General features: G+C 56.6%; 8 protein-coding genes across 14 annotated transcripts in view; 4 read left to right on the forward strand and 4 right to left on the reverse strand.

The window, feature by feature from the left end:
- Nucleotides 1-457: 457 nt before the first annotated feature.
- Nucleotides 458-9,878, reverse strand: LOC308535112 (SEC14-like protein 4). Its single transcript, XM_081113840.1, has 12 exons — nucleotides 9,803-9,878; nucleotides 8,000-8,075; nucleotides 6,040-6,083; nucleotides 5,714-5,773; nucleotides 5,409-5,597; nucleotides 4,655-4,750; nucleotides 4,289-4,349; nucleotides 3,147-3,230; nucleotides 2,736-2,842; nucleotides 2,531-2,670; nucleotides 2,264-2,433; nucleotides 458-1,774 (listed from the first exon to the last, which is right to left on the reverse strand). Exons 1-12 carry the CDS (start codon nucleotides 9,854-9,856, stop codon nucleotides 1,635-1,637), a joined length of 1,221 nt encoding a protein of 406 aa, XP_080969966.1. The 5' UTR covers nucleotides 9,857-9,878; the 3' UTR covers nucleotides 458-1,634.
- A 6,584-nt stretch (nucleotides 9,879-16,462) lies between these two features.
- GAL3ST1 (galactose-3-O-sulfotransferase 1) lies at nucleotides 16,463-26,343 on the reverse strand. Of its 2 annotated transcripts, none has more exons than XM_081113835.1 (3): nucleotides 26,217-26,343; nucleotides 18,697-18,836; nucleotides 16,463-17,867 (listed from the first exon to the last, which is right to left on the reverse strand). In XM_081113835.1, the coding sequence occupies exons 2-3, from the start codon at nucleotides 18,825-18,827 to the stop codon at nucleotides 16,706-16,708; spliced, it is 1,293 nt and encodes a 430-aa protein (XP_080969961.1). In that variant the 5' UTR covers nucleotides 18,828-18,836; nucleotides 26,217-26,343; the 3' UTR covers nucleotides 16,463-16,705. The 2 variants fall into 2 exon arrangements, with proteins under 2 accessions (XP_080969961.1, XP_080969962.1); XM_081113836.1 differs by lacking the exon at nucleotides 26,217-26,343 and adding an exon at nucleotides 23,267-23,339.
- Nucleotides 26,344-28,235: 1,892 nt separating this feature from the next.
- On the reverse strand, nucleotides 28,236-39,347 carry PES1 (pescadillo ribosomal biogenesis factor 1). 3 transcript variants are annotated; one of them, XM_081113832.1, is made up of 16 exons: nucleotides 39,257-39,347; nucleotides 37,641-37,720; nucleotides 37,230-37,338; nucleotides 36,750-36,903; nucleotides 35,009-35,118; nucleotides 33,705-33,876; nucleotides 33,529-33,618; nucleotides 32,315-32,431; nucleotides 32,124-32,198; nucleotides 31,536-31,622; nucleotides 31,293-31,423; nucleotides 30,808-30,933; nucleotides 30,498-30,682; nucleotides 29,887-30,050; nucleotides 29,625-29,786; nucleotides 28,236-28,751 (listed from the first exon to the last, which is right to left on the reverse strand). In XM_081113832.1, the coding sequence occupies exons 6-16, from the start codon at nucleotides 33,825-33,827 to the stop codon at nucleotides 28,668-28,670; spliced, it is 1,344 nt and encodes a 447-aa protein (XP_080969958.1). In that variant the 5' UTR covers nucleotides 33,828-33,876; nucleotides 35,009-35,118; nucleotides 36,750-36,903; nucleotides 37,230-37,338; nucleotides 37,641-37,720; nucleotides 39,257-39,347; the 3' UTR covers nucleotides 28,236-28,667. The 3 variants fall into 3 exon arrangements, with proteins under 3 accessions (XP_080969958.1, XP_080969956.1, XP_080969957.1); XM_081113830.1 differs by having other exon boundaries at nucleotides 37,230-37,490; nucleotides 39,257-39,341; XM_081113831.1 differs by lacking the exon at nucleotides 37,230-37,338 and having other exon boundaries at nucleotides 39,257-39,341.
- A 4,419-nt stretch (nucleotides 39,348-43,766) lies between these two features.
- TCN2 (transcobalamin 2) lies at nucleotides 43,767-56,308 on the forward strand. The gene is made up of 10 exons (XM_081113834.1): nucleotides 43,767-43,834; nucleotides 44,102-44,306; nucleotides 47,550-47,742; nucleotides 49,104-49,273; nucleotides 50,115-50,276; nucleotides 50,479-50,651; nucleotides 50,785-50,971; nucleotides 52,093-52,264; nucleotides 53,561-53,676; nucleotides 55,741-56,308. The coding sequence occupies exons 2-10, from the start codon at nucleotides 44,243-44,245 to the stop codon at nucleotides 55,800-55,802; spliced, it is 1,299 nt and encodes a 432-aa protein (XP_080969960.1). The 5' UTR covers nucleotides 43,767-43,834; nucleotides 44,102-44,242; the 3' UTR covers nucleotides 55,803-56,308.
- Nucleotides 56,309-59,014: 2,706 nt separating this feature from the next.
- On the forward strand, nucleotides 59,015-66,534 carry SLC35E4 (solute carrier family 35 member E4). Its single transcript, XM_081113845.1, has 2 exons — nucleotides 59,015-60,229; nucleotides 65,553-66,534. Exons 1-2 carry the CDS (start codon nucleotides 59,611-59,613, stop codon nucleotides 65,984-65,986), a joined length of 1,053 nt encoding a protein of 350 aa, XP_080969971.1. The 5' UTR covers nucleotides 59,015-59,610; the 3' UTR covers nucleotides 65,987-66,534.
- Nucleotides 66,535-70,174: 3,640 nt separating this feature from the next.
- Nucleotides 70,175-73,938, reverse strand: DUSP18 (dual specificity phosphatase 18). 2 transcript variants are annotated; one of them, XM_081113848.1, is made up of 2 exons: nucleotides 73,779-73,938; nucleotides 70,175-71,005 (listed from the first exon to the last, which is right to left on the reverse strand). In XM_081113848.1, exon 2 carries the CDS (start codon nucleotides 70,933-70,935, stop codon nucleotides 70,369-70,371), a length of 567 nt encoding a protein of 188 aa, XP_080969974.1. In that variant the 5' UTR covers nucleotides 70,936-71,005; nucleotides 73,779-73,938; the 3' UTR covers nucleotides 70,175-70,368. The 2 variants fall into 2 exon arrangements, with proteins under 2 accessions (XP_080969974.1, XP_080969975.1); XM_081113849.1 differs by lacking the exon at nucleotides 73,779-73,938 and adding an exon at nucleotides 73,177-73,382 and having other exon boundaries at nucleotides 70,224-71,005.
- Nucleotides 73,939-74,048: 110 nt separating this feature from the next.
- Nucleotides 74,049-78,248, forward strand: LOC308535117 (uncharacterized protein C5orf52 homolog). Its single transcript, XM_081113847.1, has 3 exons — nucleotides 74,049-74,330; nucleotides 76,184-76,292; nucleotides 77,863-78,248. Exons 1-3 carry the CDS (start codon nucleotides 74,071-74,073, stop codon nucleotides 78,082-78,084), a joined length of 591 nt encoding a protein of 196 aa, XP_080969973.1. The 5' UTR covers nucleotides 74,049-74,070; the 3' UTR covers nucleotides 78,085-78,248.
- A 6,561-nt stretch (nucleotides 78,249-84,809) lies between these two features.
- OSBP2 (oxysterol binding protein 2) overlaps nucleotides 84,810-136,365 on the forward strand; it is a gene marked incomplete at its 5' end in the record, with an annotated part of 59,122 nt that continues 7,566 nt past the window's right edge. For 2 of the 3 annotated variants that reach the window (XM_081113824.1, XM_081113825.1), the window contains 3 exons: nucleotides 84,810-85,474; nucleotides 92,919-93,127; nucleotides 129,596-129,855. In XM_081113824.1, the coding sequence (XP_080969950.1) occupies nucleotides 84,810-85,474; nucleotides 92,919-93,127; nucleotides 129,596-129,855 (1,134 nt within the window). Of the gene's footprint in view, nucleotides 85,475-92,918; nucleotides 93,128-102,074; nucleotides 102,252-129,595; nucleotides 129,856-136,365 lie in introns of those variants that run through there. The other variant, XM_081113826.1, reaches the window with a different exon arrangement.

The raw sequence follows: 136,365 nt of genomic DNA on the forward strand, positions 1-136,365 counted from the left end.
CTTGCAAGTAACACACGTCAGTCAGCTGTCACCCAAGTGTCACCTGAGAGCCCTCCTGGCTTTCCTCCAGCCTCAGACCCCATAGCCTCCCCCACCCCATGCCTGTCTGGGAGGCACCCCGCCACACACACACACACATGCTTCAGCTCTCCCTTCAGGGGTCCCTCCCGTGGGCAAAGCACATCCGATCCCCCATCGGGTTTCTCTGCTGGATGCTCCCCCAGAATTTGGCTCCTGCCCCTCGCAGCGCACCCGTGATGACATGCTCACTCGGTGATGGATCATCAGTCACTTCTGCCTCTTCTAACACAGGCACCTTTCCTGCCAGTGGGGTCCGGCCAGCCCAGTAGCCTGGTGCCCCCGGGGCCTGCAGTGCCTGGCGCTGGACGGACGCTCCATAAACATTGATGAATAAATGGATGAACAAGGAAACAAACCTCAGCCAGCCAGTGCCTCTCAGAGCTATTTCGTTTTTTGAAAAAATATATCTTTATTGATTTCAGAGAGGACGGGAAAGGGAGAGAGAGATAGAAACATCAATGATGAGAGAGAATCATGGATGGGCTGCCTCCTGCACGCCCCACACTGGGGGTCGAACCCGCAACCCAGGCCTGTGCCCTGACCGGGAATCGAACCGTGACCTCCTGGTTTATAAGTCAATGCTCAACCACTGAGCCACCGCGGCCGGGCTAAACCACTTGATTTTAGGCAGGGGATTGTGAAGGTGGAAGTCACCTATTGTGAGCCTCTGTCATAGCAACAGGTGGGCCCAGCAAAACCTGGCAAAGGGTCCCCCCAGCCCCGGTCACGGGGCCCTCTCTAGCCTGCCAAGGGCAGTGGGAATGGCTCTGGGATGCCCGAGCGCCCCGGGGTTCTCTAGATGTGGCTGCATCTGGGAGGCTGCACGGAGGGTGACCACGGAGGGCCACCAGGGGGTGGCAAAGCCCGCTCTGAGATGGGGGAGCAGCCCTGGAACACCACGTCCCGTGGTTTCTGCCTGACACCCAGCCCCGGGCCATCTCCCCGATGCAGGCACAGCAGTCTCTTTTCTTACCAAACCGCTCACACGCCCTGGCAGACGAGGAGCGCCTCACGCACGGGCGCTGGCTTTTTGATCATTTAGCTGGTTTGCTCCTCGTGGCGTCAGAGCTCCTGTGCAGACTCTCAAGCCTCCAGCTGGCCCTGCCCGTCCCCGCTGAGCCGCCTCCGGCAGAGAGCGCGGCCTCCCTGCTCTTAGGGCCTGAAGCTGTGCTCCCTGCAAGGCCTGGGGCTCAGGCCGCCACGCCAGGCGCCAGGTGTGGGGGGTCCTGGGACAGGCGGGCGTTGTCAGGAGGGACTCGGGCAGCTCTGCAGGCGGAATCCTTCCTCAGTGGATGCTGGTTCATCCTCGGGTTCTCATCCCCAGCCTTTGCAGACAGGTAATCAGATGCCCATCGGGATCCTCAGGGTGGTCTACGCACTGGGTGTCCCCTCCTGCTTGGCCCCTGGGCAAGGTGTGCCAGGAGGAGCTGAGATGGCGATGGGAGGTGAGTGCCCTCTGGGTCGCCTCCAGCAACACCCTGCCTGGGCGGGCAGGGGACAGGGAGTGGGTGCAGAGGGGGGTGGAGAACCCAGGCGCAGAGGCAGCGGGGTCTTCATTGTGCCGTGGATGCTTTTGTCGCCTCGAGACCCTGGATTTTCTCCTGGGAGGCCCTGTCGGGGAGCAGCACCTCCACGGTGTAGCTGACCTTCTTGGCATGAATCAGGCTGTAGGTGTTGTCGAAGCGCAGGACGTCTGCCAGGACGGAGAAGGAAGCCATCAGGCAGCTCTAGCCCGAGCCCTCTGCAGACCCGGTGCCCTGGGGGACTGGCCGCCCAGGACTATGGATGGGGCTGGAGCGTCAGCCACTGCCCAGTCCCCAGCCCATGGCTCACAGCCATCCATCGCTTTGGATGACGCTTGTGCTCATTAAAGAATTAGGAATAGCCTGGCTGGCGTGGCTCAGTGGTGGAGTGGCGACCTCTGAACCAGAAGGTTCGATTCCCAGTCAGGGCATATGCCCAGGTTGCAGGCTCGATCCCCAGTAGGGGGCATGCAAGAGGCAGCCGATCAACGATTCTCTCTCATTCACTGATGTTTCCATCTCTCTCTCCCTCTCCTTTCCGCCCTGAAATATTTTTTTAAAAAAAAAAGGCAAAGAGAGAAGCCAGACTGGCCACCCATGTCAGCCCATCCCTTCGCCAGGAGGAAGCAAACGACCCTGGTGGACCCTACGGCTCTTACAGACGCCGGCCTGGAGGCAGGTGAGGCTCCCGTCCTCGGGCACCAGGTGGGCGTTGTAGCGCTGGCTGGGCAGCACCTCCGCCATCTCCCCCACCCGCTGCCGCTGCCCCTGCTGGGTCTTCAGGAAAACGCCGAAGCCGATGTCCGCCCTCTCCGATTCAAACTGCCACCTGCAGGGGACAGGGCGCCGCTGATGGCCACCTGATGCCCGGGCTCCAGGCTCCTCCCAGCTGTGCCCAGGTGTCAGTGGCCACCGTCCGTCCCTACCTGAGCACACAGCCCGGGAACAGAATCTCAAACTCCACCTGCAGGGAGGAGCCGCGGCCCACGGTCGCCGTGTGCTCGTACTGCACCCTCACCTGGTTGTGCAGGTAGTAGCTCTTGGGCACTTGGCCTCCGTAGTTGATCTGTGGGTGAGAGTGGGTGAGTGGCATCACCACCCTCACGCCCCATCCTCTGGGCACCCCCATACCTTGGTCAGGCACTTGGGGTTGCCATCGGGGTCGGTCAAGGTCCCCCCAAATTCCACAGGCAGCTGGTCGGGGCTGATGAACTTTGGCAGCTCTTGCTTCCAGTTGCCTGAGGGAGCAAGACGGGGGCTTGACAGAAGGCAGAGGGGGCCAAGCCCTGGAAGGGACCCTGGTGTGCCCTTGGCTCGCGCCCCTGGGTGCCTACTCATGAGAGCACCCGAGAGCGTGGCAGGGCCACCCAGGCTGGCGTCCAGGCCCAAAGCCTGGTCTGAGTGTGCAAAGGCCGGTGGAGTCAGGCTGAGGTCAGTGCCTGAGTGAAGAGGATGAGCCAGAGAGAAATGGGGCGTGAGCACTGACCTCTGCTCCCTGGGCAGATGGGGAGATGGGCGCAGCCAGGAGGCCACCTCACTCACCGCCCAGAATCACGATCTTCCGTCGGGTCTCCTCAGTTATGAACGACTTGACCAAGTTGAAGGCCACAGGGAAGAGCTTGGGGGCTGAAACACAGGAAACTCCCTTGGGAAACTGACCCAGCAAGGACTTGGGATTAGATGGAAAGTCCCACTCGAGGGCGTGGGCCGGACAGGAGTTAGACAGATCTAGGTTCTGACTCTTCGTGCTGTGTGACCTTCAGCTAGTTACTCACCCTCTCTGAGCTTTCGTGCTATTAACTATCACTATATAAAATGGAGATTCCACATAACAGGGCATGCGTAACACTTGGCGCCGTGCCTGGCTCGCGATATGTGGCTGGCTTCCCTGTTCAGCTGTAGGGCTCCAGGAGTGTTGATTCCCCAGTGGCCGCCTCTTCTTTTTCACACTCAAGGTTTTCCCAGGTTGCCTTGGGCTCCTCTTGGGTGCAAGTAGGTGGGGCACCTGCCTTAGGCCTCACGTCCCACCTGCACCACTCACACTTACTAGGACCTTTCTGTGGGTCAGGCTCTGTACTGCGCCTTCTCCACAGACTGTCTCACTTCACCTCACAGCTGTCTCATGGGGAAGGTGCCATCGCATCCCCATTTTACAGAGTGGGAAGATTGAGGCTCAGGAGGTTCCACAGGCTTGCTCAAAGTCACAGGGCTCTGGCTTCCAATCTAGCTCGCCCTGTGACTTTGAGCAAGCCTGTGGAACCTCCTGAGCCCCAGTTTTCCCATCCCCGTATGTATCTGACCCAGAGCACATACGATGACCCCCTCTCACTATGTGGCTGTCACAGACAGAGACCATTCTCGCCCAAAGTGTGTCCACCAATCCGTGTGGCCCATAGACCATTTGTTACCAGTGCACACACCCAGATAAGTAAAGAAAATAACAGCAAACATTTAGAAACTTACGACGTATTTGACATTGCTGCACAGGCTTTTGTATAGCCCCAAAATATCAGCCTGGGAAGCACTGAGCTAAAACACCCACACACCAAAAAACCAACAAACCAACAACCACAAAAAACACCCATTCTTCACAAAGGATGGTTTCAGAAGCCCTGAATGTGGTGGCTTACCCACGGCCCACCCCCCGTTCTCCACTCCTTCCCCGCTGCCCCATTAATCCTCACCTCGAACAATAAGTATATTCTTCACTGTCTCAGGATAATTTGCTTCCATGCTGGCGAAAAACTGTGACGTCAAGAAGAGTCGGGTTGAGGCCACACTCCAACATTCCTGCCTGGATGGGTGGCCTCTGAGGCTGCAGAGGCAAGAGCCCCCCTCCCCCTGTCCCCTGGCCCACCCCGCCTTCCCATGAGTACCCACCCCGTCCTCTGTGAGTCCTGCTCCTCTTCCTCCTTGTAGGAGGTACCTCAGGTGGGCGTCACTGACTGCTCGGTGGGACCCCTGGGGGCGGGGGGGGTCCCCTGCTCCGTGGACTGAAGCTGCTGTGGGCAGAGGCTCCCTATTGGGCTCGAGCCAGCTGCTTACCTTACCTGCTGGTAGACCTCCACAGCTGGCTTCCACAGGTGTTGCAGGCCCAGCCCCTCCAGGTCAAACACCATCAGCACCGTCTCGATCTTCCTGCCCAGCTGCGTGGGACGGAGCAGGTACATAGGTCGGACAGGAGATGCAGGCCACAGAGACCTGGGCGCGGCTCCTACCTTCCTGCCACCCCCACCCCTGGCTGCCCGCAGTGTTTGCCCAGCAGATGCACCTGCTGAGGCTCTGAGAAGATGCTGCATTTAAGCCCTGCAATGAGTTAGCTGTGCAATTAAAAATCTTCGTTCCTGCCCTAACCAGTTTGGCTCAGCGGATAGAGCGTCGGCCTGCGGACTGAAGGGTCCCAGGTTCGATTCCGGTCAAGGGCATGTACCTGGGTTGCGGGCACATCCCCAGTAAGGGGCGTGCAGGAGGCAGCTGATCGATGTTTCTCTCTCATCGATGTTTCTAACTCTGTATCCCTCTCCCTTCCTCTCTGTAAAAAAATCAATAAAATATATTTGGGAAAAAATCTTCGTTCCTTATCATTAGGCACCTTTAGATACAGTAATAGATACTACGTTGACCAGCGTCTGCAGCGCTATGCTGTTGGCAGGCTGTGTGGCCTTGAGTTCATAGGTCGACCCTCAACCACTGAGCCACACCGGCTGGGCCCGGTGCCACCTTTTAGACAGAGTGGACCTAACGTGACCCCCTTCCCCGCCCCTACCCCCCGACACTCCCCAGCCCCAGGCCCGGGTCACTCACCTTCTGACTCTGCAGCTCACACTCCTGCAAAAGCCGCTCGCAGACCTTGATGCGCTTCCGGATCAGCTCCTGCTTGGAGGCCGACAGGAGGAGGCCCTTGGGGTCCAGGCTCCCGATGATGTCGAACCACACGGGGCAGCCTTCGTAGTCGTAGCCGCACAGACCGCCGGAGTCATACCGCTGGATCACCTGGGGTAAGGTCGTCCCTCAAATCGGCCCCCCCCGGCCATGTCCCTGCCCCATCAGGCAGCTGGACATTGGGGGGGGGGGGGCGGGGAGTGAGGTGGGGATGGTGTGTGGCTCACCTCTGAGGGCTGCCACGTGAGGATGTTGTCCAGGTCCTGTTGCTTCCGGAACTCGAGGTGCTGTGGAGACAGGGCAGGGCCTGGAGGCTGTGTGCCCCGAAGGTCCCTCTGCTCGAAGCCACCGAGGGCCGGCCACAGCATCCCCCGGGCTCTGCCGACACTGAAGGGGGGGGGTGGGGACACCGGGAGCAGGACCGTGGGGGGCCTGGGTCCGATACTGAAAGGGGTCCAAGGAGGGGGAAGAAGAAACTCGACAACAGGACAGGGCGAGGTCCCCACCCTTTGTGGCTGATCCCTGGGGTGCAGCATGCAGGAGGCGGCCTCACCTTCCGGAGCATGTCCTCGGATTTCTTCAGGTCGAAGTTCTGAGCTGCGGGAAGAGTCGAGGTTAGAGGAGGCTCGAGGCTGGGTCTAGAGCAAGGTATTCTCTGAACACTCATGAGGACATTGTGGGCGGGGGGGGCCCTGTCTGTTCCCGACACCCCAAGGATCCACTGGGGGTCTGGCAAGTCTGTGAAAATGGGAGGATCTTTAATTCTCTAGAAGGCTTTGGAGAAAGTCTTGATTTCGGTTTGCAGGGCTTTTTAAACTCTTCATTCTAAAGCAGGGGTCCCTCAAACTTCTTAAACAGGGGTCCAGTTCACTGTCCCTCAGACCGTTGGAGGGCAGGACTATAGTTTAAAAAAAAAAACTATGAACAAATTCCTATGCACACTGCACATATCTTATTTTGAACTAAAAAAACAAAACGGGAACAAATACAATATTTGTATTTGCATGTGGCCCGCGGGCCGTAGTTTGAGGACCCCTGTTCTAAAGGTTGATCTCACCCTAAACCCGTAACTCAGTTGGTTAGAGCATCGTCCCACTGTGCCAGGGCTGTGGGTTCAATCCCCTGCTGAACAGCTTGGGTTATGGAGTCAGGAATGATTTGGACTTGAAATCTAGTTTTGTCCTTTTATTTGCTGTGCAACCTTAAGCATATTGCTTAACTTCTCTGAGCCTTAGTTGTGTTTTTTTTTTTTTTTTTAATATATTTTTATTGATTTTTTACAGAGAGGAAGGGAGAGAGATAGAGAGTCAGAAACATCGATGAGAAAGAAACATCGATCAGCTGCCTCCTGCACACCCCCCACTGGGAATGGGCCCGCAACCAAGGTACATGTCCTTGACCAGAATTGAACCTGGGACCCTTCAGTCCGCAGGCCAACGCTCTATCCACTGAGCCAAGCCGGTCTTGGCGAGCCTTAGTTTTTTAATCTGTTAAATGGGAATAATATCTTTGTTGTAGTTAATCCTCACCCAAGGGTATTTTTTCCATTGCTTTTTTAGAGAATGGAAGGTAGGGAGGGAAGGGAGAGGGAGAGAGAGAGAGAGAGAGCGAGAGATACACCACGAAGCTTTCTCTACCCTGACCAGGACCCTCCACCAGAGAAAACCCACCAAGGCCACCAGCTCTGTCTTGATGATCAAGTTCAAAATCCGTCCCCCGGGGTGCACTGAGTCGAAATCAGGGTTCCCCTAAACCCTGGAGTGGTTTCTGTTATTCTAATCGTTTTACACTGGCTCAGCCATTCCTGGAAGAAACTCCCCCACCTTTCATTACATCCACTTCCTGGCCTGTTTGTGGGGCATCTGCTTGCTGCCAGGTTCTCTACGGGGACACACAGCCTTGTCTTCAGGGACCTGGAGACAGGCCCAGAGGCAGGTGCCCCGAGACCATGTTCAGCGACATCTGACTCAAGGCCTGGCCAGGCCTGTCATCCCGAGAACTCCCGAGGGAGGTGCTAACTGTGAGCTCGTCTTGACCCCGTGCCCAGCCGGTGCCAAGCTCTACACCCTCTCCTTTAACACTCACAACCGCCAGTGGGCGGCGGCCGCATCCCACATTTGCAGATGAAGAAATTGAGGCTCAGTGGGGTGTTGTGTGCCGTGCCAGCCTGAAGGGGAGCTCAGATTCCAGCCCAAAGCGGGCGGGCTCCAGAGCCCGGGTTCTTCTTTTTCTTTTTAAAATATATTTGTATTGATTTCAGAGAAGAAGGGAGAGGGAGCGAGAGATAGAAACAGCAATGATGGGAGAGAATCATGGATCGGCTGCCTCCTGCACGCCCCGCACTGGGGATCGAGCCCGCAACCCGGGTACATGCCCTGACCGGGAATCGAACCCTCACCTCCTGGTTCATAGGCCGATGCTCAACCACGGAGCCACGCTGGCCGGGCTCAGAGCCCGTGTTCTTTATCGCTCTGTCCCCCAAAGTCTCCCACACCCTCTCCTGAGGCCCTCACCTCGCAGCCAGCGCAGGAGGAAGTGGTCATCAGCTTTGGGCATGGTGGGCAGCAGGTCCTGGAGGTTGTCCTGGAACTGGGGGGGGGGGGATATGATTGTCAGAGGGGTTGCCATGATCCCCAAGGCCCCCAACCCCGTCCCCATCCCCGACCCTGCCCACCCTCAGTCAGCCAGTCAGCCCTGCCCAGGGACCCAGCCCAGGGACTGCACAGTCCGCAGCGGCTACCTGTGTCATTCTGCCACCTGGGAATGGAGCACACCCACCCTCTCAGCCCACCATGGCAGGAAGAGTTGTGTCCTTCTCAAACTTCGGGGGATCTCTGTCCCCCAAGACCCTCACTCTATAAGCCTGAGGTGGGGCTCTGCAAAGATCCCTATTTCTGCAGAGATCCCTGGTGAATTTGATGCAGGCCAACCAGGACATTTTAGGAGCGTTGCCCCTGATACTGCATCTATGATTTGAAATATGTTTTCATTGTTTTCAGAGAGGAAGGGAGAGGGAGAGAGAGAGAATCATCCATGATGAGGGAGAACCATGGATCGGCTGCCTCCCGCACGCCCCCTACTGGGGATGGAGTCCGCAACCCGGGCCTGTGCCCTGACCGCGAATTGAACCGTGATCTCCTGGTTCACAGGTCGACGCTCAACCACCGAGCCCGCCAGCTGGGCTCTTTTCCCCTAATTTTAAAAGTAGCGCCCATTTCTTTCGAATAACGATGAAACTAAGACTAAATTCTCTTTACATTGCTTAAAGCATCGCCACCGGAATTCACGCCCAAAGGCCAGGTGTCCAGCCCCTGCTAGGGGCCCAGTGCCTGGCTTCTCTGAGGCCATTGCCAGTGTGGGAGGGGGAGGGGGAGGGGGAGGGTTCACCGGGGACCCGCTCTCTTTCACCTGAGAACCCTGCCTTCATCTGGGACCCTCTGCTCCTGGGACCTCCTCCTTTACCTGGGGATCCCCCCAGGGCCCCCATCATTCACTTGGGACCCATCTCTCCTCTAGTAGGAATTCACCCAGGGCCCCTCCTCCACCAGAGGCGCCCATTCGGCTCTGTGGGGGCCCTCAGGGCCTCCGAGGGGAGCAGCCACAACAGAAACCCTTCCCCACAGCCAGAGGCTGCCCTTCAGTGCCCAAGTGCCAGCCAGGGCTGGGCCCCCCCTCCCTCCCCCCACCCTGAGGTCACAGCCCCAGCCCCTGGCCACCTGCAAACCCCATTCATGCTGTGGCACCAAAGACTTGGACATGCTCCCCCTTCCCCACGGCCAGGACCCCCCCAGGTGTGGCCTACCCCGCGGACCCTCTTGAGATCACCCCAACTCCTCCCTGCCCCTTTAATGAAAACATTGGCGATCTGAGACCGTGTAGGCCCTGGTGAGTCAGAACGCCACCCAGAAGAGCCAAACAAATGTTGCAATCTGGGCGGGAGATCTGAGAGTCTGTTTGCCCCTAAACTGTCCAGAAGCAGGACAGGCAGAGGGGGGAGGGGGGCCCCTCCCTTTCCCACCCCTTCCCACTCCCCACCCCCAGCAGGGGACAGGCGCCAGCGGGCTCTGTGGCCAGGAGCCGGCAGGAGTGGGGAGCTGGGTTGGGCCCCAGTGTGGCCCAGAGAAGGGCTCCTGTCCCGCGTCCTGTCCACCGCGGCCGAGCAACTGGGCACAGGTGCCCACAGCTGGGCAGGGGCGCTCTCCAGGGTCCCCTTTCCCCTCCGTACAGTAGGGGCTCCAGCATCAGGCTGCTGGGGGGGGGGGAGCGGGCAAGCCAAGCCTCCCGGCCCTGCCCCCCCGACCCCCAAAGAACCTCACCCTGGCCAGGGCCTCCTGCTGCTGGGGGCTCAGGTCCCCGACTCGGCCGCTCATGGTGCCTGAGGGCGCCCGCTTTTGCCGCTCAGGGTGCTCCCTGGGCCTGGTTTTGCCCCTGAGGTCAGATGCTGGTCCCGCCCCCGACAACGGGAGAGCCCGGGTCTGCCCCGCCCCATCCTGCCCGATGGTTTCCCCTCCCCTCTGGGATGTTTGCCACCGTCTGTCCCCAAGATGCACCCTAGCCGGGCCAGGAGGTAACACGCCCCCAAAGGGGCCCCAGAGCAGACTTCAGTGAGGGCAGCAAGCACGACCCCCCACCTCCAGGCCTCCTCTTCCCAGGGGCTCCCGCAGGGCAGGGCAGGGGGAGGGCAACAAGGGCACGGACAAGTTTCAGGGATCCCCTTCCAGCAAAACGGGGGTGCTTTTATGAACGTGGTTCAGCCCTCGGAGTGGCCCCCAGGCCTTTCTTCCCAAGGGGCCCCCCACCCCTTCCCCTGACCTGGAACTCAGGCTACACCCTGGCCGTGCTCACCCGCTGATAGGACAGCCCTTGTGTGCAGAGTGGCTCCAGCCTCAAGATGTTCTGGAGGATTAACCGGGACGGCTTGCCGAGAGGGGGGGGGGCTTGCCTGGCATCGCACACCCAGCGAGCGCGTGTTGGCTGGTAGGAGCATTGCTTCATCCTAAGGAGGCCAAGGCTGTCAGCAGAGCAGCAAGCTGCAGGGGTGAGGTGGCGGGGAGGGTCTGGGGGGTGTTGGAAGGCCAGAGGGTGGGAGGCTGTTGACACAGGTGTCTGGGATGGCACCTGAGAGCCAAGCAAAGGTCCCTGGGGAAGGTGAGAAAGTTCAAGTTGGCTGAGCAGAAAGTTCCCAGAGAGAGAAGCAGGTGGGAGGTGAAGCTAAAGGCGTGGGAAACCAGGCTGGCAGACCTTTGCCCTCTGCACGTCTCAGGCTTTCGTCCACCCATTGGGCTTCCCAGCCACGGGTGGCAGTTGAGGTTGGGAGAAGTGGCTTGCCACCAGTGGGAATGGAGATGCCAGTGAAAAATATACACCACGTTTTGGAGACCTCGTATCCAAAACATTTAATGTTTCATTATTTAATGCCTTCTGTTGATAAAAATGGATTTTGCCTGTTTCTTTTACCTTTTTGCGATTTAGAAGTTTATAAATTAGTAAACTTTATTTTGCCCTAGCCAGTTTGGCTCAGCGGATAGAGCGTGGGCCTGTGGACTGAAGGGTCCTGGGTTCGATTCCGGTCAAGGGCACGTGCCCAGGTGGTGGGCTCGATCCCCAGTAGGGGGCGTGCAGGAGGCCGCCGGATGCTTCTATCTCTCCCTCCCTCTCCCTTCCTCTCTGAAAAGCAATGGGAAAGATACCCCCGGCTGAGGATTCACAGCACAACGTTGGTGAAGAGGAGACATTCCTATGTTGCTGGCGGGACTGGAAATTGGTTCGGCTTTTCTAGAAAACCACCTGACAATACGCGTTAGGGTCCTCCGATCGTTTGCCGACGAATAGGCCTCAGTAACGGAAAATATTTTCAGTTTAAAGTTGTTTGTGCCTTGTTAGTAGGAAAATTGGGAGCCATTTCTCAGGAGACCCTGGTGCTGACTGTGGCTGACGGAGAGTTTATAACGACATGGGAAAAAACCACACCCACAGAACAACCGGGAAGAGACGGGATCACGTTATAGAGGCCTTATGCTGTTGGGATGCAAAACCAAGTCCACGGGTCCGAGGAGGGCCAGACAAGAAAAGGAATATCTCCCCAGCGTCCCCCAGTTCCTGAGGCGTAGGAAGCCGTGTTCCTAAAATGCCACAGGTAGCAGGTCACCTGCAAAGAGAAGTCCTTATTGGCCAGGCCCTGTTCTAAGGGCTTTGTCAATATTAGCTCAGGTCATGGGAGTCACACAGGTAACCTGGCTGTTGTTTTACAGTTTTATTTTTCCATTGCAGTTTGCGGGCAGCATCACCGTGCATTAGTTTCAGGCGCGCATCATCGTGGCTGGCAGTCACACACTCTGCGAGGTGTCTTCCGCCACCCCGCCCCCGCTCCCCCATATCTCCAGCACCTGGTTCCCCACGTAGTTTCTACCACATTCTTGACTCTGTTCCCTACGCTATACTTTGTTGACACACCCCGCGCCTGTTTTGCAACTGCCAATGTGCACTTCTTAATCCCTTCACCTTTTCTGTTATATTTTTATTTATTTATTTTTAAAATAATCTTTATTGATTTTTTTTACAGAGAGGAAGGGAGAGGGATAGAGAGTCAGAAACCTCGATCAGCTGCCTCCTGCACACCCCCTACTGGGGAGGTGCCCACAACCATGGTACATGCCCTTGACCAGAATCAAACCTGGGACCCTTCCATCCGCCGGCCGACGCTCTATCCACTGAGCCAAACAAGTCAGGGCTGTTATATTTTTATTGGTTTCATAGAGGGAGAGGGAGAGAGAGAGAGAGAGAGAGAGAGAGAGAGAGAGAGAGAGAGAGAGAAACCTCAATGATGAGAGAGAATCATGGATCTGCTGCCTTCTGCACGCTCCACATTGGGGATCGGGCCTGCAACCCGGGCATGTGTCCTGACCGGGAATCGAACCTGGTTCATAGGTGGATGCTCAACCACTGAGCCACGCTGGCTGGGTGAGGGAAGCACCATTAAAGGTCTCACACCAGCCAGCAGCAAAGCCAGGACTGGGACCAGGCTGGTTGGTACAGGGCCAGGTGCTCACCATGCCATGGGGCTCCCGGCCCCCTCCAGTCCCTGTTTTCCCAGCACAGCTCTTGCTGGGCGTGGAGGACCTTTGCTCTCACCATCTGGGTGCCCGTGTTTTGGGAGACGGACAACTCCCCGTCTTCCGTGGTGTGTGGGCTGAGAAGTTGGACTGCAATGAGGGTGTTGTCATGGGATGTAACCCTGACATCACACCTGCTCCCTCACGGCAGTCCCTCCTGAGGTTCGGAAAACAGCTGGCATGTCTCTCTGGCTACAGGTGCCCTTCCTGCAGTCCTCATTCAAGCCTGAATCCTGCCATCGAAGCAAAGCCTGCTGGGTGAATGGCATCCCCATTTTGGGGGTGCAACCAGGCTTGGCAGGAGTCCTGCCTGCTGTGCCCCACATCGTGGCTAAATGGCGCCCACCCTGTGGACATCTAGCTGGACAGATGCCACTGGACGCTCCTCCGAATACGTAGGCCTGGGCTTGGGTGACCTTGGGAGGAAGGATCGGGAGGGAGTGCCTGCCTGGCTCAGTTGCCCGGACAGCGGTGGCCTCTGCCTGGGCCCCGGGGAGTGGAGATTAGGCTCAGGACAGCTGCAGGAGGGTCTCCTTGGCTCCTCACTCACTCAGGGTGACTCCAGGGAAAGATGGGGTCTGATATGACCACATCCCCCAGACTCTTTGCTCCCACAAGGGCCTGGGAGGGAGAGGGAGGGGCAAGGGGAGCCTGACCCAAACACCTGACACACAGGGGGGAAGGGTGGGTGAGAGATCTGGGGCCACAGTGGGTCTCTTTCCCTACAAAATCCGGAAGGTCCCTGGCCTTCCCAAGCCACGGTACAGCAGGTGGGCAGTGTGCGGGACTCTCTCTCTCCCTTTGCTGCTCCTCTCTTTGGGGGAGGGGCGGGGGAGCCCGGCGTGGGTGCTTTGAGTGGGACAACAGTGTCAGAGGGAGCAGGTGTGACCAGCTGTGGACACCACCATTATCAGGCCAATGGCTCTGGCCTTTGACCCGTTCCCAGGGAGACTGTGTCAAAGACAGATGTGAGCGTGGATGGGGTAGTTGATACCACAGAGCAGCGGGGTCCTCCATTGCAGCTGGGTTTTGGGGCCCAGTGCCCTTGAAGACAGAAACCATCCTGTCTGCAGAGTGGCAGCCCCTGGCTCAGGCTCCAGGCTGGAGAGGAGACCCCGAGCTGCTCACTCACCTCTCGGAATCGCCACCTCCCTGCGTGCCTCCTCACCCACGCGTGACTTGGCCAGGGAACAGCTTGGGGGCTGAAACAGGCACTGCGGCAGGGTTTCTCGGGGTCTCACTTCCCCACCGGCCGCCCTGCCCCATGCATATCCTAGGGCTGATTCACCCACCTTTCACAACAATTGAATTCTTCAGCCCGGCTGGTGTGATGCAGTGGTTGAGCGTCAACCTATGAACCAGGGGGTGGCGGTTCGATTCCCAGGCAGGGCACATGCCCGGGTTGCGGGCTCAATCCCCAGTGGGGGGCGTGCAGGAGGCAGCTGATCCATGATTTTCTCTCATCATTGATGTTTCTATCTCTCTCTCCCTCTCCCTTCCTCTCTGAAATCAATAAAAATATGTTTTAAAATAAACAAATTAAAAACACCAACCATATTGGATTAGGGCCCACCTTCATGGCCTCATCTTTTTTTTTTTTTTTAACTGCTTTTATTTTTTTTCTTAATATTTTTTTGTTGAAAGTGTTACATATATGACCTCATCTTGATGACATGTACACAAACTGTATTTCCAAATAAAGTCAGTTAGAGGGAACTGGGGAAGTTAGCAATTCAACCTCTCTCTCTCTCTTTTTAATGTTTTTATTGATTTGAGAGAGAGAAGGGAGAGGGGGAGAGAGAGAGAGAGAGAGAGAGAGAGAGAGAGAGAGAGAGGCATCACTATGAAAGAGAAACATCGATCAGTTGCACCCTGACCAAGGATGGAGCATGCAACCTCAGTTATGAGCCCTGACTGAACCCGGACCTTTCGGTGCACAGGCCGATGCTCAGCCCACTGAGCCGTACCAGCCAGGGCCAACATCTCCTTTTAGGGGATACAATTCAACTCACAGTGGAGAGGAACAGGTGGTTCCACTGAATTTCTCCCCGGGGACAGCATGACCCCCGCTCTGGCTTTCACATGTCAGGCCTACAGATGACTGGTCATCGTGGCGCCCCCATCTGGACAGAAATAGTAGGACTGACCAAGACCAAATTCGGCACCATGGCGCCCCCTGCTGCCTCGCTGTGGCAAGAGCAGCCTGGCTCCTGCAAGCTGCAAGCAGCGGCAGAGACCCTTGGGGGTCACTTTTTTTTCTTTATTTTTTTGTCTTCTGGGGATTACTTTTATTTATTTTAAGAATCTTTCTCTTTTATATTTTTATTGATTTCAGAGAGGAAGGGAGAGGGAGAGATAGAAACATCTGATGACAGAGAATCATTGATTGCCTCCCTCCTGCACGCCCCCTACTGGGGATTGAGCCCACAACCGGGGCATGTGCCCTGGACTGGAATCGAATCCTGAACCCTTCAGTCCACAGGGCGACGCTCTAACCACTGAGCAAACCAGCTAGGGCTCCTCATTGATGTCTCTATCTCTCTCCCTCTCCCTTCCTTTCTGAAATCAATAAAAATATATTTAAAAATAACAATAACTTGTGTTCTTAAACAAAAAAAAAAAAAAGAAAAGAAACTGAGTCCAGGGTGCCAGGGTGGAAGGGGAGCCCAGGGCCTAGGTAGGGTTGGAGCACCAGCGGGGGGGGGGCGGGGGGGGGCAGCTGGAGTGGGGCGGGGTAGTGGGGGGGAGACAGGTAGAGTCGGGGTAAACAGGCACTGGAGATGCGAGGGCCCCAGGGAGATGGTTTAGTTCTTGGTTTGAGGTGTGACCGTGGGCAAGTCTCTTCTCTCAGAATGTCAGTCCCCACATCTGCAAAACGGGAGTTACTGTGCCTGCCGCAAGCATTATTGTGAGATGAATGAGCTTCTGCTAGAACCTGTGGCCTGGGCCCAGCGCCACTGCTCAATGTCCCCCACTGAGCGCTCCCCAGCTCCCTGTCTCTCTCTCTCTCTCTCTCTCTCTCTCTCTCTCTCTCTCACACACACACACACACACACACACACACGGACTCTATCCCCATGTGGCTACACGCTCTGCCTGCCCCAGTCCGGCTCCAATCTTATCACTTACTTGCTGTGTGATCTTGGCCAAGTGACTTCCCCGCTCTGAACTCCCTTCCTCATCTCTGGCATGCAAGAGTAACAGTCCCCCGGGGCCCTGGTGGGTGTTGCTCAGTGATTAGAGCATCATCCTGCACACCGAAGGGTCACGGGTTCGATTCCCGGTCAAGGGCACATACCTGGGTTGCAGGTTTGATCCCTGGGCCCAGTTAGAGGGCACCAGAGGCAACCAATGTGTCTCTCTCACATCGATGTTTCTCTCTCCCTTCCATTCTGTCTCTAAAAATCAATGGAAAAAATATCCTCAAGTGAGGATTAAAAAAATTTTTTTAAAATAAAAACAGTCCCCATGTCACTGAGTTTCAATGAAGATGAACTGAGATAATGCTCACAAGGTATTTAGCCTGTGCTGGGCACACCACCAGTGTTCAGTGGGAGGAAGCAACTGGTATATCCCCTGGATCATCTCACACTCACACACACACACACTCACACACACACACACACTTAAACACACACACACACACACACACACACACACGATCTTCCTCGTCTTGGTAGCTCATGGGAGTCCTTCAGCCACACGGGACTTCAGCATGTAACACACCAAGCCCTTGCCACCCCCTGGGGCTCCGTCCCACAGACACAGTCACACAGGGGCCCACCATGCTCCCTTGGGGTCCCCAGTCTCTACTGGTTACCCCCCCCCCCCGGGCCCCGGCAGTCACCACCACGGACGCTGATTAACAAAACATGAAATGCCTTTACTTCTGAGGTCTCCCCTTTACGGGGAGGCAGGAAGTAGAACAGAACAGGGGATTTAATTTTTTTTAAAAAAAGGAATAATTAGTCAAATACTGATGCTGTGGGCACAGACCTGGCTGGCGGCATCCCCACGGCAGCCCCGCCTTCCCCCGGGGACCGAGGTGGCACCAGGAGGGGCTGGCCCGTCCCTGCCCGGCAGGAGGGGCCCCGGGCGGGAGGGCCGTCACCACTGCAGAAAGTCCCGCACGAACTTCCAGAGCCTGGTGACCCACAGGTTGACGCCGAGGTCCATCAGGTACTGGATCTCGGGCGTGAGCATGCGACGGCAGAGCTGCGCGTGCCGCCGCCCGATGCTCTTCTTGAGGTTGTAGCCCAGGATGGACTTGGCGCCCAGCGGCTGCCAGGGCTGCATGGCCGCGTCCTGGATGGCGGCGGCGTCGACGGCGCGGCCCCCGTCGATGCAGATGCGCCGCATGCGCTCGTTGGCCCGGCGCAGGGCGGCCACCTCGCGGGCCATGCGCTCGCGCCCGAACGCCTCCACCTTGCGCCAGAAGCTGGCGTTGAAATGGCGGTAGAGGCGGGCGTCCAGCACGTTCCAGGCCGTGGCGCGCCGGTACAGCTCCCCCGACAGGCGGGGCACGGCCGAGGCGCGGCGGGCGTTGAGCTTGAAGTACAGCACGTCCTCCAGCTCCCAGCACAGCAGGTCCTTGAGCAGCACCAGGGACTCGTCGAAGTATTCCTGCAGCAGCACCAGGTGGAAGCGGCGCTCCACCTCCAGGATGTGCTCCTGCACCCGCGGGCTGCCGGGGTCCAGGCCGCTGTCGTAGCCCAGGTCGAAGAAGAGCAGGTTGCGGAGGTAGTGGGCGTTGTAGCCGCGGGGGTCGTAGTAGCGGTCGGGGTCCTGCAGGAACTCGGCCAGCTTGTCCCGGCCCGAGAGCTTCCAGGTGAAGGGCACCACCGAGCCGAAGTAGTGGAAGGAGGACTCGAAGAGGCGGGCGGGGTCCCGCAGCACCGTGATGAAGGTGGCGTTGGGCCGCACCAGGCCCCGCACCTCGTCGTAGTGGAAGCGCATGTGGTTGCAGATGATGTTGAAGCAGGCGCCGGGCCGGTAGTCCTGCACCAGGCCGCGCGCGAAGAAGGCCGGGTAGTCGAAGTCGTTGCGGCCGTTGGGGAAGGCGAACTTGAGCCCGTGCTTCTGGCCGAAGCGGAACAGGATGTTGAGCAGCGTGCTGCTGGCCGTCTTGTGCGTCTTCATGAACACGATGTCGCGGCGGGGCCGGCACCCCGACGACGAGGAGGGCGACGAGGAGGAGGAGCCGTTGGCGGGGCTGGCCGTCTCCGACTCGCCCGGGGCCGGGGAGCAGGACGCGGTGCCCTCCGGGGTCCTGCAGGGCACAGAGGGGTGGGGAGAGCCTCAGGGGTGGCCGGGGACCCCCCCCCGGGTGTGGGGACCTCAGGCCCTGGTGTCCAGGGTTGTTGGGGACGGTGGTGGCGGGGGGAGCCAGGGTGGGGACCGGACGGGCCTTCCTCCGGGCGGCAGTGCCTCGGCCACTGCTTTGGCCTCTCCGGCCTCACGTTCCTCATGTGTAAAATGGGGAAAAAACACACTCTTTTCGTGGTGTTGGCGTGAGGTCAGGGCGAGACCAGCATGCTGGGTCTGGTCTCCTTTGTGGCCGCTGCAGCCTGGTACATTTATCATGAATTGGCATTGGGTTGAACCACGTGAAATTCTGTAGGCCAGAAACGGTCCATTTTTGACCCAAAATGATCAATTATCAGGAATTTCCTCTAGTTCAACTTAATACCACCCAACTAAGGGCAGGGGCTGTGCCAGGCCTTGGCTGAGCAGCCCCGTGGGAAGGTGGGATGGCCTCATGGTTAGGAGCCAGGCTTGGAGGCCAACAGACCCCAGTTTGAATCCAGGCCCTGTGCCAGCCGAGTGCTCATGGACAAGTCACCCCCCCCTGCCCCCCGCCCCCCGCACCTCTCTCAGCTCCGTTGGAGCCTCAGTTGATAAAAATCCACGTCCTATACACAGATGGTGTTACCTGATTCCCCTGCAGCATAAGGCAGGCTCTGAAATTATACCCATTTCACAGATGCGAACACTGAAACCCAGGCTTACACAGTGAGTTCTGCCCTCAGCATAGCATGGTTCAGGGTGCCCCCTCAGGCCCACCCCCTCCCCCTTGGTCACCCAGGAGGGCCACTCACGTAGACGGCAGGCCAGCGTGCAGTGGGGGGACTGCGTATGAGTACAGCAGCAGCAGGAAGCTGGTGAAGAGTGCTCCCAGCACCAGCCCCTTGGCCATGGACTCCCAGCGCTTCTTCTGAGGCAGCGGCATCTCAGACACCTGGCGGGGGGAGGGGAGGGGCACACAGCAGGGCAAGTGTCAGGAGGCCGGCCCCAGGGAGCGCCCACCACTGCCCCAGGCCTGGCTGGGTTGAGGGGCGGCCTTGGACATTGGGCCCTGCCTTCACCAGCTCGGCCCCCCAGCAGAATGCGGACAGAGAGACACACATGTGGAGAAACGCGGTGACAGGGTTGCACACGGAGACGGCAGGCAACGCCAACGCTGAGAGAAGTTGGAGGGCGGGGGGGTGGGGGGGCGCAAGGAGACGTTTCGACTGCTCGGTTCCATTTTTGTTTGTTGTTTTCGTTAATCCTCGCCTGAGGACATCCCCCACCCCCTGATGATTTTAGAGAGAGTGGAAGAGAGAGGGAAAGACAGAGAGAAACATCGATATGGGAGAAACACACCGATGGGCTGCCTCCTGCACGAGCCCCGACCAGGGCCCAGGCTGGGGACTCAGCCTGCAACTGAGGTCCGTGCCCTTGACCGGAATCGAACCCGGGACCCTTTGGTCCGCAGGCCGACGCTCTATTCGCTGAGCCAGACTGGCCAGGGCGCCGGGTTCAGTTTTAATTTTGAAGCTGAGTTGGGTACATGGATGTTTCCTTTTTACACCCTTTTCGGCTTCATAAAGAAACCGTTTCCGAAGAAGGAAAAGAAGACCCTGTCCCATCGCCCGTCCCCCAGGCCCGGGGCCGGGGCTGACGACTGGGAGAGGCCACGACCCCCTCCTTTCCAAAGCCCAGCCAGGCCCACCGTCTCGGGCGGCACCCCCCGCCCCCAGCTGCCCAGCGAGGGGCCCAGGCACAAAACTTTCCACTCGCGTCCTGGCGCCTGGCATGGGGCCCTCGGTCCCTGAGGCCACAAGAGGTCACGCATGCTGCCCGCTAACTACATGCATTGTCACGTCACCACGGTCCCTGGGGGCAGAGGCCAAGTAACCCGCCTGGAAAAGAACCCCACTTACTTCCCCTGGAAAAGTTACACCAGGGACCCAGCGGGGATCGAACCCACAACCTAGGCGTGTGTCCGGACTCAGTTTCAAACCCGCAGCCTCTCGGTGTCTGAGAATACACTCAACCCCCTGGACCTCCCGGCCAGGCCTGCAACGGCTGCTTTTTCTTTCTTTCTTTTTTTTAATCCTCACCCAAGGATATTTTTTTGTTTGATTTTTAGAGAGAATGGAAGGGAGAGGGAGAGGGAGAGAGAGAGAAAGAGAGAGAAACACGGATGTGAGAGAGACACATCGATTGGTTGCCTCCCACATACCCTCAACCAGGGCCGGGAGTCTGCAACCGAGGTCAGCACCCCTGACCAGAATCGAACCCGGGACCCTTTAGTCCACAGGCCGACGCTCTATCCACTGAGCCAAGCTGGCCAGGGCAATGGCTGCATTTTATGACCTTTTTAGTCAGAAAAAGGCAATAAAATAGATTGAAATACTAGATGAGAAGGCTTGTGTGTGTGTGTGTGGGGGGGTACCGGCTAGGAGGGTCTGGCCATGGAGGGGCCCCAGAGAGGAGAGGCGTGGCCTCAGGCCCTGGAACCCCCCGTCCTGGGCTCCAGTTGCAGGAGCCCCTGGCCGCCCCTCCTGGGCCCCGGGGACCCGCGGGCTGTACCTCCTGAACAAGGAGCGGCCACTGCACCCCCCCACCCCCCAAACACAGACCTGCACCAGGCCTCCAGCGCCCCCTGGGGCCTCCACTCCCTGGGGTCCTGGGCCCGGCCAGCGCCTCAGACTCCGGCCCAAACCCCGAGCGGGACCTGGGGCCTCGGCTCCCCTGACTTTGGAGTGAGGACGGCTCAGGAGTCCTGCCCTCGGAAAACCCCCAGCCCCATCCCCACCGGCAGCCCCACTCACCAGGGCACCTTCTGGAAGGAACTCAGGGAGGCTGAGAAGCTCCGAGCAGAAGGCCAGGCAGCAGGGGGCAGACCGGCTCCCAGAGCTGTCAATCAAGCCCTGTCTGGCCCCGCCCAGGTGTTCCCAGCCCCCACACTCACTCACTCACTCACTCATTCATTCATTCATTCATTGATTCACTCTCCCACTGGGGCTCCCTCCAACCCAGCGGGAGGGGGGCCCTGGGCCGTCCCCACCTTCTGGGCTCAGCGGCTTCTCCAGAACATCTCACTGACTCCACTCGGCCACCCTGGGAGGCAGACCCCACTGTCGCCTGCGCTCTGCAGATGGGGAAACTGAGGCTCCCAGAGGTGATGTGACTGGCCCAGGGTCACTGGACAGACAAGGCAGGTTCGCGGCTGGAATTCACACCCAGGTCTGCCAGCCTCCGGCGCACAGCTCCCAGCGGTGTGGTGCGGCCCAGGCCCAGCCCCCAGCCCCTGGGAAGAAGGGCGTGTGCAGCCGCAAGTGCCACCCGGAAGGCTCAGCAGCACAGCAGGGTCTGGCCTCCGTGGGCTGGGCCGGGGCAGCCAGGGCAGAGGGTGGGGAAGCAGGGAGGGCCCTGGTGGCTGGTCCCTCCGGTCTCAGCAGCCAGAGGCACCCAAGACGGAGGTTCCCTTCCGGCCTGGCCGCTGTGAACTTGGGCACAGCACACAGGCTCTCCAAGCCTCAGTCTCCCGTGCACAATGGGCACAACAGCAAGATCATGGCAGACAGCACCCTAGTGATTCCAGGCAGAGCCCCGGGGTAGCCTGAGGCCCAGCGACGGGCGCACTAGAGGCAGGAGCCGGGCTGGTGGGGGTAGGGGGTGTGGGGAGAGGAATAATTATGAGGCTGCGAGATTTCAATGGGAGAATGCATGTACACAGGCAGAAATCAATACATATTAATTATTATTATCACGACTGACCTGGGCCCAGGTGTGTGGGAGGAGGGATCCCCTCCCTGCCCAGCCCCAGGCAAACCTGATGGTGATTCAGCCCCGAGCGCTCCGAGCCTGGCACCCGGTGAATGTTTGACAAATGGACCCTCACGACTCTCAGGGCAGAACGTGGCCAGGGTGGACAACACCTGCGCCAGCACTTGGGGGCCAGGGGCCTGGGTTCGAGTCCCGGCTCTGCTGTTTCCTTGCTGGATGCCCGAGGCAAGTCTGTGCCCCTCTCTGGGCCTTAAATCCCCTCCAAAATGATGATGCCAACCCTCCCCCGATCCCAGGGTGGTGTGCAAACCCTCTGCACCCCCAAAGCTGACCATCGCACCTCCGTGCGGGGTAGCGGGAGACACACTTGCTGCCGGCCGGGGGCACAGAGGTGTGAGTTGAGGCTGGAGGAGCAGCTGGAGTCACCAGGGAAAGACTGAGGAAGGAGAAGGACCTGCAATTGTGGGAGCAGGACGGGGAAGATCCCCCCTCGGAGATCAAGATCAAGGGTCTCCGGAGCCATCGGCTGCAGAACGTTCTGAGGAACCACGTTCCCCACGAATGGCTCCCTGACTAATGGGCCTCGGTGCTGTGTGCTCAGCGTGCCCGCAGGAAAGCGGTGGGGTGAGTGTCCTGGGGGTGTTTCCTGTGGCTGAGACACTCTCAAGGGGACGCTGGGAGAGACGTTAAGAGTAAAGCAATAGCCTGGCCAGGTGTAGCTCAGTGGTTGAGCATCGACCCAGGAACCAAGAGGTCACCGTTCGATTCCTCGTTGGGGCATATACCTGGCTTGTGGGCTCAATCCGCAGTGTGGGGTGTGCGGGAGGCAGCCAATCGATGATTCTCTCTCCCATCGTTGATGTTTCTCTCTCCCTCTCCCTTCTTCTCTGAAATCAATAAAAATATATTGAAAAGAGAGAAGAGCAGAGCAAGAGGACTCTCTCTCCAGTGCTCAGAGTGCATAACGGACAGCAGCTATTACAGTCTCAAGTGCCCATCCTCAGACCCAGGGGTGGCACAGAGCAGACACGCGCTGAGCGTGGGCTGCCACCACGGTCATTATCATCATTACTATTACCCTCCCGGGATCCCAGTCACGTCCCTTCGAGGTATATGCCGACTTGCCCGCCACGATGGAGGATTGCAGGCAACTGAGAGCCCGGGTCCTAGTCCATGAGATACTGAGGACAACCTCAGGGTGGCCCGAGGCTCAGAGAGGGCAGGGCCACCCTCAAGGTCACACAGCACAGCAGCAGCAGAGACGGGACTAGAACCGGATCCCCTTCGTCCCCTGCCTACGGTGGTGACAGTCCCAGGGACGCGGGGCAGACGCTTTCCTAGCCCATCCCATCTGTTCCTGCCCTTGTGGGTGACCCCAGCCACGCTGCCCTCCATCTGTGCCAGTGGCTGGCTCCAGGCCAGGCCCAGCAATCCTCCAGCTTGGCTGGACGAGCACCTTTCACGGAACAAAGAAGAAACAGGACTCATCCCCCACCGCGTGCGCACAGGGAGCCCAGGCCAGGGTGGCAAGCCTCCTGGCCCAGAGCATCACCACCAAGCAGCTCTTGGCCCCGGGGACCTCAGGGCAGGGACAGGGGCAGACACACTTACCTCGGGCCTTGACGGGCTGGCTACCCCTTTGCTCTCCCTGCCTGAGCCACATCCGACTCCCAGGCTGCCTCTGCGGTCACTGGGAAATAGGAACGCTCCAATGACACCCAGTAATAAGCCGGCTGGCTCCCTCCCGCTCCGGGCTGTGAATATTCATGAGTTCCCTCCCTGGGGACAGCAGGTGGCAGGTCCCTGTACCCTGCTGGTGCACCCTCTGCCCCTTGGGTGGCCCCCGACCCTCCCTGGATCTCAGCGGCTGGGCAGCTCCTTCATCCAAGGGCTCAGCAAGGTCCCTGGTGTCCTTGGGCCAAGGACACAAGTAGCCGCAGAGCCCTGCAGAGAGCCCGGGACAGGCTCAAAGGCCACAGGGAGGGACAAGGAAGCCCCTGGGGTGGGGAGGCTGATTGCTCCTTGAATCACATCTCATTTAACACTGTCCTGTGCCTCTAACACTCCCATTACCCACTCCCTGGGGGAAGGAACTAAGGCTCAGAGAGGGGAATTCACCTGCCCAAGGTCACACAGTCAGCAGAGGGCAGACAGCCGGACAGAGTCCAAACTCGGACTTGACAAACACCAGGGCTCAAAGAGACGCGACCAGAGAAACATTTGTCTGAAATCTGGGGGAGCCCAGAGGGTGAGCAGGTCATCCCACAAGGCCTTCTTGAGGGGAGCACCTGACCGAGGCTGGGAGGATGGGTCTGATGAGATTTCACGAGTTCTGAGTCCTCCATCGAAGAGTACAGTCCAGAATCCCGCCTCTTCCCCTGTGTGAGGGATGGTGGCCTAGGTCCGCCAGGGGTTGGGGCCAATCCAGATGCTATTGGTTCTTCCCAAGGTCTAGACAGGACGGGGGAATGCCCCGAGGAGAGCAGGACCAAGGGCCTCCAAAGCCATCGGCTGCAGAACGTGCTGACGAACCACTGCTCCCCGCGAATGGCTCCCTGACTAATGGGCCTCGTGCTGTGTGCCCTGGCAGGGGAAGTGGTGGGGTGAGCGCCCAGGGCTGATTCCTGTGGCTGGAGGCGACTCTCACAGGGCAGCTGCAGGGGACTAAGTAGAGCAATAGCCCGGCCGGCGTGGCTCAGTGGTTGAGCGTCAATCTATGAACCAGGAGGTCACGGTTCCATTCCCGGTCGGGGCACATGCCCGGGTTGTGGGCTCAATCCCCAGTGGGGACGTGCGGGAGCCAATCAATGGTTCTCTCTCATCACTGATGTTTCTATTTCTCTCACTCTCTCCCTTCCTTTCTCAAATCAATAAAAATATTTGTTTAAAAGAGCCTCGCCAAACCGGTGTGGCTCAGTGGATAGAGCGTCAGCCTGTGGACTGAAGGGTCCCGGGTTCGATTCCGGTCAAGGGCATGTGCCTTGGTTGCGGGCACATCCCCAGTGGGGGGTGTGCAGGAGGCAGCTGGTCAATGCTTCTCTCTCATCGATGTTTCTAACTCTCTATCCCTCTCCCTTCCTCTCTGTAAAAAAAAATCAATAAAATATATTAAAAAGAAAAGAAAAAAAAAGAGCCTGCGCTGCCATGCCTGGAATTCCACCATCTGGGCCTCCTTCTCCCAGTTAATGGCCTCTCCCACCGGGTGGCACACTCAGCCCCTTAGACCCCAGACAGGGAGGGACCACAGGGGACACACTCCTCCCTCGCTGGGTGGCACAAGGGCTTCAGACCCAAGCTCTCAACCATCAGGCCTGGCCCATCGGACGAGGGGATGCGGGGGAGGCAGGCAAGCTGCTCTGTCCGCAGGGCATTTCCTTCAGGCAGGCATCTGCTCGAGGTGGCAGCTGGGAACAGGGCTCTCTTGTCTCTGCTCCCCGCGTAGCAGCCTGCTCAGGCCCGAGTGTCAGGCAGAGCTGGGAGCCAGGGGGTGAGGCGAGGGGGCGGGGGTTGGGGGCAGCCCAGACAGCTTCGAGAAGCTCAGACCCCAGAGGGGCCCCACTTTGCAGCCACCTTTGAACTATGTGACTTCGGGCAAGTCTCGGGACCTCCCTGAGCCTCAGTTTCCCCTCGGGATCACGGGGATAGTGGCCACGCCTCCTTCGCAGGGCAAGGCACAGGGCAGCTGATCGGGGCTGCCCTGGCCCAGGCCCACTCACAGCCTGACCCTCTCTGGGCCTCGGGTTACTCCCTTCGTAAAGGAAGAGGCTGGGTTCTCCCAACTGGACTGTCCTTCTGAGGATTTCCATGGCCCCTGTCACCTCGGCAACCCAGGCGATCGGGTGTCAGGCCTGTCACCCTCTCTCCCTCCCTCCCTCTCCCACCCTCTCACCGGTGTGGGTTATGGCTGCCAGATGTGCACCCATCACCTCTCCAGTTCGAGGCAGGTGGGGAGAGGGTTCCCGTTGGGAAGGGACCACGGTCTCGCTCCGAGCTGTTACCACAGCTGGCTTGGCACCAAGCTGGTCCCCCTTCCTGGGCGCTGGTCCGGGAAACAGGGGAACTGTTGGGTTTCCCAGGGGACCCCTCCTGGAGACCAGCATAGTCCCATCCCCACAAGCCTCTCCTTGGCGGCCTTGCCTCTCTGTGGCACAGGTCAGGGCCTTCTCCAAGCAGAGGGGATCCCTCCCTTATCCAGGTCCCCAGCCCCTGCTCTGACAAACCCCCTTCTGGGGGAAGGCTGGGGGGCAGAGGGGAGATTCCTGCCTCTCCTCCCAGCACAGGCTGCTGGGCCAAAGATTAATCATTAATGGACTTCCAGCTCCAGCCCAGCTCCAGCCCCACCCATCCCCTGTGGACTGATTGGGGAAACCCTGGAAACGGGGGACCCTGGGAAGACACCAAGGACAGGGTGAGGACCCACCTGCGCCCTCCCCGACCCCAGCCCAGCCACCGGCCCGAAGCTGTAGTTCAGCGCGCTCCTAAACCACTCGGGTCTGAGAGTCCGGTCTGACTTGCAATTTGGAGGTTGGGACGATGAGGCAGGGTGCACCCCAGTACGTACCTGTCCACTCCTGGGGCGTGGGCTTGATGGCTCGGCCCGGGCCGCGCCGCCCGGGCGCTTACTAGGCGGCGGGGCGTACCCACCGGAGCCCCCTGCTCCGCCAGGCCTGGGCCATGCTCCCGCCCCGCCCCCCGACGCCGCCGCCGCCCGCCCGATCGCGTTCGCTCGGCCAGGTGCGGCCGGCAGCCTCGCCCAGCCCCCGGCTCTGCAGCCAATGGGCACCCCGGACCCCGGGCCCCTCCCGGGCCCTCGGCGTGCTCCCAGGGCGCACAGAAGCCGCATTCAGCATCGCGCCCCCGCCAGTGGCCCAACAAGGCGCATTTGTCTCGGATGCGCCAACGGGGCCATTGTCCCACCGCCGGACCCTGAGGCTCGGCTGAGCTCCTAGCCCGAGGGGATTCGAGGGTGCCCAGGAAACGGGTGGCGTGGTGGTGGTGCGGGCAGCCCAGCTCTGGGAAGGAGGCGGCGGCTAGACGAGCTGCTTAACTTCTATGGGGAGTTCTGGAGCCCTGAGGGCTCAATGGGAGGTTGAGTCCCCTGCTCAGAGTCAGCGCAGGCTGGGATACACTTGTTTGAGATGTAGACGAATGCGGGGGACGGGGCGGGGGTGGTGCCAGAATTCCCGAAGGAAGCTCAGGCAAGGGACCCCTCTCCCACTGCTCAGACACTTGGTCTCAGTTGACCACGGCGCCCATCGGAGCTGAGCACAGTGCCCGGGGCATGCACCAGAGGGCCAAGGAAAGGGACATTATTGCCCACCCACCGCCGAGAATGCTCAGCTCTAGCTGCAGGCAGCGCCTAAGAAGCTGGACGCCCAGTGGGTCCCGGCCGCGTCACAGCCCCACCGCCCCCGCCGTCACTGGGCGACTCTGGAATGGGGAAAATTCCACATCACGGCTGCCAGATTTTTCCGTATCTGATGGGCCTGCCCTCCAGCCTTGCCCTGGCACTCTGTGCCATGGCCCCGGGATGCACCTACACCCAGGCAGGTCCCGGCCTACCCCCCCCCCCACGCCCCCTAGGCCACTGGGTGCTGCCTCCAGGGGCCTGGCCCTGCCTGTGGAAGCACCGCCCACCACCATGAGCATCCGAGATCGAACACAGCCTCCCCTACAGCCAGACAGGGGCCCTGGGCTCTGCTCCCTCAGCCAGAGCCGCCCAGGCTCCCGCCTTTCCCCTCCACAGGCTGGGCCTGCAGCCACTGCCCAGGAAACTTCTAGTCTGAGCAGCGAGGGGCCAAGGGCCAAGGCTCTCCTTCAAGTGCCTCAATGTGAAGGTGACCAGGTCCCAACCCACACTTCTTTGTCCTGGCCCATGCTCCTGACAGCAGGCAGCCCGCTGGGCCAGCCTGGGAGGGGGGTGGGGGGAGGGCTACTCAGAAACTCCCTGCCCGACCCAGGAGGGTCTGGGCCTAGTTTCTAGCCCTGATTCTTCCATGAGGCACTGGCAGTCCCAGGCAAGGGCCTGTCCCCCTGGCCTCAGCAAGGGCATTGCCAAGGTCGGGTAGGAAGCTGTAGGGATGGCCCGGCGAGGGTAACAAGTTGGGCCGCTGTTACATCCACACAGGGTTACTCGGCCGTCCTGTCCAAGAGCCCAGACCCCACAGATCCTCAGGCACGGGCGCCTACCTGCTGGGCTGACTCCAGCAGGAAGTAAAGACCACCACAGCCGGTTTACTGAGGACTTTATTAGCCATCCAACACCACGGAGTCTGCCTGTCATGGAATCCTTCCGCACGTCCCTGGGAAGCAGGCCCAGAATTTCTACTCCTGATTTTACATGCGGAAGCAGGGTCAGACTGAAAGGGGCTGAACTGGGAACTGAGAGCAGACTGCCTTCAGAATCCGAACCCAGAACCCACGCACCCACCTTCTGGCATCCTCGGACCCAAAGGGGCCCTTGGGATCCAGGGAGCTCGGAGCGGCGGCCAGGCCCTTCTCTGTGAACATCCGGGTGTGCAGCCTAGAGCACAGGGCACTCACCAGGTGGCTCTTCTCCAACCTCAGGAAGGCTCATGAACACAGTTCAATTGGCTGCAAGACTCCAGCCGTTTAATAACGAATAACAAATGCTTCCCCACCCTCCATCACAGCACCCGGAGAATCACGTGTGTGTGTGTGGGGGGGGGCGTATGTGTGCAGGGGGGAGGGCTGCAGAAAGCCAGAGTGAATGGGAGCCGCTGGTGAAGGGCTGGTGGGGCCCTGCTCCCCGTGCTGCTGATTCCTGGGAGACAGTGGGGCGCGGCGCCTCTCTGTCAGAATTCCATCCAGTGGAGCCGGGGCTGCCCAAGGCCCAGCCGGAAGCATGAGAGGCGGCCAGGCCGGCAGGGGGAGGAGGGGATGGAAACAGCAGAGACTCCGGGACTCCGCTCTGCCACCCGGCTGGGTCCTCGCCTGCCTGTGCAAGCCCAGCTGTCCCGCGCTGGCCTGGCCCACCAACGGCCGCCGCCACTCACACCGGCCTTGCCTTCTTGGCCTTCTTCTCGGCCCTCACGGCCTCGTCGTGGGCTTTCCGCTTCTCCGCCAGCTTGTTGGCCTGTGAGGACAAAGGGGGAGACCCAGCCGTGATGGGGGGAAGCGAGCAGAGGAGACGCGGGGCCGCCTGGGATGTCTTTACAGAACAGGCAGGCCTTCCAACCCGGCAGTCATATTCCTAAGGTGCCCCCTACAGAGACTTGGGAGGGGGCAGGGACCGTCCAGGGTTTTCTAAGAACGCCCACAAACGGAAGAATCTAATCCCAGCAGCTGGTGTCCTGTATGAAGTTCATGCTCTGGTTAAATCATCACTGTCAGCCAATGCACGCAGGGTATGGGCCAAAGGAAGCTACCGCAGTTTGTAGGGAAAACAGTACCACCACCACAGGAACGAACTCTGAGTTTCGTGTACTCCCAGCTATAAGCCTATTTTTGCCCCATGCTGTACGTAGCTCGATGCCTCCCAAGTAATACCTGTGTTATTTCATGTACAAAGGACCCGGGGCTGCTACTACAGGTCACCTGAGGGCAGGACGGCGAGCCACTCCCAAGCACAGAACTGTGATTTTTGTTTAAACCTCCTCCGCCCTCCCTTCCCCCCCTTCCCCCCCCCCCCACAATGAACATATGTGGCTTTGTGATTAAGAGGAAACAAAATAGAAGCTTAGGCAAAACCTCCCGCTGCCCCCCTGGCTTCAGGCACTTCTGTTCAATGGTCCTTCATAAAAGCAGGCCGAGTCCCGAGACAGATCTGTCCCCAGACCCCTGCGGACTCCCCAACAGCCAGGGGCAGGCGAGACAGGCGGGAGGCTGAAGCCATGCCAACACAGGCTGGGGGAGGGCCTCAGAAGGTGGGCCGGGCCAGGCGGCAACCTCGCAGGAGAGGCCCACAGACTCCCAGCGGGCCGGCTGGCCTCAGGCGGCAGGGACTCACCTCCCGGATTTTGCGCCTCTTGCCAAACATGATCTTGTTGTAGAGGTACTTCTCCCGCTTCTTCATCATCATGACGGCCAGGCGCCTGGCCTCACTCTCCTCCTCCTGGGCCAGCCGCTGCTTGTCCTCCAGCCTCACGGTGCCCGCCATCACCCTGGGCTTCTGAGGACACAGGTGGAAGCCAGTGGGTGCAGGTCTCCACCCACCCCCGCAGCCCCTGGCTCCTGCCCTCTGGGCACAGCTGCCCCCCCCCCCCCAGTACCTTCCCCTCCATCCTCTGCTCCTCCAGAGCTGTCAGCTGGGCCTCTTCCTCCTTTTCTGAGCCAGCCTCCACATCTTCCTCCTCTTCCTCTTCATTCTCTCCTTCTCCGTCACCATCACCACCATCCTCCTCCTCCTCCTCCTCTTCAGATTCATTCAAATTTCCTATGAACAGCCGATGGCTGCTGAACGCCCTGGGAGCCTACTCTTCACCTGGCTGCACCAGCCCCCCCCCACCCGCCCCCCCTTCAGCCCCGGGGACATTCCCTGGCAGTGCAGGGCTGGCCCTGCCACGCCCCTCTGGCACCTCTCCTCCCAGCCCAGCTGCCTTCAGAGGAAACCCCAGGCCCCCACCCGAGCTCTGCCACCTCCTACATGAACACTGACAACTCCCAGACCCCATTCTGTGCCCAGTTACTCTGAACATCACCAGTAGGCTGTAGAACACAGACGTCCCCATCCCCTAAACCTCACTCCAAAGCGGGGTTTGTGCCCTCCTGCCCTGTCCTCTGGAGCTTGCCACCTTGTAGCCAAGAAGGGAAACACCCTGGGGCCCCATCCCCAGACCAGCCCGGAGGGGCCCGCCCGCCCGGCCCAGCCCGACCCCCTCACCTGGGTGCTCGCCCCGCTGCAGGGCCAGCAGCTTCATCTTCTCAGGGGGCACGTAGTCTCCTTCCTTCTCGGACACGAAGGGGGAGAGGTGTGGGGGCAGCGGCACCCCGGGGAAGTAGTCGGCCACGGGGAGCAGGAGCCGGGCGTTCACAGAGTCAAACACCCACTGGGGCTGCACATAGCACCTGGCAGCGGCAGCGGAGACGGGTCAGGGGCCACCGCGGCCCCACTCCACCCGCAGACGCCTGGAGACAGGCCTCTGCACTCAGAACCCCAAAAGGCGAGGGAGGCGAGGGCCCTGGGGGCCTACCTGCCGATGACAGGGGTCTGCTGCCCGGGCCGGTCGACAATCTGGTGGGTAATGCAGGAGTCTGTGACGTCATAGGTGGCCCCGATGCACAGAGACTTGTCCCAGGACACGTCCCCCCCAAAACTCCTACAGGCACAAGGGGAGCCCATGAAAGTACTCAGGCATGAGGTGCTGCCTGGGACCCGCCGGCCCCCAAGATCACCCTCCTAGGACACAGCTGTCCCCTCCCCACTCCCAGGACCCCCATGCTGGCCAGCGGAGACCTGCCCTCAGCTGGTGTGAAAGTGATGGCCGCTGCCCTCCCGTGGGCACTCCCTGTGCGCCCGGGGTACGCTGCGCACTCCCCAGCACCGTTTCTGTTGAATCCCACACAGCCTTCAGTGGATCCTGACACCACCCCGGAGTTACCGGGGGGCACCCAGGCTGCCCTGGGCAGGAGGACCCAGCCCGGAGAGCGGCAGGGCCAGGGCTGTGGGCCTTCCCACCTGATGATGAAAGCCAGGGCCTCACGGGGCACCTCCCGGTTCAGGAAGAACTTGAGGCCCTCGAAGAGCTTCTTCTGCTGCTCCTGCGCCTGCAGCTCCTTCCTGCGCTCCTCCTCGTGCGCCGCCGTCTCCTGCGGAGCAAGGGCACCTCCACTGTCAGGCCTGCCCTCGCCCCGTGCAGCTTCCTCTAGACCCCTCAGCCCCCGTCCTGCCCTATCCTCCTGGAGGCAGCACGGTCCTCACCCCGTCGGCAGGAAACTCGTCCAACTCGGCCTCCTCCTCTGCAGGCACCACCACCCGGGCCAGACTGGCGCTGAGGGCGGCCAGTTTCTACAGAAAAGAAGCAGGACTGCAGGGCGGCTACTTGGGGAGGTTGGGCGAGGGGGAGGTTAGGGGGGGCTTATCTGAGGGTGTAGCCAGGGTGGGGAAGGGGAGGCAGTGATAGTTCCTGGACACCAGTGGGTTCAGCTGTGAGGGAAGTCCCGAGACCACACATGTAGCCACAACTACTCCCAGGCCAGGGCCCACCCTCCTGGAGATGCAGGGCCCACCCTCCTGGGGATGCAGGGCCCACCCCCCTGGGGGATGCAGGGCCCACCCTGCTGGGGATGCAGGGCCCACCCCCCTGGGGGATGCAGGGCCCACCCCCCTGGGGGATGCAGGGCCCACCCTCCTGGGGATGCAGGGCCCACCCTCCTGGGGATGCAGGGCCCACCCCCCTGGGGGATGCAGGGCCCACCCCCCTGGGGGATGCAGGGCCCACCCCCCTGGGGGATGCAGGGCCCACCCCCCTGGGGGATGCAGGGCCCGTGCTCCGGAAGCCACTCTCACCTCCATGGAGCTCTCAGAGTCCAGTGCATAGCTGTCCTCACGGGCCTTCACCTCTGCGTGGGCCTGACCCTCAAGCTGGGAGGCAGGGGAAGGTCAGGGGAAAGCCTGCCACGGCCCAGCCTTGCCTCCACGTGGGGACTGCCGGGCTGCGGCCCTGCGCAGTGAGGCGGGGCTGGGCTGGCGGGCCCTACCTTGGGGGGGTAGTGCAGGTTGAGGGACTGGTAGAGGCGGAAGTTGACGAAGCCCAGCAGGGTGGTGTAGAACTCGGTGAAGGTGGCCATGACCCTGTAGTCCACGTCTGTCGGGTGCTGGGGGCACAGGAGGCACGTCAGCAAGATGGACGCAAAGATGACACTGACCACCCACGCGAGGTGAGGAACCCTCCAGGGCAGCCCTGCCGTGGAACTCTGCCCCCCAGAAAGAGACTGTGTGACGTGTCCCCACCCAGGGGCATTCTGGGAACCAGTGAGGCACTGGACAGGGGACGCGGGGGCCGGAGGTACCCCACCTGCGCCCACACTCACACCCCCGTCCTTCTGAAAGCATCTGCAGGACCCCTGATGGGCCTGGCAAGCATCTGAGCACCAACCCCATTTCCTACAGCACAGTGTGCAGTGGGGTCCCCCCACCTGCCTGGGTCTACCTGGAGGACCCAGCACTGGTCGCTTAGAGGAAGGGGGCACATCAGGGCCTCACCTACAACCCAGTACCGTCCTCCATCCTCCTGCTGAGAGGAAGCAGCGGCAGTGGGCTGCCCGGGGAGGGAGGAGGGAGGGGGGAAGAGGGAGGAGGGACAGGGGAAGAGGGAGGAGGGGCGGGGAGGAAGGAGGGATCGGGGCTGTTCCCTTCCCCCAGGCCAGCTGGGCGGAGGCTGCCTCCACAGGGCCCTATTCACCGCTGGGCGAAGTACAAAGCCCAGTCTGAGCAGCACGGGGGTGGGACATCAGAGAGGAGGAAGGAGCAGGGGGGCCAGAGAGGAAGGAGGGAAGGCAGAGTGGAGAAGGCAGGAAGGAAGGAGGAGGAGAAGAGGGCAGAACAGGGGAGAGGAGAGACCCACGGTTCAGACCCCAGCAGCCACTAACTATTCATTCATCCCAAAGGGCACTTTGAAAAACTCTTCTGAAATCTCACAGCAATGCGTAGGAGGTGGAAGCACATCATAAACTGAGCACAGAGCGCTGAAGGAGCGTGTCCAAGGCCAACTGGCTGGGGGTGCTGCCGCCAGGCTGGCTGAGTTCCTATTACAACGCCGCGTTGCACCCTCCCTACCTGACCCCACACCCCAGCCAACACCTAGGAACACAGCACGTGCCGGACTCCGCAGGACAGCAAAAGCCCCCCTTTGCTCGTGCCCTCATCTGTCTGGGAGAACCGCCAGCACAAGCCCCGCCCCACGGGCACTCACGTCGTGGGAGAAGGCATAGGGCGTGATCCACACGATGGGCTGCCCGAGCACCTCGGCCTGGTAGTAAATGCCTTTGATGGACAGGAAGACCTGGGAGGAGAGAGGGGGCAGCTTGGTGAAAGCTACGGGGACGGCGAGGGAGAGCGGGGGGCCCGGCCAGGTGGCCCCGTGCTCACCTTGCGCAGGGCCCGGGCGGCGATGACGTAGTGCAGGAACTCCACCGTGAGCCTGCGGCACAGCTGGATGGTCTGCACGTGGCACTTGCCGGTCCGGGGGAAGGTGGAGAAAAGGAAGCACATGGAGAGGGCGTCGTCCAGGTCCCGAAGGGCGTCGATGAAGGTGGGGTACCTGCGTGGCCGGGGGGCAGACGCTCAGGCTTGGTTACATGCCACCCTGGGGGCCCCACCCCCAAGCGAGGCCTTGCCACGAAGGGGCCTGGCAGCACCAGCCTCCCACGGCCTTGGGAGGAACCAGGGAACCAGAACTGCCCACTTAGCTCTGAGGATCCGAGAAATCCTGATGGGGTTCCCAAGAACCCACTGCAAACCGAGGACTTGGACTTGGACCACTTTCATATGTTGTGGTCAAAGAGGGCAGGCCAAGCCAATGGCTCTCTTTCTCAAGGTGGAAACTTCAGGTCAAAGGAAATCTCTCTAGAGGTCCGGGACAGGAAGCAGAAAAATGTGGCGCTGCCCGGGTGGGCCACGGTGGAGGGTGGGGGCCACACAGCTTGTGGGTGGCGGGGCTGCGGCGAGAATACCAGCTGTTGCGCTCCCAGCACGGCTCTCCCTGCACTAGCCCTTGTCTGGGCTGACTCAATGAAGGCAAGTCCATCGAGCCTGAGCTAAATGTTCCCGGGCAATGAGCCCCCGGGAGAGGATGGTCGTTCACTGAGCCCAAGGTTTCTGAATCTTACCACTATTAGCATCGGGGCCAGGCTGATACGTGTCATGAGACTGTCCTGTGCACCGTGAGGTGTTTAGCAGCACCCCTGGCGTCTACCCATTGAAAACCCGCAGACCCTCCCATCCAGGTCGTTCTTAAACCTGGTTCAGAACCACTGAGTTAGACAACGAGTGAGTGGGACTAGTGAGGAGGCTGGAGAAGGGACGGTTAAGATCCAGCCATACCCTCCAGGTCTGACCATGTCCACGATGTGCACTCCCCAGAACTCAGGCTCTCTTACCCCAGGGCCTTTGCACATGCTGTTGCCTCTGCTTGGACTGAGCTTCCCCTGGCTGGCTTGAACTTCTCTCCTCAGAGATACCTCCTCTCACGAGCCTGCAACTAACATGTGTCCCCCAGCGCCCTGCACACAGTGAGCATCCCTCCTGGCACTCACTATGACTTGCAATCATTACAGCAATTTGGCAGTTTGGTGTTTGGTCTGCTTCCTCCAATGGGATGCTCGCAGCTTGGGCAGGGTCTCGGGCTTGCTCCCCGCTGTCCCCCCAGGGCGAAGACGGAGCCCCCAGCTCACCGCTCCTTGACGATGTGGTCAAGCTTGTAGTTGGGCTTATTGTCCTTCAGACGCTCCACGGTGTTCCACTCACTCTTCCCATAGGCCTTCCGGAGCTTCCGGACGAACACCTAGAAGGAGGAAGAGCCAGCTGATGCTGGGCAGGGGCTCCTGAGGACCCCTCATCTGTGCAGGAGGGATGCGTGGGGCGGGAGGATTCTCAGAGCCCCTGAAGCTGTGTGGCTGTGCCACCTGCTCCCTCAGCCTAAGATTTGCAAAACGGCCAACTCTAAGGAACATCAAAACTGACTCCTGCTGACCAGAGCCCGAGTAACGACATTCCAGTCGACACAGAGCCCACATATACAACAGCGATCCCGTAAGACTATAACGGAGCTGAAAAATTCCTATCAGCTGGTTGACGTCATAGCCATCGTACCGTCGGAGCACAATGCATTACTCGTGTGTTTGTGGTGATGCTGGTGTAAACACATCTACTGCCCTGCCAGTGGTATGAAAGTACACGCCCTATGTACAGGACGTACGACTTGGTAATGATAATAAAGGACTGTTACTGGTTTATGCATTTACTGTACTATACTTTTTATTGTGATTTTAAAGTGCACCGTTTCTACTCATAAAAATAAAAAAAGTTTGCCATAAAACCACATGCTGTGTTATTCTGGCAGCGGCCTCATACATCTCGCGTTCACGGCATCTCTTGACGGCATCGTGTTCTCTGGGCTTGATTTAACCACGGGTTGTTTTGTATCGGTGCTGTTATGGATCTGTAGCCACAGAGCAAGAGGCTATCCCACAGAGCCCAGGTGTGGAGTAGGCTGTACCGTCTAGGTGTGTGTAAGTACACACTATGATGAAATCACCTAACGATGGGGATATGTCTGAGAAATGCACCGTTAGGTGATCATGACTGTAGTTTTAAAACCCAGCAGCAGCCCAGCTGGTGTGGCCCAGTGATTGAGCGTTGACTTATGAACCTGGAGGTCACGGTTCGATTCCCAGTCAGGGCACATACCCGGGTTGCAGGCTTGATCCCCAGTGTGGGGAGTGCAGGAGGCAGCCAATCAATGATTTTCATCATTGATGTTTCTCTCTCTCTCTCCCTCTCCCTTCCTCTCCGAAATCAATTAAAAATAAATATGTTAAACAACAACAACAACAAAACAGCAGCAAAACAGGGCCAGCCACCCACCTTGGTGGACTTGGCTGGACAGGTGGGCCAGCAGCTAGCTGTGGCCACCAGGTGGCGCCCCACCCCTCCCACGGAGGGCCTCAGCCTGGCCCTGCTTGCTTGGCAAAAGCTTCAGCTTCAGCAGTCTACTTTCGGTTATTTGCATTTGGCATAAACAGGTTTCTACTTTCCCTGCGGTATTTCAGCACTTAATGGTTTCTACTTGTGGAATGAAAAGCCTGGTCTCCTGGGAGCAATTCCAGAAAGAACTGAGTAACAGTGGTGTCTCTGGGCAGAAAACACACTGAGCGCCCTGGATAGCGCGATCCTTGCCTCAGAGGCAGTAAATTCACTCTTTTCCCAAAGAACCAAGGGAACAGTACAACAGGTACAGCATTAACCGCTTGCCAGGTTCTGTGCAAATGATTTCCACACGAGATCTCAGTCAATCCTCGCACACTCCTCCCACGGGCTTACTCAGAGACCGACCAATCGGCCAAGGTCACAGCCGGCGGGTCCTAACCTGCGACGGACCCATCCAGACGGACGGACCCCCGAGCCCGGCCTCACCTTGTATTCCCGGAACTTGTTGACGATGGGCTCGTGGAGGAGGAACTTGATGTCCTTGATCAGGTAGAAAGTCCGGGCTGCCGTGGAGCCCTTGTTCACCTTCTTCTTGTGTTTGGGCTCGTGGGGATAGATGCCCTTCAGGATGCAAAGCCGCCTGCAAGACAAAGGCCATTCCTCCCGTCAGTGAACGTGCTGAGCACCCGCCACGCGGGGCCCGGGAAACAGCACCAGACAGGGAGCACGGGGCCTGCCCTTGGGGAACTCCCATGCCAGGGAGGAGACGCAGTCACATGAGGCAGACTGTCACAAGCCCCAGGGAGGAAACGATGAGGATGGTGAGGGAGGCCAGGCGGCAGGTACCGCTTTTGGCAGGAGGAGTCAGGAAAGGCCTGGCTGAGAAGCCAACCTTGCAGCCATACACAGTGGGAGGAGCATCCTGAGAAGGACAAAGGCTGTGAGGGTGGGAAATGCTGGGCACACCTGAAGGACCAGAAGGCGGCCAGGTGGCAGGGCCTACAAGCTGTGCAGGAGTCTGGCGTTGACTCCACAAGGAGCTGAGAAGCCCTCGCTGTAGGGCCAGGGGTCTCTCCTGCCAGAAGGAAGGAGATGGGTGACAGACCCAGACAGAGAGCAGCGGTGTGTTGTACCAGTGGGCCCATCCTGATGACTCGGTGCAGCGTAACCCGGGTCTCCTCCGGCTTCCCCAACAGACCACACCTGGCAAAGCATAGCTTACTAGAGCTAGGCCAGGTGAGAAAGAGGAGGGATATCAGAATTCCAGATGGCGTTTGTGGCAGCGCAGGGAAGACAGGGATGCAGCTGCTTTTTCCTTGTGTAACTCACTCCCCAAGACACCCCCACCCCCGGCATTCCTCGCCTTCCCAACCTCACCTGAAGTCGGGCAGGCTCAGCTGCAGCTTCTTCCGGGCTTTGTTTCGGGTGATGTAGTTGGTGGCAGAGCCTCGTTCATACTTGGGGAGAAAAAAAAAAATTTCCATTAGCAATGACTGAAGGGACTGACCTCGATCTTGGGCATGCCTGGTGCCGGAGGCAAGCATCTCTGAACAAGTGGCCCCTGGGATAGGAAAGGCTGTAGGGAGCGAGCCCGCCTGCCTGAACGAGCTGCCCTGCACCGTCCCTGCAGTGGTCAGCATCAAGGACACACACCTCTGCACGGTGCTGGCGATCGCGAGGCTGCCACGGATCAGGCGCTGTGCCAAGCGCTTAGTAGTAGCTCCAAGTGCTGGCCATTATGATGAGCGACTTCCACACATTATCTCATTGAATCCCCACAACACTGGGAGGTGGGGGCCGTTAAACTCCCATTTCACGTGGGAGGGGGCGTCTGAGTGGAATAACCTGCCCAGCTCACAGAGCTTTTCAAGAGCTGGGGCTGGGGGGGGGGGGGCCACTGGGGGGGGGTCACACCTAGGTCTGAGTCCAGAACCTCAGTGCCTACCTACTCCACGAAGCCACTGTTCCCAACTTTTTCCTTTATAATCACCCACCCCCACCAGCAACAGCCTTTTTAGACCTTTCCCCCCTTAAGTGTCCCCTCTCACAGCCGCCCCATAAAAAGTTAATTCCACAGATATACTGTAGATCTGTTTGCGTCATGTGGTCCTTTAGGGGGCCAGCAACCATTGTAATATCTAAGGCACCCCCCCACCCCACCCCCACCCCGCATCCCACCAACCAATGTTTGTTCCCTTGGGGGTGACATCATCTGGTTGCGAATACAGGCTCTAAGCCACAAAAGACTCTCCCCTTCCCCACTCATTCATTCAACCGACAATAACAGGACCTCTACTACCTTCCAAGCATTAAGCTAGACGCCAGGAGGGCAATCAAAACCAAAGGCCTGGCGAGCAACCATCTGGATGCCTACCGCGCCAAGATGCTGCCTGGCACTCAGATCTCTTGTCTCCCTGGTAAAGAGGAGCAGTGCAGGTACCGAGCTCCGTGCAAGGCTCGCCCACCACGTCCTTTCTGAACACCATCTCTCCCGGGGGCAGGGGGCAGGGGCCTCCACGGCCAAGGGCAGCGCTAGAGGTAACCCTGCAGCCTCTTGGGGGGTATGTTTACAGTTCGCCCACCGTCACCCAACACACACCCTCCTCGTTTGCTCCCTTTTTCACAGCACATTTAACCATCCTGGATAGTTCTGGTTCCAGAAAAAAAAGGGGGTAACAAGTTTTTTTGAGATGATGAATTCGACGTAATGGAGAACTTTACGCAACGTTTATCACTCTTTACTCAGAAAGCAGCTGTCTGCCGGCGAAACCTGCTTTTCGGGGGACGCTACGCTCGGTTATCGGCTCTTTTTACAATCCTCCTCCAGGGCTCTCCCCCGGATGCCACCGGACAAGTACGGCCTTCCTCGCCCATCCTCGGACCCCAGGAGGGACCAAGGCCGGGGCAGGGCGCGGTCCCCAGTCCCCGTCGCGCCCCGTTTCCCACCTCCCGAGGCCCCCTCGCCACCCTGCCCCGGGGTCTCCCCCACGCACCTTCTTCTTCTCCAGGCCTCCCATGGCTCCACGCTGATGGGGCCTGGAGCGCCGCGCGGACTGACAGCGCCACTTCCTCCCGCACGTGCCCGGCCTCAAGCCCCGAGGCCCCCACGCAGCCGGTCTGCGCAGGCTGCCCAAGTAGGTGCCTGAGCGCGTCTAGGCAGTGACGAGGCTTCCCTCTTCACGATTTAAGGAGGAAAAAAAATCATTAAGGCCGTTCTGTTGAGCTTTTTCCACCTATGACTCTACTGCAGACCGTTGCAACGTTTAAACGAGGGACGATATTAAGGCATATCTATAACTATCCCGATGACGACCCCACGGCGTCTGAGCCCCGTTGCATGCTGGGATGGAGAGGGGCGGAAAGCTTGTAAACAGCGCAGTGCCTGCTGGGAAGCAGAGGGGAACAGCGTTTAGAGGGGAGCGAACGCATTCTGTTGTCGTGGTAACGGTTGCCATCGGCTTTTCCTTTAATTATGTACGTAAAATAAAGCTGTTATGTGGGTAAAATTAAGCTAAAGCAGACTTCTATCCTACAGGGGTAGGGACACCAGAGAGGCCACTTATATTTTCTGAGCCTTAGCGGTAGGTTGAAAAAATGATGAAAAATAAAACAAAAAAATTTTTTTTAAATCCTTAAAAAAAAAAAAAAAAGATGAAAGACCAGAGTTCTAGAGCTCGGGGTATATTTAAATGTACATTTAACACATCTGAGCTTTTACTGTGTACACGTGAATTTTGTATTGTGTTCCTCAAAGGATAATTACAAAATTTATTACAAATATTCACACCAAGGTGGTGTGGTTTGGAAAGTAGATAAGATTTTAAATTTCTTTAATGGGTTCTTCTTCAGGCCTCCAAACTCCATTTTTAACCTGTATTCGGATTTAGCTATTAAGCGGTTAAAAATGCGGATTTTTGTAATAAAAGAAAACATGATAATTTCAAGAGAAATATCAAAAGTGCTTTATTCAAATTAATGGCCACCGCTAGCTACACATTTCCCCCATCTTTCTGGTGATTTGTGGAAACCGTCCCAATAGAACTTTTCTTGTTTTGAGGCAAACCATTCAGAGACCCAATTTTCCACTTCTGCGTACGTTTGGAAAACAAGTGGTCATCTGAAGGAGCAAGGTCTGGTTAATACGGCGGGTGGGTTAATACTTCCCAGGCAAGATCTTTTAACATGTCTTTAACTGTTTTTGAAGTGTGTGGTGCTGCGTCATCATGAAGCAAAATGATTTTGCTGTGTCTTCTGGCCCATTCTGGTCTTTTTATGATCAAAGCGTAGTTCAAATTGATTATTTGTTGTCGGTAACGATCAGTATTAACGGTTTCACCTGGTTTTAGAAGCTCATAATACACCACACCTTCCTGATCCCACCAAGCGCAGAGCACTGTCTTCTTTCCAAAGCGATTTGGCCTTGCAGTCGATGTTGATGGTTGACCTGGATCAACCCATGATTCTGTGTGTTTGGATTCTCAAAATAAATCCACTTTTCATCGCCAGTCACAATTCAATGCAAAAAAGACTTTCTTTCGTGCCGTTGAAGCATTTCACTGATGACTTTTCGGTTTTCCATTTGTCTTTTGTCCAGTTGTTGTGGCACCCATTTTCCTTCCTTTAAAATTTTTCCCATTGCTTGTAAACGATTGGAAATTGTTTGCTGAGCAACATTTAATCTTTCTATGTGTTGTTTTTGAGTTTGACACGCACCTTCATCCAATAACACTTGTCATTGTTGGTCTTCAAACTTTTTTGGTTGACCTGGACGTTCTTTGTCTTTCACATCAAAATCATCACTTTTAACACATTCAAACCAGCGTTCACAAGTATCTTGAGATGGAGCATGTTCGCCATAAGCTTCCCAAAGCTTTCAGCAGCACTTTTCTTCAAAATAAAGTAATGAATTAAAGCTTCCTGCAAATGCTCTTTTTTTGGCATGAAATTCAACATTTTTAAGCGTAAAAATATCTGTGATGTTAACACTTTCAAAAAATTTGACATAGAAAGGTTTGAAGCTTGTTGTCAATACAACAAAATCGCATACATATCATATCGCATATATATCAACATATGTCTAGCCCTAGCCGGCTTGGCTCAGTGGATAAAGCGTCAGCCTGCGGACTGAGGGGTCCCGGATTCCATTCCGGCCAGGGGCACATGCCTGGGTTGAGGGCTCGATCCCCAGTGGGGGGTGTGCAGGAGGCAGGCGATCAATGATTCTCTCTCATCATTGATGTTTCTATCTCTCTCCTTCTCCCTTTCTCTCTAAAATCAATAAAGAAATATATTTTAACATATGTCTAACTCCGTCTATTGAAAAAAATCCCCATTATTAACCAGTACACCTAGTACACTGTGGTAAATCCAAAAAATGGAATACTATTCAGCAATGAAAAGAAATGTGTTATCAAGCCATGAAAAGACATGGATATATTTTAAATGCATGTTGCTACGCGAAAGAAGCCAGTCTATAAAAGCCCGATGTCCACCAATAGGTGAGCGGATAAACAAATGTTGGTCTATCCATACAGTGGGATATTACTCAGCAATAAAAATACATGGGGCAACATGGACAGATCTCAAAATAATATGCTGAATGAAAGAAGCTAGGGAAAAAGTGTTATATACTGAATGATTCTATTAATATGAGGTTCTGGAAAGTGACAGAAAGTAGATCAATGGATGCCTAGGGATGGGGGAGGCAGGGGTGAGAGGGAGGCAGGGGTGAGAGGGAGGCAGTGGGTGAGAGAGAGGCAGGGAGTGAGAGAGAGGCAGGGAGTGAGAGAGAGGCAGGGGTGAGAGGGAGGCATTACAAAGGAACAGGAGGAAAGTTTTCAGGGTGATGGGCATGTTCATAATCTTGACTGTGGCCATGGTTTCCCAGTTGCATGCCCTTGTCAATATGCCGTTAACTGTGTGTTAATTTTTACATCAGTGACACTGCAATAAAAAGTGTTCAGCTCGCCCTAGCTGGTTTGGCTCAGTGGATAGAGCATAAGCCTGCAGACTGAAGGGTCCCAGGTTCGATTCCAGTCAAGGGCACCTGCCCGGGTTGCAAGCTCAGTCCCCAATGTGGGGGGCAGGAGGCAGCCGATCAATCATTGATGTTTCTATCTCTCCCTTCCTCCCTGAAATCAATAAAAAAAATATTTTTTTAAAAAAAGTGTTCAGCTCTGGCTGGGTAGCTCAGCTGGTTAGAGCATCAGCCCCATATGCTAAGGTTGTCTGGGCTGGCACCCTCTTTGCTTGTCAAGCAGTAAGCGAGCCAGTCCCAGATCCCCGTCTTACCACATGACTTTTTAAAATATATATTTTTAATTGATTTCAGACAGAAAAGGAGAGGGAGGAGAGAAAGATAGAAACATCAATGATGAGAATCATTGATTAGCTGCCTCCTATGTGCCCCCTATTGGGGATCGAGCTCACAATCCGGGCATGTGCACTTGACCGGGATCGAACCTGGGACTCTTTAGTCCACAGGCTAATGCTCTATCCACTGAGCCACACCGGCTAGGGCTCTCTGCCTCTTCTTTAGTTATGCATTCCTGTTCCACTTCCAATAACTCCTCACTAGGCAGTTCCTCAAGAATGACCTTTAGGAGCTCCTCCACGCCATCCACATCCACACCCAGGGTTAGCGTTGTTTGCCATTTCAACCACGGCCTTACTGACTTTTGTAGCATTTGCACTATGATGTTATGGTGGCTTCAACATCACTGGGCAATAGAATTTGTTCAGCTCCATTATAAGCTTAAGAGACTGCCATTGTCTATACAGGCCATCCTTGATTGACATGAGGTAATGACTGTATATACAGGCTATCCTTGATTGACATGAGGTATATGACTGTATGTATATACAGGCCATCCTTGATTGAAATGAGGTAAATGACTGTATTTATCTATATCCAGAGCTTGACTTGTGATAAGTCAGGCACAACAAACAAACACACACCACATTATCTTGGAAGAATGAACCTTGGCTATTTGCCATAAAATGATTGCAATAAAAAAAGCGTATTTGGAAATGATTAGAGGTGTTTTAAGGGCGGAACATCTTCACAGGTTGAGCTGGAAGGGAGCTTCGTGAGAAGGATGTTGCCCAACGTTTCACCTCACACAGGAGAAAGTATTTCCAGCTCAGAGAGGTTAAGCGACCTGGCCGAGGTCACACAGCATGGCCAGAGGTAACTCTTGTACACTGATCCACCTGTGGGGCCAGACAAATGAGAAATCCTTCCTTTTCTCTCCTTGCAGAGATTTTTTTTTTTTTTAGGTTACTTTTCTAGTCCTGATAAACAGCCCCGCTGCCCATGGCTTTGTGTCTCAAATGATTAAATCCTGTCCCTTAACTTGTTTTGTTTGGTCTCCAGGATGCTTCCAAGTTTTCCGTTTGGTTAAAAAATCTTGCCTGTCTGGTCCCGATTCAGCCAGCCCCACCCTTCTGGGCGGGCAGATAACAGCTGACTTCAGCAGTCTCGATCACGTGACCACCGCAGCTCCCCGTTCTGCTCCCTGTCCCAGGCCCGTGTAAGCACTTCCAGGGGCTCCCTCTGTGAGGGGCAGCAGGTAGGCACCCCCGCACTGCCCGTGCCCTGCTGGAGCAGTTGGGGGGTACCCGGCAGGTGCAGTCAGGTAGACTTGGGCAGGTCCTTCGGACAGAAGGACACATGTGGCTGGCTTCAAAACGTCCCCCACACACCGCCCCTACTGCCCTCCCCCTCCCCTTGCCCCTACCTCCAGGAAGGTCACTGCGCCCTTCCTTCCTCTGCTCTTTGGCCTTCCTTTCCCCTCAGCGACAGACCTTGCCCCCTTTTGTCTCTGCTGACTTCGCAGCCAGACGAGGAGAGATTAATCAGTGACAGCACCCGCCTCTCTCGGAGCAGCGACCTGCGGTGGTCAGGACAGCCTCTGCCAGCCCAGCCCAGGAGTTCCCCATCCAGGTCCCCGGCTGCTGCTCACCCACCTGCTGCTGCCATGGGGCGCCTTGGGGCGCTCCTCCTCCTGCTGGGGGCCCTGGGGACCCTGGCTGACATCTGCAGTGAGTAACAGACCTCCCAGCGCCTCTTTCCTCCTGGGTCCTTAGAGAAAGGACCGTCTAGTTCGAGCCCCTCCTTCTATCACTGGGGAAACCGAGGTGCGATGCAGGACGGGGTCCGAGTACCCGCCTGCCTCTTTGGGCTCTCGCGGCAGCTTGGGCTTGGCGGGGGCAGAGCGGGACCTCAGCATCCCGCACATGTGCTGAGATGAATCACAGGTCTGACTCCCCACCGGGCACTCGCCTCCGGCCATTCAGTCATCTGTGCTTGATGCATTCAGCGCCCGTTGGTTGAGCCTCCGGTGACAGGCGTGGTGTTAGGGTTTGGGGGAAAGGACGAAGAGGGAGCCGGAGCCAGTCCCTGTCCTCCCACAGCTTCCGTTCTAGCGAAGGGACAGACGAAGGCAGTCGATTCGGCTCTGTGTGTGGGGGCTGAGGTCATCGAAGGCCACCGATTCAGGGAGTGAGATTGGGGGCAGGATCTCCAAGGAGCTGGGGGCAACACGGGAACTGAGATCCAAAAAGAGGGAAAGAAACCGGCCGAGGGAAGTGAGGATGGAGACCCTGCTGGGGAGACGCGTCCCAGAGGGGCAGGGAGGGCCGCGGCGGTCAGACACTGGCATGGTATTCCTCGTGTGCCAGGGCCGGACCCCAGGGGTCTCTCGGGACCTGTCTATGAGTCTGAGCGACAGGCGTGGGGCTGCCTGAGCCACCCACCTGTCTCTTCCCTCTGCGCTCTGCCCGTCGCGTGATGCCTGCCATACACTCTCACCAGCAGGCTCTCCTGTGATCCTTGGAGAAACCGAGAGGCAGGTCGGGTCATGGCCACGTGATGGGTGAAGCAGTCAGGGGGTGGAGGGGCGAGGTGACCTGCCCAGGGTGCCCCTTTCCAGGAATCTGGCTTTGCCAACTCGGTTCTCAGAACCCCACAGCCAGGTCAGGGGCACCAGCAGCCTCCAGCCGGGATTCCTCAAGTGCCACCAGACCCCGTAGCCCTTGGCTCTCGGCTCCTGTCTAGCCAGTGCCCAGGGGAGACCTAGAACCCGGTCCCCAACCTCACTGATTGTGAAATTTTATTTATTTTATTTTCAAACCTCACCCGATTTTCCCATTGATTTTTAGAGAGAGGGAAGGACAGAGAGAAACGTCGATGTGAGAGAAAAACATCAATTGGTTGCCTCCTGCAGGAGCCTCAACCAGGGCCTGGGTCGGGGAGGAGGCTACAACCGAAGTATGTGCCCTTGACCAGAATCAAACCTGGGACCCTTTGGTCCGCAGGCCGACGCTCTATCCACTGAGCACACCGGCCAGGGCCATTGTGAACATGTTTATTTTATTTTATTTTTTAAAATGTATTTTATTGATTTTTTTTTACAGAGAGGAAGGGAGAGAGAGAGTTAGAAACATCGATGAGAGAGAAACATCCATCAGCTGCCTCCTGCACATCTCCCACTGGGGATGTGCCCGCAACCCAGGTACATGCCCTTGACCGGAATCGAACCTGGGACCCTTCAGTCCGCAGGCCGACGCTCTATCCACTGAGCCACACCGGCCAGGGCCATTGTGAACATTTTTAAAGTCCCCTTCCCACGGAGCCTGGAGAGCCCGGGACAGGGTGTGTGGGCTTGCTTGCTGTGGCTGAGTCACCCGGTCGCTCTCAGCCTTATTCCCGTGCCTGCAAAATGGGCCAAGAGCGCTCCCAGCCTGCCTCTCTGCGTGTGCCGCACGCCTGCCTCCCCGGCCTCACGCTCCGGGTCACATACAGGGGTGCTGCGCTCACACCTGTGCACGGTGGGCTCCTGCGCCTTGGAGCGGCGATGCCAGGCAGGCCTCAGCGGGCAGGGCAGGGCCGGGCAGGGCTGGGCGCCCTGGGCGCAGAGGCTCCCGGGGGCCGGGGTGCTGGGCCAGGGCACTTTATGGCCCTGGGTGCATCTGCCTGGCGCCTTCCTTTGAGGGAGGCTGTTTCCTGCTCCAGCTTCTCTTCTTATCTCTTCTAACCCCCAGGCTGACTCACCTGCCGAGGTCAGAGCCCCGGGTGGAGCAGGGATTCCTTTGCCATTTTGAAGAAAAGAGAGAAGGAAAGGAATGTGTGTGTGTGGGGGGGGTGGGGGGGGGAGGACAGATGACCAGAGAGAGAGACAGTAGTGTAGAAACAGGTCTTCAGAGCGAGAGACAGAGAGAGAAAGAAATGAAGACAGATACACAGACAGACAGACAGACAGAAATGGAGACAGATACACAGAAAGACTCTAAGATAGAAAGGGCAAGGAGAGCGATTCCCACTTACCACCCCCCCTCCCATCCCACGCCCCCTGCCTTCCTGCTCTCATAGCAACAAAGACCTATGATTTGGAGAAAAAAGGGGTAAGACGGTAGGACCCAAACCAGAAGAGATGGGGACATGGGAGCAAGAGGAGGCCCAGGAGGCACTCTGCCGGCAGTCCCTTTGGGAGGGGCCGCCTGCTCACATCCCGGGACAGGGCCCAGAGGACAGAGCGCCGCCCTGCAGTGGCCTGGAGGCCAGAGGTGGGGAGGAGTCCAAGGTGACTGCAAAGCCACCTGCTCAGCTCAGGTGCCTTCCCTGAGGGAAGAGGCTGGACAGAGGTGAGCGTGCAAAGCAATGCTGGCAATACCTTCATCACGGGGCTGGTGTGAGGACCAGATGGGGTCAGGCATGGCGCCCCGGGGGGCACACCACGTGGCTTGGCCTCCAGTCTCTCTGTCACTCCTGATGGGCGGAGTAGTTGCCTGGCAACCAGCTTCCTCTGCCCTCGACCTACCACCACCCTTCCCTGGCCCCCACCAACCGCTGTTTGGGGGTGCCTGCTTTGCACCCTTCACCGCTCTGCCTTTCTTTTTTTTTTTTTTTAATATATTTTATTGGTTTTTTACAGAGAGGAAGGGAGAGAGAGAGAGAGTTAGAAACATCGATGAGAGAGAAACATCGATCAGCTGCCTCCTGCACATCTCCCACTGGGGATATGCCTGCAACCCAGGTACATGCCCTTGACCGGAATCGAACCTGGGACCTTTCAGTCCGCAGGCCGACGCTCCATCCACTGAGCCAAACCGGTTTCGGCCGCTCTGCCTTTCTTTATGGCCAGATTTCCCCATACGCGCAGGGTGTGTTCTGGTGGAGGTGGAGTGGGGACATGTCTTCCCAGGAGAAGGCCCTGGTGAGGGAGAGGCAGCTCCTTGCTGGTGGCCTGCCCCTGCGACCTCACGTCGCCTGTTCTCTTTCGTCAGACATCCCCGAGGTGGACAGCAGCCTGGTGCAGAGTCTCGGCCAGCGCCTCTTGCCCTGGATGGACCAGCTCTCCCTGGAGCACCTGAACCCCAGTATCTATGTGGGCCTGCGCCTCTCCAGCGTGGAGGCCAACACCAAGGAGGCCTTCTACCTGCACAGCCTCAAGGTCGATTACCAGCAGAGCCTCCTGAGGTATCGCCATGCTCCCTCTTCTCTCGCCCCCGTCTTGCTCGATATCCTAAGAGACAGGGGACCTGCGTGCTGGTTTGGGCCTGTCACTGCTTGGGTGGGAGACCTTAGACACATTTCACCTCCCTTGCGCCTTTTTCCGTCTGTTGAATGGAATTGGTTTGATTAGACTGGAGATGCCAATACAGGGTCCCTGTGCTGCTTCTGCACCCTCCTGTACTTGAGGCAGACATCACTAATCCATGACCACACTCTTCCTCCTTACTGAGCTCAGAAGCAGCATCTGTGTCTGTGCTCCTATTCCATTGCCTGGGGCAGACATCACTAATCCATGACCAAACTGAGCTCAGAAGCAGCATCTGTGTCTGTGCTCCTATTCCATTGCCTGGGGCAGACATCACTAATCCATGACCAAACTGAGCTCAGAAGCAGCATCTGTGTCTGTGCTCCTATTCCATTGCCTGGGGCAGACATCACTAATCCATGACCAAACTGAGCTCAGAAGCAGCATCTGTGTCTGTGCTCCTATTCCATTGCCTGGGGCAGACATCACTAATCCATGACCACACTCTTCCTCCATACTGAGCTCAGAAGCAGCATCTGTGTCTGTGCTCCTATTCCATTGCCTGGGGCAGACATCACTAATCCATGACCAAACTGAGCTCAGAAGCAGCATCTGTGTCTGTGCTCCTATTCCATTGCCTGGGGCAGACATCACTAATCCATGACCAAACTGAGCTCAGAAACAGCATCTGTGTCTGTGCTCCTATTCCATTGCCTGGGGCAGACATCACTAATCCATGACCAAACTGAGCTCAGAAGCAGCATCTGTGTCTGTGCTCCTATTCCATTGCCTGGGGCAGACATCACTAATCCATGACCACACTCTTCCAAACTGAGCTCAGAAGCAGCATCTGACTCTGTGCTCCCTTTCTAGGGGGATTAAGGGAGGCCTGTTCTGAGGTCCAGTGTGGGAATTTGGATGAGAGATGAAGGATCAGGAGTACCACCTTTTTGCCCTCCGTCTTGAGAAGTAGATGCAGGGCAGGGAGACGAAAGGAAGGGAAGAGTACGTGGGCGAAGGGTGACCAACATGGCGGGGCAGGCACAGGCCATTTGGATGGGAGAACCCTCGAGTGTGTCCTTGAGTTTAATTTTTCATCGTTATGAAATATGTGTGGCATCCACCTCACAGCTTACCTGACTGGCTATATCTGTGTTGGGGAAGGTTCTAGCAAATTTTCCAACTGCTGCTATTTTTTTCCACTTTGTGATGTTGGGGGGGTGGAGGGGGTAGCACCCCGAGCCAGGCTTACCTGGGTGGCATTTTCTCCTGGAAGTGTTGCTAACTGACTTTGTCCTAGGCATGCCCCCAGCGACGACAGCAGTGACCTGCAGGCCAAGCCCTCCATGGGCCAGCTGGCTCTCTACATGCTCGCGCTCAAGGCCAACTGCGAGTTTATCGGGGGCCACAAGGGGGACAGGCTGGTCTCACTGTTGAAGCGGTTCCTGGAGGATGAGAAGAGGGCCGTTGGTGAGGGGACGCAGCCTGCCAGGGGTGGGCTCATCAGAACTGCGGGCTTGCTCTCCAGGCCTCGCTCCTGCCCTCCATTCTCCTTACCTCACTGTCCACTTGGAGGCGTGGGCCCGCCCCGGTAGCCTTCCTTGATCAAGCCTTTCCTGCACTCCACACGCCACCGAGATTGACTGACTATCGGCCTTTGGGGCAACAACACAGCCTCCTTCTTAGCTACTCCTCATCCTCTTTCTGCTAACTTTTCTCCTCCGGACTTGACCCAGCACACACAGAGCAAGCATTTTAAATATAAATCTGATCTTTTCCTGCCTGCCCACTCTCTGGCTCACCCATTCGCCTACTCCATGGGCTCCCGCCACACTGGCCTTCTCTTAGCTGCCAAAGCCGGGTCTCCATATATGTTCCTTGTATGTGGAAGGATTCCCTCCTCTCTAGCTCTCTCCCACCTCCCCTCCCAGCATCACCTCCTTGGAGACTCCTGCCCTGACTCCCCAGATACTCAAGGGCCTCTGTTACACCGCCCCCTCGGACCTCGTCCACATCTCAGTTCTGGTCGTGCTCCCCCGAGTGTGGATTGTGTTATTGTCAGAGGCCCCAGCTGCATGGCGCCTGCCTGTGGTCACCGCATTCGTACCTCCAAGCACAGCGCCTGACGCTTACTGGGCCTCTGCGCGCCTGGGTCGAAGGGACAAAGGATCCCATGACCCAGAGGCGGGTGTTGGGAAGTATAGGCCAGGCGTCCTGTGTGCTGGTGGGGCTGGTTGCTGGGAAGGGATAGAGAGAGGCAACCCCTCAGGCCTGGGGTGCCACCCTCACCCCTTGGTTCTCCCCCTCTCAGGGCACGATCACAAGGGCCAGCCCCACACCAGCTACTACCAGTACGGCCTGAGCATCCTGGCCCTGTGTGTCCACCAGAAGCGGGTCCATGACAGCGTGGTCGGCAAGCTCCTCTATGCCGTGGAACACGACCACCATCTCCACCAGGGCCACCTCTCTGTGGGTGAGTGGGCCGGACCCCGCTAGGCCAGGCTGGCGCCCCTCCAGCCCCTCGGGCCCTGTGCTCACCTTTCCCTGGGACCCCTGCTTATCGAGTCCATCAGGAGCACAACAGCGAGGGCTTGGGTGTGGTGCAGAGGCTGTGACCAGCGTTGGAGTTGGACTGGGATCCTGACCCCAGCTCCAATCGGCTCTGCCCCCTGCAGACACAGTGGCCGTAGCGGGCTTGGCCTTCACCTGCCTGGAGCGCTCCAACCTCAACTCGGATCTGAGGCACCGGATCACCCTGGCCATCAGGACAGCACAGGAGAAGGTCCTGAAGGCCCAGACCCCAGAGGGCTACTTTGGGAACGTCTACAGCACCCCCCTGGCGCTGCAGGTGGGACAGGGGCTCTGGGACTGTGGTCCCCCTGGTGGCTGGTGGGAGGCGGGCTCGTCGGGCGCCGGGAGACCTGGCTTCTCCCTGCTGGCTGACCCCCCTCCCCCTCCTCTCTCCCCGACTCTGTCACCAGCTGCTGACGACCTCCCCTATGCCCGGGGCGGAGTTGGGCACAGCATGCCTCAACGCGAGGGCCGCTCTGTTGGCCAGCCTGCAAGACGGGGCCTTCCAGAACGCTCTCATGATTTCCCAGCTCCTGCCTGTCCTGAACCACAAGAGCTATGTGGATCTCATCTCCCCAGACTGCCTGGCACCAAGAGGTAGCCACCCCTCTCAAGGGAGCTTGACTGTTTTCAATCTGCAGGGCGCTCCTGGAAGTCTGCCTGGCCCAGTGAGGGGCGGTTGATTGGTCCCGATTTGTCGGGTCAGCAGAGGTTTGGGAGTGTATGTGGGACACACTGGCAGCTAAGATGTGGTCACAGCTTCCAGCAGCTCACAGTGTCAGGAGGGAGACACCAAATGGAGAGCTCTGGGCAGGCCAGGAATCGCCCGCCCTTCTGTGATAAATGTTTGAGTGAGTGAGTGAGTGAATGGATGGATGGAGAGTGACACATTTTGGTTAGCTCTTATACATTACAAGCTCTTATACATTCGTCCAGTGCACAAATTCGTGCATGGGTGGGGTCCCTTGGCCTGGCCGGCGATTGGGGCTGATCGGGGGCCGGCTGGCTGGGAGGAGGGACTGCGGGAGGTTGGCCGGCCGCAGGAGGTTGGCTGTGGGAGAGCACTGACCACCAGGGGCAGCTCCTGCATTGAGCATCTGCCCCCTGGTGGTCAGTGTGCGTCATAGAGACCGGTTGGCTGGTCATTCGGTTGTTTCGTCGTCCGGTCACGTAGGCTTTTATATACCTAGATAATGAGTCCCAGTGAGCAGCCCGAGTCAGGGCTTCCTCTGGGAGAGGGACTTGAGTTGATGAGTGGGATCTGCAGGTGGCGAAGACAAAAGGGAGGGCAGAGAAGAGAAGAGGCCACAGGAGCAAAGGCACAGAGGTGTAAAGACTGGAATTGGGGTGAAGAGTGGGGCCTGGGAGAACGGACTGGAGTGGCAGGCAGGGGCATGCAAAGGAGAGGAGACCCTCAGAGAGGACAGGGGAGCGATCTGAGCAAATGCAGATTCTAGAAAGAGCCCCCTGATTGGTGGGAGGGGGGATCCTGGAGGCAGAGACACCATGGAGGGGCCCGATCTTGGGGGGCTGGGGACATGGGGGCTGGGCTGGCAGCCAGGTTTCAGCTGGGCAGGCGGCGGCGGTGCTGACGGAGATGGGACCATAAGGAAGGAGGAGGTCCTGGTAGGTCCCAGTGTCTTCACGGGAAGAAAGGAAACTCACACCCAGGCCCCCCGCCCTCACACCGGCTGACACTTCCTCTCTCCCGGGGACAGTCGCGTTGGAGCCAGCCACGGTGACCCCCTCACCGATGCAAGTCCCCGAGTTCATCCACGTGATGCTGAAGGTCCCCAGTGTCTGGCCTCCGTACAGACACTCCATCTCTGTGCCCGCTGGGTCCTCCTTGGAAGAGGTTCTGATGAAGGCCCAGGAGCTCGGAGGATTCATGTGAGACCCCCCCCGCAACCCCCTTCACCACCACCTCCCGGCCCTCACCCCACCCAACCCCACATCCCTGAAACGGGGTCACACCTCAATAAGATGGGGGTGCTTCTCATGTTACCAGTGGGGAATCCGGCTCAGAGAAGTTGAGTGCCTTCCTTCAAGTCACCCAGGCCCCAGACTTCTCCTCTAGAAAGATGTGCCCCAGTGTGAGAGGCCCCAGTTGGACTTCCCAACGGACGGGGAGGGCCCACCGCTGGCACCTTGGGGTCATCTGGACCCAGGAAATTTCAGGCGAGAGAGACAGAGACAGAGAGAGAAGAGAGAAAAACAGACAGTGTGCAGAGAGAAGTGCTCTGAGCAGCCATGTGACCCCCCCACACACAATGTTAGGGACCCTGTGGCCCCACAGAGTGAGGGGATGACTGGGAAAGGGGGCTGCTTCGTGACACCCCCTAAAACATTGCTTTCCCTTTGCTTAAGTCGCCCTGGATGGGTTTCTGTTCTTAAAATTATAAAAACCCTCTCTCCCCGAAGACCCAAAGCATCCCTCAGCCTTTTGGAGAGAGGAGGGGCATGGCCCATGGAATTGTAAGTGTCGGCCTGTGGACTGAAGGGTCCCAGGTTCGATTCCGGTCAAGGGCACATGCCTGGGTTGTGGGCTGAATCCCCAGTGCGGGGTGTGCAGGGGGCGACTGATTAATGATTCTCATCATTGATGTTTCTATCTCTCTCTCTCCCCCTCTCCCTCTCCCTTTCTCTCTAAAATCAATAAAAATATGTTAAAAAGAGAAATCGAACGCCAGTGCTCTCTGATAACGAGGAGCATGGCGTATGTAGAGTCAGAGAGAAGACTGGGCAACCCAGCCACAGGAAGAGGGAGTGGCCCTGAGCCACAGAACCTTCCAGAACCAGGGACCCAGTGCTACCACCACGTGCCTCTATCCCCCATGTTCAGCTTCTCTCTGCACACGGGCTTCGCCCTCTCTCACTGGCATTTTATGTGATGCTGGCAGCTTCGGATTCTCACCCCTTCAGCATCAGCCCTCAGAGGGGGCCCAGCTGTGGGGTTGATGATGTAATAGGTGCCTTTCCTGCAGGCCATGGCCATGGTTGGCACAGAGGGGCAGTGACAGTGGGGCTGGAGAGGAGGGGTGGAGGTGAGACCCATGGCACGGTGGCCAGGAAGGGTTTGGCTAGCCCTGGCCCTGAGTTCCTAGTGTGGGTTGAGCTCTACTTCTGTCCGTGGGTCGCTGGGAGCCACAGTCACCTTTTCTCCCTCGTTGCCTGTCCCTCTGGTAGGTACGGAACCCAGGCCTCCTTGTCAGGCCCCTACCTGACCTCTGTGATGGGGAAAGAAGTCGGGGAGCGTGAGTTCTGGCAGCTCATCCGAGCCCCCGACACCCCGCTGCAGCAAGGTGAGTCTGGTGGCCGGCCACCTCTGGGCGTGCCCCCCACACCAGCCCTGCCCCCAAAGCGAGGCTTTGACAACTCACCCCAGCTTTCCCTTGAACCTTCCTGGGCCCCAGCCTCACATAGTCACTGATGCTCAAGCTTGCAGGCTCCTCCCCGGTCCGGGCCCTGGTCGGGGCTCGTGCAGGAGGCAACTGATCAATGTGTTTCTCTCTGTCTCTCCCTTTCTCTTCCACTCTCCTTAAAAATCAGTGGAAAAAATATCCTCGAGTGAGAATTAACAAAAAAAAAGAAAGAAAGAAAGAAAGGAAGGGGGAGGGGGTATGGAGAGGGATGGGTGGACCGCTAGGCTGTCTCCAATTTTACATCTTCTGCCCAAACTGTCATGAGCATCCTTGTGCCGCAGCCCAGTCACCAGATAGACTCTTTTCTTTTGAATTGTTTAAAGTATTACATGTCTCCGATTTGACCCCCACCCTGATTTGACCCCCGATTTGACCCCCACCCTGCCACTCCCACCCCTGAGGACAAGCCCCCACCGCCCCCGTGTCCGTGTCCACTGTGCCCATCGGTTATGCTAATATGCATGCACACAAGTCCTTTGGTTGATCTCTAACCCCTCCTCCCCCACCTTCCTTCCGAGGCTGGACGGTCCGCCCAGTGCTACCCTGTCTCTGGATCCACTTTTGTTCATCAGTTTATGTGGATCATTATGTCCCACACATGAGTGAGATCATGTGATGTTTATCTTTCTCCGACTGGCTTATTTCGCTTAGCATAATGCTCTCCAGGTCTCTCTATGCCAGTGATGGCGAACCTATGACACCTCTGACACGCGAACTCACTTTTTTGGTTGATTTTTTCTTTGGTAAATGGCATTTTTAAATATATAAAATAAATATCAAAAGTATAAGTCTTTGTTTTACTATGGTTGCAAAGATCAAAAAATTTCTATATGTGACACGGCACCAGAGTTAAGTTAGGGTTTTTCAAAATGCTGGCACGCCGAGCTCAAAAGGTTCGCCATCACTGATCTATGCTGTTGCAAATGGTAAGAGTTCCTTCTTTTTTACAGCAGCGTAATATTCCATTGTGTAGATGTACCACAGTTTTCTGATCCACTCATCTGCTGATGGGCACTTAGGCTGTCTCCAGATCTTAGCTGCAGTATTATAAATTGTGCTGCTATGAACCTAGGGGTGCGGACAGGCTCTTCAAGGCCATCGGTCCCTGCTCCTGCTCCCTGGGACTTCTAGTCAGCACTTACCATGTCCCACCGCTGAGCCAAGGGCTTTATGGAAGGTGGGAACTTTCTGGGGGAGCCCAGGAGAAGCCTGGCTTCTGAACCGATTGATAAATTAAACGAAGGGGTCGCCGCAGACGACGCCTGCAGATCCGGCCTCTATCACTGATATGGACCATGTAGCCTGGGGGGCGGGGGGTGGGCAGTGGACTCAGCCATGAGGCAGGCGTGGGTGGTTGTGTCCTCCACCGCCCACCCCTTAGCCCTCTAATCCAGCAGGGAGCCCACCCCCATAGGAAGCGGGAGACCCCATTAGTGATGTCTTTATTATCCCTCCATCAGAAATGGGTCACCAGCACTCACGGAGGTGAAATAATCCGGCCAAAGTCACACCCATAGTGAGTGACAGAGCTGGGGCTTGGCCCCAGGCGTCACGCTGGAGCCTGGGTTGTCTCCAGTGAGTGGAGGCTGGCTCCTGGAGTCTTCCTTCTGTGGCTCTCCCTCCAGTCCCTCTTCCTGGCCGCCCCTCAGGGACGATGGAGACCATGCCCACCGGGTGTTGTCAGGGTCCCTGGTTCCTCTCACCTTGGGTCGGTTATCCAGTGTGCTTGCCCCTACCCCCACCCTCTGGGGGCTGCCCCACTGCAAAATGAGGCCGTGGGCTTCGGGGACCCCAGGTCACAGCTGAGTTCAGAGGGTCACCTGGCTCTGGACACCAAGCCCTGAGCAGATCTGACGGACCCTGACCTCAGGGGAGGTCCAGAAGATGAAATGGGGGCAGGGGGGGCTTGGCCTGTTAACGCGCCTGCTCCAACTGTCTCTGCAGGTATCGCTGACTACAGACCCAAGGATGGAGAGACCATCGAGCTGAGGCTGGTTACCTGGTAGCCCCCAGCTCACCTCCCCCGGCCACCTCGAACAATCTCTGCACCTCTACCCTCCTCCGTCCCGGCACGTGCCTGGCCCTGCCGCCGCCTCGTGTGCCCTTGGGGCAATGTCCCCGGATCAGCCACCACCACCCCTGCAAGGCTCCCAAGCCACTGCCCGCCCGGGAGTAGGGAGCCTGGCTCCCTCCCCGGGATGTCTGTCTGCTGGGTCTGGCCAGCCTGGCCCTGCGGGCATCCCACAAAGGGCACTTGTAGTCTGAAGGGCATGAAGCACCTCAGACCCCTTAGCACAAGAAGTCCGCCGGCCTCTGGCAGTGTGAGTACCACCCGCTGTGGCCGTGGGGTCCTACCAGGAGACCGGTGCAGCCCAGGGGCTGAGCCTTGAACCCAGCTCTCAGGTCCCCTGTCAGGACGGCAGCCCCATAGCCAGCCATGGCATAGCAGCTGGCGAGGACCCTGCAGGGCTGCTCAAAGCCTACCTTTGAAATGATTAAAGTGTTGATTATGCACGTGTGCCAGCGTCCTGATGCCTCATGCTAGGGAGCACGTGCCGGTGCCGGGAGCAGAGAAAGGGGGGTACCCCTGGGCCGGGAAGAGGGTGGGTCAGTATGCTGGGTCCTGGGGGAAACGGTGCTGGAAGTGGATACTTCCTTGTATAACTCAGAGGGCGCTGATGTTTTTGTTGTCGGCTCTGCTTTACAGATAAAGAAGTTGGTGTCAAAGAGGGAAAGTGACTCCGCAGTGACAGGCCTGGCTGAGGAGCTAGACAGACCTGGGGGCGGGGTGCCCTCCTGGCTCCTTCACTCAATCACTGAAAACTGGGGGCTTCAATGAGTGTTATGATCACACGGCAGAGACAGGGCCCTGGAGCGTGGGCTCCCACTCCTGGTTTCTCCCCAGTGCAGTCAGGACAGCACCCCAGGCCTCGGCAGCCAGAGTGTGGGGGCCCTGTCTCTCCGGGGGAAGGCTGTGGGCTCTGGGATATCCTCTGGGAAGTGGGGTTCAGGTCAGGGAGACACTCTGAACACCCCACTGAGGTTAGGAAGGGTCTTGCCCTCAGAGGGGCCCTCTGATTGGCAGCACGTACGTTGGGGTTTACGGTAACACACACACAGTCCTCGAAACCATAGAGGAAACAGGTGCCTCTTCCTAGAACGCCAGTGTCAGATATGTAGTGTCCGGGCAGGTAGGGGAAGTAGGCGATTTAAAAATTCCTTGTAAAAAATAAATATGTTTGTATTGATTTCAGAGAGGAAGGGAGAAGGAGACAGATAGAAACATCAATGGTGAGAGAGAATCATGGATTGGCTGCCTCCTGCACGCCCTACACCGGGGATCGAACCTGCTACCCAGGCATGTGCCCTGACCGGGAATCAACCATGACCTCCTGGTTCATAAGTCGAGTTCAACCACTGAGCCACACTGTCCAGGCAAAACATTCTTTTGTATTGAACCAAACATCGAACTATGGGCAAGCCCAAATGGAAAAGTGGCCTCCGTTTTTAAGGTGAATCGTCTGTGCCCAGAACCCAGAGTGCTTGTTCGCTCGTCCTCCCGTCATCGCAGCCTGGGGTACTTTCAGGAGGACTCAGGACCTGCCCTGTGACTCCCCGTGACAGCCCCGTCGCAGAAAGTGGGGACCCAGAGAGGTCTGCAGCTTGCACACAGCTTAGAAGTAGCAGAGCCCACGCCTCACCCACTGACCCCAGCCCTCAGCACTTGCCACTGCACCACCCTGCCACCTCTCTACCCCTTGAGACACCAACTGACCCCTCCCATGCAGGGGAGAACGGCCCCGGCTGCTCTTGGGCCAGGTTAGAGAGAGGGTAGGTGGCACATATTGGGAACACCCCCCGAACTGGGCTTTATTTAATTAAAAAAATATTTTTAATTGATTTGAGAGAGAGAGAGAGAGAGAGATCAACTATAAGAGAATCATGGATGAGAATCATGGATGGGCTGTCTCCTGCGTGCCCCATTCTGCGATCTGGCCACCAGAGGGCGCCTCGGACCGGGCTAAGTGGTCCCCCTTCGAGGTCTTGTTCCTCCAGCCAGCGGTTCTCAACCTGTGGGTCGCGACCCCTTTGGCGGTGGAACGACCCTTTCACAGGGGTCGCCTAAGACCATCCTGCATATCGGATATTGACATGACGATTCATAGCAGTAGCAACATGACAGTTATGAAGTAGCAATGAAAATGATTTTATGGTTGGGTCACAACGTGAGGAACTGTATTTAAAGGGCCAGGAGGTTGAGAACCACTGCAAGTCCAGACAGATTACTGTCATCAAAGGCAGTCTGGGGGTGAGCCCGTCCAGTCAAGGGGGGCGGGGGGGGGCTGGGGGTGAGCCTGTCCAGTGTGGGTGGGGGTGAGCGCTGTCCGGCAGGGCAGGAAGCCGCGTGTCAGGAAAGACGCGGGCAGCCGGCACTGGGCACCTGGCGAGACCTTCCCGGCGCATCCCTCGATCAGAGGGGAAGGCTGAGTGAGACCCAGGAAGGGACAAGGGCTTAGTGGGCGCTGCCCCGTCTCCCAGGCAACCCAGGGCTCTCCGTCCCGCTGGATAGAGCTGGGGCCGAGGGTGGACCCCGGGAAGTCCAGTGATGAGTCAGCTCTGCGTGCCCAGGAGGTGGGACCGGCGGCCCGGGGTGGATGGCGGCCAGCGGTACCCGGCTTCCGCCGCTGCGGTGGCCTTGGTGATTCAGCTTCCTCCGCCCGGGCTGCTGGAGGGAGGAGGTGCTGGGACTAGGGAGGGGTGATGGGGAGACCTTAGGGGACCCCCGTGGTCCAACTCTCCTGGATGCTGAGGTCCCACGGATAACTGTGGCCAGAGATGGGAAGGTCCCTAGAGGGTCCTGGGATGGGGACCCCTGGGAGGGTCCTAGGAGATGGCGTCTCCTGTTATTTATCTCAGAAAGATACATCCGTGGCCCTCCCTGTTTTGGGGACTCGCCTCGGCTCTGAGTGCGGGGAGAGGGGACAGACAGGCTGACCACTCAGCTGGGGCGGTGGGGGGCGGTCAGCTGATGCAGGGAATGCCAGGCCGATCCAGGAGGGTGGCGAGGGGCGGGGCGAGACCTCCCTCGCGGCTCCGGGGGCGGGGCCTGGCCAGGGGCGGGGCCCAGCTTTCCCGGTGGGGCGCGGGCGGGCGGGCGGGCGGCGGCGGAGGCGGGGCCAAGAGCACGGGGCCTGGCCCCGCGGGCTGGGCCGGGGCTGGAGCCGGCGGGCGGGAGCGGCTGCCGGATTCACCGTCGCAGCTGCCGGAGCCGCTGCCGGAGCTGCCGGGAGCTGGAGGACAGTCCCCGCCGGAGTCGGAGTCGAGCCCAGCCGAGCTCACCGCCCGGCACCGGCCGGAGCGCGGGCCTGGGCACTGACGGAGGCAGGGAGCCGCGACGACTGGGCATCGCAGGACACCACGGGGTGCAGGAGCCTGGATTACCCGGGCCGGGCCTGGTCATGGCCTGAACGCGCAGGAGATGCGCGCAGGAGGTCCCGGAATCTGCACGGAAGAGGAAGAAGAACCGGGATTCTCTCAGCCTGGCGTGGGCACTAGGTGGGGAGAAGAGTAGAGACTTCACCTGGCACAGGGCAGAGGTGCCCGGAGCTTACTAGGCCAGAGAGCCTGGCATCCCAGCAGCCGCGACCTGGGCTCGGCACAGCTCCTGGACCTGGGCTGGCACGGGCCTGGCAGAACAGGCCCTTAACTCACCTGTCTGAAAGGAAGGCCCCAATCTGAGAAGCCAGGACCAGGGGGCAGGGCTCTCTGGTGGCTCTGGGGAGCTGGCCTCCTGCCCCAGCCCCACGGGCACGGATGTGCCGCTGTCCTCGGGAGCACCATGACAGCAGGATGACCTCTGCGGACACAGTGGCAGTGGCCGGCAGTGCTCGGGGGGCTGGTTCCCCAGAATGGCCCCCCGAAACTCCCCAGGCCCCTGGCCGGCCTGGCCGGGTCCGGGTGGCCATGGCAGCCCTGGTGTGGCTGCTGGCGGGAGCCAGCATGTCCAGTCTCAACAAGTGGATTTTCACGGTGCACGGCTTCGGGCGGCCGCTGCTGCTCTCGGCGCTGCACATGCTGGCCGCGGCGTTGGCGTGCCACCGGGGAGCCCGGCGCCCCTTGCCCGGCGGTACCCACTGCCAGGTGCTGCTGCTCAGCCTGACCTTCGGCACCTCGATGGCCTGCGGCAACGTGGGCCTGAGCACGGTGCCCCTGGACCTGGCACAGCTGGCCACCACGACCACACCGCTGATCACGCTGGCCCTGTCGGCACTGCTGCTGGGCCGGCGTCACCACCCGCTGCAGTTCGCCGCCATGGGCCCGCTCTGCCTGGGGGCTGCCTGCAGCCTGGCGGGTGAGCTCCGGACACCGCCCGCTGGCTGTGGCTTCCTGCTGGCTGCCACCTGCCTCCGTGGCCTCAAGTCCATCCAGCAGAGTGAGTGCCCGGGTCACTGTCTGAGGAGGTGGGGGTCGCGGTGGGTGTGTGGTCATGGTGGCCCTGAGAGGGAGGTGGCCGACAGCCCATTTTACAGATGAAGCAACTGAGCCTCGCGGCTTTGGAAGAGGCAGACACCGAGAAAACCCAGAAAGAGCCAACAACGCAGTGAGTTCCAGGCCCCAGACTTAGGCTAATATTTCATAATAGCTGCCCTTGATCTGTGTCCAGTGTTTCTTGTCTTTATCTCGCTGGATCTCCCCATACTGCCCTGTTCAAGGAAATCACCATCTTGTCCCCATTCGACGGGGCGAGGGGTTGCCTTGGGTGGTGTGGCCAGTGAGCGGCGGAGGTGGCGGAGGTGTGATCGGAACCCGGGCAGCCTATCTCCGTGCTGTCCTAGATGCAGCATAAGGCTGTGGCCCCAGGGGGAGACCCGACCGTGGGGACCAGGGGGAGAGAAAGCGGGCAAGGCCTTGAGCTGGGCTTTGGAGGGCCAGGGCGTTGGCTAAGTCGGGGAAGGGTTCCTGTTTGTTGGGAGCTGCCGTGTAACAGGCCCCGTGCTGGGTGTTGACCTTGAGTCGTCATGGCAACCACCACCTTCACTCCCATTTTATAGATGATGGAACTGAGGCCCAGGGAGGTTTGTGATTTGCTCGGGGTTACCTCCCCTCTGCTGAAAGGAGACAGGGAGGGTCTGAGCAGAGGGCGGTGGAGGCTCCAGGCAGAGACCCTGCTAACTCACCCTGTCTGAGGGCGGAGGCCGCCTTCCTGCTTGTTCCTCTGAGGGGAGTCTGAGTCACAACCCCACTCTCTCTGCCTAAACCCAAGGGAGGTTTAGGGGAGGCCAGGGCACCCACTCAGGGCAGGGAGACCACCCCTCTGCTCATACTGGGTGACCTTGGGCAGGTCTGGGGCTTGTCTGGGCCTCGGTCTCCCCATCTTTTCGGTGGAGAAGGGTTGGCGTGTCCCAGGGGCCTCTGGCTCTCCGTCCCTGCCCACTCTGAGATCCTGTGACCCAGTCCTGGGAGAAGGAAGGGGCACTGGGCTGGGGTTGGGGCGACCTGCCGCCAGGGGAGGTTGCAGCCGGGATCCGGCCCTGCCCTGGCATCTTCAGAGACAGGCCCTGTCCCCATCCGCCCAGGCTCTGTGGCAGGGCGGGAGCCTCGTTCTATTTTTGCCCTCAGGTTATATGAGAGCGGGTGCCGGAGCTCAGGCCTGAGTTCTGGGCATGAGGAGACAGTGGGAAACCTGACCCCCTGGGCACACCCACCACCCCACCTCCCAGCCCACGCAGGGCCGCAGGCTGGGAAGGCTCCAGCCTCGAGGCTCCCCCAGAAGGAGACCCCGCCTGCAGAATGGGTATGGCCGGCGAGAACCTAGGCACCCAGGCACGGAGGGGTGGGTGCCTGGCATTAGGCCCCTTCTTGGCCTCTGCCAGCTCCTTCCATCTGTCCCGTGTCAACTGCCTGGCCCCGGAGGTGGGTTGGGTGCTTGCTGCAGGCTCCCACAGCACCCTCTGTGCCCCCCATCAAGCCTCTGAGCGCCCCCTGTTATAGCCGCTTGGTTACCTGTCTGTGTCCCGTCAGACAGGAGCTCTGAGAGGCATGGGCTGCCTTGGGGCGTCGCCATGTCCCCAGCGCCTGGCCTGGGACCTTAAGTGGTAGATGTATTAATGGTCTGACCGCGATGAGGCTATGGTGAGCCTCTGCGCATGGCTCAGGGTGCTCATGAGGGCGCTGAGGAGGCTGGGCCCCCACCAAACAGAGAGGGAGGCCCCGCAGAGATGGGGAGGGACAGACTGGAGCCAGAGGGGTGGCATGGGTTTGGGGCAAGAGGAGGTTTCTACTTCCGGAAGTTCGGGGAAAGGCGCCAGGGCAAGCTTCCGATTGGAGTGTAAATGGCCGACACCAGCTCCCTTCGCGAGAGCAGACTCCATGGGAGCAGAGGATGGTAGTCCGGGAAGCGGAGCACCCCGGCGATCCTGGGCACGGCCAGCAGCCTCCCTCCCACCTGGGCTGGTTGCAGGCCTGGGCGGGGGGGAGGGCTACGAGGGGAGAGGAGTGAGGCCAACTCCCCACTCACAGGAAGGCTAGGAAGTGGGTGTGAGCTTGTCTCACCTGTGTATCAGGAGCAGCCTGGCCCGATCCCCGTCCCCGGGGCGGGCAGGGAGTCTCGGCCGGGGCACTGGGCCTCTAGTAAATATAATAATAGGCCTGGCTGGCGTGGCTCAGTGGTGGAGCATTGACCTGTGAACCAGGAGGTCACAGTTCAATTCCCATGCAGGGCACAGGCCCAGGTTGCGGGCTCGATCGCCAGTGTGGGGTGTGCAGGAGGCAGCCGATCAGGGATTCTCTCTCATCAGTGAAGTTTTTATCTCTCCCTCTCTCTTCCTCTCAAAATAAAAAAAAAAAATAATGTTAGTAGCAAACACATGCTCTGCCCAGCTCTTCACATAGAAAAATGAGGAAAGGGCATTCTGGGAGCGGGAAACAGGCTGTGCCAGGGCACGGGTATCGGCCACAGGAGCAGAGTGTGGGGATTGAGACAGCTGCCGTGGTAAGCAGTTACCACTGGGCACCAGGCCCTGTGCTCAGCACCTCACCTGGCCCTGTTACGCATGAGCAGACAAGGCTTGGAGAGAGGGTGGCTTGCCTGGTAGCGCACAGCTAGTGACGGGGTAAGGCCGGGGCCCAGCAGAACAGGGTCAGAGAACATGTTTGTCTACATGTGGCAGAGCCTGGTATGTTCAGAGGCTGAAACAAAAATGTCTTTGGAGAAGGAGAGGTTGAAATGGAAGGTTGTGAGGGGACGGGGAGGGGGCTGGCAGAGGAGGGGTCGCTGAGGAGGCAGGATGGCGAGCTGGCATTTTGGGGGCCCCAGGTGCAGTGAGCCGCCTCTGACAGAGGATCACCCCTCTTTCCCTGGGCTGCAGGGAGGCGAGGCAGAGGACTGGGGGGAAAGGGGGTGCAGAACAGGGGCAGAGGCTGGCTGAGGAGGCTAGGACCCTCCTGCCTGACTGTCTCGCACCTGAAATCCTAAACGCCTTCCAGTGATTGGACCTTGAACATGCAGGCCACAGGCAGCTCCTAAGGGTGCTATATTTGGAGCGAGCCAGCGAGCGAGCGAGCAGGAGGTATTCCAATTATCTGTTCATTTCTAGAAATGCTCTAGCCGGAGGGACTGTTGCCTAGAGAACAAAGCCAAAACATCAGAGTGAAATAGAGATTTCCTATTCCAAGCGTAGCCCATGAGTAAGCCTCTCTGTGGCTCTTTGGAAAGTGTGTGTCAGAAGATGCAGAAAGGAGAACCCCTGAATCCGTTACTCATCTCCGTTACTCGCCGCTAAAACTTGGACGAGCCCCCAAACCATCATTGCCTTCGTGCAGATACTCCCACTGCCCTGAGCGGTGTCTGACTTTGATGAGCGGCACCACTTCCTATGTGAACTGGCTGGGTGATAACATGTGTACGCATAGACACACCCACCCACACGCATGTTCACACATATGCAAGGTGGTAGTACCCATTCTTTCTTTTTTTAAAAAATATATTTTTATTGCCCTAACCGGTTTGGCTCAGTGGATAGAGCATCGGCCTGCGAACTGAAGGGTCCCAGGTTTGATTCTGGTCAAGGGCACATACCTTGGTTGCAGGCACATCCCCAGTGGGAGGTGTGTAGGAGGCAGCTGGTCGATGTTTCCCTCTCATAGGGAAACAATCTCTTTAAAAAAATCAATAAAATATATTTTTAAAAAATAAAAAATATATTTTTATTGATTTCAGAGAGGAAGGGAGAGGGAGAGAGAGATAGAAGCATCAATGATGAGAGGGAATCATTACTTGGTTGCCTTCTGCGAGCCCCCAGCCCGGGCATGTGCCCCGATTGGGAATTGAACCGTGGCCTCCTGGTTCATAGGTCGACACTCAACCACTGAGCCACGCCGGCCGGGCTCCCCTCTTTCTTTGCAAAGCTGAAAGCTTTCCCCTTACTCCTGGATCCATCTCGACAAGCCCCAGTGTTGGTAGCAGAAGATGCTGATTAGGGGATGACAGCCACGCGCAAACAATGACTCTTTTGTTGTTCTCTTGTCATGCCCGTGGTCATAAGTGGACCCCACATTTGACTCAAACAATTTATTATTTTAAAATTCTTTTTTTCTTTTTAAATATAAAGGTCACGTGGCTATTAAGTGGCAGAGCTGGGGACTTCTGCTGGCCTGTCCCTGCTATGGTGGTGGGAGCTACACTGTGGGGCAGTGGTGTGATAAGGGCTGAGATCAAAAAAGGTGGGTCAGGACCACTTCGTGCAGGGCCTTCTACACTGGTTAAGAACCTAGGATAGCCCGGCCGGTGTTGCTCAGTGGTTGAGCATCGACCTACAAAGCAGGAGGCCAGGGTTCAATTCCAGGTCGGGGCATTTGCCCAGGTTGTGGGCTTGATTCCCAGTGTGGGGCGTGTAGGAGGCAGCTAATCAGTGATTCTTTCTCATCACTGATGTTTCTATTTCTCTCTCCCTCTTCCTTCCTCTCTGAAATCAATAAGAATATATTTGGGAAAAAAAGAAAAAAGAACCTAGGATATTGTTCCCTGGGCCTGGGGAGCCCCTGAAGATTTTTGGGAGCCACATTTCATGTTTATTGGTCATTTGGAAGTCACTTGTAGGTTATCGTTTTAATCTATGGGAGCAGTTTGAAATGGGTAATAATAGGCCCATTTATTTTATTTTTTTACATTTACTGAGCACTTACCTTATAAAGGGCTTTATGTATGCTATCTATAATAATCTTTATAAAAACCCTTGCATATTAGGTTTTATTTTTTATTATTATTTTTTAAATGTATTTTGATTGATTTCAGAGAGGAAGGGGGGGGGAAGAGAGAGAGAGAGAGAGAGAGAGAGAGAAACATCAATGATGGGAATCATGGATTGGCTGCCTCCTGCACGCCCCACCCTGGGGATCGAGCCCACAACCCAGGCATGTGCCCTGGCCGGGAGTCGAACAGAGACCTCCTGGTTCCTAGGCCAGTGCTCAACCATGCCAGCTGGGCCGTATTAGGTTTTATTATCACCTAACTTTGCAGGGAGGAGACCGAGGCCTCCAGAGGTTAAGTGGCAGGTCACAGCTAGTGAGGTCACCACCCAGGCAGTGTGATTCGGATTCTTGACTATCACGTTCCAGAGCAGGAGCCACTAGCTCTGCCCGAGAGGGTGGGCAGGCTTCCTGGAGGTGGGGCCGGGGGGGGGGGCCGCAGGCTGGGTTGGCGAGGTGGGGTTTCCTCCCCCCAGGTGCAGGTGCTGATGTGTGCTGTCCGCCTGCAGGTGCCCTGCTGCAGGAGGAGCGGCTGGACGCGGTGACCCTGCTGTACGCCACCTCGCTGCCCAGCTTCTGCCTGCTGGCCGGCGCGGCCCTGGTGCTGGAGGCCGGGGTGGCCCTGTCGCCGGCTCCCACCGACTGCCGCCTCTGGGCCTGCATCCTGCTCAGCTGCCTCCTGTCCGTGCTCTACAACCTGGCCAGCTTCTCCCTGCTGGCCCTCACCTCTGCCCTCACCGTTCACGTCCTGGGCAACCTCACTGTCGTGGGCAACCTCGTCCTGTCCCGGCTCCTGTTCGGCAGCCACCTCAGCACCCTCAGCTACGTGGGCATCGCACTCACCCTGGCGGGGATGTTCCTTTACCACAACTGCGAGGTCGTGGCCTCCTGGGCTGTCCGCTGGGGCTTCTGGCGGAGGAACCAGCCTAGCAAGGGTCTCTGAGGCCTGGGAGAGCGCCTGGGCCGTCGGAGACAGCCCCCCCAGCCTGAACCCAACCTTGGCCAGTGGCCGTGGGACAAGCGGAGAGCAGGCAGGCAGTCACGGGACCGTGGGAGGTCGAGGTGCCTTCGAGAAAGGCCACCTGGGGGGCTGCATGGGGCCTCCCAGCAAGACACCCTCCCCCCGTCCCTGCCTCCCTCCCCTCACCCCAGGCCCCGCTCACCACTGGATGGTGGGTCCACGCCTGGCCATTCACTGTGCTTGTCAGAGTAACTATTATTAATCCCGACGACTGCGCCGAAAACTGCTGGCCAAACTTCGAGGACCTCTCCGTGTTCTGATGACGATGATGACGATTCCTGGCGGTTGCACAATCCTCCCTCCAGGAAGTGGGGGAGGCAGCTGGGGGGCCCCGGGACGGGCTTGTTGCTGCTGGGCTCCCCTGGGGGAGGGGGTGTCATCTGTGCCAATTCCCGGCAGCTACTGTAGCCTCATCCCTGGACCCTCCAGTTTTGGGTCTTCCGCCCTCAAATAAACTATTTTTGCTTGTACCCCTGTGTCATTCCTCAGGGTGACAGCCAGGGAAATACAGCGGAACCTCGTTTCTCGAACTTAATTCGTTCCGGAAGGCTGTTCGAAAATCGAATCATTTTTGCCCCCCTAGAAATCATGTAAATTAATCTATTCCAGACCCCCCGATGATCCCGTTTTAACCTTTCTTATATATTGTACTGTTTAATCTATAAACAAACACCTTAAAAACAAAAGGACATGAAAATTTACTAAGAAAGGAAACGTACATAAAAAAATGAAAAATGTTTTAAAAAACGAAAATTTAATAATAATTATAAGCAGCAACAAGAGCAAAAAAACCACGAAAATATTCAGAGCACCAGATCCTGAGATGTTAACGGTGGTAACCAGACTCATACTCCGCGAGCTCTCCCTTGTCACCCGAGAGATGCTTGGCTGTCATACGGGTATCGGCATGAAAGGGCTGTCAGGTTGAGAAGCGAACTGTTCGAGATGGGGGACGTTCGAGAAACGAGGTTCCACTGTCTGGGGGAGTGACGGGCTCACTGGCCCCCAGCCACCCACAGAAAGATGCGGACATCCTTCCTTACGCACTGTGACCTGTCCCCTTCTCCAAAGTCCCTCCACTGGCCGGGCCACCACGGCCCATCAGGGAGGCAGTGGCTTCCTCCCCGCTCTGCTCTGGGCCCTCCACTCCCACTTCCACGCGGTCCCAGAAGGATCTTCCTAAAACACACACCTTCTGCCCCACCTGGTTTGGCTCAGTAGCTAGAGCATCCGGCCTGTGGACTGAAGGGTCCCAGGTTTGATTCTGGTCAAGGTCAGGTACCTCAGTTGTAAGCTCCATCCCCGGCCCTGTTCGGGGTCCGTGCGGGAGGCAACCAATCGATGTGTCTCTCTCACATCGATGTTTCTCTCTCTATCTCTCCCCTCCTTCCACTCTCTCTAAAAATCAATGCGAAAATATCCTCAGGTGAGGATCCAAAACAACAAAACAAAAAAACCAAAACCGCAAGGACCCTGCCTGGATTAGGGGGAATCCTGCTCTGCCCGCCTCACTGTGTGTCTTAGGTGGGTAGCCGCCCTTCCCTGAGCCTCAGTTTCTGTATCTGCAAAATGGGTATGATGATCCCAAGGAGAGGGTTCCAGTGAGAAGCCTGATGGGCAGGGCCCGAGAAGAAGGGGGGTGATGGTGTCAGCTGGCTTGGCCCCCATCTTGGGCTATTATCTTCTCACCCACTTTCTCTGAGGCTCCAGGCCCACCGGGAAAGGGAGACAGTCTCTGCTTGCTTCGTGAGGAGGAGAGCTAGACCAGGTTGGGGCTGGGATCCAGGGACCTGGGACTCAGGGAGGAGTCATTCATCCCTTCGCACAGACAGAATTCCTGCAGGACTGCCATGCCAGCCAGCCCTAGGCAGAGCGGTGTGAGCCCACGGCTGGGGATGGGGGCAGCGAAGGCCTGGGAGTCACCTGGCCCAGGAAGGACAGATGCAGGGTTTCCCGGCCCTGGCCTCCACCCAGGCTGGCCTTGCAGAGGGAAGTGGGCCCAGGGTGAGTCACTCACCACCCCCCTCCCTGTGACTCAGAGATGCCCGTGGCCCAGCCCTGTCCTGGTGTCACTCGGGCACCTCCGGGGTCCAATCCACAGCTTGGCGAGAAGGGACAAAGGATGGACGGCTCTGGGCGGGCAGAGCCTCCTGGGGACTCAGGATAACAGACGTCACCTTCCTTGGGCAGTTCTTCCCTACCTCCGGCCCCGCTCTGCCTCTGGCCACGCCGAGTCAAAGGTCACCCGCAGCTCCCTGCATTTCTGCAGGCAGGGCCCTGTGCCCATTCCATTCTCAGCGCTGGTTTATCGCCTCCTCCTCACCAGACTGGGCCCGGGGAAGGCTGAGGTCACTGTCCCCTCCGCTGCTGTCTCCCCAGCACGGACATGGATGAAGCAGGCAGAAGAGACTAATAGCCAAGAGCAGGGGCCGGAGCAGGTTCAAATCCCAGCTCTGGCACATCTAAGCCATGTGACCCGGGGCCGGGGCCTTCCCCTCCTGTGCCTGTTTGTGAACTGGGAGCAGCTGCAGAGCCTACCCCCGTCTCGCCCCAGGAGGCTGCCAAGTGCTTAGCAACAGGGTCTGGAACCTCACAGGTCCTCGAGGAAAGTTACCAAGGCTTCTCATGCTCCCCGACCCCCCAGCCTTCACTGCACAGGGAGGGCCCCCAGGGCAGCAGGCTGGAGGGACACCCCAGCTCCCACCACCCTGCCCTGCCTGGGAGGAAGCCGGGGAAGCTGGCTCTGAGCTGGGCATCCTGCCATTGTGAATTCAGAACAAAGCTGCGGCCTTGTCTCAGCCTCAGCTGCCAGGGGCCCCGGCCCCCTCCCCAAAGGGCTCTGGGGTTGTCATTCCGGGGGCGGGGCAAACAAGGACTCTTCTCGCTTCCTTCTCTGCTCCCAAGTCAGCTGAGGGACCCAGCAACTCGCGCTCTCCCCGCTTGGTTGCAGATACTTCCTGGAAACACCAAACACCACGGAGAGACATGGAAGGTTCTGAGCGGCAGGCAAGAGCCAGGATGTTGGAGAAACATTTCCTGATAACGGCCCTTCAGTTCGGTCTGGATCCTGTGTGGAGGAGATACCGAAGGGGCAGGGAGGCCAGGGAAGAGCTATTGCTGCGGTCCGGGTGAGCAGGGGACGGGGGGCCGTGTCCTGGGCCCAGCACATAGCAGCATCAGTTGTATTGAACTGGGGTGACAATTATCCCCAAATGTTATGCCTGAAAGCATTACGGCTTCAGGACAGACAGACTGAGGGAAGTGATTCTGTGCTTTTCCATCTGGCCCGGCCCCCAGTGAAGCCTCAGACTGAAGTTGAAACTTGCAACTCTGTGGGATCCATTTCTCAAGCTCCCTCTTCTCCATGACCTACCCCCGCCCCCCCTCCAGTTTCCAAGACCCTTCATTCATTCTCTAGGCCTCGAGCTGGAACTCAGGGCCCTTAATCTCCTTACTCTGCCGCATACATTCTGTGAATGGATCTGCTCCGGGGCCAAGCGACTGAGATGAAGAGAAAAAAGGAAATGGCCACCGCTGGTACGAGGCGAGGTTTGGGCCTGCAGCTCCAGCCTTCTGAGCCCGGGCCTGGGAGAGGAACCCCGGGGCCTGCTGGCAGGCCTTCCCACCACAGATGCCCTAGAGAAGCGAATGCCCCCTTCTAGCAAAGGCTGGTGGGGGGCTGCCAAGACCTTATGTACAACAGCACTTGCGGAAAAAAACGTTAAAAAATGTTATATGGTGGAATGCTGTCTTTGAAAATTATCATGCGCATATATCAAATCCAGAAAACCAGAGCTGGCCCTGTGGTTGCAGGTGGGAGCGGCACTGGCCTGGAACCCCTAGGGCTCCCAGGACACCATGGACGGTCACTTATCCAGTAGGTTAAGCAAGGAGGAGCCATGATGCTTAAGGCTCTTGGTTTGAAAGAACGAGGTGGAATTGTGGCGCTCAGGCCTGGGTTAGCTGGTCTCGGGGGAGGCTGCCGGATTCCAGTCTTGCTTTGGGCGCCGGTCCATTTGACCCAGGCACCACCTGCCTTACTCACTCTCCCCTCTGACCAGTAGCCATGACCTGTCACTCACGGGGTAGGAAACTTATCTTCACCATTTTACACTTAGTGAGTTTAATCTTTAAAGAGATGGATTACAAGATAAAAGCTACGGCACGCTTCCTTTTTTATTGCTCTGATAAAAGGCATCATCTGTTTTTTTTCTGTAGCACAAAAGTAGGATGTTTCAGTTCTTAGTGCAGGATCAGTGGCAGATCTGCACCTCCGACCCCCGATGAGGGGGCTGGGGCATGGCTTACAGTGGAATCATTAAACGAACCTCTTTCTCGTAGATGTCAGGGACGCGTCCCACGGGGGAGCTGACCATGTGCACGGTGTTCTTGCCAAACAGCCGGAACTCATAGTGAATGAGCTGCTCCCAAAATCCACTGTTGGGCCGGATGATGGGCCGACAGGACTTGGTCCAGGCGTGGGCCTCCCGCAGGGACATGGTGTGGTACTTCATGAGGTAGGCGAGGCCCAGGGCAGCCGAGCGGCTCACACCGGCTGCGCAGTGGAGCAGCGTGCGGCCCTGCTTCTTCCCGACATCGTGGATGTGGTCAGCAATGGGGTCGAAGAAGTCACAGAGATGTGCCGTGGGAGTGTCGGCCACAGGCACCTGCACATACTGGATGTCTTCATACAAGGTACTCACCACCTCCACCGAGACGCTGACGACCGACGTGATGTGGTTGCTGGAGAGCATGAGCCTGTTGTTGGCGGCCGCCCCACTGCTGATATACAGGCTGCTGGTGATCTGGGAGAGGCCGCTGACCGAGGGCCGTGGGGACTGAAGCGGGGAGGTACAGGGAGATGCCGTCATCAGGCCGGTGGGTCAGCGGCCAGTGAGGCATGCAGGCTGCATCTTTCTGCTAGGCTGTGTCCATGGAAAACTGCAAGGAGGGAGAGAATGTTTAGAGGGTGGGAGCCCCGCTGGGCCAGCAGGCCAACCTCAGGGGATTCCTGGGAAATGGATGGATGGGCCTATAGCAGGATTCCCCTAGTCAGTGATGGCGAACCTATGACACGCGTGTCAGAGGTGACACGTGAACTCATTTTTTTGGTTGATTTTTCTTTGTTAAATGGCGTTTAAATATATAAAATAAATATCAAAAATATGTCTTTGTTTTACTATGGTTGCAAAGATCAAAAAATTTCTATATGTAACACGGCACCAGAGTTAAGTTAGGGTTTTTCAAAATGCTGACACGCCGAGCTCAGAAGGCTCGCCATCACTGCCCTAGGTGGTCCTCTGCCCGTCACAGTAGAATGACCCAGGGAACTCACTAAAAATGCAGATCCCCAGGCTCTTCCTCAAACCCGCGGAGCAGGACCTGAGGAGCAGGAGTCCACATGCTCAGCAGGACAGGACAACGCCCTGAGCCCGGCCCTTCCCTGCAGGGGCCCCGCCTTTTGAGTTGGGCCGACGAGTGTCCTGCAGCTGAGCCTCAGCCTAACTCTCCACCAGGCTCCCAACGCCCCTTCTCTGTTCTCTTCAATCCTCTCGCCTCCGGCCCCTCTAACGGAACCACTCGCACGCCTCCCTCCTCTTCCGACTGGACGGTCCAACCATGAGACTGAACCAGTGACATGAAACCACAGCCCACTGTGCTCAGAGTCACTGGTTGTACTGAGAGAGAGGGAGGGTCTTAGCTTCCCTCTCCAAGAACCATCGCTTTTTAAAAAGTATATATATGTATATATGTGTGTGTGTGTATATATGTTATTGATTTCAGAGAGGAAGAGAGGGAGAGACAAAAACATCAATGATGAGAGCAATCATTGATCGGTCTCATGCACACCTCTACTAGGGATTGAGCCCCCAACCCAGACATGTGCCCTTGACCGGAATCGAACTCGGGACCTTTCAGTCCACAGGCTGACGCTCTATCTACTGAGCCAAACCGGCTAGGGCAAGAACCATCTCTTTGAAGAGATAAAATGTGCCCACGTGCAACGGTCCTACGTCAGTAACCACGCTCCTGCACATCGCCTCTAAGGACGGCCTGGGGAAGAGAGTCGCTGGCAGCTTCCTGGAGGCCAGCATAAGGGCACCCCTGCACCCCCCAAACCCCAGTGGCCAGTGCAGCGAGGCAGAGGGGCTTCAGGTAGACAGGCCATACCACAATGATGCGGTGTATAGCACGACTGTGCCAAGGACCCCAAAGCGGGGCAGAACCCCATCTTCTCCTAAAAAAATCCAGGTCCCTTACTCTCTCAGTCGTGAACAAAGCTGTAAAAACAGCACATCTTCACGTTTCACTGAAACAGGAACATTCGGATTTAGAGCACACATGGCAGTCTCCGTCCGGCCCTGACAGGCAGGGAGCTGAAGGTCTCTCCCCTGCTTGGTGCCTTTCAGCGGCTGCCTACTGTCAGGATGAGATGGCGTCCCTTAGCTTAGCGGTCAAGGCCATTTACACCCTGGCTGCCACCCATCCCTCCAGCCTCCTGTTAGCCTTCCCTGTGTCCTGAAGGGCCGCAGCTGGCCTGAGCCACTTGCAGTTCCATATGGACATCTGGTCCTCTCTGGCCTTTGCTGCTCTCAGTCCCTTTCCTTCCACGCTTGTCAGATCCTCATCTGTTACATTCCGCAGAGGACTGGTGAGCCTGCAGCCTCAGCCAAGGGCCACTTCCTGGGGGAAATCCCCCAGGGTCACACTCCTCCCCTACATTTGATCGAGTCCCTGCTCCAGGCTTTCTAAGCCCTAAGAGCTCTCCTGGCTAAGACTCCCTGAAGATGTGGCTTTTACTATGACCTGGGAGTTCTATTGGGACATCACTGTCTCTCTCTTTGCTCCCACTGTGTAACCAGCACCAAGCTCTACGTCTCCACAAGTAGGTGCTTGATAAATATTTTGAACGGGGGAATGTGTCCAACAACTATGACTCTTCCTTCTGGGAAGTCTGGGAAGGATGTGTTCTCTGGCTCTGTTTCTCTAGAGTTTTGGGGAAGGGCGGGGTGGAGGTGAGGGTGGTTCCTAGGCTGTTGGAGAGGAAGGACAACGGCTTCACTGGCAAGTCCTACCTGCCAATGGCCCAGCATCGAATACATCAGGCTCACCTCGGGGATGGGGGCTCGTTTGTTCCAAAGATCGCATGAGGGCAGGGAAAAAGCCTCCCTCTCCCAAAACCAGTTGGAAGCCTAAATGTCCTGGATCCTCCTCATCCAAAAACCCAGAGGGAAGTGGGCTTCGGTCCGAAAGCCGGCCTCTCTGGCCTCGTTAGGTGTGGGACAAGTCGGCAAACACCGCGGGGCGCCTGTTAATCCTGGGATATAAATGAGGAACGAAGTTCACGGGTGGGCCGGAGGGAGGCGCCACTTCCAGGGGAGAGCCAGATCGGTTTCTTAGGAAGTTGGCGCAGCAACGGGCTTCCTATCGGCTGGGTATCAAGACCCAGATGGTCTGACCTCTCCGCCGCGGGCGCGAGCGCAGGTTCGTTCAGAAAGCAACCGTACTCGAAGCCTCGGACCAAGGTCTCGAGGAAAGACCAAGCCGATCACCGCCTCCCCCGCCCCCGCCACGGGAGCCATCGTTCCCTGCGGCCCAACGCTCTGGTTTCCACAGTAATGGTCCCTCATCCGGGAAGAAATCCGCCGTGCCGAGTCTTCGGAGACACCACGGCCTCGTCTCCCAGCCCTGGAGCCGCCCCGCCCGGACTCACCCGGTTACCCGCTCCACGATCACGCGGGGGCCACAGCAGCCCGAGTCGGAAAGTAGGGTCCGCTCAGCGCGCGCAGCCCACTCCCCTGGCCTAGCGCATCTCCATGGCAACGTAACCGATCACGCTACGGCAGCCGCCGAGGGACAATCCCGCCGCGCCCGCCCCTTCCGGGTCCCGCGCGCTTCCGGTCCTCCCGGCCCCGCCCCCCTCGCTTGTTTCCGGGGCAACGGGCCCTACTCAGGCACTGCGTCTGCGCGAGGGCTCACTCCACGGCCGCGCGCGCCCACAGAGCATGGCTACCAGTGAACCTCCTCCGCCCGAGTCGTCCCCGAACGTGGAGAACGAGGCTGCCCAGCAGCACAGGCCCTCGGTCTCCTGGAAATTAACCTCGCCCGCCGCCAGCGCGGCCGCCAGGAAGACCAGTGGCCCTTACCCCGCCTCAGCCGCGTTCCAGCGCCACCGGCTCATCAGCCGCCCCGAAATCAACTTAGGGACCCAGCCGCAGATCTGCTTCCTGCAGCCGCGGACCTCGCAGCCGCTGGTGCTCTTCAGGTGCGGACGGTCCGGGTGTTGAGAGCGTCTGTCGGACACCGGGGCCCCGGAGGGAGCCCGAACTGCCTCTCGGACCCCCACCCCCTCAGCTGGCCCCTGAGACCCCGACGCTGTCACTCCCAGAGCCTGGCTCTGTCCCGGACCCCAGGAGAGTGGATGCCCCACAGACTCCGGGGAGGAACCGGAAGTCCCACCTCCAACCCACAGGTCCGACCAGGCTCGTCCCAGCCCCGTCGGCTCCCAGGCTGGACCTCGTGTAGCCCGGGGGCCCCCAGCGCCCTTGGGGCCGAGCCTGGGACTTCCTGAGAGCCGGGTGGGGCGCAGGTCCCTTCAGGCCTGACACCCCTCTCCTCAGCTTCCGGGTTCCCCAGGGGCCCTGGGCAAACCTCTGTTTCCCCCAGGCCGGACCCCAGTCCCCATTAGACACCCATTTCTCCCCGCTATTTCCATTTCCCACCCCGGCCAGCATCCTCCAGCCTCCCCCAGAGGCCTTGCTTTGGAAGACAGTTTGGTTCAAAATGACCATTTGTTACTTGAATGGTCCCTGCCTTTTTTTCCAGTCCCTGCCTTTTTTTTCTCCCTTCGTAGGAAGTATTGGTGAATTTGGTGCACCACTGAAAGGGAGACATGTTTCATGTGTCTTAAATATTTTAAGTTTTGTTGTTGTTGTTTTAAACAGGATTTGGGGGACTTTTGTATGTGTGCATCTTGATCCCTATCTGAACACCCTTTTCGCTTTTTTATGTATTTTTATTGATTTCAGAGAGGGAGGGAGAGGGATAGAAACATCGACGATGAGAGAGGATCATGGGTGGGCTGCCTCCTGCACACCACCCTCCAGGGATCAGGGGATCCAGCCGCAACCCGGCATGTGCCCCCGACCTGAATCGAACCCGGGACCCCTCAGTCCGCAGGCCGACGCTCTATCCATTGAGCCAAACCAGCCAGGGCCAAAAAAGTTCACTAATTTGTAGCCTGCTTTCCTCCCCACCTGCTACACTATGCATGTCTGTTTTACACATCACTGCCGAGGATTTTATTGTAGGACCTAACCACAATTTATTCAGTTGCTTCCCTGCTGTACATTTAGTTTCCAAAGTTTAGAAAGAAAATATGAGCAACTATTTTGAAGTGGGCAATATCATTTAAAGGTACATAACTGTAAAGTCACTTCATGGTATACCCAAAATTACCAGAGTGAAAACTCAGTGCCTGATATTATTTTTGACCCAATCATTCTCTCTGGTTTCACCTGGCTCATTTCACTCCACCCCTCCCGACCCCATACCATCTCCTACCTCTCACCCTCCATTCTCCAACGTTTGTCTGTCCCATACTTCCCTTACTTTGACTTTTTCCCCAAACCCTTTTCTCTTAGAATTCCCGTCTTAGGCAACCTACCCTCTGTTCAAACTCTTTGAGCCCCCTTAGATCTAGGCTCTGGAGCAAGTGCCCCCACTTCAGCGCCCCTCAAATTCAGCCCTTCGAACCCTACCCTGCAACTTCTGCTCCTCTTCTCTAAGACCCCCCACTTGCCATTTCCTCCTGCATTTTCTCCTTAAGACGGCTGCTCCAGCAGACAGTTCTGAGTCCTTGTTGACCCTTCTCTGTGGACCGCTCTTTCTCCATCCTTCTCAGGATGGCTTTTCCTCTCGGCATTCAAGAAACTACCCCTTTAGCGCACATTTTTCCCACAAGAAGAAACCTAGGGCTCCCTTGCTTCTCCGGCAATCATGACAGCCGTTCCTCTCTGAAGAAACCTGGGGAGGCCTCAGCCACTATCCCAGGACCCTAGCAGATCAGGCCCTGGCCTCAGCCATCTTAACCTGTCCCACCTTCCTCTGCCCCTCCAGCTTAATGAATTCCAGCGAAGCAGCCGTGACAAAATTTTTACCCAAGAGCCACTTATCTCGGGTGATTATTCGTGACAACCTCAGTGCGCAACGAATCTATGAGTTGGAGGTAAAGTCCTCACAAGCTTTTGTGTTAGAGGGTGTTGGTGGCTTGACCCATGTTCATTTCACTCTCCCTGATTCCTTGGGGGGTGGAGGGGGTCCCAGGTCTTAGAGGGGATGGGGAGTCACGAAGGTGCTCTAATGCAAGTCCCATTTTCTGGAGGAGTCTGAAACTCGAGGTTACTGACTTGCCCAGGGTGTCACTGCTGTTCCTGTGCTGATGGCGCCTGGGAAAACGATTTCATGTTTTGGATCTGGTGGCATTCTCCCCCATCCCCCACCCCCCACCCCCATCCAAAGCACATTATCTTTCTATTTGGGGAATCCATGGATGGATTCCTACCATCTCCCATTAAAAAAAGTCTTAGGTCCTAGAGCTTGAAGTGGCATCAACATAGTTTGGTCAGTTTTTTGGGGGAGGGATTAACCCCCCACTTTTCATATGAGAATTGAGGTTCTTCTACTTTTTGCTGATGGACAACTAGGGTTTGACCTGCTTGGTTGAAAGCTGTCAGGAAATGAGGAGGGAAACCACAGAGGCATCGCCCCACAGGCCCTGACTGGTCCATTCATTAAATGTGTCTGAGGGTCTGCTTGGGACGGGCACTGTGCGGGGGAACGGGAAGACACTGGTGAATGGGATGGATTCCGGAAACGTACTCATTTCTTCGAGCAGAGCCGCAGCCCGGAATTGACTCTGTTGAGCTTCCCTCCATGTTGCAGGAGGATGGGCCATGGGATCCTGACATTGAAGAGAGGAGGAGGCTTAAGAGAGGGGCCAGGTTCTCTTAAGCCTCCGTAAGCGAGAGTAGAGGCCTGGGTGCTTCTCCATCTGCCACCCTCCCAGTGACCTGCTGTAGGAGAAATAGCATGACCTCTTGACTGGTTCTGCTCCCCATGCCCCACACTTCCCCGTCCTTCAAAACCCAACCCCCGATTCTTATGGCGACCCTCCAGGGGACTTTTCCTGCTCTCTCCCCCCTTTGAACTCTGTGTGTGTTTGTGTGTTTTTTTAAAGGGATGTGTCACTCTCTGCCTTGCTTAGAAACATTTGGGCTTGTGTCCCATCTTCCTGACTGTGTTGTAATTTCTGTGAAGATAGGCAGCTGATTCTCCTTAGTGCCCTCTCCGCAGCTGGCTCACTGGAATGAATACATGAATGAGTAAGGCAGAGGATGTGCCTTCCCAGAGCCTAGAGTCTTGGGGACAGGACAAAAGTGACATAATAGAAGAAGTAACTAGAGTTCAAAGGGAGGCAGGGAATGTCCCAGACAATATGTGGGAAGCGCTAAGCGAGTAACGGGGACAGAGTGATAGTTAAAGAATGGGCAGAGGAGGGGACAAGATGCACCCTTTCTCCACACCCTCCCCCACCTCTTTCTGACCAGAGGTGTTAAGGTCAAAATCAGGGTCTAGGCTGCCGACTCTCAGAAGGTGGCCTAGGAGTTATCTAGCTCAACGCCCACATTTTACAAACAGGGAAATAGGCTGGCCTATTGTCTACCCTCCTATCAGCAACACAGATGCCTCTCTCGTTAGTAGTTTCTTCATCCTAACCTCATTTGTTTTTCTGTAAGATGAAAACGGTAGAAAAGACCAAGAAAAAGATGAGCCACTTGCATGACCACCTGAAGAAAAAGTTCTTGATGGACCAGCTGAGAAAGCTGGGGCGCTGGAGGCGGGAGTTCCTTAGCATCCGGCAGTACCTGGACAGCATCCGTGTGCGCAGGCTTGATTCCAGCCTAAAAGCAAAATCCAGCCGCCTTAATCAAGTTAGAAGCTCCGCCCCGGAGCCATGACCACACTAGACTGACAGGGGAGAAGACATAGAAGCCAGCCACAGGAGAAGATGTAGAAGCCAGCCACAGGAGGAGATGTAGAAGCCAGCCACAGGAGAAGATGTAGAAGCCAGCCAGCACCATCGTAGAGCAATAAACTGAGACCAACGGACAGTGGAGTACACAAACCCTAGTAATTCTCATATCCTTGCCCTGCCTCCTTCCCTCTGTTCTGGTGAAGAAGATCCTGATCGTCCCCTAGCTGCCTGAGTGGAGGAGGCTTAACCAAGCCAGCATTCATGGTTAAGGCAAAGATCGACCTTCTGTGCCCATGTGTCTGAGGTGGAATGCCAGGCCAAGGGCACCGGGCAGTGGCACCTTAGATGGGAGGGGCTCAGCAATGCCTAGCATTCGTTCAGGTGGTAAGGAGGTCAGGGTGGGGCATCAGACACACGTGGGTCAAGTGCTCTGTCTCCATCAGCTGTGTGACTTTGTAAGCTCTCTGAACCTCTGCTTCCTTATCTGAGAGAATGGGGGAGTAGCAGGGGAGCCTACCTCCAAGAACTGGCATGAGAATGTGGTGAGCCTGGCCCAGGCCCCTCGTTTCCAAAGGCTCTCATCATGACAGCTCCACTTGGCTTCCAACCCTGCCAGTCCACACTCCCTGGCCTGCCTGCTGTCCCAACTGCACCCCGATCGTCCCCCACATTGTGCCTTTACTTGCACAGGTCCCTTATCTAGAATGCCTCTTCTGCCCCCCAGGGCCCTCAGGAAACTTCCTCCTCCAAAGCTGCTTTCAATGCTAGTTCCCCTGCAAAGCTTCTCTTCGCCTCCTGCTCGCTCCTTACTCCACCGCCTACACCACGTGGGTCTCCCTCCCCTCTGGATGGCCTGTGGTGGCTTCACTCCGCCTTGCGTGGTAGGTGTGTGGGCACGTGTCCCAGACTCCTGATTAGATGGCACAGTCTTTGAGAGCAGGGGCCAAAGATCCTCCAAGATCCAATCCAGGCCTCTTCTGCGGTGCTACCCCCACGTGGTCCCGGTAGAAAGGGCTACCTGTGCCCACCCCGCACCAAGCGTGTTGGCCGTTTCTTGTCGGCTCCCTGTGTCCCTGACCCCAGAGTGGAGGTCTTAATGGAAGGGACGCCGACTTGCTCATCTCCGTGACCACAGTGCCTAGTAAACAGGGTAGTCGGTGTTTTTTGAATAGTGACTATCTGACTCCTTTTTCCATTACAGCATCGGCAGAGTGCGCAGAGGAAGAGCCCGATAGGTATTTTTCAAGTAACCAAGTCTCCTCATTTCACAGATGAGGAAACGAGGCCCAGAGAGGGGACCTGACTTGCCCAAGGCCACACAGCAGGTTAGTGGCAGAGAGCCAGCAGGTTCCCGAACGCTGTGGCGTGGTCCTGCACTGCCACAGCTGCTAGGTAAGGACCTCGGTGCTCTTGCTGGCTTTAGGCAGTCCTCCGCACCTGTCCTCATCCTCATCCTCACCCCACCCTTCCAGCACTGCTGCCTGGCCATCCCGCAGGCTTTCCGCAAGAGAAGTCCTTTTGCCCTCTCACTGCTTCCGCTTCCTCATTTGAAAGCCGAGACTAATTGTAGTACCTGCCTCTTAGGCTTGTCCTGAGAACTCTGTGAGCGAACAGTGCTCATCAGGAACGGGCATGAGGCCTGGCATCTCCCGGGGGCAACTGTGAAGAGGGTGGTAGTGGCAATTGCAATGGTTGGGCTGCCCAAGAAGTGGCCTGGTGCAGGGGAGTGAGCCCCGGACAAGAGCCTGGGCAACACACACACCTGCCTTGGTTCTCTCGTTGGACCAGGAGCTCCCGCCAAGCAGGGGCTGAACAAGTTGGCAAAAGGGAGGCTTACTACTCCTTTCTTTGTGACATTTACATCCTGTACCTCCATATTCTCTGGAGCTCCCAGACACTTCCAAGGGGTTTTCTGTTTTTCTTTTTCCTGTTGCTTTATAGATTCTGCATACTCCTTACTCCATCACCAAGGAGTCACTGGCTCCCCGGAAAGGTTTCTAAACAGAGGTTGCTCACTGGTAGTCCTGGGTTGACAGCAGGGGTGTTGAGTTGGATCCATGCCATGTTTTCATGCTGTTGAATTTAAGCACTTCGGGTAGGGTCAGCAAGCCACAGCTCCCACCACTGCCTATTGTCCTAGGCCACGTGCACTCACACCCCCCCTGCCCCCGTCCCTAAAGACCCGAGTCTGCAATCTCCTCAAGGTGTGAGAACACAGGTTCCTTTAAAATACTTAACTAGTTTCTAAAACCTTGACATTGTAACACATGCACTATATACAACATTGACGTATACAGAGTATATAATGAATGTCGAAATCCCCTCTCCCACTTCTCTGGGGCCACCGCAGAAACGTTCTGAGAGCACAGGTCCTTAAGGTGAAATTTAAGGTCTTCATAAATTGTACATAAGTGTAGGTGTGTTGAGATTTGTATGTTCTCTAAGTCTCATAATAATATTAAAGGGGTTCATGATCCCTCACACAGTATGAACCACAGACTGAAACTTTCTGCTCAGAGAGTTTGATCAGCAGCCATGTTTGCCTGCCATTTTTCTTGAGACCTCACTGAAATAAAAGTATAGAACATGCAAAAAGTACTCAACAGCAAGGAGAACGAGAAAGAAGACTTCGCTGAACAAATATTCATTGAATTCATACCATAGGCCAAGTCTTCTAGGCCCTGAAGATGGAGCAGTGAGAGAAGTCGAACAGAAATCCCCGCCATGTGGAGCTTACATTCTAACAGGAGGAGACAGACATAAACCAGATAAATCACTAGAAGGTGACAAATGCTGTGGAGCAAAAGAGAACAGTTAAGAGGACTTGGGGAGGTCATGTTGGGGTGTTTCAATGTTTTAAAGAAGGAACACTTACAAAATAGCGATTTCAATAAGTGCTTGGAAATATGGAAAGAGGAGATCGCAGGTGGAAAAAACAGCTGAGAACACTTAGTCAACTAAAGAGGAGGCTGGGCCCTAGCTGGTGTGGCTCAATGGATAGAGTATCGGCCTGTGGACCAAAGGGTCCTGGGTTTGATTCCGGTCAAGGACATGTACCTTGGTTGCAGGCTCCTCCCTGGCCCAGACCCTAGTTGGGGCTCATGCAGGAGGCAGCCAATCAATGTGTTTCTCTCACATTGATGTTTCTCTCTGTCTTTCCCTCTCTTCCAATCTCCCTAAAAATCAATGGGAAAATATCCTCAGGTGAGGATTAAAAAATAAAAATGAAGAGGAGGTGGGAGCCAGTTGACTTGAAAGAAGCCAAGATGATGGGAAAGGGTAGGAGGGAGAACAGGCAACTAAAATGGGTTAATGAGTCTATGGATGTCTTGTATTTATTGTTATTTGTATGCCCCACACATATTTTACAATATTCTTTTGTATCTCCCAGTATATAATAAACATAGACCCACACCACCTGGGGCAGGGAAGGGGGGATTACTGCCCCAGCCCACTGCCCTGCCTCTCTATACTCAAGTTCGCAAAGTATAGGTAACCTTTTTCCCTGACAAAAAAGTAAGGCTCTTCTCTGATGTGACTGAGCTAAATAGCTGAGGTCATCTAGGACTTGCATTGTGGATGTTGGCAACACAGAATAGAGCCCTCCCGATTCTGGTAGTTACATTCTGCCGCACACAGAGCTTCCAGCCAGATATTCTCAAAGGGACCAGAGGTAATGTAGATCTAATAGTGTAACAGCAGGCGAAACCTACACCAACGCATTTTCAGAATGTCCACAACAGGGCACTATTGCAACACCTCCCTGCAGGGTGAGAGCTCTCTATGTCTATCAATTGGGCCTTCTTTTCAGACTAGAAGTGATTACGAGGGTGCTGTTCTCAGAATGTCCACATGAGGGCACTATTGCAACACCTTCCTGCAGGGTGAGAACCCTCTCAATTGGGTTGCAGAAAGCAGCCGACTGAACAGAAGCCGTCCCTCCACACTTAGCTACATGCTGCCTATCTCCCTCTTAGCTCATGCATCTCCTTTCCTGGGGAAAATGAGACAAACCAGCACGTACCTTAGTGTATGGCTGGCTACAAGCTTATAAGAGAATCTGTCTGGATTTTGAATGAAGACCAATGGGAGCTGGAAGGACTGGGTTCTTACCCAGTTGATGGCAGTGTGGCCCTGGGCTCAGGCATAGGGTGACAGGGTTCTGCCATCTCACGGGGCTGAGCTCAGGCAGAAGTAATGGTTGGGGCCGGCTCTGCAGCACAGGTCGGTTCAGCTATCCCAGAACCTCCCAGCACACAGGGGACTTCACTTCTTCACTCTAGCTTTCCTGCTCGTAAGGTCCTCAGGGACAGCCTGACAGCTAGTTCTCCAAGGGATAGATAGCATTTGACAGTTTAAATATAAAAAATCTGCCCTAGCCAGTTAGGCTCAGTGGTTAGACCGTCGGCCTGCGGACTGAAGGGTCCCCGGTTTGATTCTGGTCAAGGGCATGTACCTCTGTTGCAGTCTCCGCCCTGGTCCAGCCCTGGTCCAGCCCTGGTCGGGGCACGTGCAGGAGGCAACCAATCGATGTGTTTCTCTCACGTGATATTTCTCTCTGTCTTACCTCTCTCTCTTCCACTCTCTCTAAAAATCAATAGAAAACTATCTTCAGGTGAGGATAAAATTTTTTTAAAAATATGCCCTAACTGGTTTGGCTCAGTGGATAGAGCGTCAGCCTGTGGACTGAAAGGTCCCGGGTTCGATTCTGGTCAAGGGCATGTACCTTGGTTGCAGGCACATCCCCAATAGGGGGTGTACAGGAGGCAGCTGGTTGATGTTTCTCTCTCATCGATGTTTCTAACTCTCTATCCCTTTCCCTTTTTTTAAAAAAAACAAAATATATTAAAATAAAAGTGGAAACTCTCCCTTGTGCCCAGGAGGTCCACACTCTGTGGGATAAATGGCATTCGTTCCTCATGGTGTGTCCACCAGATGCAGCCGGACGCTTGCTGCCTCTCTTGCCCTACTCTTCGGGTATGCTGAGCCCTTTGTCATGTCCCAGGCAAGGTGTTCTCTCCCGCGTTCGGACTTTGTACATGCTGGTTCCTTTGCCTTGAATGCCCTTCCACACCCTGACCTCCTAACTCCGTGCATACCATGTCCTTTCTGTGACGCCTTCTTCACCCGCTCTGTCATGCTTTTATTGCAGGAGTCAAAACATATCATTAACATTCACTTGCCACCTGGCTTCCCTCCTTGGGGGTTGCACACACATCTGGCACAAACAGGAGGCCCGAGCGCGCTCTGTCTGAGGTCTCTGGAGGACCTCGGGAGAATATTCATCAGCTTTCCGCCGTGTCTCTCCTCAGGGTCCTGGGCTCCACTGATTGGTCCCGCCGGGGAGGGGTCATTAGTCACCGCAGCTGGTGCTGATGTCACCGGGGCAGGCTCCGCCTGGTTCTGCTGCTTCCCTGGGCTTGGCGCTGATACACAGCTGCGGCCTAGCTGCCATCTCCAGGGGCTACTGCTTACAGGGAGTGTCCTGCCGAGGCTTGTAGTAATGCCCGTTGTTAGGCACCCGAGACCCTCTGCACCTGGCCCCTCCTTCCTGCTCTGCTCATGCCTCCCTATCTGGCCGCTACACCTGCACAGGCAGCCTTATCAGGAGCAAAGATCAAGAATAAACCCGGGCAGGGGCAGGGGAAGGTAAGTCCGGTGCGGTGAGCAGAGGGGAGCCTTCCTGCCCACAGGTCTGGAGTCGGGAGGGACTGGGCGGAAGCCGGATCCCCAGCCTTTCCGCTTGTATTTCTGATTACCCGTGGTAACCAACGACCTTTCCCTTTAGGATAGAGCCTGTAAATCAGTGATGTCTAACCTTTCTAGGATCACAGACCCCTTTGGGAAAGCCAGGGACCTTCTTTCCAGAAAGAATGCACAGAGGCGGGAAACTCCGCAGACTCCTGCAGAGGCCTCACGGACCGTCAGCCGAGGTTACCCCGGGGATGTCGAGGATCCAAGTTAAGAATCCGCTTTCAGACAAAACTGTCTTCCTTTACAGAGAGCCGGGCCATGTCGCCACGGGCAGTGCCCTGGCCTGAACCAGGGGCCAGCTGGCCAGGAGGCGAGGGCAGCGGTGGCTTTGGGTCAGCGCCTGGGCGTCGCGGGAAGGACCCACAGGCAGGTAATGGCCGCCGTGGGGGCGGGAGGCGTCCATCTCCGCGCTTGGCGTCAGCTGGCCACTTGTGCTTCGGGCGCACTTACTGGTTTCTGGGCGCGGCACCTGCTCCCTGCCTGTCCCTCGCCCCTGGGTTTCGGGAGCGAACCCGTCCCGGACAGACAGCCGGAGGGCTCCGCGCTCATCGCTGTTACCCCAGAACCTGGCACGGGTTGGGGTGCAGGCAGGGATGGTGGCCTGGAGCTCCCCGTCCCGCCCCGACGCCCGCCCACCAAGCTCTCGCCCCACAGGTGTTCCCAGGACGCCATCCAAGGGCCGGGCCCTGAGCCGGGCGCTGGCGGCGCCAGAGACGGACCGGGGTCCGAGTCCCGTCCGCTGAGCGCGAGTAGGACCCCAGCCCGCCGGTCCGGCTGCGTGGGGTGGCACGGCCCGCGGAGGGCCCCGCGCTCGCCACCGCCTGCGCCGCGCGCCCGCGGAGTCCCCGCCCCGGCCTCCGCCTCCCCCGCCCCCTCCCCCGCCCCCTTCCCTCCCCCTCCCCCCGGCTCGGCCGCGTTCGGTGCTCCGCGCTCCGCGCTCGGGTCGCCGGCTCGATGGGGAAAGCGGCCGCTCTGTGCCGAGGCGGCGGCTGCTGCGGCCGCTTCCGCGGGCTGTCGTCGTCGCTGTCCACTGTTGTCCCCTGTCTGTCCTGCCACGCGGCCGCACCGAGCATGAGCGCTCCCACGCCCGACTCCGGACGGGAGCCGAAGCCGAAGCCCCAGCCCCAGCCAGTGCCCGCGCCCGAGTGGAAGTCGGGGCCGGAACAGGTGCCGCGGCCAGGTTGGGAGCCAGGGCCGAGATCGCAGCCGGAGCCCCAGAAGACGCCTCCGCCGAGGCCGGGGCACAAACCGGAATCGGACCTGCAGCCGGGGCCGGGGCGGGAGACAGGGCCCCGGCAAGAGTTGGGCCCACGTGTAGGGGAAGGACAGCCCCCCAAGGCCTCATCTGGAAGGCCGCCGGCGCCCGTGGGGAGCGTGCCCTCTACCAGACCCGAGTCAGGGTCGCAGCCCGCGTCAAAGCCCCCAGCTCTTCCGCGACCAGGACAGCTGAGGGTGCCTTATGGGGTCCCAATTGCAGGGGCTGGCACCGCCTCCGCCGCCCCGAAGGCCTTGGTGCCGCTGGACAGCTTCAAGGGCTGGCTCTTCAAGTGGACCAACTACCTGAAGGGCTACCAGCGTCGCTGGTTCGTGCTCAGCAACGGGCTGCTGTCGTACTACAGGTAGGACAGGCCACGGGGCATCTGCGTTCGCAGGGTGGTGATGCCGCAGTCCTGGGGACGGAGGCACCGGGGTTGGAGGGCGCCATTACTGGCCTGGGGATATCTGGGAACATGCGCGCTAGCAGGAGTGATGCCTTCAGCCAACCTCCCAGGATTGGGGGCCCTGACCTCTGGCAGGGGAGCCCCCTGTGGACATGACCTCCGGCAAGCCAAGTGGGTTAGGGCGTGAGCAGGGGGTGAAGTGAGGGAGTGATCTAGGGCCTCTGGTCTCGGTAGTTGTGGGACAGCTAGTCAGTCAGCCCCCAAAGTCCTTGACTCAGGAGCCCGAGTTTCGGCATTTCTAACAGTTCCCAGGTGACGCTGCGCCTGACCATGGCCTGAGAAGCACTGCTCCCTTTTCAGGCAAACAGGAGGGCCCTGCCTTGCTGTTCGCTCCTTCACTGGGCCAGGCAGTCCTCCTGCAGGTCACCGACCTTAGGACTGGCATGGTCTTGCCCAGCCTTTTGGGAACACAGTATAGAGGATGGCTGAGTCTACGGTGCCCCTGAGAATGTGGGAACTCCACTGAACTTAAGTGATGGTTCCCACTCCACAATCGGGGTCACTCTTTAATTCCTGGCAAAGGAGAAAGCTGACACGTGTTCCTAATGTGCCTTCTCGTGTGGTATATTGCTGGCCCTCGGCCAGTCGGCTGTACTAATCATCACACAGAACATGGAGTTCTTGGAGTCAGGCAACTGAGCAAAGAGAGATCCTTTTCCCTGTTGGAAAGACCACTCTCTAATTAAAACACACACACACACACACACACACACACACAACTAAGTGAAGCCTGATGTTTGGAGAAAATGTGAGTATATATTTCTTGTGCTCCCTCCCCATCCCTCCTACCAGCCTGCCGCCCTCCAGTATAACCACCTTCCCAAACCCTAGTCACTATCTCCTTTCTTTCCTTTTTTACTTAGTTTTATTTCAACCATCTTTAACTTTATTTTTAAAAGGGTATTTTACAGCATATGATTTTGGGAACTTATTTGTAACAGTCCAGAATGTGAGTGTACCACTTCTTAATTGCGCATTTTCCTCTGGATGGGTGACTACGAACTTTCTAGGACATGTGCAGGGATTTCTCTTGGGCGCAATCACTGGGATGTAGACAATGAACGTTCGCCTTACCTAATGCCAAACTTTTCCAAAGCACTTGTACCAATTTACACTCCCACCTGCAATTAATAAGAGGTCTTGTGGGTCTATATATCCTTTGCAAAACTTGATAGTGTCAGCATTGACTTTGCCAATCAACTGGGTTTACTGTGGCGTCTGACAGTCTTGACCTGCATTTCAATCTGCATTCTTTTTCTCTTAATAGAAAATAATTGGGGGTTTGGATTAGACTTTCTCCATTGTGTGGCTTCCTCGGGTACTTCTGCCCTGGATTTTGCTTGAGAAGCACATTTGATCACTTATGCTCATTCTGAGGGGAGAAGTACATAATGCTAAACAGCTGGGCTTAGTAACGTCTGTATTATCAGGAAAAAAAGATGCTTTTTGTAAATATTGTCACATATAGAAAGAATTTCTGGGAAACATGGATAATTGTTAGCAGGTTTTTACTTCTTCTCAACACTGTGGTAGGAACATAAATAAACTCGGGAGATGAGGTTCTTACCCCACTGCTTGACATTTTCAATCACGTCTATTTGGATACCAACAAGGAGACTGTGGTTTTGTGCTCAGTTTGCTTTCCTTTATTTTGGTTGGTAGTTCCCATAAAAAATTCATCCCCAGTTCTTACCTCATAGGGAACATGTAATTACATGAAATTAGGGGGGAAAATAATAAATGTTGTGAAAATTTCAAAAGTATTGGCTTCAGCAAGTCATTATGGAGAGCGTGTGCCAAACATAAGCTTTATCCATATTAATGACAACATTGATTCAGCTAGGCAAAATTCTGTTTTGTTGTTTACCAGTTGCCTATTTGTTGACATTATAAATGACATTTGTTTACCAGGAAACAATTGTAAACAGAAAAATTTGTTTTAATTAATTTATTGATCAGACTAATCTATGGGTAGGAATGGCTAAACCAGATAGCACGGAAGGCCTCAAAGAAATTAGTGTCTATAAGAAAGTGTCTGTTAAGGTCCAAGTGAAAGTAAATTTTGGAAGTCCTCTGGCTAAAGAAGACCACTGGACATCTGGTGGACTGAGACCTTTTTGGGGTGTAACAGAAGATGGCAGACCAAGACATCTGTGCCTCTAGGATGGATAAGGTACTCATTCCTCTAGTACCGTGGTTCTCAACCTTGGCTGCACATTAGAATCACCTGGGAATCTTTTTAAAATCCTGATTTCCGGGCCTCATCCTCCAGAAATTCTGCCCCACCCCATAACAAAGGAACAGAATTTCCGGAGGATGAGGCCCAGAAATCAGGATTTTAAAAAAGATTCCCAGGTGATTCTAATGTGCAGCCAAGGTTGAGAACCGCTGCTCTAGTGAGACCTGCTCTCAAAGGCAAACTCATGGAGCCTGTGCGCCAGGAAATAGTGTTTTCAATGCCAGTGTAGGTCATCCTTGAAGCGAGGCGATGGGAAAGACGACCCAGCTGCAAAGTGTCCCTGAAAACGTGACGTTAGGAAGTGCCAGTCCAAAGATGAAGCTACTGGGGTCTCCGCCCTAGAGAGCGGCCTCTTTAGATTGGATGCTGCTTTAATTTGAAATACCGTTCAGTGTTTTACACGGTGAGACTGTTAGGAAGCTGAAAAGGAGCACCCAGGTTGATGACGTAAACCTTTGTTTGAAGTATATTTTCTTAGCTTAGAGCACAAGGGTGTTGCAAAGAGGGCACCCGTGGACTAGCAGCATGAGCACAATGCACAGCAATGCTCTTAGCGAGGCCTCGTGACACCAACTAATTTTTCCCATAAAACCTGCTCCTTCTCCTAACTCTCTTTCTATGAATAGCTGCAAACCTCTGAGTCATGCTTGCTGTCACCTCCCTCCCTCCCTCATCCCACATCAGATGGAATTGCCACACCCTGCCCATCTCTCTCCTCTGGTCTCTCTTCTCCATTCCTCACGCCACCTCCGTGGTTCAGGTCTGCCCTGTGCTTAACTGGCGTCCCAGCTCCCAGCTTCTGCCCTGGGCAGTGCATCCCCCACGTGGGGCCTGGAATTGCCTCGTCTTCTCCAGGATGCTCTTTCCATGGTCCATGTCCCGTCTTAGCTCCTTAGCTTGGGTTTCTCCCCTTTGAAATACTCACAGTGGCTCCTGACTGATGCCAGGATCATGGGAGTTTACAGGGAGCTTATGTGGCCACCTCCGCAGACAGCTTCGTGTTAAAGGGACAGACACCATGGCCACGTTGCGGCATCTGTGTGTTCCGCATAGAGCCCGGCATGGTACTCTGCCACTGATGAGCCCTCAGTAGCTTAGTTCATCTGAACGGGCGAGTGGGTGAGTGAAAGAGAGCTACCTGGGGTTCTGTGGGGTTCAGAAAGCCACGCATGTTAGTGCAGCTTTGATTTTTCTTAATTTGTGTTCGATGACCAGAACTTGTTTGCTGGAATAGATGAGGAAGATAAATGGGACGTTGCTGGCTTAAGCCAGGAGAACCTGAAAAGTGACGGCTATGAAACTCCGCTTATCTGGATACGTTGTTGACAGACTGGAATGTGTCTCCTCTATGAAGCAACAACCTATGTCTGTGGTCCTCGTTTGCTTTTACGTAGGATTGCAAGAGCTGTGCATGTTGATGTGTACACCTACAGTGATGCCACGTGGTAAAGTGTGGCAGTGGCTGGAGGAATGCTTTTAAAAGGGCTTCTCACAATCACAAAGCTCTTTAAACTGGTTTGCTGTGTGCCCGATGGTTTCCTTGCACATGTTAAACGCTCAAGACCCTGTGGGAAGGCCAAAGGTCAGAGGCAAGGCCTCCACCCTGTGTGACAGCCAGTCGCCAACAGGCCCTCAGGCCTGTGTGTCAGAGTGCTTTCCAGTCTGAAGTCTTGGTGAGGAGCGCAGGCTCTTCCTTATTTCCCTGTTACATGGAGGGAGGAATGGGAGCTCATTCATGGCAGCATCAGGACTCCAACAGCCTCCTGACCCAGCCTGTGCCAAGGTCCACCCACAACACATGTGAGACTCCTCGCCGGGGCCCTGTTAGTCTCTAAGACTAACCCAGGTTCGATGACCACATGGACTCCAGGATGCGCCCATCAACGCGTGCTCACAGCTGTGCTTGATGACAGCAAAGCACAACTAGCAAAGGGCAGTGAGGCCTGGGGTGAATTCTGGGAAACCAGGCGTTGGCTTTCAAGGCTCCTTTGCCGGTGTAGTCACACGGGACACACTAATTCTTCCAGCAACAAGTTGTGACAACACATGTGAAATGACCATTAGAGACTCAGTGCCCAGGGTTTTCACTGGGGGCTGGTCACGTGGGCGCCCTCTGGCACGCTGCCAAAGTTCAGACTCCCAGAAGGAAAGCAGGTGTTCGGCATGGACCACATTGTACTAGCAGTTTAGGTATCGTCAGCCCCCCTTACCAGTTAGGGAACAGGGAACGGGGGTGCTCCCCAAATCCAGACTCCCAGACTCCCGCCAAGGGCCAGCCTTGGCCACAGGCCTTCCAAAGGATGCGCAACCTCAGGCCTGCTACGTGAATTCTTTTCTGCAGTCTGAGCTGCTTCCCCCTTGCAGATTTCAGTGATGTCAGGGCGAAGGGCTGGCCTTCACTGTGGTTCGGAGAGAGTGAGTGCTTACTCCTGGCTTGCAGCGTGGCTTCTGGTTTCCTAGCAGAGGAAGCACCTGCCAGCCTTGCGGGTGTCTGACACTACGGGGCCTGCTGCTTGCGTGCTGAGGGCCTTCTCTGCGGGCACGTAGTTGGCCCTTTATTGCTTCAGAGATACTTTTCGGATCTATGCCTTCCCCCAGGCTTTCGGTGGCGCGGCTTTTGCTTATGACGGGTGCACTTGCCACATGGACCTGCTCCGTCTGCAAGTTCTCTTGTGACTGGGATGGATGCCTGGTGTGAGTTCTCCAGCTCCTCCTGACCCTTGCACCTTCCTTACTGGTCAGGAGGGTCTGTTAATCCAAGATGGAGGCCTGGTGAGCAGCCTGGGACATGGTGAGAACACACCAGCTTTGGTTGAGTCCTTTATTGAGGACCAACAGTGTACCAGGCAGTGTGGGAGACAGACATGCGCACCATCGCCAAACCACTGCCTGGAGGAGAAGGAGGAGGAAAGTCTGCATCTATCCTGGCCATTTAGTAAGAGGCCAGCAGGTTCAGGCTCAGTGCTGTGGGGGAGTTCCCGGGCTGGGGATGCAAGCCTCCGTTAGCCTTCAGGGATGTCGCTGGCAAATGAGGTCAACAGAGAAAGACAGGCCGGTGAAAAGGGTGTGAGGTTCCTTAAACCAAGATCAACATCTGTTAGTTCCAGGGGAAATGGAGGAAATGGGCCTGTTTCCTGGACAACTACAGGTTCTGACATGTGGGGAGGAGGAGATGGTAGAAAACACTCTGAACCAAATGGAAATTGGCAGCTTGGTGGGTGGTGAATCACATCCTAGCAGCAGGTGTCACCACACAGCGACGTGGCCTTAATCGTACCCACGAAGCCAACTGCCAGTGAGTTTTGGGGCCATGCGGGGTGCTGTATGCTTTCCTCTTTCAAGTGCACTCTTTCCCGCGTCTGTTTCCATCTTTATGAGGTCTCAGAGTTCTGATCACTTAGCTTCTCTCCTCTCGACACCTCATCACATGCTCAGCCACAGCCCTGTGCGTTGAATACCGATTTCACAGTCTTGACTCACACCATTTGGTCGGCATTGCTGGGCCATTGCCTAAACCCAGAAGCAGGCAGATGGCGTTCCTGAGCCTGCGTGGGGAACTGCCAGATAGTGTTGTCCTTTGAAGCAGCAGTAGGTGCTGTCTTCCTAAAATGCAGTGTGTGGCTTCCCTGGGTTCACCCTCCTCAGCCCTTCCCAGTCAGGCCCCTCCTCTCACTTACCCTGCCTCTCCCCTCCCCCGGCCTTGGTCCTTCTGCTCATCTTACCTGCTTCCCTCTGCAAACCACATGCTTTTCATTCTCCTCTCCAGATCTCTGCATCTGCCACCCCCCAACCCCCTGGAGAACCCCTTCTCATTGCTGCAGACGCCAGACAGGGCAGCCTTCATTCCAGCATCTCAGCATGGCCTGCCTGGATTCCCCTGCAATGAGCTAGGCTGGTGTCCTCCAGCACTCCTCTGTGCGCTATGTCATTTGGGTGTGCACTCCTGTTAGCTGGGAGGGTTGCGGAGCCTTCCCTCACCCTTGGCTCCCCACCTGTTACTTTTAGACAGGAGATGCCCTGTCTGGCTCACCTCTCTCCAGGACTGGCTCTGCGTGTGACCGTGCCGCTGGAGTGCCGGCTCTGGAGGCTTCCCGAGAAGCTGGTTCTGTTCCTTTGGGATCTGATGCTTGCCGGACGCTCACGCGTGGGCAGGATCAGCTGCCCATGTCCCCAGGTTTATCAGTTATCTATCGCTGCGTAACTTTGAGGCTCAAAACAACGGTGATTTCATTATCATCTCAAAATTTAGTGGCTTAAAACAATAAATATCTCAGCATTTCCGTGGGTCAGGAATTCATGAGTGGGAGGTTAGTTGGGGTGATTCTGGCTCAGGATATGTCATGAGGGCTGCACTCATCTGAAGGCTTGCCTGGGGCTGGGGGCTCACTCACAGGCCTGACAAAGTGATGCTGGTTGCTGACCGGGGGACCTCTCCAAAGGGCTGCCTGAGGGTCCTCCCCACACGGCACCTGGCTTTTCCCAGAAAGAGTGACCCAAGAGAGAGCACTACCCTCAAAGCCACACTCTTTTATTTCCACAATGTCCTCTTGGTTACACCAGTCAGCCCTGCCTAGTGTGGGAGGAAGTCTCCAAACCTCTGTGACTCCATCCGTAAACAGCCCTTCTTGGCTGTTTGCAACAAGCCACGAAGAAGTACTTGGTAAACTGTTGCATAAGTGAAAGGGATGCTTCTGAGTCCACCCTGGAGGTCGGGTCTGTAGTCTCAGTTGGAGTGGCAGGACTCTCAGGTTCCTACCTGCTCCATCTCTGGGGGTCTGAGACTTTAGTGGAAAGAGCCTGCTGTGGAGTTAGAGGCCTGCGCTGCCTAGCAGGACGCTGGGCAGTCACCCTTCTCGGTTGCTTAGTGTCTGCGAGGGCTCAGACCACAGCAGGCATGCCCTGCACGTGGCACCCATGCAGGCCCTCCTCCTCCCTCCCTCTGCCCACTGAGAGCCCTTCAATCAAGCCTCTAGCAATCAGTTCCCATAAGCTTCACCTCCCAGCTCTGACTCCAGGGTCTGAGTATCTGAGGATTTGCCCTGAGGCTTTCTTTAGCTATTGAGTTGGGGAGCCTCAACCCATTCCTTCTCTTGCATCCTACAGAAACGAGGGCGAAATGGCCCACACCTGCCGGGGCACCATCAACATGTCCACCGCTCACTTTGACAGGGAGGATTATTGCAGTATCGTGCTGACCAGTGGGGCAAAGACCTACCACCTCAAGGCCAGCTCGGATGTGGAGCGGCAGCAGTGGATCACCGCCCTGGAGCTGGCCAAGGCCAAGGCTGTCCGCATGATGAGGAGCCATTCAGGTAGAACGCTTGGCGCAGTGGGTGTACGTGCAATGTGGTGGGTCTGGAGAGAGTGGGAATCGAAGGCACTTGGGGGCTGGGGGTGACCAGGAGACCCAGTCGACTCCAGACCAACCCCGGAAGGTTGGGGCGTGTGTTCGCCCTTCCTGCTTGGCTCTGTGCACTCTCAGCAGTGAGATGCTTACGTTGTTGGGGTGGCTGGCAGTTCTAAGGATGGAAATGTTTGTGGGGGTGGGGCTTGTGCCCTTTCTTCGGAAGAATCTGTTCCTGGATTTGAGGAGACCCTTCAGAGTGCATGCTGAACCCCTTCCCATACCCTGCTTTCCCTTAAGTTTGCTTATCCTTCAAGGAGAGGCCATTCTGGAAACCCTCCCTGAGCCAGCCCCCTGCCTGGGCCAGATGCTTGTATCTGCAACCTGGCTCAGCCCCTTGTGCACAGTAGCCTAGAGGTTAGCGCGAGCAAGGCCTTCCCAGAGCCTCAGATTCCCCCCTTGTCAGTCCATTGGAGGCTTTGATTACGGACCTCCTAGCATCCTTCCAATTCAAAGATTTCTAGGTCAGTGGGAGCCTGGGTTCAAACCTCCTGTCTGGGTGACCTTGGGCAAATTGCTCGCTGTCTTTTGCCTCATTTCTCTATAAATAGGCTTATAATGGAACCACCTCGTAGAAGATTAACCTAGAAATGCATAAGAACTTAGCACATGGCTTGGCAATTGCTCAAAAAGTTAGCTGTAGTTATTAATAACAGTCAACATGGCAGCTTAAAAGTAACACAGGTTCCCAGCTTCCCTTGCCCTGGTAAATCTGAATGAATGAGAGCAGCATGGGGGTCACCTGCATTTAAGAAAAAAAGTCCCCCTGGGTGTGATTGCCAGATTTAGCAAATAAAAATACAGGTCACTCGTTTAATTTGAACCTCAGATACACAACAAGTAATGTTTCTGTATAAATGTGTCCCATGTAATCGTCAGGACATACTTATACTACAGTTTATTTATAGTGCTTCTCAAATTCAGATGAAAAGGGCGACCTGCATTTCATGTCCCTGCATTGAACTGAATCCTGGGAGGCCTCTGCAGTCAGCCCTGCTCCTGACTCCAGGCGGGGCCGAAAGTTGAACTTCCCAGTCAGAAAATAGAGTATCCCTTCTATTGCCACAGGGGGGCGCTAGAGGATAGCTCATTTGCTCTCTTTGCTCCTGAATCCTGTCTAAGCACCAGCAGGTCGTCTGGCTTGCCTCTTGGTACTTGAGAATCATTTTCAGATCTCCAGGTTAGCTTCCCAGGGCGTGCTGGGGGTTGTAAGAATGGAATACAGAGCTGGCCACCCCTCTGTCTTGGGCCTTACTTCGAGGGGGGCTAATCCAGCCCCTGAGAGCTCCTTCTCTCCTGCCCTGCTCCCCAGGCTGGCCTACCCCCCACCACTGATGTCATAGCCCTATTCTGATATCACAGCCCAGCGCTTGGAATGACTCCAGGCAGCCAAGATTCTGTCCTTAGAGCAACCAAGGCTCACATCTGTGCGGGGCTGAGGGAAGCTTGGGTGACTGGCGGCCCTGGGGGCAGCCTGCCATCCTGTCGCTCTAAAATGAAAATCCCCTGAAAGGTAGGACTTTGACGGCTTTCCTCCTGCCCCTGTTGGTCGTGGCCCCCCTAACGTGGAAATAAATTCCTGGGCGTGTGGCGTTGCTCTGGCTCTGTAAACAGCTCCTGGCGGGCCTGCTGCTTTTGATGCGCGTGGCCTAGAGAAATGGTGGTGTCTCCTTGGCCCACTCCACATGCCTCTCTTCCCTTCTGAAGGAATGGCTTCCTGAAACGCAGGGTTTCTTGCTTGTTGGGGGGAGCTGCTCCCTGGTGCTTGGAAAATGCCTGCAAGCACTCAGCCATGGCGGGTTCTTCTGTGGCACCTCCTTCGTCCTTACTCTCTGGGTAGGGACACGAGTACATAATCTCAGGACAAAAGGAAAACCCAGCCACATGCGCACTGTTACCGCTCAGACCCCTCGCAAGGAGCAGCCCCATCTGCTCAGCTTGTCAGAGGTGTAATGAGGTCTCTTGTGAGCTCATTAAGTTAGCAAAATATTGACTGGCACGGATTAAACAACACAATGACTGTTCTCTGACTTTGGTGGGCATGAAGTCCCCTGGGGTGAGCACGTTCAAATTCTTGGGAGCAGATCACCAAGATTCTGATCTGATGGTCAGGAACCCCCATTTTTATTATTTTTTTGCTAATCCTCACCTGAGGATATTTCTTCCATTGCTTTTTCAGAGAGTGGAAGGGAGGGGAGGAGGGGGAGAGAGAGAAACTTTGCTGTGAGAGCCACATCAACTGGTGTCTCCCGCACACACCCTGACCGGGGGTGGGGAGGGAACCTGCAACCCAAATACTTGCCTTTGACCAGGAATTGAACCCACTGCCCTTGGGTTCGAGGGTCAACACTCTAACCACTAAGCAACACCGGCCAGGGCAGCAACCTGCATTTTTTTTTTTAAAATATATTTTATTGATTTTTTACAGAGAGGAAGGGAGAGAGACAGTCAGAAACATCGATGATGAGAGAAACATCGATCAGCTGCCTCCTGCACATCTCCCACTGGGGATATGCTAGCAACCCAGGCACATGCCCTTGACCGGAATCGAACCCAGGACCCCTCAGTCCGCAGGCCGACGCTCTATCCACTGAGCCAAACCGGTTTCAGTGCAACCTGCATTTTTAATAAGCATTCCATTCAGGCCTCATGACAGCGCCACCCCCCCCCCCCCTTCCCCGTGGATCTCATTTGAAGAAACATGGTCTGCTCAGACTCCCTGGGTTGCCTGCCGCAGCTGGCTTGGTTCCCCCATTTTCAAATTCCATACTTTCCATGGAATAATGGAGTTTGTTTTACTATCACATACTTTTAAAATGCACTGGAGCCAGGGAGACAGAAGGGACGGGTAGGGTGTTCACCAGGTGCACTGGATCCAGATCTTGGCCCCTATCTTCCGGGGGTAGGTGCAGCCATTTTTCTTCCTAAGAAGAGGGATTGTATCTGTACTGGGAGTGCTGTACTCTCCACTATTGACAGCTATTCATGGTCCTCACCTGAACGGAGAGGGGGAACATGGGTGTGAGTTATCGGCCAATGAAACAGAGAGTGGTAAAGGGTGTAGCTGAGCAAAGGGACTGGCTTCTGGTGCCCCGGGCTGGACCCTTAATGGTGCCCAGAAGGACAGCCATTGCTCATGGACGGGTCAGCAGCTCAAAGCGGGTATTCTGTTTCAGTGGAAAAACAGGCATTCTGAAGTGTGTGTTGTTGTTTTTTTATTGGGGGGATTGTCCTTCATTAGAGGATTAGTAGGATCAATAGGTCAGAGTCATTTGACAAGAAAAAGTGGACAGCCCTAAGTGGTTTGGCTCAGTGGATAGAGCGTCGGCCTGCGGACTGAAGGGTCCCGGGTTCGATTCCGATCAAGGGCATGTACCTTGGTTGCGGGCACATCCCCAGTAGGGCGTGTGCAGGAGGCAGCTGATCGATGTTTCTCATCGATGTTTCTAACTCTCTATCCCTCTCCCTTCCTCTCTGTAAAAAATCAATAAAATATATTAAAAAAAGAAAAGAAAAAGTGGACCAAGGTTCAGTCTGCATGTGATACATCCTTACCATTAAGGCGGGTTAAGTATAATTTTCCTGCCAGGGCAATCACCTTGATGACTAATTGCTTCCTTGGTAGCTAAAGGGCATAATAGTACTTTCCTTTCGTAATTATCAGATGTGAAAGGCTTATGCCTTGTTGCCATTTAGGTGTTAACCTGCGTGTGGATCTGCAAGCATGAGCTCCAGGCTCTGATGCAGGGGAGGCTGTCGCTCCCTGTGTCACTCACTCCCGAGGCAGAGGGTCCCGGTCAGGTCAGAACGTGTGACCTAAGCCCAAGGCAAGTGGAGCAGCGACATCCCCCTGGCACCTCCTGCATCTCCCTCTGCCAGTGAGAGTGTGGTTTGGAGATGCACTTGGGGAGGTCAGGGCGAGGCATGCCGGGCTCTGGAACTGGAAGGCTGGCTCTCACCCCTTCCCCCACTGGCAGTTGCTGAGTGTCACTTGCATGGTGGCGTGAGGGCGGCGGAGTGCCAGGTGCCAAGTAGCCCAGTGGCTTTAGTTAGGGATGTGCCCTTATCCAAGGCCATTCAGTCAGAATGCTAGGAGTGAAAAGGGTGTTCCTGAACATTCCTGCCTTTTCAGGAAAAAAAAAAGCTTTGTTTTTAAAAACACTCACAGAGAAAAAGAAAGGTGCAACCATCCCAAAAAATACACGAACGGGAGAAACTTCTCTAATCTGCTGACCTGCAGCTCACTGCCTGTCATGCTTTCTGAACGCAGAGGCGTTTCGATCTAGGTTTATACTTTCCTCTCGGTGGGGGGTCTGCAACCTTGGCATCTCAGGCAGTGCTCTGACGACTGAGCGCCCTGGCCAGGGCCAATGAAACACTTTTAAACTATTTCGGTTGTGCGCAGCGTTTCCTTGTTATCAGAAGAGGCACTGGGACAGCATTTCTCTGCTCCCCGAGTTTTGGGGCGTTTTGGGGGGGGGTTTGCACTAGGATGAGGATTCCCTGAGGGTAAATTCGTAGAAAAGGGATTACTCAGTCAAGTGGGTGCTTCCCATTTTGATATGTCGCCAAGTTACCCACCACAAAGGTTGTTCCAGTATATCCTCCCCGTTAGCAGAAATGCATGGCTAGGTTAAGGGAAGGTACTCCCTGGAAATTCCTTTGCCATAGCTCATGTAAATACGCCACGACTGTTCCATTGCTACATGAATGCTTATCACACTGGACACTCAGGGTCTGCCAGACACTATCACAGCGCAAGGCCACTGATAACCGGTGCAGGAGAAAAGTGCGGCAGTGCCCACAGTGACAGCCTTCAGCTGAGGCGGGCACGGAGCTCGCTGCCCAGGAGAGTGATGGCAGTCGCCCGGAGAGCAGGCGGATGGAAAGCCCAGTTAGTGGAGCCCAGCGGGCTGGAGGCGGGGGAAGTGGTGGAGGAAATGGATATTCTGTCTTTTGGAAGAGAGGGGGCGGGAACTGGTGAGAAAAACCATCCTCTGCTATTCACTCAAACCTGATTTTCTACCCCATTAAAAACATTATGGTGACATTAAAGGGAATTTAAAAGAAATGAAGACATGGCCATGATCCCAGCCATTCCCTCCGGGCCCCACTCCCACCGTGAAATTGCGGGACCAGGCATTCTGGGGCTCAGGAAAGCCTTTGGATATGTAGCCCCACGGAAATACCTGGCACTACTGCTGACCCCCTTTTTAGGGAGACAGAGAGAAAGAAAAGATTGTCAACTTGAAACCGCACCACCCACTTTGCAGTGGTTTTGGTTGCTTGTCTGGTCTCCACACACACGTGATCCTTGATGGGAAAGAGGACAAAGCCAGCGGCTCAAGGTTTGTCTTGAGAATTCAAGGAGATCTCAGTGTGGGTGTTGGATTTGGAGTTGTGTGTGTGTGTGTGCGTGTGTGTGTGTGTGTGCGCGTGTGTGTGTGTGTGTGTCTTCCAAACATGTTCTGCTCCTTGCTCTCATAACCTGTGTGCCCATAGCTTTCAGGCAATATTTCAGCAAGACTCCAAGACTAAGCAAAATGCAGAAAGCAACCCCAAAGGTTAAAATGTTTTTGTTTGCGATATACCTTGCTGAGAATGCACTGGCAAATGTGGTTAGGGGTCATTTCAAGGCTGATAAAATCTCGGATCGACAATGTAGGATTAGTTAAGGCCTGTTCTCCCATTGTCGCTGTGTTTGCCTGCTTGTGTCACATGGCTGGCTGGAGCCCAGGAGGACGGGATCTGTTTAATCCGTTTTTAAGTTTCGTTGCTTGGGAGGATTTTGATAGTCAAGGCCAAGGTAATTCCTGATGCAAATACTGCCCTTTTCCAGGTTGCAAGAGCTCCTATCTGTTGTTTTAGATGTAATTAGTCCTGTCTCTGTACCACATCTACGCCACAGTCTTATGAAATGCATATTCCGTCTTAATTAATTCTGCTTTATGGATAGAGAAGACAAACTGTGGAACCGCGGAGTGCCTTAGCTAGGTCAGCGCTCAAGACAGCAGGTCACAGTCATCTCCCAGGGCTGGGGCCAGGCCAGTAGGGATTTCAGGAGCCTCTGCAGTAAAATAGTTTGATTGAGACCCCAGCTAGCCTCCTACCCTGCCCCCAGGTCAATAGGTAAATATCACTAAAATATAACAATCAAGTCAGAGGGCTCATGATCAAAAAACCCATAAGTGTTCATCAAAACAGCAAAAAATCTAAGTATGCAGGAACCACATACAGAATCTTCAGTTGCCATGGTTTGCATAATAAGTAGTTTATGAATGCAAACGTATTTTTCATCGACCATCTGCAGTATTGTTGACAAGAAACGGAGGCTACAAACCCTCCACAAATACTTCCTGCAGATACCTACTTGCAAGCCCATGAGTAAAAAGTTTGCATTTATATTTCTTAATGAATAGTCCCTTTTGGAAGTTTAATTAGTCATTGTGCCTATGCATGAATCATTCATAACCTGGGTTTGTCACCAGCACATGACAGTTAAAGTCAGATGAATAGAAACAATATTTTCAAGCAAAATGTAAAATACTCTTTGGCCAATTATCATTGGCTGACAACATGTTTTACAGAGATAAAAGTTGATTGGCAGCTGTCTATTGGGGTAGAAACAAACAATATGAAAAGCACACACTGCAGTCATTTTCTTCCCTGGCACTTTGAGAGCCCAGAGTCTCTAACACTCCCCAGCCCACCTGACATCAGAGAGCTGCTCTGAGCTCATGGCGGTAACATTCATCATCCCTGCCATGTGCGCCTGCTGCGTGCCTGGCGATTTCCTCACTAGTGTGTGACAGAGCTAGGAGTCCACCCCGGCCTGACTTTACATCTGATGCTTTTTAAAGGCTGCTTGCCAGTTTGCTGTGTTCCCACAGGAGAGTTATGCCCGGGACTACATTGATGGAAGCAGCAAATACATTTTCCATTAGGCAGAAGGTGAACTGTGGCTTTCTCACCCCCTCACCACTGCTGGGGAGAAGGTGCTGGCAGCAGCTGTGTTTTTGAGGAATCAACTGTGGTGAGAACAGGTCCGTGGCCTGTCCAGTGGTTCTGACTTGCCCTGTCATTTGGCTTGCAGGCATTTGAAGGGCCCTGAGCCCAGCCGCCTGATAACGTACTGCTGAATGCCTTCTCAGTGCTGGTGTATCGCCCGCTGGCCAGGACCTTGTTCTGACTCTCTGGCAGCCTAGAGCCTCTTTCTCCCTGCTCGCCACCCCAAGGTCAGCTTGGCAGCGTGGGGCCGGAGGACGAGGAGAGAGAGGGAATGAGAATATGAATTAGGTAAAATTCCAAAGCAGGTTTAATATTATGCCATTCTTGGTAGGACTTGTGTTGGACTTACTCATTCAGGAACTATTGTGTGCTTCTTACTCTGGCTGGTGCGGCTCAGTTGGTTGGAGCATCGTCCCATATACCAGGAGGACACGGTTCGATTCCGAGTCAGGGCACATACCTAGGCTGTGGGTCTGAACCCCATTCGGGGCACGTACAGAGGCAGCCAACTGATGTTCTTTCTCACATCGATGTTCCTCTCTCCTCCTTCCCCCATTCGCCTAAAATCAATAAGCAGATCCTCAGGTGAGGATTATTAAAAAAAGAACTATTATGTGCCTTTCAGTAGTGCTATGAACACTGCTGGGAACTGCCAGGCCCCCACAAAGACAGTAGTAGCCATTCTGGGGAGCGAGGATGCCTGGGTATGGGGCAGGTGGGTAGCAGTGTAGATTTTCTGGTGCATAGCCCTGGCGGGGAGTGTTCTGGGGTTCAAGGAAGTGGAGGTGGAGGCAGAGGACAAGGTGAAGAGCCAGGCCCCAGCAAGGTCAGCTCCTGCACAAGCACCCGTGGCACCGGGCCCAGCACTGCAGCTCGTGGGATAACTTCTGAATGAAGGGCTCTGCCGCTCCAGTGGGTGGACAGGGAGCCTGGTTTCCTGGTGAGGGACCGTGAGCAGAGGCTCCGAGTTGACAGGGACAGTCAAGGTCATGAGGCAGAGCGGTCACTAGGGGCCCTGAGACCTGGGGTGGAGTTTCCGTGCCAGAGGCAGTCAGAGCCAGAGCCCCATCTCAGTCCAGGACTCTCCTGAGGGGCAGTGGGAGGGATTTGAACAGAAATGGAAACCGTGGAAGTGGTTCTGCATGAACCCTCCAGACTCCAGCAATCCCGTCTGTTGGTTTAGTGACACTGCGGTACCCAGGATGTGGGGGAGGGAATTGAGGTCCAGATGGGAGTGGGACCTCAGCGGCCCTTCCTCCCCCAGCTCCCGAGACAGACCCTAACTGGCTAAGTCCTTGCAGAAGTCAGTGGAGAAATGAGGGCTTGGGCCGAGGGCCGCTGCCCCGCTGGGCCCGGGCCAAGGTCCAACCCTCTTTGGCCTCGATCGGGGCTGAGATAGCGCCCTTAGAGCTGGGTCGGGTTGCGGCCGAGTTCCGTGCGTTTTAAGAGGCTGCGCTGCCGCCGTGCGCCCACGTCCCTCCTCGGAGAGCTCGCCTTTGTCTCGCCGGCGGGTTGGGAGCAGAGCGTCAGCCCGGCTCGGGACGGGCTGAACGAGGCGCCCCTGGCCCTCGGGGCACTGGCGGGCGGCCTCTCGCAGCGCCCTGTGCTCTCCCAGCGGATCCCTGCGGGACGGACGGACGGACGGAGGCCTCCGCGGGTGGGCGGGAAGGAGGCTGAAGGAATGAGGACGCCGCGCAGCGCCCAGGCCGCGCTCAGGCCGACCCGCTGCTGACGGGCGGGCAGAGCGGCGCGCTCCCGGCTGCGGGCTGGCCGCTGTCCGCGGTGCTGAAAGGGCGGCCGCGGCGGGGAGGCGGGCCCGGGGCCGCGGGGCAGCACACACCCGATCCGGGGACCGCCCTCCTTCTCCCGGGCTCGGCTCGGCGGTGGCAGCCGGCACTGCACCGAAATGGACTGAGAGCGCGGCGGCGGGAAGGCGGCGGCGGCGGCGGAGGCAGCGGCAGCTGCAAGAGCCCCCTCGGCCTCGGGGCCGGACCCGCGTTCACACCCGGGAGCCCCTCCCTGGGGTGAGTTGGGGCGGCAGAGCAGGGTCGGGGCTGCGGGGTCCTGGGGCATGGGCTCTCGGGCTTCCCCTCCCCACTGTAAGTTCCTTGCAGCCCGCATCTTGAGCATCCTCTAGGGCTGAGGGCTCAGACCTCTGCCTTGGGACTTCCCCGTCCTGGGGTAGGAGCAGACCCCCCTGCCCTCACCAGCCAGGGATCTGAGGACAGTCACAGGCATCTCCTCCCACCATCGGCGCAGCCCGCTGCTCCGCACTGGGAAGGGCTCTTTGCCAGACTGGAGTCACAGGGGAAACATCTTCCCTTCTCTGTCCAGGGGCTGGCCCCAGGCAGCCCAGCCACTGGAATCCAGCCCAGACCAAGGCCAGCCATCTTTTAGCAGGGAAGGCAGGCTTGAGCCGGAGGTAAAGCCCTCTCCCTGCTTCCTCCAGCCTCCTAGGCACCCACGCACCTGACCCGCCATGACCAGGCTTCCGGGCGAGGGTCACTTCAGTGCGCCTGGCTGTTGGGAGTGAGCTGGACTGAGGTAGAGGAGCTCTGGAGTGGATACTGGGCGGGCGCTCCCTGCTAGCGTGTGTGTGTGTGTGTGTGTGTGTGTGTGTGTGTGTGTGGTGTTCTCAGCAGGCAAAGGGGGTTTAAAACTCCCGTGGAGCCCGTCACAGGAAAAGCCCTTCTCCAGCCAGCTTGCGCCTCTGAGTAAGCAGTTTGGGGTCACACTGGGCAACTACCAGCCAGAGGAACCTTGGGCTTCCTCAGCCCCTAAAGTTGCTCCCCTCGTGCCTTGAGCCACCCACCGAAGGGGGAGATGTGTTTAAATTTGATGGGTCACCTCTGCCTTCGACCCCACCAGCACTCGGTTCCCATCGCCATCGCCCGGCAAGGTCAGACAGATAGACCTCTTGGCTCCTAGAACCCGAGGGGCAGACTGTTGGGGGGCTTTCCTATCTTGACAAAGGACCTGTGATGTGTTGGGAGGTGAGGGGGTGAAAGAAAGGGGGGTGGAGGTGGAGGGACCACCCTCCAGAACCCTGGAGAGGTCTAGTTGCGCTAGATTCCAAGTCGTCTGAGGAGTTCTAATCTGATGGATGCAAACGAACCTTCTGAATCGTGGCAGGCTGGTGCTGGAGGGCTGGGTCTGTGTTTGTTCTGTCTGTCCGAAGCTGTGTGCATTAGACAGGACTCTGGTGGGCAGCTTCCTTAGGTCATTGGATGTCTGGTGGTGCCGATGAAATGAGAGGGAGGTGGAAAAGATATGTGAGATGATGTGCAAGTTTTAGGGTCAGTGTGAGCTGCGTTGGTGCTGCATTGCTGATGGAAGTGCATGCCAAGAATACTAGCATTACTCGCACGCAGCAGACCACTCGGTACCCAGGTGGTGTCTGTCTCTGACCAATGTTCTGTGGAAATGAAAGGTCCTAAGGGGAAAGTATAATAACTGCACACCTGACACATACTCGATTTGCATTATTCTTGGCCACTTTTTTTGTGGTCAAGAAAAGCATTTTTGTTTTGGGTGGGTAAGTTTTTTCCTATCATGTCAACACCTTGTATTTCAGCCAGATGAATAAATCTCTTTAGAGAGTAGTCTGGAAGGATGTCTGACTCCTAACTGTGCTTTGACATCCTTGCTGACTTGTTTCATAAAAATGTGAAGTTCAAAATGTATAATGGAAGGCCCGCTAAGCAGCAGGCCATTGCTTTTGTTCTGGGAAAACAGTGTACTTGAGCTTTGCGTATTGTTTGTTGTGAAAGTAGATAGATAGCCCCGAAGTTTTCTGTAGCTGGATCAAGTTGGGAGAAATATATATACACACACATATACTGGCATGTTCTACACCTGTAATGCAATCAGGCTACTTATTTTTAGTCATGGTCTGAGCAACTTAAAACCTCCTCAATAATTCAGGTGGGCTCACGTTCTCCTGGGTAACTGAGGAAGATGACGTCTGAGGTGGACTGGGTGATACACAGGCCTACGTTCACCTCACAGCCTCTCTTCAGAAGTCCTGCCCTTGCCTGTATCGCATCAAGCCTGCATCTACGCACAGTCACCAGCTATGCATGAAAAATATGAACAGAACCTTTCTGATTGGATTTCTCAAGGCCAGGGCAGAAATTAAAGATATGGCGATGAATAGTTAGCAAGAGGACAAATTTCATTTTGATGAAAGCAATTGATCTTGGCTTCCTGGTAGAATGGTGCTAGGGGTGGCGGCAACAGCCGTGTTGTGTAAAGGAGTGAAAAGAGGCTCAGCTTTGTAGATGGAAAAATCTGGGCTCAAATTCCCATTTTACCTCTCGGTCATTATGCTGTGACTTAGTGTCTCTGAGCCTCAGTTCTGTCGTTTGCAACAGAGAAAGCAATAGCTGCCTGGCAGGAAGCTAAGCACAGGATCGTAGTTGCCTGATGTTATTCTTAACATCTCTTGCCACAGTCTACACCCCTGGTGATTAGCGGAATGTGAGGTGCTGAGACAAAGTCCTCACACGCTGGTGTTTATGCTCAAACGGTGCGGGCCATGAAAGGGCTCAGGAGTTGGCCTTGGGGTGGCCTGGTCCCGCTGGGGGTGGGGTTCCCACGGTAGGGACTGTCCTTGGCAAAAGGACCAGGGTACTTTCTCTTCAGGAGGAATGGAGCCTAAATGCCAAAGGCCTGGGAGGTCTCTGTTCAGGGAAACCCCTTCCAGGAAAGCGGGGGTTTGTTGCAGGGAGAGGCTGCCACTGCCCCTCCTGAGGGTGTCTCTCTGAAGCTGGGCTTTCCTCCTACAATGTGTGCCGTCTTCTGGCCCACACGCTCGTGGTGATAGCAGGTAACGCGGGCTGAGTGCTTCCTTCAGGACTTTCCCGTAGGAACGCCATCCTCGCAGCAACTCTGTGAGATGAGAGCCATTACCATCCCTAGGGCACCAACGAGGAAACCGAGGCTCAGAGAGGTCAGATCACAGGTGCCCACGGTCTGACTACGCACCCACCTCTCCAGCACGAGGAGGGGGGCCTCACAGATGAGCTGATGGCACAGAAAGCGGCACACCCATGGGTCACCCTGACCTCCAGGCTCACAACCCAGGGCTCCATTCTCATGCTAGGGTGACAGCACCCTCCCTTCCAGGCCGGCCAGGTCATCCCATCCTCACCCAGGGATGGAGCTTGTGATCCGCAACAGAGGCAGTAGCCGCGGTTGTAAGCAAAGCTAGAAGGTGGAAGGGCCCTTGGAAATGAATGAGGCTGACCTCTCGGGATATGAAGAGCCTGAGGCCCAGGGAGGGAATGACTCGTCTGCAGTGGGTGGAGGGGAGGGTCTTTATTCCATCCCGCAGGGCAAGAGCCCCTTCTCTCCTAATGGACTGGGAAGCCTGAGGTGGCTCTGCTGGAAAGAGCTTTCTACACCAGGGACCTCTGTGGATCCCAGAGATGCCCAGGGTGTGCAGCTCCCTAGGACCCTGGCTCCCCGACCCGGGCAGCAGTTCCATCTGGCCTCTGCTGGCACAAGGCTGCATTTGCAGACTGCATTGATTTCCAGTTCCCTGGGCGAGGAGGTGATTTAAAGGTTATTCAGTTGAGTTTCTCGTTCCCTTGGCTTGAGACCTTTCTCCAAAAATGCCTGCTGCTAACAGCCTGCAGACAGGCATTGATATAAAGAGAAGTGCTTGTTGCCCATAAACTTGAATTATTTACAAAGTATGTAGATAGATCTCTTGTAGCTGCTTTGCACAGATACCGCCCCGCCTCAGTGGTTGCTTAATGAGTGTACCCGGGAGCTTGCTTTTTTAATTGAAAGGCTTTTCATGAGGCTAACCCGATCGCTGCTTCTGCAGGCACACTGCTCTCCCTGCGCTGCCGTTTCAGTCACTGGCCCCATCCTCTTCTGTCTCCTGCCTTGAGCCCCAGCCCCTCAAGCCTCCACTCCTTCCTCTCCTACCCCCTGAGGCCATGCCCTGTCTGTTTTCCTACCACGTTTTCTCTGGATTCTGTCCTTTCCCCCAGGCCTTGCTGCCACAGCCCTGATTCAGTTCCTCATTATCGCTGACTGTTTGCAGTTTTCTTTGACCAAGCTGTCTCCCAGCATGGCATGGGCTCCTTTTAGACTTGCCCCTGGATGCCCCAGGCAGCTTCATCTTTCAGGAACACTGGTTCGGTGCTTGTCACCGCTCGCCTGACAAACCTGCCCTGGCCCCTGCTGCCTCCAGCACAGGGGCAGATGTCTCAGCCTGGACTGGCCTCTCATGCGGCCTGGCTCTTCCAGGCAGTGATCCCCTTCTGCCTGGATACCTTCTCCCTCTCCCGTGTCCTCCAGACCCAGCTGCGGAGCTGCCTCCTCCAAGCTGCCTCCCTCCTCTGACTTTCCCCCCTGCCTGGCCCAGAGGACCCGAGCTCAGTCATTCATTCACAGTGACCAGCTGAGTCTTGCTATAGATCAGGTTCAGGGTTGTGTATCAGCAATGCCAAAGTGAGTGTTGTGGGTTGTATTGTGTCCCCCCAAAGGATATGTTGAAGTCCTAACCCCCAGTACCTGTGAATGTGACCTTATTTGAAAATAGGGCTTTTGTAGATGCAATCAAGTTGAGGTCATGAGGGTGGCCCCTAGTCCAATATGACTGGTGTCCTTATAAGAAGAAGGACATTTGGACTCAGACACACACAGAGGGAAAAGGTCCAGGAAAGACACACAGGGGCAGGCACATGGAGACAGAGGCAGAGATTAGAGTTATGCTGCCGTAAGCCAAAGAATGGCCAAGGCCACCAGAAGCTGAAGGAGGCAGGGAGGGGTCCTTCCCTACAGCCGTGGTGGGGAGTGTGGCCCTACCAACACCGTGACCGTGGATTTCTAGCCTCCGGAATTGAGAGAAGGGATTGCTGTTGTTTGAAGCAGCCAGTTGTGGCAGCCCAGCCCTCAGGGTGGTGGCCATTTGCAGGGAGACAGACAAGACCCTTGTGAGTCAGGTGATGAGTGTGCTAACAGGAGGTAAGCAAGGGTGTGATGAGCGCCCTGAGGAAGGACCCTAGTCCAGGTTGCCTCCCATCCCCTCTCTGGGGTGCCATCTGTTCATTCAGGCCCCTTAGGGAGGGGAGGCCCAGATGACAGGAGCCAGCCAAGGGAACGACAGGCAGGTGCCCAAGCCAGGTGAACAAAGGCAGAGGAGGGAGGAGCAGCCGTGGGGCCCAGGAGTAGGGAGTGAGGTGTTGCTGCGGGCCACAGGCTTGGCTCTGAGGGGCTGTGGTATACCAAGGAGTTTGAACTTGAACTTGCCGCCCCCACACCTGGTTGCAGCTGTGTCCGTTCTTTGCAGGGCCCGTCACCATGGGCGGCTCTGCTCCTCCGCTTCATGGAGATTGTGCCACGGGTGCGCCAAGTGATCCAGCCCCTCTCTGACTGCTGCCTGCCAGGTTGGTCTGTGTGCACTGATGTGGTGGCTTCTCTGATGTGACTCCTGGACCTTCTGCTGCCAAACTCACCCACTATGCACCTCCCTTGATGCCTGTCCTCCCACCATTAGAGTCTTTTGTAGGGTCTCGGAGGTTTCACCATAAACAGGAGTTGATTCTGGCACTTCTCTCCAATTGTAATTTGTTGCAAGATTACTTTGGTTAAGAAACACAAGACTGTAAAATATTTAAATTATTCTAAAATATATAACATAAAATTTAGTCGTTTTTCATCACCTGCTTCCACTCACTCCCCTCCCAAGAGATAGATACCATTTGTGAACAGCGATGCTTTTCGAGATCTGTCCCCATATATTTACAAAGCCATGTACACACACGCGCGCGCGCACACACACACACACACAACTTATATATAAATGAAATCGAATCATGCACATTGATAAGCTTGCTTTTTCCCTTACCAATATATTTGGAGATCTTTACATGTCAATACAAATAGACCTCTCGTTTGAAAAATAACTCCATAGAATTCTGTAGTGCATCATGATTTATTTAATCGTTTCCCTCTTGATGGACAGTTAGGTTCTTTACATTTTATTATTATTCCAGAGAGTGCTTTAGTGAACCTTCCTGCACATGCCTCTCTGTGCACATGTGGCTGGGCATGGAGTTGCCAGGCTACACGGGCATGCCCATGACACATACCAACAGACACTATCAAATCGTCAGCTACAAAGAATGCATACACTTATAGTTCCCCAAAGTGTGATTGTCAGTAGAGGCTGCCCCATCATTCTCTTTACTCTTTGTTACTCTGATGGGTGAATTAAAAGGCATTTCCATGTTCTGTTTTCCATTTCCCTCATTACCAGTGAGACTGAGTATACTTTCATCTGTTTGTTGACCAGGCAGCCTTGTGACTCATGTATTCACACCCATTGCCATTTTACTGTGTAGATGTTTGTATTTTTTATGCTGTGTTGTAGGAACTCATTCTGAGTTCTGGTTATTTTGCTTTTGTCAGTTATATATTTTGCAAGTATTTCCCTTTGTTGCTCATTTGTTTTCACTCTGTTTATGGTGGCTGTGGTGCTATGGAGTTTCTAAACGTTTATGTTGTAAGATCCATCAATCAGTGGCTTGTTTTTCAGTAGTAGGGGAAAATGGAGCTTGGAGGTTTAAAATGTTGCATTCTTTTTTTTTTTTTTTTTTTTTTAAATATATTTTATTGATTTTTTACAGAGAGGAAGGGAGAGAGATAGAGAGCTAGAAACATCGATGAGAGAGAAACATCGATCAGCTGCCTCCTGCACATCCCCTACTGGGGATGTGCCCGCAACCCAGGTACATGCCCTTGACCGGAATCGAACCTGGGACCTTTCAGTCCGCAGGCCGACGCTCTATCCACTGAGCCAAACCGGTTTCGGCATAAAATGTTGCATTCTTGACCCCTCTCTGGACTGTACTTGTTCTTTGACTTCGAACAAAACCCTTTTATTTCACTGAACTTCAGTTTTGCCAGCTACATCAGTCCATCCTGCCCAGCCTCACAGGGATCATGGGAGAAGCTTTGACAAAGCCTGGCCATTCTGAACTTCTCCGTTAAATGAATTTATTGATGGACCTTGAGGTCCACTTTTCCAGCACGGGTCTTGGCTGGGGCAGTGTGTTCCAGGCATCAGTGCCCTGTCCCACACGTGGTTCACTTTTCCCAGGTGTTTTCTGAGTGCCTGCCTGTGCTGGGGTGTCATCTCATGGCTGGCAAAGGGAAGTGTATCAGTTTGCTTGAGCTGCCATACAAAATAGCACAGACTAAGTGTCTTTAACAACTGAGATGGGTTTTCTCACAGTTCCGGAGTCCAGAAGTTCAAGATCAAGTTATCAGCAGGTTTGGTTTCTTCTGAGGCCTCTCCTTAGGGCTTGTTTGGTGGCTGCCTTCTCATTGTCATGGTCATCTCTTGGTCTGTGTCTAATCTCCTCTTATAGGACATCAGTCATATGGGATTAGGACCTACCTGTATGACCTCATCTTACCTTAATCACCCCTTTAAAGGCCCGATCTCCATATACATCCACATTTGGAGGTGCTGCAGGTTTGGACTTCAACATATGAGTTTGGGGGGCACAGTTCAGCGCAGGACAGGGAGCTAGCACTGCGTCTGGATGAGAATCAAGAAAGAGACTCTTGCACTTGCTTCAAGCCCCACAGTGAGTGGGTTGCAGATCCAAACTCAGCCCATGTATTTGACCCCCAGTCCCAGCCCCCCACCCACCCCCATCCCCAGGCAGCCTGACTGATGTTATGACTGTTTTGGTTCCACTGCCCCTGACTTCCTGCCCGCTGATCACCTGCCTATGTCCCCGCCATCCTGTGGCCCCATAACTCACGCTCCTTAAACAGGGCACCTACTCCCAGCTGACTCTTCCGCACCTCCTTTGTCCCCCTGGGAAAGGGTTTCAAGTAATAATTCAATTGATTAATGCAGCTTGTTAACTGTTGTCGTTTGTGGGAAAGATTGCATTGTAAGGTAAAGAGCATTTGGAATGCAAGACATTCCTCAGGGGGCTCACAGCTTCACAAAACTGTTCTTGATTTTTGCATGTTACCTCCCTGTGCCCCCTCTGCACATACACTTGTATCTCACATTTTTGGCATCATATGTCACATGGCACTTCATGCTCCGCCTTTTTTTACCGCAAAATCTTGCTAACGGTTTCCTGTCGTTAAAATGATCACTGTAGAGAAAAACTAAGATGGCGGCATAGATAAACACCGGGAAATAGTCGCCTCCCACAACAATTGAAAATTAGCCCAAAGGACGGAGCAAACATCGTCCAAAACAACAGGAAGGCTGGCTGAGTGTAATTTCTACAACTAGAAGAAAAGAAAAGCACGCTGAGAGCCAGAGGAGCTGCGGAGGCTGAGTGCAGAGGTATGGCGGCGGCGCGGGCGTGCGGAAAGGGGGTGGCACCTGAGGACGCGGCTGTCTTTTTGAATCACAAGCTCCCGACTGCTCTGATCTCCGGTTCCAGCAAGTCTCTGGGGACCCAGGACTCATACGGGCAGAGGCTGCTCTCTCAGGCGGCAGCGGGCGAACTTGGGGGCAGATTTCCCTCGGAGGTGCTTGCAGCCATTGCCGGGACACTGAGACGCGCGACTCCGGGCGCGGAGAATCAGCCATAGCGTCTTTCTACGCCCTTTGCCTCCCTGAGACCCCGCCCCACCCGGGCTGCGGCAGAGGCTTTTGCATGTGAATGCCCCAGAACTTTGCAACCTGATAATTACCTAACTGCAGCCGGGCCAGCCAGACCCGGAACTTCCAAGAGAAGGCCCAAGGCCCCGCAGCGGCTTGCATTGCTTCACAGCTGAGCCTCTTCGTAGTTCCTGCTGTGTGGCCTCAGGCAGGGGCTGAATTAGCACCTCCTTAGATCCAGGAGCCACTGTACCCAGTGGTCAGAGGGGGTCCATTCTCCCACTTCAGACACAGCTGCTCCCCACAGCCAATTGGCCTGGAGGTCAATTCCTCCCAGTGATCCTACAACAACCAAGGCACCAAGAGTGCACCAAGAGTGTCCACCCCAGGTAACTGGGGAGGCTGAGCCACTGGGCCCTACAGGACACCTGGCGCGCAGGCCACTCTATCAACACAGGGAAGCAGCCAAAATGCGGAGACAAAGAAACAGGTCACAATTGGCAGAAACGGAGGAGGCCAGACGACTGGATATAGAGTTCAAGGCCACGTTTATAAGGTTTGTCAAGAATTTTATGGAAACCGCCGATAAATTTAATGAATCCCTCAAGGAGTATGGTGAGACCATGGAGGTCATGAAAAAGGACCAATTAGAAATTAAGCATACACTGACTGAAATAAAGAATAATTTACAGAGATCCAACAGCAGACAAGAGGATCCCAAGAATCAAGTCAAAGATTTGAAATGCAAAGAAACAAAAAATACCCAACCGAAAAAGAAAAAAGAAAAGAGATTCAAAAAATATGAAGATAGTGTAAGGAACCTCTGGGACAACTTCAAGCGTACCAACATCAGAATTATAGGGGTACCAGAAGGAGAGAGAGGGCAAGATATTGAAAACCTTTTTGAAGAAATAATGACAGAAAACTTCCCCCACCTGGTGAAAGAAATGGACTTACAAGTCCAGGAAGCGCAGAGAACCCCAAACAAAAGGAATCCAAAGAGGACCACACCAAGACACATCATAATTAAAATGCCAAGAGCAAAGGATAAAGAGAGAATCTTAAAAGCAGCAAGAGAAAGACAGTCAGTTACCTACAAGGGAGTACCCATCCGACTGTCAGCTGATTTCTCAACAGAAACCATGCAGGCCAGAAGAGAGTGGCAAGAAATATTCAAAGAGATGAATAGCAAGAACCTGCAACCAAGATTACTTTACCCAGCAAAGCTATCATTCAGAATGGAAGGTCAGATAAAGAGCTTCACGGATAAGAAAAAGCTAAAGGAGTTCATCACCACCAAACCAGCATTATATGAAATGCTGAAAGGTATTCTTTAAGAAGAGGAAAAAGAAAAAAGGAACTCTTACCATTTGCCACAGCATGGATGGAACTGGAGAGTGGATAAATACCACAAGATCTCACTTATTTGTGGAATATAATGAACAACATAAACTGATGAACAAGGACTGATCCAGAGACGGAGAGGCATTGATTGGACTGTCGGGCCTTGGAGGGAAGGTAGGGGAGGGTGGGGGCAAGGGGGAAAGATCAACCAAAGGACTTATATGTAAGCATATAGGCCTAACCAATGGACATGGACAACGGGGGGGTGAGGGGGTGAGCGGGGAGAGGGGGGATAGAGGGTACACATATGTAATATCTTAATCAATAAAAAATATTAAAAAAAAAAATGATCACTGTAATGTCTGTATAAAAGTTCACTGGGTTGATGTATTGTCATGGCTTGACCTACCCTCCAGTTGTTGAGCATTTGAGCCTCCCATTTGTGCTATTATAGATAATGATGCAGTGACTGTCTTTGTATGGAAAGCTTTTTGCTTCTCTTGAACTATTTTCTGAGGAAAAATTCCCAGGAGTTGGGTTATTGAGTTAAGGGCAGCAGCAGCCTCATGATGCCTTGGTGCTCTACAACATCTGTCTATGGAATGAGCGTACCGCTATTCCGTGCCACCAACAAGGAGTGACCGTGCCAGCTTCCCTGCGCCGTCACTGGCATCGGGTGTCAATACGTTTCTGGCCATTTTAATATACTTAAAAGGGGACCGGCCTCAAGCCTGCTTTCATTTGTGCTACTTTAATAACCAACAAAGAGGGAGAAACATTCTACAATAGATTTGCATTTCCTTTTATTGTCACTTAAAAAAAAAGAATACTTGAAGTCTAGACAAGTGGATAGTAATCCCTTGGGGAATCCCAGCTCTTTGATCGTCTTGAGGAGTTTGTTGGTGAAAGTAATAGATTGCAACAGGCAAAGGGCCTTTTGGTCAGAGCAGACATGAGTCATCAGACAGGGCCGGCCGGGCCTGCCACTTCTGGGGGCAGATGGGGCGAGAAGAGGCCAGATTCCTCAGATCTGCCTGGAAGGGCCCGACACCAGTCCTTTGCGGGGGACTCCAGGCGCCCTGGCTCTCAGGCAGGACACCCCTCCAAGCACATGTGCAGGGGTGCAGTGCAGCCCCTGGCTCATTGCAGGGCGAAGACTGCCAGCCTCAGCTCCAGAGAATTGGTCTCCACCTCTCCAACCGGCTACCCCTAGCCGCCAAGGGCACACAAGGGCAGAGGCAGGCTTAGGCATCATCCCTAGAGAAATGTCTCATTTTTGCCTTTTTTCAAGCTCACTTGAATGGTGCCCTCTCCCCCATTCCATTTTTCTGATCTAAAATAATAATAAATTGCTATTTTTTACCCTCAAGTGTTTATTTTAATTGCCTAGCAACACATTATCATAAATTGCTCTCAAATTAATTCTTTGGCTTTGGTACAGAGTCATTTATTAATAACGATGGCACTCAGCATCTATGTATGGCTTTTCTTAGAACACTGCTATTTTAAAGAGCTTCATTCTTAAGATATCCCCAGAGGAGGAACCAGAGGCATTAATTCCCACAGTGGTGGACGGCTGTGACCAGCTCAGGTCAGGGCTCCCGGCCTGTGCTCACCTCTTGCGGTCCAGTCAGGGTCCGCTGGTCAAGGGCAGTGGTGCCGAGCAGAGGGCTGTGCAGTGTTGTGCCCAGGAAGGGTCAGCAGGGCAGCAGTGATGGGAGGCTTGGGAGAACAGGAAGGTGGTGTGGTGTGTAGTCTGGGCCGAATGGGGCTTCTGATGAGTAAGTAAGTTGCTTTCGCCATCGATTCATTAATCAATTGATTGATTTGTTTATTCCCGCGCTCATTCATTCAGTGTGCACCTACCATGTGCTGGGCCACTCTGGAGGCCGAGAACAGTGAAAAGCCCACAATCCCTGCCATCAGGGAGTTCACAGACCGGCCTGGGAGACAGGCAAGTGAACAGGAACCTACAGCAGGGCATGCTGGTCTTGGAAAAGAGGAAAGCCCAGGGCATTCTGGGAGCCCAGACTCGAGGAAATTCGCCGGTGATCCTGTTGTTTTAACATTTCCTTAGATGCATAGTTTTTACATAATTATACTACATGGCGTGATTTGCCTTTTTCCTCTCCATATTTTGTTTTTAAGCACAGTTTCTTATTTGTGCAGAGCCATCACACACACAAGTTTAAACGGCTCTGTGATATTCATGAAGTTGATGTAAGCATTCGCCTACTGTTAGACTCAGGTTGCCTCTAGATTTTTGCAACAAATGACATTGGACACAGAGCCCTGTGCTCCTTTCCCGTTCTAAGGGGAGAGCTGTCAGGGTGTGCTGACCGATTTGGAGGCGGGTCTAGGGGCCCAAAAGGTCAAAGATGACTCCAAGGTTTCTGTCTGGAGCAAGGAGGAGGGCACTGCCGCTGGCTGAGGTGGGGAGGCCTGTGGTAAGGGGGGGGGGGGGGCGTATTGAGAGCTCGGGTTGGGAGAATGCGGGTTTTGAGGCCCATCAGACACACCATGCAGAAGTCCTGCAAGCAGCTGGACAGGGGAGTTGTGCTCAGAGAGGTCTGGGCGGAGACAGACATTTGTCCCCGGATGCCCGCAGCCCTGCGGTAGCAGTGCCAAGGGAGCCTGGTGCCCGGGGGACCCGCCTGTTGCCTTCCTCCGGGACAGTGGACAGGTAGCTGCAGGTGGCAGGACACAGGTGCACTGGCCACCGCAGCAGAATCAGAGGTGACCCCGATTTCCTGGAATCATCAGGGCCCCAGCCATCTCATTTCTCAGGGGCCCCTCGGCTCTCAAAGGCAACCTGCCCTTTGAAATACAGCGGCGCCAAGCCTGCTGCTGCAGGAAGGCGGCACCTTCGCTCGGATGTTCCCATGCGAATGTGACGTTTAAATGGGGAGCCCGCACGGCGCCCGGGGTGTCCCCGGGTTAGCTCAGGGCGAGCAGAGGCCGTGCTCTCGGGGGAGGAGCAGGGGGCGGCCTCCGCGGCTCGCGCTCCACTCGCTCCGGCGGCACCGACGGGGTTAACGGGCTCGTGCACTGGGCGGCGGCGGGCGGGTGGCAGTGGTGCATTGTGGTAACGCGGCGCTGGGACCCACAAGCGCCCGCCGCCTCCGCCGGGCGGCCCACCGAGCTGTCCGTGCGTCCGCACCAGCCCCTGGGCCCCGAGGCATGTAGCGCCGGCTGCTCGGAGGCCGCCCGCCGCGGGCATGAAGGGACGCGGCTGCTGGGAGGCGGCCTCCGTGCGCTCCTTCTGCAGCCCCGGCTGCCTGAATAAACTTAAGACGGGTTAGTGCTGCCCTGCGCCGAGGCCGGCTCCCCGCGCCCGCACCCTCCCGCACCCTCCCGGCGTGGCGCCGGCTGCATGATCACTCCGCGCGAGCCTCTGATGTCACTGCCTCGCGGCGTGGGGAGGGAGCCTCGAGGAACCCGTCCCGGTACCCCGCCGGCGTGCGCTCCCGATTCGCTTTCCGCGTGGGGCATTTTGGAGAGGGGGCTGCAGCTAGAGACGCGTTGGTCTGATTAACCTCTAAAAAGGAACCGAAATATAACCCAGAGCTTTCTGAAAAGGGGGAAGCCGCGGTCCGTGTTTAATCCACCCACCTAACCCGCCTTCCCGAGTGTCATGCTCTGGAGCGTGGGCAGAATTGCTGCTTTGCCCACAGTGTCTTCTCCTGGGGCCACCTGAGGTGTCAGCTGTGCTCAGTTCATGCCCCCCCCCCCCCCGCCCCCTTTGCCCTTTGAGCTGCGACAGATCAGGAGTGGATGTAAGTGGCCGCCTGGGTTTGGTTTGAGCAATGGCCAGCCCTGAGGATGCTGCCCCCGGGGATAGTGGTCCCGAATGACAGCAGGCTGTGCGGGCACCACTGGCTGAGAGCCCCTTGTCAGCACTTGGGGGTGAGCGCTTAGCCGTTTAAGATTAAAGCAAATTTATGAAGCTCTGGTTTGAAATTCCTGGTGCTTGAGACCTCCATTACTAGAGATTTTGAATGAGTGAAACTTGCTATGTTTACCTTAATGAGTGTTTATATTATGATTTAAAAATATGAGGGAAAAGTGAGGTTTCTTTGACCTTGTAGACCTAACCGTCATAGAGGCCGTTAGTATCACTTACCTATCATTTATTAGAAACAGTTCCTTTTCCAGTGGTTCTCAACCTTCCTAATGCTGCGACCCCTTAATACAGTTCCTCATGTTGTGGTGACCCCAATTTCATGGTTACAAATTGAGCATAATTAAAGCATAGTGATTAATCACAAAAACAATATGTAATTATAGATGTGTTTTCCGATGGTATTAGGCGACCCCCTGAAAGGGTCGTTCAACCCCCAAAGGGTCGCAACCCACAGGTTGAGAACCACTGTTTTAGACATTAACGCCCTGTGATCTTAACAAACCTTGGAATTAACTTTGCCTGCTGACTGGTGATGCTAATGGCTTCATAAAGGCCTGGCCCAGTGCAAGTATCTTTGAAGTTGCAGACTCCAAGCCTCAGCCCTGGAGTCAAGTTTAACCATTTTAGGAGAATAAACCAAATTCTCCTGAAAACAAACAAACAAAAAAACCCACCACACACCCACACATCTGAAGTCTTGGGGTGTTTGTAATTGTGAGCACTGGAAATCTATTTCATGGGAAGCTGATACTATGGCTCTGTCTTAAGAATCCTTGGCCTGGCTCGGTTGGTTGCGTGTCCAGTGCACCCAGAGGTCCTAGTTGGGTTCAGGTCAGAGCATGTGCCTGGGGTGCAGGCTCCATCCCCAGTAGGAGCTTGTGGGAGGCAGTCAATCCATGTTTCTGTCTGTGTCTCTTTCTCGCCCCCCTACCCGCCCTCCAAAATTTAAAAAAAAAAAAAAAAAGAATCCTTTGAAGAAACTTGCAAAGTATGATTGGTCTTACCAGTTTTCATTTTGGATGTAATGTCATTTCTTTTTTTCTTTTTAAATATATTTTATTGATTTTTTTACAGAGAAGGGAGATAGTTAGAAACATCGATGAGAGAGAAACATCGATCAGCTGCCTCCTGCACATCCCCCACTGGGGAAGTGCCCGCAACCCAGGCACATGCCCTTGACCGGAATCGAACCTGGGACCCTTCAGTCCGCAGGCCGACGCTCTATCCACTGAGCCAAACCGGTTTCGGCTGGATGTAATGTCATTTCTAATGCAGTGATGTTCTTTATGCAGAGTTTAAATGATGGTCCTGTTGTTCATTTAGGTGGATTTATTCTGATGGTGAAGGTTGGAGTTAGAAAAAAAAGTATGCGTTATCAGTTAGGTGTTAAGTTGTTTCTCTGCAGGGGCCTGCCTGATGGTTTTCTTGGTTGTCATTCTCTAGATTTGCTGCCACAAGGGTGCTGGTGTCTATTTGCTTTCTGCCTGGTGGTGGGAGGGTGCTCACCTCGGTCAGTTGTGACCAGAGCAGTTGCACCTCGAGAGCGATGGCAGGATGACCAATTTGACTGCCAGACCCTCCTGGCCAGGCCTTCCTTCCTACCCCTCCCGTCACTGTCCCCGCTGCACAGTAGGTCTGGGCTGAGGGGTCCGGGGAGGTGGGTAGGTGCTTAGAACAGGGCCTGCAGCGGAGCTTGCTGTCCGGCAGGAGGAGGCCCGGGAGGTGGGCAGTGGCCAGTAGCAGCAAGGACTGGGCCTTAGCATCAGAGGCCTCAGGGGCAAACCACAGTGTCTCCCGTGGGCGCCCTGTGCGAAGGCGGCCTCGGAGGCCTGATCGAGTTTTCAGGAGAAACTGGAAATCGCTCCGTTTTTAAATGTTGGCCAAAATACATTTTTTTAAAACACTCAGGCAGGACAATGCCCATGAACCTTGCCAGCTAAAGAGAGAGGAGAGAGGCAGGGGTAGGGGCTGGGGGAGGCCTGGCTAGCTGTCAGCTATGGGAGGTGGGCCCCTCACACTGCGGTATGGCAGGCATGGGGGTGGGGCCCACTCCCCAGCATGCAAATGGGGTGAGACTGGCCTCCTCTGTGGCCTCTTCAGACACATTGAAAGGTATTGAAATGAGCGGTCACTCCGACAAATTTCACCTGAGAACAGGGTCCCAGGGAAATTGTGTCTCACCCCTGAGCCTTCTCTGTGCAGGCTGAGGGGAGCTGGGCTTGCACCTGCCCTGGGGATTGGGGACCATTTCAGTGGCAGGAGAGCATCAGGGCTCACTGAGGTTCATCACGGGGGCTGCTACTCTGGGGGTCCCTCAGCACAGCTGGGCATCAGGAGACCCGAGTTCTTGTCCTGTGTGGCCCGAGCAAATCCCTGCCCCCTGTGAGCCTGTTGTCCCCAGCCCCATAGCTGAGGGCAGGAGTGGTCTATCTGTCTGTCTGTCTGTCTATCTTGTGCTTCAAGCAGGGCCAGGTGCCGCAAATGGAGAAATGCCCATTGAGAGTCTCTTGTAAGCTCTGAATTCGGCCCTTGGCAGCTCACTCCTTTGCCTTTGTGTGTGTGTACATGCACATGCACACAGGTGTGTATAGGATCTCTGCATCTTTTCTGGTCCCAATGCAAAACTCTGAAATTGCAGAAAGTAGGGACCCCTCACTCTGGCCTTAACAGAGGTCAGGGCCAGGTGGCCTTGGGCAGCCCTAAGGTCAACACCCAGCTGGGTGGTGGAGGATGAGGACAGACAGGTGCTCAGTTGGGTGTGAGTGAGGTGTCAGGGCCTCATGAGAGGTGAGTGGACCCCAGTGGTGGGTTGGATCTTGAAGGGCAGGCGGGCCAGCCCTGGAGGTGGTGTGCGGCTTAAGGAAAGGAGGCTTTAGGGTAGTGCCTACCTCGGTATGTCCTTCCTGGGCCCAGGGAGCAGAAGGGCATCTGGCCTCATGGGAGTTCACTGTTACTTGGTGTGATACACGGAGGTAGGACATGCTCTTACAGACATGTCCCCTGGGGGAGCCTGTCTGCTTACCTGGAGGATTCTACAGGTAAGAGTTCTACCTGGTGAATGAACCTGCCTCTTCCTGGCACATGGCAGCTGCACATTAATATTACTGCTGTGTGGATCTCCCACTGTGCTTATGTGCACACATGTTTCACAAGCAGATGCCTGTCGGGGAGCAATGCTTACTGCTGTATTTTTCACACAGGCCGAGGAGGGCGGTTTCAGTGAGCCAGCTTGCCAGGGCAACCTTGGGACCTTGCACCTGATACAGTCTAGACTTCAGAGCCAAATCAGACCTGGGTGATGTGGGAGAGGCCATTCTAGCACCCCCATCCGGTGGAGCCAGGTTGCTTGGGAGCATGAAATAGGGGAAATGGGAAGCCCTTGGTACACAGAAGGGGGCTTTATCAGTGGCAGCAAGTAAACTGATACTCAGCCATGCCATTCTACAGACGGGGAAACTGAGGCTAAAGGGAAAGAGGTGCCTTTCCTAAGATCACACAGGCCGGAGGAGGACCAGAGCCTGCCCGCTCGGCCAGCACTGACCACGTGACGATAAGAGAATGGAGGGTCACTCTGTGCTAAGAACTGTCCCAGCCGCTGTGTGGGGCACACGGCACCCACAGCCAGTGACAGAACCCACACCAGTGAACAGAGGAAGGGGCGCACCCCGGCTGGCCAAACTCAGAGCCCAGGGGGTGCTGGTCACGCCATGAAGAGGTGAGAATGTGCACACGGCCTGAGGGGCGCAGCAGTCCGTGGTCTCTGAGGAAAGGCGCTGCCCGGGGCGGAGAGTGGGCACGGACTGACGGACAGGCTCGCTCTCGGTGCCTCTTCCTCTGACCTCGTCAGGGAGGGTCATGTAGCCGCCCTCTGTGGACGGGAGTCATTCCCGACACCCGGTTTTCCTGTAAAGAGCCCGGCAGCTCCGACCGGCACAGCATCTGATCCAATAGATGAGCAGTCTGAATCGAGATGGAGCTCCGGGCTTCAGGCTGCCAGAGAGAAATGTCCTTTTCTGTTCGGCTTCCCTCTGACGTGCGTGCTGAACAGTGACGCCTGACGCACATCTTCAGAAATAGCTGCTCGGGCTGGGCGGGGTGGTGAGGCGGACCGAGGCCACAGTCTCGGGGAGCCGAACACCCGGGCAGTGCCCGTGGGCAGTCCCCGTGGCCTGGCAGGCCTGGCGTCCTTCTGGCTGTAGGTGGGAGCTGGTCAGAGGACAGATGTTCTTTCCTGAGAGGCTAGAACGGGCCCAGCCCCCAGGTGCTCGCCTCTGCCCAGGATATGTTTCATCAGAAGCTGGCGGTTTGTATGGGGCATGACCGTGAGATCATTAACAATTTGGCAGCTGCTCATCCACCTGAAGAAATTCCCTCCCAGCCCCCCTCTCACCTCCCCCCGCACATGCCCACCCACACCCAGATACACTTTGTTCTTGGCCTAACCCCCGTGCAGTCATTATTTTTAAGGGCTATTTACTGTTAAGGCAACAATTCCAGATGTTCATGGGGTTTCCATAGCTCCAGTATCCCTCATGTCACTGTTTTTAGGTCTCTATTTTGAGTATTTTTCCTTTTTGTGAGCATCCTTTTTACATCATTGGGATACAAAATTGCCATTTCACACGACTTTTCATTTTAAGCACTTTCCCACATTATCGCAGGCTTAGTGTGTCCGTCGGATAGCTGTGGGAAGCCTTTTCCTTCTGTTAGACATTGCTTCTTCCCACACTGTCAGAGCCAAACTGCTTGCTGCCTGAGCACTGCTGGCATGTAAAGTTTTCCTCTGGTGTTTCTTTCTGGGACAAATTCCCAAGAGAGTGATCACTGAGTCCAAGGATGTGACTTCATCTCTGTGGTACCCCTTGCCCTTTGGCCCAGTGTTCCGGTCCTTGATGCTTTAGGGCAGCGGTTCTCAACCTGTGGGTCGCGACCCCCTTTGGGGGTCGAATGACCCTTTCACAGGGGTCGCCTAAGACCATCGGAAAACACATATATAATTACATATTGTTTTTGTGATTAATCACTATGCTTTAATGATGTTCAATTTGTAACCATGACATTGGGGGTCACCACAACACGAGGAACTGTATTAAAGGGTCGCGGCGTTAGGAAGGTTGAGAACCACTGCTTTAGGGGCTGGGGGTGGACACCTCCCCTGGGTGAGACCTCCATCATCCTGAGAGTCTTTGACCGGCATAAAGCTGTGCCCTGTTAGTGTTTCCACTTGCACCTGACTAACCAAAAAGCATGTGTTTTCCCCACAAGCTCGGATATTATTTGTGTTCACCCTCCGTGGCCCGTCAGCTGCGTCTTCTCTTGCCTCTGTGTGGAAGCCCAAAGGGAAGCGTTGTCATGTGTTGGTCTGTGGTGGACGTGGCTGGGACCCTTTCCATAGCCAGGCAATCATGGCCTCGCTGGAGGCGAGGCACTGTGTTAAGCCCTTTACAGATATGTTAACCCATTTTGCAGATGAAAAACTGGAGGTTTAGTAACTATGCCAGGTCACAGGGGTGATGAATAGCAAAGTGGGACTCCAGGTCTGCGTGTCTCGTAGACGGGGAGAGCTCTCTAACTTGGTTAAACGAAAGGGCCCGCTTTAGCCCCTTGTTTCTCTGAGATGAGAGTTCGCTCGTCTGGGGCAGAGGATGAGGTTCCACCTCCGCAGGGCCTGGGGTCTCCTTGCCCTTCCTTCAGAGCTCTGCCCGCCGGCCCACCCACCACTCTGCAGACTGAAGAGGTGGGAGAGCAACCAGAGAGGTTGGCGGGGTGAAGGCGATTCCTTGCAGGGGCTGTGCGGCCAAGGTCTGGCTGAGGTGGGGCAGGTCGCAGGGCGATCAGGCTGTGACTCACGTCCCTTTGGATTCCTGTATTCGCTCGAGTCAGGGGTGGCACAAGGACAGCCCTGAACCGAGTCTTCTCCTGACCCCAAAGCACCTTAACCCCTCACTGCTCACACCTGCACACGCCTCGCAGAGACAAAACAGCCATCCACTCAGTCTACAGGTTTTAGTAGCACCGCCCGCCTGCCCGGCCCGGGAGAGGGGCTCAGCCAGGCAGATGCAGCCCGTGCTCCCTCCCTGCTGGTGGGAGCCCTCTCCCCCCCTCAGGCCCCGCCTCTGCTCACTCCCCGTCATTGACGCCAAGAGGCAGCTGCATGCGGAAAGTTCCTGAGTGTGATTCCGCGGCATCAGATGGTTTCCGGGGATAAGCAGCGTGGCTGTGTTCAGGCCAGGAAAGTGCAAGGCCGTAGTTTCCAGTGGCCTGCTCAGCAGTGACGCTGTCCGGGGCAGATCGGGGGTGGGGGGGGGGTGGGGGGGTGGGGGGGGGTTCTCACTGGCGGGTCACCAGACCTCCTGTGGCCCGGAGACAGGCGTTTGTGCTGCGCAGAAACCGCTCACCCAGGTGGGCTCCTCGTGCATTAGGGCTCCTCTCACTGGGTGGGGACTGCTGGGCCCCCCGCAGTCCGCCGAGTGATCGGGTTCCAGTGGTGCCTGGTGACGGAGGTGTGTGAAGTGTGGTCATGGTTTCTGAGGGGCTGTGCTGGGAGTTGGGCTGAGCGTGGCACCTCCCTAAGCGCCAGCAAAGGCAGAAAGCAGCCCTCCTGCCATGTTCCCACCACGGCCCCAGCAGGCGGGGTCATGGGGAGACCACAGCTCATAACCCAGAGGGATATGGAACAGCTGCTACATGGACTCTGATGAGAGCAACACACGAAGCTGAACTGTGCTCAGTGGACCAAGGCTAGCCTTCAACACAGAAACACGGAAACTGTTTCATTTCCTGAATTGTCGGGAGAAGGGGAGGTTTTTTTTTCTAGTTTGGTTGCCCAGCTGGCAGCACAGGGCACTGGGGAGAGGGAGCCGGGGCTTGATGTCAGCAGGTGGGAGAAAGGGGAGCACCAGTGCTCCCCTGAATGCGGGCTCAGGCCAGAGCAGCAGTGCCCGCAGCCGGGGAGTGGGGGGCCGTCTCCCGGCCGAAGTCCAGCTGCCATGAGGGTGGCCCTCCTGCACCTGCCTCCGGTTGGCTAAGGAGCTGCCCATGCTCCTTGGGACCCTGGGGTAAGACTTACACCTGGACAGCGACGGGGAGGAGCCCAGAGGCCCTGGGGAGAGTCGGCACCCCACAGTGCTTCACCTGGGATGGGCACCCCCATTCACTAAAGGAGACCCCAGTTCAGGTGGAAGCCACAGGTGGGCTGGGCGTCCTGCAGGCCGGGGGAGGCTGGGCAGCAGGTTATCTTCAGCATCAAGCAGATGCCACGACGAGCCGCGCCTCTATCTTTGCTCCGTCTCTGCGCCAGGTTTGTTTCCCTGGAGGGAGGTGGGCCCTGCTCCAGGGCCATTGGTCTTCCTGAGGCTGCTGTGTGGCTGCGGGGCCCCAGCCTCCTGGCGAGGAGGGAGGCACTGCTTGTGGGTATCCTCGCAGCCTAGCACTGCTCATGCGCCTGCTCTTCACCCCTCATGTGGCTGGCGGCTTTGACACTGTGCCCGGCCCTTCCTTTGCCCGGCCTCTCACTGTGTGCTGGCCTCGCTAGCCAGCAGGGCTCCGGCAGAGGGTTCCGCCACAGAGGGTGCCTACAGACTCGTGTTTGAGGGATGAGGTTTGTGCCCCTGCAGCTCTGGGAGAATGGAAGCCAGGCCCAGTTTTTACATGTAGGGGACCCATCCCCGGGGCTCCACCTTGTCCTGCTGATAGCCGCCTGGTGAGGATGCAGCCCCTGTGCCCCTCCCCTGGGGAAGCTGCCAGAGAATCCAATGTGATGGCAAGGGCGCCTGCTGCCCTCGATACCCCTGTGCTGGTCACCCCGGAGAGAGGAGGGGCGATGGCTGCAGAGGGTCATCAAGAACAAGATGACGCTGGTATTCTGGCTTGCATTTTCCACCTGCCTGCCAGGGTTTCACAATTCATTATTTATCATCATCTGATTTTCCACCAGATTAGATCCTAACATCCTTCCAGCGTCCTCAAGGCCCAACTTCTCAGCATTAATTCACCTGCCTCCGTGGGGGAGGGGCACCATCCTTAACCCTCCAGGCCGCCCTCCCTCTTGTGGGTGCGATTCCCGTGGGGACGCCACGGCACATGGGTGCACAGGAGCGGGCAGTCACTGAGCACCGGCCACTCGCTCTCGGACCCACGGGAGTTACTTGTCACCCGTGGACTTGCCTTGAAGTCTCTTTCTGTCTCTTCTCAGCATTCGGCGGATTACAGTCCGGGATCAAACTCCGGTGGCTTAACAGCCTCCTGAAATCGAAACAGAAATCCCCAAACCCGCGGCCATTGACTGTCTGAGGTGCTAACGTGCAGATGGGAAATGGCTGTTTTTTGCCAAGAGTGCAGCCCCAGGTTCTCCCTCGAAACCGACACCTGCTGTGTGTCCTCAGAGGCCCTGCGGCGGGTGTGTCTCTGCAGAGCTGGGCTGCACTCCCTGCTCAGCACTCAGTGGTCAGGGTGGCATGAAAGCCCACCCCACGCGGGGTCTGGGAGCCCGTTAGGTGCGGCCACCCGGGGACTGAGACCACCCGCGGGAACTGCTAGGCCAGGACTGAGGCCCGTCCCCTCCCCGATCTGATCTGCGAGGTCAGGCTCAGCAGCGGGAGGGGAGCAGTGCTGCCCCATTCATGGTGCTGCTGGCCTGAGGGAGCGTCACGGGTCGAGGTGAGTCCTGCTGGGGACAAAAGTGCCCATCAGCCTCTGCTGGACAGTCAGGTCTCAGGCCCTGGTGCAGTGGGTCCTTGTGGGTCCGTCACCACCCTCCCCTCCCTGTGCCCCCTCTTCTGTGGAGCAGGCAGGCCAGGCCAGCGCCAGCGGGTCCGGGGGGGGGGGGAGAAAGGACACACAGACTCCCCCCTCCCACCCCAATCAGCCAGTGGCAGGCCTTGGCTGCTTCAGGCCTCCACCTGCCTTGCACCGCCCACCCTGCGATGCCTTCGGGTCCCCTATGGTGGCTGCTGCCTCCCCCTGCTCCCCGTCTCCCCCCAGGGCCCTGGCGCCTGTGCTGAGCTTGCTGCTGGGCCTAGAGAGATGAGCAGGCTATCCATGACCTTGGTCCCCTTTTTACATGTTTGGATGTTATTCCAGTTGGGCTCTCAGGAGCCCGAGAGAGGGAGCCTGAGGGGTCAGGGCAGCTGCTCAGTTGACTGTGAGGAGCCCAGGGCTTTCGAGGAGGGGCCATCTAAATGCCCTCCCTGCTCAGCACCCCACTGGGCTGCTGTGCTTGTCCCTCCACCCCAGAGGCCTGTGCCCGTCCTTCCCCCGCGTCCTGCTCCTCTGTCAGGCCCAGCTCAGCACGCCCTCCCCCCAGCCATGGTGTGTGAGGGAGGGGACCCTCCAGTCAGCCTGTGTTTTGACCTCAGGGAGGTTGTGGGCAGGTGAGGGAGAAACCAGCAAGAGACCGTGCAAATGGGGTGGCCACAGGGCCTCTGACCCGCCACCGTGTCGCCATCCTGTCCCTGTCCCTAACCAGTCTGTGTGGCCTTTTGGGTTCTGGGTTTCAAAAAGCTGCCCCCTGACAGGACTTGCCATCCAGAAACTTGATCTATTTTCCTCCAAAGATGTAAAAGAGCTCCACTTATAAAAATAGCTCACCTGGCTCCGCTGAGCTGGCTGTTTCCACGGCAACCCACTCCTCCCCAGGAGCCCCCCATGAAAGAAGGTCCCAGCCCTGGCTCAGGTGCCCACTGGGCTCTTCGGCCAGAGCGGCTCTTAAAAGGTTCAAGGGGAGCCCCGAGTGGGGAGCAGGGGTGGGGGCACAGTGGCTTCCTCTGGCTCCAAGTCGTTTGTGGTTTGAAGTAAATTCAAGACTGACTATGCGCAGCAGTGAGCTGTGCTGATGAAGGGACAGGGATACGGGCAGGCTGATGCCAGGAAGTCCCGGCTCTGCACTGTCATGTGTGGGGAGCTTAATGTCCTTTTCCAGAGGAGGCACTCATATCCGCAGCCGGTGTGGCTCAGTGGATAGAGTATCAGCCCAGGGACGGAAGGGTCCGGGTTTGATTCTGGTCGAGGGCACATGCCTGGGTTGCAGGTTCGATCCCAGCCCTGGTTGGGGTGCGTGCAGGAGGCAACCAATCGATGTGTCTCTCTCATCCACATTTCTGTTTCTCCCACTCCCTTCCCCTCTAAAAATCAATGGAAAAATGTCCTCAGGTGGGAACTAACCATATACACATAAGTATGTGCCTGTCCATCCCCAGTGTAGGGACTACGCCTAACCAAAGCCGCATCCCAGAACCACCTCCTCTGACCGGTCAGCAGGCATATGTGCCAGCTTGGAGGGGGGACAGAGGGGCTGTGTGCAGCCAGGAGTCTCAGTGATTGACTAGAGAGCTTCTGGGGACCAGCTCCCAGGCCAGCCAATCAACGTACGATCAAAGACAGAACACAGCTCGGTGCTCAGCTCAGCCACGCTCGGCGCCGTCACTCAACAGTGGCCCCATGTCCTTGTTCCTGGGCCTGGGCTGTTCCATGGCAAAGGGACCTGAAGGGGTGACCGAGGGTCTTAGAGGGGAGACTATCCAGGTGGGCCCTGTAGTCACAAGGGTCCTTAGAAGAGGGAGGCAGGCAGGCCAGAGGGAGACACTGAAGATGCTCCTCTGCTAGCTTTTAGGAGGGAGGAAGGGGCCACAAGCCAAGGAATGCAGGCACCCCACAACCCGGGGCAGCCTGGCGGCCCCTCCTGAGAGCTGCTGTGCGCTAAGTCCTGGCCTTGGAGGGAGAGGGCTCCTTTGTGCCCGGCAGTGGCTTTGTCTGAACCCCGATTGCCGCTGCTATTCTGGTGTTAACACAGTTGCAACATTTCTGTAGGATTTCACCTCTGGCAATAGCTCAGTGTCTGCTGTGTTGCAGTTTGGACTGTTCTTTGTTCCTCGCAGATGTTCATTGTGGCTGAATTTTATTCCCAGTGGGAAGTGGGGACAGAGAGTGTATTTGGGTGATAAAAGCTCTAGAATCCCCAAGGCCATAAGCTTGAGAACTGCAGGCCTTAGCAGCTTTATACACACAAGCGTGTTCCTTGCTTTGCACTGAGTCTGCCGCCGAGGGAGTCCCCGTCAGAGGGGACAGCGGGCAGGGGAGCTGAGGAGCTACTGCACGGCCCTTGCTGGGCACCTGCCGTTCACCCTCAGAAAGCGGAAGCCAATTCAGTGCCGTCAGTTCTTCTCTCCGCTTTGAGGAAGGTCACACGAAGCAGTTCTGTTTGCATCTCTGAGTTTCGTCTATTTTGCCCGTGTGGGTTTGCTCCTTGCCAAGGACCCTTGACCCCTGAGACTTGGGGACTCAGCATGGCCAGAGTTCACCATTTTGGAGGCAGCGTCCCCTTCATGGTTCAGCTCTGCTTCCTCCCCGGCGTGGGGTGTTCACGCTGCCGGGTCAGTACTTGTCTGAACAGCCTGAGACACTGGGAGCCTGGGAGGCTGGGCCACATGTCAGCTCCTGAGTGACACCCATCCTCTCCTTGAGGACTGGCGGGTGGAGGGACAGTGTGGGAGTGAGGCCTTGGAGCTGGTGGGTGCTGCCATCAACATGTCCGGGCTGGGTTTAGGAATCCTGTTCTCCCCAGTCCCTGGCCACCCTGGCCCCAGCCCTGCCAGGCCTCTGACCTCTCTGTCCCTGCCATCTGCCCACCATCCACCTGCCACCACACACTCCCTTTTACCAGGGACGAAGGCCCAGGCTCCTCGGCTATGTCAAAGGCCCTCACCATCTGCACTCTCCAACTAGCTCCTCTGTGCTCCCCCTACTTCTCACGTCCTTCTCCAGATCCCGCCATCCTGTGTGTGACCGGCTCCTCCGTGCATGCCATGCCGCAGCAAACTGACGGGCCTGACAGATCTCCTGGGATGTGCCCAAGATCGGTCATTCACTCACCCACCCACTCACTCCGTCCTTGCCCCACTTCCCCTACCCTCTCTTGCCTCCCTCGTTCTCCTACTCCCACTGTCTGTCCGGAGAGCCTCACTCCCCATCCCCAGAGAACAGGCTGTGCTGTCTGTAATTGCTGACCGGGTGTCTTCCCATCCCAAACCCCAGTGACTTGGGAGCAGAACAAGCACATCCCATGTCCCTGGCGGCTGGACTTGAACTTGGACCCTGAGAGCGGCTTACTAGGGCATGCTGCTTAGTAACAAGTGAAGTAGATACGTGGTTCCCTCCCTCGCCCTGACTGGTTGCTAGACGTACTGAACCTGGAAGGGTGACAGGAAGGTGGCACTGTAGCTAAGAGCCCGAAGTCTGAATTCTAGATGCTCCAGAACTCCCTCACCTCGTGACCCTGGGCATGCCAGCGACCCTCTCTGCCCCAGCCCCACCTCACTAGGCCGTCGTGGGCACTAACAGGCAGTGCCCTGCCCAGGGCCTGGCACCAGCAAGGCAAGATGCACGCTGGCTGTGGAGCCTTTCTAAGGCGACCCAGGCCGAGGCGAGGCCTTCGGTGCAGACTGACCTGCAGATCCCGCTCTGCCCCCTGGTTGCAGGGCCCACCCTGGCGGCCTGTCCTCTGGGAACCTGCACTTCTCCCTGGCCAAACGGAAGTGATAGTCAAGGTCTGCCCACCACCAACCCCTGCGAGGCGCCGCGTTCACATGAACAAAGCCAGTGGCCCAGGGCCTGGCCCAGCACCTGTGGTCTCCGACACTGGGTCATGCAGGGCTGTAGGTGGGCTGGCGGGGGGCGGCGGGGGGGGGCTCCTGCCCCCAGCTCAAGGCTCCTTATGGCCGCCAGGGACAGGCTGTGCAATGCATGCTGCCCGCCACCCCTGCTCAATTGGGCCCCACGTCACTGGCTGGCTTGGCACTGCCACCTGCTCGGGGCAGGCTCAGAGCAGTGACTCAACCGTGGCCACCCACAGACATCCTGCCCCCTGTGGGAAGAGGTCTATTCTTTCACAGTTTGCACCTTTTTAAAAAGGGCTGTATCTTGGGCTACAGATTTCCTTCATCTAAAAAGGTTTCTTGCTGAGGATTTCCGAAACGAGGCATTTCAGAAACTCCTGAGCAGTTGCAGGCTCTGGCACCCACAGGCCCTCAGCCTCCTGGTTGGCCCGTGCTCCGCATTAAAGCAGCAGCAGGGCCCGGACCCCCTGCCCCTGGGCCCCCTGGAGGCCCCCACAGCTCTGTGACCGCTTGGCTGGCAGTGGGCCAGGACCTCGGGCACCCCAGCCTCCCAGGAAAGGGCACTTGAGGGCACTGGGCAGCTGTGAGAGGAGGGGGTGGGGAGGTCAGCGTTCACCTGGCAGGCGAGGCCCTGGCACCTGGTGTGGAGGAAGTGGCTCTGGAGGCAGCGGGCTAGCTGGGCGGCCCGGGGTGTGACTGCACTTCTTTGAGCCTCAGTGACCTCTTCGGTCCCCCTTTACATCCCTTCCCACTATCTGAGAGGCCTGTGCCCACCCAGGAAGGCTGGGGGACCCCTCACCCTGGCGGGGGGCAGGAACTGGCACCGTCGAGGGCACTCTCCTCCCTCAAGCCCGGCAGGCCCCTCATACTGTCAGGATCAGTGATCACCATGGCAACTGTTTCTCTCTGCAGATGACTCTGGGGACGACGACGAGGACGAGACTGCCTCCCCAGCTGACAAGACTGAGCTCCAGAGCACCATCAAGAACCTCTCCCTGAAGCTCGATGACCTCAGCACGTGCCATGACCTCCTCGCCAAGCACGGCGCCGCGCTGCAGCGCTCCCTGAACGAGCTGGACGGCCTGCGCATCCCCTACGACAGCAGCGAGAAGCTGAAGGCGGTGAACGAGCGGGCCACCCTCTTCCGCATCACATCCAATGCTATGATCAACGTGAGTGTCCCCCGCTCCCCGCTGCCCTGGCCCGGGGCTCCCCCAAGGGGAAGTGTGGGTGGCTGGGGTGCTTGACAGACCAGGTGGCTTCAGGTCGTTTCCCAGAGCTGGCGCCCTCCACTCTGGACCCTGTGCGTCACCTCGTCCTCCCAGAGGTCGCTGGGCGAGGACACCCTTTTTAACGGTTGGTAAGACCGGGGTTGGGTCAGAGAGGGGAAGCCACACAGAGGTGGTGGCCCAGGCCCAGGGAACAGGGTCCAGGTGGCCATCGGGCCGACCAGAGACAGTGGGCAGTCCTGGTGCCTAGTGAGCCCCAGGCGGGTCCAGCCTCCAAAGCCAGGAGGGAGAGCGGAGCAGGGCCGGAGTCGGGGCCAGGCTCTTTGCCCGACACCAGGAAACCCAAGGGTGGGGGAAGATGGAGGCTGGAGTCCACCTGGGATCTTGGCCTGAGGTGGACTGGGCTGTGGGGCTAGCGGACCCCCCCCCCCCCCCTTGCCACACAGGCTCGGGACTGGAGCGGCCGGGTACCCGGGCCTGGGGCTGAGGGACACCCTTTCCCAGAAACAGCCACAGGGCCTGGCGCTCAGCAGGTGTGAGGATGTCCACGTGCTCAGGGTGTGGCTGGGCCGCAGCTCTGGGGCTGCCTGTGTGTCGGCCCCATCGTCAGTCTGCGCTTGCGTTTTCCTCTGACCTCCCCTCTCAGCTCACTGGGCTCCTTACTGCCCGACTCTAGGGGCCCAGGCCCCGCATGCCCTGAACATGGATTAAGCATTTAACGATGCAGCAGTGTTCCTGTCTCCCCACCCACCCCAGGAGCACTGCTCCCCCCTCCCCCTCCCACCCCCCCCAATCCACTGAGGCGGAAGCCACTTTGTCTGAGTGAGCAGTTTTGGTTTTTCCCCGATAATGAGCCTCTCAGCTGGTGTGAGGCTCGCCTGTGTGTGAAGCCATGAAAGCAGCCTGCCATCTGAGTGCAGAGTGAGTTGTCCGGTAGGAAGCACAGCCCCTGGGGGTGGTGATGACGCCCCTTTTCAGTTCTGGCACCAGGAGTCAGAGGAGTGGCAGGGAGCTGTGCTCAGGCTGGGCTCTGCCCACCTGCTGGCGTGAACCTGACGCAGGGCCTCTCCCATCCAGCTCCATGGGGATCGAGGTGCAGGCACCGAGGTGAGGTGCTGGCCTGACAGGCCATGCTGGTATCCGCTCCGACTGAGGCTGGGTTATGCACGTAGGAAAGGAGAGACTGCTGCCAGCCGGAGACCACAGGGACACACATCCTCCAAAGGGCCCCGGGCAAGCAGCAGCAGCACCACCCCACACACACACACACACACACACACACACACACACACACACACACGTCCCCACCTGACCACTGCTGACCATCACCCCGTCTGGTCCCACATCCCATGGGTTTTCTACTGAAGCATCTTGGCAGGTCCTCCCTGCAAGGCCAGGGCAGTCCCCTGGCAATCCCTGGGGCCTGCAGCTGCCATGCCTGGCACCGTGCCCACACACGGGAGCCTCAGTGAATGAGCGCGCTGTGAAGGATCGTAGGAGCAGTGAATGAACCGCTTAGCGTCTGCAAATTCCCTCGCGGGTGATTTTGTGAGTCTGATCAAAGGCGGCCCAGCAGTTCCCCGGCTGGATTACTGTTTGGGTAACTGCGAGTTAGCCTGTCATTTAGGAGGCAGTGCCCAGCACTGGACGGGACTGGTCTTAGACTGAGCCTGAACCGCCGCTGGCCGGGGTGTGGGGACCGGGAGCTGGGATGTGCTGATGTGGTAGCAATGGATCAGTCATGTGGTTTAGGTGAACGATGGAATGGATACATTACCATCACGTGCTTTGGGTATTCATTCTTTTTAAAGTGAAAAAAGTAAATTCAAGTTTTACTCTTTTTCCTATAACTTTATCTTTGTGGTGGAGCAGGGCCCTGGTTTGAAGGACAGGCCTCTGGGACGGTGGTGGTGGGACGGCAGCAGCCCGCCCGCTTTCTTCCCATCAGCCACATGAAGTCGGTGTCCTTAAGCTTCCTCCTCCTCCTCATTTGTACTATTTAGGTGCCACCCTGAGGCCCAGAGCAGTCATGTTGCCCAAGGCTCACAGGCCCAGCTGTTGCATGAGCACTTGGGGTCACAGGCCTTGGTCCCTGGGTCACCCCCCAGAGTCTGTGCTCAAAGCCCGGGGCTCCATCACCTGTCACCAGGCCTGGCACACGGGTTCCTGGTTGGCCTGGGCTCCCCATGGCTTGCCCTTGAGATCTGGCCTTGCGGGTCCTGCCCTGGGCAGAACCCACAGTGCTGCACGGTCACCCTGGGAGCAAGCCTGCCCGGGGTGGTCTGTCCCCCACCCCCTGCCAGGTGCCCCTCCGGGCCTGTGGAAGCAGGTTCTGCCTGTAGGCCCGGGGGCCAAGCATGGCCAGAGAAGTGCTGCTTCTGTGACTTTCGCTTCCACTTCCCTGCCGCCTGCGCCCTCGGGGCCTCCCTGAGCGCCCAGCACATCCCCTCCTCTCAGCCCTCCCAGTCGGAAGGCACCAGGCTGCGCGGCAGGTGGCGGCGGCGGTGTCTCCCGCAGTGCTGGGCCCCGGGGTGGGCTGAGCGAGGCAGACTGCTCCTGACCCAGATCCACACCTGGTCTGGGAGAGGCGCCTCAGAGCTGGTGACTCTTGCAGAGCCTGGACTCGGCCCCTCCAACGACACGACCCCGTGACCCTTAGGATCCGTGAGTTCAGGTGAGCCCAGCTCACCCCGACCAGCCCTTGGCGACAGGGCAGCATGCGGCTGCTGGTGGACACGGAGGCACGGAGGCCCTCCATGACCCCTCCATGGCCAGCCGGGCCCTGTAACCATGGAGATGATGGGGTGTGTCGGAGGTTAAAAGACCTTAGGAGGAAAGAGCAGGCTGGTGGGGTGGAACAAGAGGTCATGGAAGCAGACTGGCAGGAGGAGGGGGGAGGGAGGGGGGACCTGGAGGGAGGGGGGAGGAGAGCCTGAAGCAGGCAGGCTGGGGTGACTTGGAGGGGAGCCTGGAAGCAGGAACCCGGTCAGGAGACCTCGCGTGTGGCCCGAGAGTACTTTGCCTTTCACTTTCAGTGAAGCTCGTGCAGCCACTGCCTGGAAGCCGGGCCACTGTGAGGCAGAGGCAGGTATGGGAGCCCCACTGGGAGGGCCCTGCTGTTACCTAAGGGTGAGTGGCAGCTGGGCCTGGGGAAGGAGCTGGGGAAGCTGCGGCTGCTGCTGGGTGTTGAGGGAAGGGCCAGCGGAGTGGCTGTGGGGGTGAGAACAGGCCCAGGAAGGCCTGTAGGTGGGGGTCGAGGCTGCTGGGAGAATAGGGGAGACCTCCTCGTGACCCCGCCCCAGCCCTCACGTGCTGGTCGGTCTCACGGGTTTGGGCAGGATGCAGGAGGGCCCTTCCCAGGAACAGGTTTTGTGCAGCCAGCTGGTGAGCAAAGCCGGTCTGTGGGCGAGCCCGTCAGGAGACCAAAGATGGTCGAGGTACCAGTGGGGGCAGGAAGCAGCAGGGGTTCTGGCTAATGGGGAGGTTGCCACCAGGCCCACCTGCAGGGCCCGATGCAGCGGACACTTCCCGAGGAAGGCCCGTGCGGTCACATTTTGGTGTGTGCAGTAGAGCTAGCTGGACGGGACGGTGCAGATCCTGACAGCAGGGACTTAGGAAAGTCTGGGCAGGAGTGGCTCCCAGCACGGCCAGAGCCAAGTGCAGAGGCTGGGGAGCGGGGGGGGGGGGGGGGGGGGGGAGCAGGTGCAGAGGCAATTCAGGGCCAAGGCCCTAGGTCAGAGGCATCAGAGGAATAAAGACCCAGGTCAGCAGGAGCCATTGGCTGCTAGATACACTGAGGCTTCTGAGCCCCATTTGGAGGCCATGGGGGGCTCCTTGCGCCCACCCAAGCGGAGCCCCGCCTCGTTCTTCCGGGGCCCGTGGGAAGGCTCCTGTCCAGCTGACACTGTTCTGCTGCCGGAGAACCTGCTCATTTGGGTCCTGGGGAGAGGAATAAAAATAGATTCTAGAACTGTCTAAACTCAGTTGGCAAACTGGTGGCCAGATGGTGCTGGATCCTGTGTGCAAGGAGTAGCTCTTCTGAAGGTGGGAAGGGCTATTTTAAAGTCTGGATCCCAGTGAAAGTTGCCGCCTGGTGCCTTATGGAGTCACATCGAGGCGAGGCTGTGACTGCCCTCGGTGGGAAGGGCTGGCTGGCCCCTGCGGGTGCCAGGCAGCCTGTGCTGAGTGCCAGGTGAGGAGTGGGCACAGGCCGATGGCCAGCCCGGCCCTGGGAGCTGCTCGGCCTCGAGGGCCCAGGAGGGTGGATATACAGGATGGCGGCTGGGCTGGTCCTGACCCAGAGGGACCCCATCTGAGTCCGGCACTCCCATCCCTGCTTCAGGGCCCAAGCTGGCCCTGCTTCTGGGAGTGTGGCACCCTCCAGGCCCTGCTCGCCTGCCGGCATTTGGGGAGTGGCCAGGTCGCCGTCAGGATTAGGATTAGGAACACAAGAGCGATGAGTTTGTCCTCCTCCCTCCTGGACGAAGGCCTCCGGCTCAGGAGCTCTCGTGGCAGCAGCTTCCCTGGGAGCTCACACAGCTCGGCCAACAGTTTCCTGTCGGTGGGCAGCTCTCAGCCTCTCACCAGGCCAGGCTCTGGGACGGGGAGTCCCGGCTGAGCAGGGCCCGCCCATGTGGGGACCCCCTTTCTGTCCCGGGCCTGTTGGTTCTCACCCCCGCTCTCCCGGAGGTAGAAGCCCACAGCTCTTCATCCCAAGGACCTCTGTAGCCTCGGGGGTGGGAGGAAGGCCATCGCCCTGATGGGGACGCCATAGGAGTCCTGGGTTTCAGCCTGTTTGTCCCACGAGGACTCCAAGGCCCAGGAGGTCACAGTCCTGCCCAGGGTGGGCAGTGAGGCCATGCCTGCGAGGGGCCCGGATGCTGGGCTCCTTATCCTGCCTGCTCCCTGCCCCGTGCATGGTTCAGCAGCAACTGTCGTGTGGGCAGGGGCCTCCAGGTGCCCCACTCTGAGAGGGTGGCAGTGTCTCAGGGGAAATGTGACTGTGGGTTCGGAGCCTGGACCAGCCAGGCCTTCCCTGGATCCCCCCCACCAGCAGCCCCCCTGCTGGGCCCCAGGCTAATCCAGCTTAGTGGGCAAACAGTAGTGCACAGCCCAGCTCAGCATTCCCCGGGCGGGCGCAGGGGCCAGGCCAGTGCCTGCCTTTGTGCTGTGTGGCCAGCATGGGGCTGGGAGAAGGGTGGCGGTGCCAGAGGAAGCCCTGGGCGTTGGGGACCGACACCAGGTAGGTGCACTGGGGCTCTCCACAGCCCCCAGGTGACTGGGGCAGCTCATCTACTGCAGGTACCCCCCCGCCCCCTCCCTGCCCCCTCCCAGTGGCAGTGGTGAAGGCCCTGGTCCAACTATGTGAGCCCTTAGATCAGCGGTTCTCAACCTCTGGGTCACGACCCCTTTGGCGGTCGAACGACCCTTTCACAGAGGTCGCCTAAGACCATCCTGCATATCAGAGATTTACATTATAATTCATCACAGTAGCAACATGACAGTAATGAAGTAGCCACGAAAATAATTTTATGGTTGGGTCACAACATGAGGAACTGTATTTAAATGATCTTGTATCCAGCCCAGCCACATGCGGCCTGTCCCAGGGGTCACACTCCTGTCCCCTTGCTGCTCACCAGCCTGTCCTGCAGTGGCCGCGAGGCGGAGGTCACGCATGTCCCCAGCAGCAGGGACAGGTGCTGGGAGGCAGGCAGGGCGAGTCCTGGTGCTTCGACAGGGTTCTTCCCCGACACCCTTGCTTGTGGCCCGCCTGGGACCCGCCGTGTGACCTGAGCCGGGGTTCACTGCCTGTGGAGTGGGGAGGGGGTCCCTGTAAGCGCCTGGAACATTTCTGCCCGCCCCCCCAGCACCGCCTCCCCACCTGCTGGTGCGGACCCAGCAAAGAGGTGCCTTCGCGTTGGGGTGGTCACTGGTGTGCAGTCAGGGCCCCACCTGCAGGCTGCAGTGGGGAGGAAGGGATGGGAACTGGGGGCGGCCTCTGTAGGGCCCAGGGGATAAAGGCCTGGCTCCACAGGGGGCAGTGAGCCAGGCCTGGAGCCAGGCCTCCCTGAGCTCACCCAGGCCGGCCTCGAGGGTCCCACACTGCAGGGGCGCCCGTGAGTGCCGCTCCACAGGAGCAGGGGCGCCCTATGGATCAAAACAGCCCCCGACTTGGGACGGGCGCAGGCGCTCCCCTCCCGGGAGCCGGGTAAGCATCAGGAGCCGGCTTTCCTTCCGAGGTCTCCCACACCCGCCTGCGCCAGGACACCTGTCAGGATAAACCCCGGCCCTTCTGGAGAAGCGGGTTATGGTGGCTTAGGTGTGGCCCATGGGCCCCGCACCTTGACCTTGAGGGAGGGTGGGAGGCCCCTGGACCTGAAGTGGCCCAGGGTCTTGCAGAGGAGCTGCTGGGAACGGAGCCTCTGGTTCCTGATGTGTGAATGGGGCTGGCCC

The sequence above is a fragment of the Myotis nattereri genome (genome assembly GCF_964212035.1).
Source record: "Myotis nattereri genome assembly, chromosome: 19".
NCBI lineage: Eukaryota > Metazoa > Chordata > Mammalia > Chiroptera > Vespertilionidae > Myotis > Myotis nattereri.

Excerpts from the sequence above, each read along its gene's own strand:
- LOC308535117 (XM_081113847.1), top strand. The coding sequence starts at position 74,071 with ATGGCTACCAGTGAACCTCCTCCGCCCGAGTCGTCCCCGAACGTGGAG. Across the intron at positions 74,331-76,183 it reads CAGCCGCTGGTGCTCTTCAG|CTTAATGAATTCCAGCGAAG; the intron begins GTGCGGACGGTC and ends CTGCCCCTCCAG. Across the intron at positions 76,293-77,862 it reads AACGAATCTATGAGTTGGAG|ATGAAAACGGTAGAAAAGAC; the intron begins GTAAAGTCCTCA and ends TTTTTCTGTAAG.
- SLC35E4 (XM_081113845.1), top strand. The coding sequence starts at position 59,611 with ATGTGCCGCTGTCCTCGGGAGCACCATGACAGCAGGATGACCTCTGCG. Across the intron at positions 60,230-65,552 it reads CCTCAAGTCCATCCAGCAGA|GTGCCCTGCTGCAGGAGGAG; the intron begins GTGAGTGCCCGG and ends GTCCGCCTGCAG.
- PES1 (XM_081113830.1), bottom strand. The coding sequence starts at position 39,280 with ATGGGAGGCCTGGAGAAGAAGAAG. Across the intron at positions 36,904-37,229 it reads GCCGCCTTCTGGTCCTTCAG|GCGGCTTTGCATCCTGAAGG; the intron begins GTGTGCCCAGCA and ends TTTGTCTTGCAG. Across the intron at positions 28,752-29,624 it reads AGAGGCGCAAAATCCGGGAG|GCCAACAAGCTGGCGGAGAA; the intron begins GTGAGTCCCTGC and ends TTGTCCTCACAG.
- GAL3ST1 (XM_081113835.1), bottom strand. The coding sequence starts at position 18,827 with ATGCCGCTGCCTCAGAAGAAGCGCTGGGAGTCCATGGCCAAGGGGCTG. Across the intron at positions 17,868-18,696 it reads CACGCTGGCCTGCCGTCTAC|GACCCCGGAGGGCACCGCGT; the intron begins GTGAGTGGCCCT and ends TGTGCCCTGCAG.
- TCN2 (XM_081113834.1), top strand. The coding sequence starts at position 44,243 with ATGGGGCGCCTTGGGGCGCTCCTCCTCCTGCTGGGGGCCCTGGGGACC. Across the intron at positions 50,652-50,784 it reads GCACCCCCCTGGCGCTGCAG|CTGCTGACGACCTCCCCTAT; the intron begins GTGGGACAGGGG and ends CTCTGTCACCAG. Across the intron at positions 53,677-55,740 it reads CGACACCCCGCTGCAGCAAG|GTATCGCTGACTACAGACCC; the intron begins GTGAGTCTGGTG and ends CTGTCTCTGCAG.
- DUSP18 (XM_081113848.1), bottom strand. The coding sequence starts at position 70,935 with ATGACGGCATCTCCCTGTACCTCCCCGCTTCAGTCCCCACGGCCCTCG.
- LOC308535112 (XM_081113840.1), bottom strand. The coding sequence starts at position 9,856 with ATGAGCGGCCGAGTCGGGGACCTGAGCCCCCAGCAGCAGGAGGCCCTG. Across the intron at positions 4,350-4,654 it reads CTGTGGAGGTCTACCAGCAG|TTTTTCGCCAGCATGGAAGC; the intron begins GTAAGGTAAGCA and ends TTGACGTCACAG. Across the intron at positions 3,231-4,288 it reads GAATATACTTATTGTTCGAG|CCCCCAAGCTCTTCCCTGTG; the intron begins GTGAGGATTAAT and ends CCTGTGTTTCAG.